This window comes from Microtus pennsylvanicus, chromosome 8 (assembly GCF_037038515.1).
Source record: "Microtus pennsylvanicus isolate mMicPen1 chromosome 8, mMicPen1.hap1, whole genome shotgun sequence".
Taxonomy (NCBI): domain Eukaryota; kingdom Metazoa; phylum Chordata; class Mammalia; order Rodentia; family Cricetidae; genus Microtus; species Microtus pennsylvanicus.
In genome coordinates this window covers 26,692,876-26,812,723 of record NC_134586.1, presented here as the reverse complement: position 1 = coordinate 26,812,723, position 119,848 = coordinate 26,692,876, and the positions used below count along the sequence as shown (strand labels likewise).

General features: G+C 41.2%; 2 protein-coding genes and 1 non-coding gene across 5 annotated transcripts in view; 2 read left to right on the top strand and 1 right to left on the bottom strand.

Moving 5' to 3' along the window:
• The first annotated feature begins 7,221 nt into the window (after positions 1 to 7,221).
• On the top strand, positions 7,222 to 92,200 carry Kdm5a (lysine demethylase 5A). 2 transcript variants are annotated; one of them, XM_075982934.1, is made up of 28 exons: positions 7,222 to 7,867; positions 9,613 to 9,690; positions 11,755 to 11,877; positions 15,411 to 15,581; positions 19,416 to 19,550; positions 26,968 to 27,073; positions 28,739 to 28,830; positions 30,397 to 30,555; positions 33,879 to 33,998; positions 34,533 to 34,691; positions 38,848 to 39,029; positions 42,030 to 42,192; positions 45,980 to 46,099; positions 48,253 to 48,447; positions 51,493 to 51,674; positions 52,247 to 52,371; positions 53,069 to 53,219; positions 55,030 to 55,144; positions 60,211 to 60,566; positions 61,846 to 61,984; positions 65,541 to 65,720; positions 66,506 to 66,667; positions 69,289 to 69,840; positions 70,192 to 70,335; positions 75,828 to 75,987; positions 79,260 to 79,480; positions 81,642 to 82,052; positions 88,998 to 92,200. In XM_075982934.1, exons 1-28 carry the CDS (start codon positions 7,703 to 7,705, stop codon positions 89,202 to 89,204), a joined length of 5,073 nt encoding a protein of 1,690 aa, XP_075839049.1. In that variant the 5' UTR covers positions 7,222 to 7,702; the 3' UTR covers positions 89,205 to 92,200. The 2 variants fall into 2 exon arrangements, 1 of the variants encoding a protein (XP_075839049.1); XR_012911587.1 differs by lacking the exons at positions 75,828 to 75,987; positions 88,998 to 92,200 and having other exon boundaries at positions 81,642 to 81,776.
• LOC142856644 (U6 spliceosomal RNA) lies at positions 63,297 to 63,403 on the bottom strand. The gene has a single exon (XR_012911687.1). It is a non-coding gene; the product is annotated as a U6 spliceosomal RNA (small nuclear RNA).
• A 19,686-nt stretch (positions 92,201 to 111,886) lies between the features above and the next one.
• Positions 111,887 to 119,848, top strand: part of Il17ra (interleukin 17 receptor A) — a 19,669-nt gene continuing 11,707 nt past the window's right edge. For both annotated transcript variants that reach the window (XM_075982926.1, XM_075982925.1), the window contains exons 1-2: positions 111,887 to 112,142; positions 119,499 to 119,523. In XM_075982926.1, coding sequence (XP_075839041.1) covers positions 112,005 to 112,142; positions 119,499 to 119,523 — 163 coding nt within the window. In that variant the 5' untranslated portion in view covers positions 111,887 to 112,004. The remainder of the gene's footprint in view (positions 112,143 to 119,498; positions 119,524 to 119,848) is intronic.

Sequence of the window (119,848 nt, the reverse complement as noted above, 5' to 3'; positions counted from 1 at the left end):
TACATAATCACCGAGTGTATCACAGGAATACCTCAAGAGTGCCTTGTAAATATTGTCATTTGACATAACCTTCGATTTCATTCCAAATGAACCTGAGAAAACTTTCACAAACCATATGGAGTTGTACAAGCCTGTGATCCTAATACCTGGAAAGGGGAATAAAAAGGTTGAGGAGTTCAAGGTCATTCTCCACCAAATAGCAATTTTGAGCCATTGGTTACCTAAGCACCTGAATCAGAAAGCCAAAACAGGAGGAAGAGAGAAATTTGGAGGCCTAGATATGGGGTTCAATGTCTCCAATCAAGGGATTACATATTCAAAAGTTATGTCTAGCTGGCCTCATTTAAACATTAGAAGGATAGATGAAGAGCTGAGAGCCCATATCTGGGGGTGGGGCTCAAAACAAAAGAGGATATATAAAAGGATTAATGCTGCAATGCATGGTCATGTTGGAGAGTATCATTTTCAGGTGTGTGACTTTTGTTTATGCGGCACTTGTTTAACTCAGAAGCTGTGATTCTTTTTTCACAGTCAAGTTCACAAGTTTATCTCTAGATGATTCTAGAACCGGTCAAACTGACTATTTGATATTAACCACCACAGGCTCAGTATTTTTTTTTTTCTGGCTTTTTCTTCATAAATACAGAAAACAGAAAATAGGAAATTTTTTTTTAGCTTAAAAAACTAAAAGAGATCTCACAAACATTTTTTCCCCTGAAGTATAAAAACAGAGTGCTCAGACCAAGGACGATACCGCAGGCCCAAGGCAGTGGAAGCTGGACAAGGACCGATTTCTCTCCCAAAGCCTGGGCCTCACAGAGTCTCTATCAGCAGCTGTTCTGGAAGGGCAGGATGCTCCACCAGGGAAACAGATCTCCCCTCAAATTGGGGGGGAAAGCAGGAAGACCAGTCACGAAACACTCCTTCCTCCAGCTCCAAACTGAGAAAGAGAGCAGCATCCCCCACCCCCAGCTTTCTGGGCCTGATGCCCTTTACCTGGCATTTACCAAAACCCATCCAACTTAGTCCCTAACAAAAGTCAGAAGGTGCCCAAAGTTTGCTGGGAGGGCGAGAGGCTGGTGTGACACCAAACAGATCTTTATCTGAAGCCATGATTGGTGCCATTTCTTGCTGTTTGTTTGCTAGCCTGGTCTTCCAGCTGCAGGGCCAGTCGCAGGGCCTTGCTGACTTCTCGCCAGGCCTAGAAGTGCTTGGTCCGCTGTGCCAGGGCAGATTCTGCTTTGTTCACAACGGTCTCCAAGTCATAGTCTGGCTGATTTGTCATCACCAAGAGCCCAGGTCACCTTGGTCCTTGCTGTTTGATCTCCCTAAGCTCCTCGGTGCCTCTCTCTCTTCCAGCTCCCTGATCTGAGTCATGGCTTCATTAGAGCTGGACATCTGGGAAGACAGCTCCTCCACTCCCTTGAAGAAATTGACTGCCAGCCGGGCGGTGGTGGCGCAGGCCTTTAATCCCAGCTCTCGGGTGGCAGAGGCAGGCGGATCTCTGTGAGTTTGAGGTCATCCTGGTCTACAAGAGCTAGTTCCAGGGCAGGAAACCCTGTCTCAAAAATCCAAAAAAAAAAAAAAAAAAAAGAAAGAAAAAAGAAATTGACTGCCAGCGAGGTCCCATTAGAACCGACTTCCATCTCTTCGGTTTCCATTTGAATTGGCTGCTCTCCACTGGATCCACTGTGGGGGCTCAGCTCCTTGACTCTGTCTGCCTAACTCAGAGGGTTTAAAGTATATTCACAGGAGCTTACACTGGTGAGATCACGGCCCTCATGCAAGTCCTTGAGTTCTCGCCAGCACCTGTGGGTGCTGTTCTCGTGGGATGGGGTGTGCGCCTTGTTCTGTCCCAGAGCCCTGCTGCACTCCTCAGAGCTAGGAGAGACTTGTTAATCTCTGCACCCTCCATGCGAGTCAGCACTAAAAAGTGTCAGCTCCTCGTTCATTCCCTGCCAGATCCACCAAAGAGAATTTACCATGTAATCTCCCTTTGGCTCGAAGAAGAATCTGGAAGCAGGCTTGGGAGCGGGAGGAATTGGAGGTGACAAAGGTTTGTCCAGAAGTCCTACGGGCACTGCCCGTGCTGCTCATCATGAACACAGTTGACCAGGTAGGTACTCCTACAGTCCCACAACCTGCACCTGCTGCTTGCTGAAGCTGTGATTCTTCGCCTGTCTAAAACACCTGATGGTCTAATTAATAAGAGCTGAACAGCCAATAGCGAGGTAGGAACAAGGATAGGTGGGGCTGGCAGGCAGAGAGAATATATTCGAGGAGAACCGAGGAAAAGGGACAAAAAGGAGGAACAAGAGAACAAGTACAGGAGGAACCTAGGGGCCAGTCACCGAGCCACCGAGCCACCCAGCCACCCAGCCACCCAGCCACCCAGCCATCCAGCCACCCAGCCACCCAGCCACCCAGCCACCCAGCCATCCAGGTACCCAGCCATCCAAGTACCCAGCCACCCAGCCACCCAGCCATCCAGGTACCCAGCCATCCAGGTACCCAGCCGGGCTCAGAGTAAGAAGGAAAATAGGACATACAGAAGGAAGATAAAAGCCCAAAGGCAAAAGGTAGTGGGGATAATTTAAGATAAGAAAAGCTGGCTAGAAACAAGCCAAGCTATGGCCAGGCATTTATAACTAAGAATAAGTCTTCTTCATGTGTGATTTATTTGGGAGATGGGTGGCCGGCCCTCCAAAAAACCAAAATAGCCGGGCGGTGGTGGCGCATGCCTTTAATCCCAGCACTCGGGAGGCAGAGGCAGGTGGATCTCTGTGAGTTCGAGGCCAGCCTGGTCTACAAGAGCTAGTTCCAGGACAGGAACCAAAAAGCTGAGGAGAAACCCTGTCTCGAAAATTAAAAAAAAAAAAATAATAAAAGTCCCACTATATGGTAGCATTGCCTTAAACTTTAGAAAGCTTAAAATTTGAAGCTTTCATGTCCATATCAAGTTCAATTGTTGGGCCCTAAAACCCCACCAAGGAGGAGGTCGCTCCAAGAGACATCCTCAGCACGGTTGATGCAATATCAAGAGGAATTTTTATTCTGCCACGGCAGAGGTCCCTCAGCCTTGAGAGGAGAAGGACCCCTGCTTTGTCTATTACAAACTCTTTTTTTTAAATATTTATTTATTTATTATGTATACAATATTTTGTCTGCGTGTATTCCTACAGGCCAGAAGAGGGCACCAGACCTCATTACAGATGGTTGTGAGCCACCATGTGGTTGCTGGGAATTGAACTCAGGACCTTTGGAAGAGCAGGCAATGCTCTTAACCGCTGAGCCATCTCTCCAGCCCCCTACAAACTCTTTTAAAGGAAAAAAACCACAAAATCAGGGAGGGGGTAGTACAGAATCAAAGGGAAGGTCCAGAAATCATTTGTCAACTATTTTGACTAGTTCATTCAACGGTCAGCTAACTCTACTTGATCAATGTTATGGCGATTACAAGGAGGAACACCTGCAGGTTGTCTCACCCCAGTTCCAGGGTCCGGGTCTATTGAAGAAAGACTACTACAATGGGGATGGAAAGTACTCAAAGCTCCAGTGCACGCGTGGTTGGTTACCAGGGTCCTGGTTCCCGGGAAGAGGGGTGCAGTAATGCTAAGGTGCCCCAAAATCTTTCACAATGATTCACTGGTAAGTGAAGCTACACATTTTCAATGTGATATTTCAAATGACATTTTTTTTAATTCATGCCACAGGAAAGGATAAAGGGAAGGGTTATAGTTTTTCATCTCTATTAGTCTTTTGATTAGTCCTTGTGAAATTCTTGGAGTCAGGCTGGAGTGAAGAGTACAGTTCAGAGGCAGAATACTTGTTTACTATTCGGTATTCATCATTCCTGAAACCCTAAGTTCAGTCCCAGTTTCTAGCCAATCAATGAGCAAACAAGCAAATAACCATTAAAATGTGTTTTGGATCAAGGGTGATGGGCTATGACTTTTTGTTTGTTTTTTAAAAAGGGTTTCTTTGTCTATCCCTGTCCTAGAACTTGCTATGTAAACCAATCTGATCTCTCGGGCTGGAGAGATGGCTTAGCGGTTAAGAGCATTGCCTGCTCTTCCAAAGGTCCTGAGTTCAACTCCCAGCAACCACATGGTGGCTCACAACCATCTGTAATGAGGTCTGGTGCCCTCTTCTGGCCTGCAAGCATACACACAGACAGACTATTGTATACATAATAAATAATAAATAAATATTTAAAAAAAACCAATCTGATCTCAAACTCACATAGATCTGCCTGCCTATGCCTTGCAGATGCCTGGCGCGCTCTCTCTCTCTGTATTTGTGTGTGTGCTTTTGTTTTTGTGTTGTTTGGGTTTTTTGTTTTGTTTTGTTTTTGAGAAAGGGTCTCACTGTGTAGCCAGGCTAGTTTTGAAGTTGCTATAATAAGACCAGGCTAGCCTAGAACTCACAGAGATCCTCCTGCATCTACCTCCCAAACTCTGGAATGCAAGGCAAATACCCAGCATACACACAGACACAAAAGTAACAATTTCTTCTTTGCATATGGGAAGTCCTCAATTCAATTCCTAGTATTGTGAAATCAAACAGCCCTACTGTTGACGTTCGAGACAGGGTTTTGGGGCCTGTCCGGGAACTAGCTTTTTTTTTTTTTTTTTTTTTTTTTTGGTTTTTTGAGACAGGGTTTCTCTGTGGCTTTGGAGCCTGTCCTGGAGCTAGCTCGGTAGACCAGGCTGGTCTCGAACTCACAGAGATCCGCCTGTCTTTGCCTCCCGAGTGCTGGGATTAAAAGGGAACTAGCTTTTGTAGACCAGGCTGGCTTCGAACTAGTAAAGATCCACCCACCTCTGCTTCCCAAAGTGCTGGGATTAAAGGCGTGTGCCCCCACTGCCTGGCCTGTTTCTATTTCTTGAGTGCCATGATAACAGGTATTCTCTTGTACCACTGGTTTACGTGGTGCTGGGGACCAAATCTAGGAGTCCCACCTCACTCACCAGGTATTTTGAGTGCATGCTTAATGAAAACATTATTTTGATGACTTTTAAATTTTGAATTCCACTATTTCTTTCTTTTTTATGTGTATCGTTTGACTTTCCAGATTAAGTATTAAACAATCTTAAGTCTTGTTATTGTAGGACCCAGCCATGACAAGCTCAGTAGAGGTCAGAGTCTTAGTAGTTTACCCTAAGGCAATATCTGGTTCCAAGAAAGACCACAAACTGAGACCACCCAGGCACCAACCAGGAACAGACTATCCAAAGGAAATTTCTAACATTCTAACCATTGTAGATAGGATCACCTGCCAGCACACACCCATCACTTTTCACCAGGCCACCCCTAGACAAATGGCAGCCAATTAGGGGTCCTGAACCTTAGAAACCCCTCATTCCAGCCTCTGCTACTATAAAACCCCATCCTAACTGAGATCGGGGTTGTTAAATCACAACAACACATTGGACACAGGGAGCGTCCGAGTTTGAACTTGAGTAAGAATGAAGGCTCTTTGTTTTTATACACAGGACTCCGTCTTCTAGTTGGTTTTTGGGCAACTCCGTGATCTGGGTATAACTGTTATAGATTATTACTTGCATACAATGTCATACCTTCCTATGTCCACATCTGTTTGTACATCGCTTTATTTTTATTTATTTTACTTTATTTTTCCTGCATGCATGCCTTCAGGCCAGAACAGGGCACCAGATCTTATTACTGATGGTTGTGAGCCACCATGTGGTTGCTGGGAATTGAACTCACGACCTCTGAAAGAGCAGTAAGTGCTCTTAACCTCTGAGCCATCTCTCCAGCCCATTTTTTTTTAAAAGCAAGAAATAGAGACTAGACTGGAGTTAATCTCATGGGCACATTTGCCTAATATGTTCAAAGACTTGGGTTCAATTTCTAGTACCGGAAAAGAAAGCGAATAAACTAAAGAGATCATATTCCAACCTTCCTTGGTGGCGCACGCCTTTAATCCCAGCACTCGGGAGGCAGAGGCAGGCGGATTTCTGTGAGTTCGAGACCAGCCTGGTCTACAAGAGCTAGTTCCAGGACAGGCTCCAAAGCCACAGAGAAACCCTGTCTCGAAAAACCAAAAAAAAAAAAAAAACAAACAAACCATATTCCAACCTTCTTGAGAAGGTGGGCCAGTCTGCTGACTAGCAGAATAATACCTTATCCCTTTTCTTTCTTTCTCCACCGCCCCCCCCCCTGCCCCATTAACAGGCCTAGCTGTCTTGGATTTTTACCATTAGTCTCTTTTTTCTTTCACTTATTTATTTAATGTGTGAGTATGTATATGTATGGACCTGTGTGAAGGTCAGAGGACATCTTTCAGGAGTTCTCTCCTTCAAGCATGTGGGTTCCAGAAATCAAACTCAGGTTTTCAGGCTTGGTAGCAACTGTCCTTACCAGCTGAGCCATTGTTCTGACCCTGGCCACGTACTGACTGAGCTGGACTTCAGCGTGTATCCCGGGAGGGCCTTGACGTCATGGTGCTCTTTCTGTAGCTCTGCCCAGTGTTGAGTTTATAGTCCTGTGCCACCACACAGGGGTTTTTCTTGTTGAGGCAAGCTTATAAACTCTTAAACGTGTAAAGGAATTGTGGGAGTGTATACCAGCAACGTGACTTTATTTATCTATTTATTTATTTTTGAGACAGGGTTACAATTTATTCATTTTATTTATTTTTGAGACAGGGTTGCAATCTATCTATCTATCTATTTATTTTTGAGACAGGGTTACAATTTATTTATTTATTTATTTTTGAGACAGGGTTGCAATCATGCCCGGCCTTACACGTAGAGGTTTCTGACAAAAAAAGTGACTAGAAAAAAAAAAGTTAGCAGCGTTAGCAGAGCTGGTATTTCCAGGTCGTGCTTACTTCTCATGTAAGACGGTTGGAGGATAATTGCCAACAGGTAGAAAAGCAAGGCCAGGAGCTACGCGGGTCCCCTGTGTGGTGAGGAAAAGCTATCCGCAGCTGGTGGCCAGGCCTGCGGTGTGAGGACGGAGATGCGCTGGAACCAACCGGTCGTGGAGAAGCCAGGGCCCCGGATCAAAGAGACCATGTTAGGTCAGTGGTAAAAGACTAGCGTTTGGAAGACAGACTAGAGATACGGGAACTGTGTTAAGAACGGGGCCGGGAGGCCAGGCAAGGCCGACGACACCAGAGCCCACTTTGTTTTCGTGTCCCCGACACAAAGAGGAAAAGGAACCTCCTCACCGGAAACAGAACCTCTGCTCTCTGAGGTATTACACATTCCTCCGCGCGCCGGAAGAGCGTGTTCCACCTTGCGGGAGAGCGTCTCCGTCTCCGCCGCCTCTCCTCGCGGAGGGGTCACGGAGCCTTCAGAGGCCACGCACCCCGAGTGGACGGAGGGCGCGGAGCCTTGGCGGGCAAGCGGAGAAAAAGCCACGCCGGGCTGTCGCGAAAGGGAGGAAGGAGAGAGGACCCGACTAGGAGTCGCGGCGGCGGGATTCTGTTTCCTGCGGTGGCGGACGGATTTGGCAGTACGTTAACTTCCGGGAGCGTCCTGGCCCTGAGAGGAAAAGCCCTGAAGGAAACAATAACAAACGAGCCGGAGGAAGCGCTCCTGGGTCTTGTGTGAGAGACGGTTCTCTCCTGAGAAGATGCTCTGCGGCCCCTGTGAGGGGACGTGAGAGGGCTTGGTGACCGTCCGCCCGCCTCTCCCCGCTCGCGCACCTCGGGGCCCCCCTGGCTATTGCCATGGCGGCCGTGGGCCCAGGGGGCTACGCGGCGGAGTTCGTGCCGCCGCCGGAGTGCCCGGTCTTCGAGCCCAGCTGGGAGGAGTTCTCAGACCCTCTCAGTTTCATCGGCCGCATCCGCCCTTTGGCTGAGAAAACTGGCATCTGCAAGATCCGTCCCCCCAAGGTAGCGGAGTCGGGGGGCGAGGTGGGGGGGAGGGCGGCCGGGTCCGCAGCTTTTCCCGTTTCGGTTCTACCGTGCTTCCGTGTAGCCCTGCCTCAATTTTTTTTTTTTGGTACTCCGAGGCTCCGTTTGAGGATGGTTTGCCTTGGTTTCCTATGGAGTTTCACGTCCACTTTTTTACATTTTTTTTTCGCGTGGGTGCGCGCGCGCGTTGAGGTCAGAGGACATTTTGTGGGAGTCGATGCTCTCCTGCCTTGTGGGTCTCAGGGCTCGAGCTCAGGTCGTCGGGCATGGCCCCCGCGACCGAGCCATCATCTCCCTAGCTCTCAGGTCGCCCCTGCGAGAGAAAGTAGTGTCTCTGGGCCCTCTTCCTTCCGGAACTCATTTGGGCACGGGTACTGTTGTTTGGGTTGGAGGTGAGGATAACAAAAAGCTTCAGGCCCTTTCTAGAAAAGGTGTTTGACGCGTCATGGCGAACGCCCCGTGCACAGGTGTTTGGCGTGTCACGTCGAACGCTCGTGCACAACCATTGTGCTTCCGTGCGCCCCAGCCTGCTAATGCCCAGTTTATCAGACCCTTGCAGGCCACTACTCGGGCTTCTTGACATGTTATCCGAGCTGTACCTGCCCCCCCCCCCCATGATGATGTCACTAGGCTAGAACCCCCAAGCTAATTACTACGGCAACTAGAAAAGCCATCCTTGGGCAGGTAAAAGAACATTCGCTATTTTCCTAGATTTAGAGGTCAGGAATAATATAATGGGCATGGAGGAAAACGTTGAAATCTTGAAATCCCTTGATGGAGGAACGGAAGGGACAAAGGTTTCAGAGTTGTAATATTATAGTCAAGTTCGCCTTTAAGTTAGTTATCCTCACTTTTTAAGATAATTCCTGTGACGTGCGGAATTAGTTTGCTGAGAGGTTGATATGATCAAGTTCAATGTTTTTTCTTTCTTCATCAGACCAGTGCTTTCCCAGCAATGCTGGAGTGAGAGAGTGCCTCACCGCCCTGGGCTCAGTCTCCAGCAGTGCTGTAGAAAACCAGCACCAGGGTCAATTGGATATTGTTTAAATGAGGTCCCTCTGCCATATTGAGAGTAGAACCAATTTTTGATTAATTTTTAAATGTGCACATTTTGCAGTCTGTTTTTCTTTTCTAGCAAGTATGGAGATGATTTTTGTTGTTGATATGGAGATGGTCTAGCCATGTTGTCTAGGCTGACTTGGAACTCTTGATCCAGGCTCTACTTCCTGAGATACTAGGATTATCGGCATGTGCCACACCCAGCCACTGGGTTCTTTCTTTATTTTTCCCCCAGACAGGGTTTCTCTTATATCTTAGCTGTCCTGGAACTAGCTCTTCTAGACCAGACTGGCCTCAAACTCACAGAAATCCACCTGCCTTTGCCTCCCGAGTGCTAGGATTAAAGGCATGTGTCACCATGGCCTGGCTTTTTTTTTTTTTTTAAGTTTTACTTGGTAAACTTGTGTGTTTATTGGACATTGTTTTGTGTTTTTGTGTTTGACAAGTTCATTGTGTTCTCTCCCCGGGTAACCTTGGAGAGAGTAATTTTGTATTTTGGGATGATAAGATTTGAGGATTGCTTTTCCAAGTAATATTAAAATGAAAACTTTATAAGGATATTGCTCTTTCTGTCTTTATAGTGAAGACTTATGTATGCTAATGTATTGTCACCATGATTTGTGGTAACTCCATGCTAAATTACCAGAACAATTCTTTTCATTTAGGATTGGCAACCTCCATTTGCTTGTGAAGTAAAAACCTTCCGCTTCACTCCCAGAGTCCAGCGCCTGAATGAGCTTGAGGTGAGTAGCAGACCAATATTCCTGTCTTCTGTTAGTTTCTTCTCTTGTGGTGGTGTTTGGGGATTCAGGTTCACACAGACTCAGCACATGCTCTCCCATGCCTTTATAGTTCCAGCCTTTTAATTGCCTACCTTAGGATTTTAAGTGGAACTCTGAGAAGCTCATGTACAGGTCCCAAAACTTGTGTTAACTGGAATTTAGTAGAATGGTTGTTACTTGATGTTTGAGAAGAGTGTCTTTTTAAGACACTTTCAAGTAGTTTCTACATTTTATTTCTTCACTTAACTGGGATAATAGAAAACTATTTTTTTTTTCAAGACAGGGTTTCTTTGTGTAGCCCTGGCTGTTCTGGAACTTGCTCTGTAGACCAGGCTGGCTTTCAACTCACAAACGTCTGCCTGCCTCTGCTTCCTGAGTGCTGGAATTAAATGCGTTCACATATTTTCATAATAGAAGATCCAAGGCTTAACCCTTAGAGAAGTGGACGTTTGTCTTTCTTTCTTTTGAGACAGGGTCTCATATAGCCCAAGATGTCAGTTAGCTTAATATATAGCCCAGGACTACCTGTGTCTCCTGGTCTTCCTACCTCTACATTTTGTGTGTGTATCACTGTGCCCAGTTTATATGATGATAGGGATAGAACCCTGGCTTTCAAGACGCTAGGCAAGCACTCTACTAGCTGAGCTACTTCCCCTAGCCCCTTTCCCTACTCGCTCACCTTCTTAAGCTAGTCTTTCTTTGTAGCAAATGTGATCTGGTGTAGAACTTATTATGTAACCCAGGCTATCTTGGAACTCTTGGCAATCCTCCTGTTTCAGCCCCCTGTGGGTACTGGGGTTACAAAAAAAAAGGCTTTTGCCATAATGCCCAGCTCCAAACTTAAATTTATTAGATAGCGTGCAAAATAATAGATTTCATTATGATATTTTCATATTGTTAGCTATAAAAGTAGAGGTAGCGGTGGTTGGTTCTGGAAAGGAGCTGACAAAATAAAAAACTCTTTAGCAATGAAGTTTATTAGGACAAAGAGCCTGTAGAGCATGATTGTGCCTTTAGGTAGGAGAGCATTGGAAAGAAGCAGAATAACAGTGGCTGGAGCAATGACTTAGTGGATAAGAGCACTTGTGGCTCTTTCAGAGACCCTGAGTTGGATTCCCAGCATCCACATGATGGTTTACAACCCTCTGGAACTCCAATTCCAGGGGGAATCAGATGTCCTCTTCTAGTATCTGTAGGTATACTACACCATACACATTAAAAACAACAATGAAAATGATCCAATACCAGCATAACAGGACCTTAAATGAAAGGCAAAGCTTTCTTTTAACGTCTAGTAAAGAACTTAGTAAAGAATAGCTTGACTGGAGAGAAGGTCCCAGAAGTCCCTGGTTCAATTTCCAGCACCTACATGGCGGCTCACAGCTGTCTGTAACTCCAGTTCTAGAGGATCTGACACCTTCACACAGACATATGCAGGCAAAATACCAATGCATATAACATAAAAAAATCTTTAAAAATAATAGATAGCTTAAAGTAAGACAGCCACCACATACAGGATGATGGGGAAGAAGGTGGGCCTGAGGTAGGAGTAATTTAGGGACTAATACTTTTCTCTGAATTGGAGGCAAAACAAAAGGTTTCAGGCTTTTTGTTATTCAGTGAGGTTTTGAAGTGTCAACTTGATATACTCTATCATTATTCAGTTATCATTGTGTTTTCATAGTAGAAACTCCACTTGTGTTGGCTGTTTTCTGTGTCGAAGCCTGCAAACATTCAGTTTACCAAACCTTTTCAGACAGCCTAACAGCTCAGTCAAGCAACCGAAGTTCAACACTCAGATTTACTCTCCTTTTATTATGGGCTCTAAGTGTTGAACTCAGGTCCTCAGGCTTTGGTGACAAGCATTTTCACCTGCTAAGCCTCCTTGCAGGCCTTGCTTTCTTTCTGTCTTCTACCCAGTACTGGGAATTGAACCTAGGGCCTTGAGGTTGCTGGACAAATAGTCTACCATCATGCTTTATCCCCAGCCCTGTGTTTTTGATTTCTGTATTTTAATAATTTTAGGCAATGACTAGAGTGAGATTGGACTTCTTGGATCAACTGGCAAAGTTTTGGGAACTTCAAGGATCTACATTGAAGATCCCCGTGGTGGAGAGAAAAATCCTGGATTTGTATGCTTTAAGCAAGGTGAGGCCAATACTTGGCTTAGAAGTTTAACAGGAGCTGAAATATATAGCTCAGTGGTAGTGAGTACATGCTTAATTTGTGCCAGGTCCTCCCGTGAAGAAATTGAGCAAAGGTTTGTGATTTCATGAAATTAAGGATTTTAAGTAATCTTTTTGTTTTGTTACTGGTTTTTTTTTTTTGTTTGTTTGTTTTTTGTTTTTTGAGACAGGGTTTCTTTGTGTAATAGCCTTGACTGTCCTGGAACTTGCTTTGTAGTCCATGCTGGCCTTGAACTCACAGAGATCTGCCTGCCTCTGCCTCCCAAGTACTGGGATTATAGGCGTGCGCCACCACCGCCCAGCTGTTTATTTATTTTTTAAAGATCATTTATTCTTTTTTGGAGACTGGATCTTCCTATATGGCTGACCTCAGGTTTTCTTTTTAGAACAAGCTGGCCTCAGACTTTGTGTAAAAACACACATGCAACATAGCTTATATGTGGAGATCAGATGAGAGCCCAGTGAACTGTGTCCCCCAACCCTGCCCTCAGTGGCATCAAATTTACATAGGAATACATAAAAATTTCTTTTTTGTGTGCATGTATGTGTGACAGTGTGTCCCTGTGAACATTTTGAAGCCATCTCGTTTTTTTTTTTTTAATATTTATTTATTATGTATACAATGTTCTGTCTGTGTGTATGCCTACAGGCCAGAAGAGGGCACCAGACCCCATTACAGATGGTTGTGAGCCACCATGTGGCTGCTGGGAATTGAACTCAGGACCTTTGGAAGAGCAGGCAATGCTCTTAACTGCTGAGCCATCTCTCCAGCCCCAAGCCATCTCCTTTTGCCTTACCCCAGTGCTTCTCATTCTGTGGGTTATGACCACCAGATAACTGGTCACATGCTAGATAACTTGCATATCAAATATGAAAAAATTGGCAGTAATGAAGTAGCAATGGAATAATTTTGGGGAGTCAATGCATGAGGAACTGTATTAAAGAATTGCAGCCTTAGGAAGGTTAAGAACAACTAACTTATCCCTTTGCGGCAGGGTAATGAAAACTAAGTTCTTAAGCCTGGAACTTAGTTTTTTGACTAGGCTAGAAGCCAGCAAGCTCTGGCAATCCTCCTGTCTCTATTCTCCACAGCACTGGAGTTACAGGTATACTTAAAACCATACCTAGTTTATTACATGGGTCCTAGTAGCTATCTTAGGTTCTCACAATTGCATGGCAATTGATTATAACCACTGTGTTATCTCTCTAGCCCCTAAAGTTTTCCTTTAAAGAATTCTCTTTTGGAGGTTGGAGAGGTGACTCAGTGGTTAAGAGCACTGGTTGCTTTTCCGGAGAACCTGGGTTCAAGTTCCAGCACCCACATGACAGCTTATAACTATGGTATCTACTGCATAACTGAGGGCTGTCCTTGAACTCTGATTGTCTTACCTGAGTGCTTGGTAAGCAGACATAACTGATATGCTCAAAATTTGAGCATACTCCCTGTGAAGGTAAAAATAAAATGGCTCTGTTTTCCAAGTAGCCTGTGGGCTACCAGAGGCAGTGAGTCCCAGGCAGGCACACCGTGCAGAGTGAGATTGGATATTTATTTAGTGGGTTATGGCAGAGAGATGGAGGGAGAAGGGGGATGGGGGAGGGGGGGGATGAGAGGAGAGGAGCCACACCAGCAGCTACCTCTTTGGGAGAGAGACTAAAAGGGAAAGACTGCAAGCCTGCCTCAATGGACTGGGGTGGGGGGATTGGGCGGGGCCTGTCTCTTAAAGGAACCATTACATTCGCCTTCCCTAGTGTGTGTCTGTATACATATTTACATACATACATACACATTTATTTATGTGTGTGTGTGTTTGTGTCTCTGTGTATATGCACATGTGCATTCAGGTGCATGTGGAGTCCTAAAGAGGGGTGCTTTGGATCTCTAGAGCAGTTAAAGTTTACAGGTGTTTGTGTGGGTGTTAGGACCCAAACTCTGTTCTTCTGCAAGAGCAGGGAGCTCTCTTAACCACAGAAATGTTTCCAGCCTCATTGCTTGTTTCAAAAATAATTTTTTGTTGTTGGTGGTTGGGATTTTTTTTGGTGGGGGGGGGAGGATTAGTTTTTTAGTTTAGTGTATGTTTTTTCATTCTGTGTAATGTACAATGTATAAATTTATTAAATACTTTTGGATGCCTTTCTTTGAAAGTAGATCCAATAATATTAAATTTTAAGGTTTGATGTTTGTAAAATTATTGTCTGAATTTCTTTGTATGTTAACAGAGTATCAGTTTAATAAAAGGAAATTTGCGGGGTTTTTTTGTTTTTTGTTTTCTGAGACAGGGTTTCTCTGTGGCTTTGGAGCCTGTCCTGGAACTAGCTCTTGTAGACCAGGCTGACCTCGAACTCACAAAGATCCGCTTGCCTCTGCCTCCCGAGTGCTGGGATTAAAGGCGTGCGCCACCACCGCCCGGTGGAAATTTGCATTTTACGTCCAGAATAATTTTGATACTTAGCAGACAAGATTTAGAGTTAGGATACTGGAACTTTACTTACTTGGTGAAACTTTTAAACATTAATTTTGCGAGCTAGTGGGAACTCACTGACCTCAGACTGACAGCTGGGGAACCAGCACAAGGTCCTCTGAATGTGGGTGACAGTGTGTAGCATAGACAGTTTGTGGGGCCACTAGCAGTAGAGCCAGTATTTATCCCTAGTGCATGAACTGGCTCTTTGGAGCTCATTCCCTGTGAAGGGATATCTTGCTCAGCCTAGATAAAGGGCCTTGGTCCTGCCTCAAGTGATGTGATAGACTTGGTTGATTCCCCATTGGAGGCCTCACCCTCTCTGGAGAGTGGATGGGGAGGGGGGGGGAGGGAGAGGGAACTAGGATTAATATGTAAAATAAGATTGTTTTAAAAATAAAATAAATAGCTGGGCAGTGGTGGTGACACACACCTTTAATCTCAGCACTCAGGCAGAGGCAGGCGGGTCTCTATGAGTTCGAGCCCAGCCTGGTCTACAAGAGCTAGTTCCAGGACAGGTTCCAAAGCTACAGAGAAACCCTGTCTCGAAAAACCAAAAAATAAAAAAATAAAAACATTAATTTTGTTTGTAGGCACATGTAGGCTCATCTTGTACATGAAGTGTTTGTGGAAGTTCCTTGTAGTAACTGGTTCTTCAACCATGTGGGTTCCAGGGATGGAACTCATATTATCATGCTTGTCAGCAAGATTCTACTTGCTGAACTGTCTTGCTGACCTACTTTTTTATTTTTAAAGTCAGGCTCTCATGTATCCCAGTCTGGTCTTCAACTTACTATATAGTCAAAGATGACCTTGAGTCAAAAGTCCTCCTTCCTATAGCTCCTGAGAGCTGGAATTACAGACCTCTACTACCACACCCAGGTTTTCAGGTCCTGGGAATCAACTCAGGGCTTCATGCATACTAGGCAAATACTCTACCAGCTGCTCTGGCGGTAAAGCTTTTATCTTTTGAGATTATAGAAGTTAGAATGCTTGAAACTAACATCTTTACCTAAAGAATTCCTTTTTCTTTCAGATTGTTGCCAGCAAAGGAGGTTTTGAAATAGTCACCAAAGAGAAGAAATGGTCTAAAGTGGGTAGCCGCTTGGGATATCTGCCAGGAAAAGGAACTGGGTCTCTTTTGAAGTCACACTATGAAAGAATTCTCTACCCATACGAGCTTTTTCAGTCTGGTGTCAGCCTTATGGTAAGATGCGTCATTGTTCTTAGAGTGAATAAATTTAATTTGACATGTATAAACTTCAAATGATATTCACTGTAAGTGATAACGTTTATAATAGCAAATTGAAAGTAGCTTTCTCTAAGCACCAAAATTTGAGAAGAAAAAGTTTAAAAATTAGAACTATTTTTAGTGTTACAGGGTAAAGAATAATGGGAATGAAGGGTGTCATTATATTTAGGAAAACTCTTCATGATTTCATGAAAAGGTTTTGTTTTGGTCTATTTTGTTTTGATTTTTTTCAAGACAAGGTCTTGCTGTGTAGCCTTGACTGGCCTGGAACTCACTTTGTAGACTAGATTGCCCTCCAGCTCATAGAGATCCACCTGCCTCCTCTTCTTGAGTACAGGGATTAAAAGTATGAGCTGTTCTGCCTTGCCACAACATTTTTTCTAATGTGGCCTAGACCTTCAAATGGACATTTCAGAGCTTCTTTTTGAGCCAGAGCCTTAAATAGCCTCTTATTCTCAGCACTTTGACAAGTTATGAGTGTGCAGAAACCAACACACACTGCAAAAAGAAGCTTTTCTGATCAAAGTGGATAGCAGCAATAATATGTGATTATAAACATTTAAAATGCAACTTGACAGGCATGTCCTAACCATTTAGCAAAATAATAACAGTAAATTCCACAGTAGGGTCTAACACCTTTCCAGCCATAGGCTTTTGATTATTTGTATAATATCAAAGGTGACTTCCCTTCTGTGTCCTCCAATCGAAGCATGAGTCTTGCACTATTATACTATACTAATAGGCCCCTCGTGTCTGGCAGATTGGTAGTGAAGCTTGCAGGGTTCATACTGAATATGATTGTTGACGATAAGTCTCTGCAGCAGCCTGTAGAGCACCTTCCAGCACTGTGGAAACTAGCCAATCCTAAGAAAGCTTCTAGCTCAGTTCTGACTTATTTTAACGTTTTTAAACTTTTAAATTTGGGAGGGGTTGGTATCCTTGAAAGTTCTTCTTTCTCATTCGCCTTCCCAAGTAGTCATCTGTCCCTTTCTTCTCACCTTGTCCAACTGCAAGGTTTTGTTTTGTTTTTGTTTTCTTTTTTTTTTTGGTAAATGGTGATTCTGGGTATCAGACTCAGTTCATTCTGCTTGAAAGGTATTACATTACTGACTGAATTATCTCCCTAGTGGTATGATTAACTCTTTAAAAAATTGCCAAGAAGTTTTCTAAAGTTCCTGTGTTGTTACATTCCTCCGCCAGTACTGTAGAGGCATTTGGATTCTCCTTGTTCTAGCTAGCATTTGGTATGGTTGACTTTTTTGGATTAAAAACTTTTCTCATATGTATGTAGTGGTCTCTGGATGCAGTTTTGATTTTCATTCTCAGAGTAGTGATATCACTGCATTTTTTGTCTTTATATATTAGCTATTTCTATAATCTTCTTTAAAACATTAAAAAAAAATTTATGTATAGTAGTGTTGGCCTGTTTGTATGTTTACCATGCCTGGTGCATGTGGAGGCCTGAAGAGAATGTCAGATCCCCTGGAACTGGAGTTACAGAGGGTTGTGAACTACCATAGGTGCTGGGAACGGAACTCAGGGTCTCTGCAAGAGTATCATGTACTCTGAACCACTGAGCCGTTTCTAGCTCCTCTCCATTAACATAATCTTCATGAAGTGTCTACTCATATCTTTTTTTCCATTAAAATTGAGCTGTTTACCGTATACTTGTAAGGGTTTGTTTGATATTTATTCTGAATACATTCTTTCAGGTATATTATTTGTAAATATTTTTGTGATAATATAGCTGTTTTATAGTTTTATAGTGATGTCTGTTTGAAGATGTACTTTTCCATTGCTTTGTTTTAGGTGTGTGTGTGTATGTGTGTGTAACTTTTTTGAGACTGTGTCTTGCTCTGGAGCACAAAGAATTATGGGGTTATTGCAGTTCCCTTTTTTGTGGGGCAGTTTTCAAGATAGGGTTTCTCTGTGTAGTTCTGGCTGACCTGGAAGTCCAGGCTATCCTGCTGTGTAGACCAGACTGGCCTCAAACTCATAAAGATCCACCTGCCTGTCCTTCCCAAGTACTGGGATTAAAGGTGTGCACCACCACTGCCCGGCTCTCACTTTACATTTTATTTTGAATAGTGTGATCAAATCTTGTTTCTTCTTGCCCTAGTTATGAATTTTCTCTTTTATTTGTGCCTTTTAGTTAGTTAGGAGACATTTTATTTATTTCACCTTCCTTTGGAATTATCATGGTGCTTGTGTGCATCTTACTTGATAATAGCCCCAAAATGTGATGCTGGCAGTTTACACCAAAGAAAACCTCCAAATGTAGAGAAGTAAATCTAGGTTTAAAAAAAAAAAGATTAACGTACAATAAGAAACTTTCCATGGTAGAGGCCACATTTTATTTTATTATATTACTATAGTTCTGTTTTTATAGCCTGTGTGTGTGTGTGTGTGTGTGTGTGTCTGTGTGTGTGTCTGTGTCTGTGTCTGTCTGTCTGTCTGTCTGTCTGTCTGTCTGTCTGTCTGTCTGTCTTTGTGTTTTCAAGACAGGGTTTCAAGGTTTCATGTGTATTTTCAAGACAGGTGTAGTCCTGGCTGTCTTAGAACTCCTTCTATAGTACAGGCTAACCTCAAACTTAGAGATATGCTTTCCTCTGTGCCTGCACTGCACAGCTATAGTCATTATCTTACTGTACTTAATTTACAAGTTGAAGTTTTGGGGTCAGAAAGAGGTACAGTCATAGAAAGATTTGCTCTGCAGAGGACCCACCTTCAGTCCTTAGCCACTTACAGGGCAGCTTATAACTATATGAACCTCCAGTATCATCTGGCACCCTCTCTGGCCTTCTGCTATTAAATATACAGGCAAAAAACATTCTACACACATAAAATTAAAAAAAGAAAACTTTGCAAGTTCAAGTTTATTCTAACTATAAATATACAGAAAAAACATAGGATTCAGCACTATCCACAATTTCAGACATCTACTAGAAGCTTGAAACAAATTCCACACATAAGGAACTACTCTATAGGTCTACCCCATTACCAGTACTATACTGTCCTTTTGTTTTTAAAGGTCTTTTCATGTTTGGTTTTGGTTGTGAACCTAGCCTTTAATGGCTGAGCCATCTCCAATCCTGTTTGTATATATCTGTACGTGAGTATGTGCAAATGAGTGCAGGTGCCCACAGAGGTGAGAGAGGTTGGATCCTTCAGTAGCTGGAGTCATAGGCAGTTGAGATCTGCCTGATATGGTTGTTTAAAACCATACTTGATTTTTTGAGACAGGGTTTCTCTGTAGTTTTAGAGCCTATCCTGGAACTAGCTCTTGTAGACCAGGCTGGCCTCAAACTCACAGAGATCCGCCTGCCTCTGCTTCCCGAGTACTGGGATTCAAGGCATGCGCCACCACTGCCTGGCTCCTTTTCATTATTTTTAAACAGTTTGCGTTTTTACATATATTTTAGTGTTTGTTTTCAATATTCCCTAAAAGAAATCCTTCTGGGCATGTTGAAAAATACAAAGCCCATCCATAACTTGTTGTGTTGGTGCATGCCTGTAATCCTAGAGAATCAGAACTTCAGACTCATTCTCTGCTATATGGGAGTTCCAGGCCAGTTCTAGTGCCTTATGGAATACAAAAGACACTCTGAAAACAAAACAGAAGTTGACTTTATTAGAGATTGCTTTGAGCCTATAGTTGAATTTGAGATCAGGATTGTCATTTGATTTCATGTAGTGTTAGGAACTTTTTGGAAAATTGATAATTTTCCACTCATTTTCAAACTAATTTTATTAGTGAATTTTCTCTCTTTTTGTGTCCTTCTCTTTTAGGGTGTACAAATGCCTGATTTAGATATTAAAGAAAAAGTTGAGACTGAGGTTCTTAGCACTGATATCCAACCTTCCCCAGAGCGGGGAACAAGAATGAATATTCCGCCAAAGAGAACAAGACGTGTCAAGTCTCAGGTATTTCAATATGCATTGGCCATTTAAAAGTTTTGTGTGCATATGTGTGTGTGTGTGCACGTGTGTGTGTGTGTCTACCATGGAATGTATTTGGAAAGTCAGTTCTATCATGTGTGTCCAAGGACACAACTCAGGTTGTCATGCTTGTTTAGTGAGAAGAACCTTACTTGGCGAGTTATCTTCAGGAGCCCCCATGGCCCTCTTGTTTTCATTTTTAACTTTTTTTTTAAAAATTTAACTTTATTTTATGTGCATTTGGTATGAAGGTGTCAGATTCCCTGGAACTGGAGTTACAAACAGTTGTGAGCTGCTACGTGGGTGCTGAGAATTAAACTGGGTCCTCTGGGAGAGCAGCAGTGCTCTTAACCACTGAGCCATCTCTCCAGCCCTCTGGAGATTTATTTATTGTGTATGGAGTGTTCTGCCTGCTTGTATACCTACATGCCAGAAGAGGGTACTAGATCTCATTATAAGTGTTTGTAAGCCATCAAGTGATTGCTAAGAATTGAACAGAGGACCGCTGGAAGGAATAGCTAGTACTTTTAACCTCTGAGCCGCCTCTTAAGCCCTGTTGTTGGTTTTTGAGATAGGGTTTCTTTGTGTAACCTTTACTGTTGTTCTAGATAGAACTCAGTCTGTAGACCTGGCTGGCCTCAAACTCAGAGATTCATCTCTCTCTGCCTCTCAAATGCTGGGATTAAAGGCATTTGTAACCACTACCTGGCTTTTGTGGACCTTTTTCTTTGTTTGTTTCTTTTGGGATTTTTTTTAGACAGGGTTTCTCTGTGTAACAGCCCTGGATGTCTTTGTAGATCAGTCTGTCCTCAAACTCATGGAGAGCTGCCTGCCTCTGCCTCAGAAATGCTGGGATTGAAGGCATATGCCACCATGCCTGGCCTACAGTTAAGTTTAAGTGCATTGATCATGTGAGAAATTTTCTGGTCATAGGAGATCATTCATAAACAGTTGCTTAACACTTGAAAAGACATACTACTGCTGGTTTCATAGACATGTTGATGAATTCTTACACACCTTAATTTCCATAGTTAGCAATAGAAAATAATATTTTTATTTATTTTGTTTTATTTTTTGAGGTAGGGTCTCACTGTATAGTCCTGGCTGGCCTGAAACTCATTATATAGACCAGGCTGGCCTTGCAACTCATAGAGATCCACTTGCCACTGCCTCACTAGTGCTGAGACTAACGGAGTGTGCCCCCACCACACCCAGCCCCCCCCTTTTTAACCCAATAGTCTTTTAAAGGCAGTGTATTTCTGTGTGCATGTGTATATATGTGAAGGTATTCATGTATGCTGGTGGATGTACATGTTTGTGGAGGACAGAGATCAGTGTTGGTTCTTCTGTAGTCACTCTACCTTAATCTCTCTTTCTTTCTCTCCCTTTTTTTTTTTTCCAGATAGGGTTTCTTTATATATCCTTGGCTTTCCTAGAACTTTCTATATAGACAAGGCTGGCCTTTAACTCATAGAGATCCACCTGCCTCTGAGTGCAGAGATTACAGGTGTATGTCAAGTAAAATAACCTTTAAAGGCTACTTTACCTGTTTATTTACTTATTTATTTATTTATTTAGTTAGTTAGTTTTTTCGAGGCAGGATTTCTCTGTAGCTTTGGTGCCTGTTCTTGAACTAGCTCTTGTAGACCAGGCTGACCTCGAACTCTCACAGAGATCCACCTGCCTCTGCCTCCCAAGGGCTGGGATTAAAGGCATACGCCACCACCACCCAACTACTTTTAGCTTTTGAAACAAGAGTCTCAATGAAATGGCAGTCCTCAAATTGACTAGATTAGCTGGCCAGCAAGCCCTGGTATCCTCATTTTATTACCTTCTGACCCTGGAATTACAGGAATACACCACACCTTGTTTTTCACATAGGTGCTAAGGATTCAAACTGAGATTCTCATTCTTGTATGGAAATCTCTTTACACACAGAACCCGCCTTTCTAGGTCCCATAACCTATTTTATTTTCATTTTAGTTTATGTGTAGGTGTGTTTTCTCCTACATTTATATCTGTGTACCACATGCATGCCTGGTACCCTTGGAGGAGGTATAAATCTGCCGGATCCCTTGAAACTGGAGTTACAGATGTTTGTGCGCTGCCATGTAGGTGTTGGGAGTTGAATCTAGTTGCTCTGGAAGAACAGCCAGTGCTCTTAACCTTTGAAACTTCTCTCTAGCCTCTCCCTCTCTCTCTCTTTGACTATTTATTTTGAGACTGGGTCTTTCTGCATTGCCTAGGCTGGCATTGAAAATATCTAAAGCACAGATAGGTCTTGAACTTGGAATGCTTCTGTGTCAGACTTCTGAGTAGCTTCTGCCAGGTGAGGTAGAATATTGTTGAAGTCAGTGTTTGGTGAAGAGTCTGTTGTCCCTTAGGGTTGCATCCTTCTCAGCGCTGGGAATTTAGTTCAGTAGTAGAGCGCTTGCTTAGTATGCTGCAAGAGGCCCTATCTATGTTCAATACTCAGTATTGACAAACAGCAGTTCTTTAAGCCAAACGTGGTGGCACATACTGTTTGAGACACTGAGACAGCAGAATTGTCATGATTTAGAAGCTTATTTAGTGAGATAACTTTCAAAAAAACCAAGGGGATAGAGTCAGGGGAAACATTTCTCCTTGGTGAACCTTCTCATTCTCTCTAGAGACTCAAGTTTGACTGTGAGTGGTTGATATCACAAGCCAGGGGTGCTCTGTATTCATTGGGAAGAGGGAAAAGCGAGTAGCACAGAGATCTTATTGGACCGACAGAACTGAAGAACCCAGTTTTCTGTTTGCTAGTCTCTGTGCTCTTAGGCCCTGCCCTAATGAGCCACTCTGTAGGAAAACAGAGGTTGCTGAGATCTAACGATTAGTTGGTGCTAGATCAATGTTCTCAGTCCTGCTAATAGCTAATGATGCTAAGCAGTTCACTTGCCACAGACTCCTGGATGTTGGTTTTAGAAATTTTTCTCTCAGAGCTGGGGTTTGCTTCTGTTCTATATGGTCCTGAGTGTCCATACTTCAGGTTTTGGATGAATTCAGTTTATTGAGTAGAACAAACCAAAATATAAGAACAAACTGCAATAGATTGATGGCAAAACATCATGAATTTGGGTGTTGAAAACATCCAGCAGTTAAGAGTGGTTGCTGCTCAGTCATGAGGGCTGAAGTTTGAATCCCATCTTCCATAAATGAATGTAACTCCAGTTCTAAAAGACCCAGTGCTCTCTAATGGCCTCTCATGAGACCTTCATACACATGTATACAGAAACACAAATAAGTGAGTCTCAAATCCATCAGGAGCTGACTAGAGAAGCCCCATTGAGTTCTCAATGTAATCTCAAGTAGAGCAGAGTAGTGGGTGCTTAGGTGAGGCTTCTAATAAACATATGCATACCAGTAGAAAAATAGCAAATTGGGGACTTACTAACATCTTGAAGAAGCTGACTGTTAATTAAAGCAGCTTCTACCCAGCCAGGGTTTCAAAGCGGAGTGTCCCCTCAGGTAAGGCTTCCAAAGAAAAGAACAAATAACAACAAAGATGGCATCCTCAAATTGGGTACTCAGAACATCCAGGAGAAACTGACAAGAGAAGTTGAGGCAAGTCAGATGGAGTTCCTTATTGTGCTCTCTCTCCATGAATGAACTTTTAATGTTGAAATTCCGGGTACTTTTTCCCACTCTAGGTACTTTTATATTACAGAATAATAATAGTTATATCTCTTGAAAGTTTTTTTTTGTTTTTGTTTTTGTTTTTCGAGACAGGGTTTCTCTGTGGTTTTGGAGCCTGCCCTGGAACTAGCTCTTGTAGACCAGGCTGGTCTCGAACTCACAGAAATCCGCCTGCCTCTGCCTCCCGAGTGCTGGGATTAAAGGCTTACCTCTTGAAAGTTTTCAGGGACATCGGATTTACTCTTGGGAGTGTTTGCATTTCTCTTCAGTCATTGTCACAAAGTTGGGGGGACAGCCTATCCCAGACAGGGCCTTAGAGAACACTGAGGCAAATGTGATTGGATATGGATTTGAAATGGATGACTGAATCCTGTTTACAGAGCTAGTGTCTCAGAAGTGAGCTCAATCAACACTTGACACTTACTGACAGATGTTACAGCTTCTCCTCAAAGAAATAGCCACTGACTGTCCCATACTCTCAGCCTGAGTCTGTTGTTACTTCAGGTGTGATCATCTTCCCTCTCCCTCCGATAACAACGGTCTCCTACCTAGATATTGCCGAAGATTGTTGTCTGTCTAACTGGGAATTGTTTTAATTTCAGCTTCCAAGTATAGTGAGCAAGACCCGTGCTAACTAGCTCCAAGGGATCTAGTGCCCTCTGCACTAATGGCACGTGTTTAGGCCTGGAGAGATGGTTTAAGTACTTGGTGCTCTTGCAGAGGAATGGGGTTCATCTTCCAGCACCTACATGTAACTCTAGTTCCAGGAGTTCCAACATCCTTTTTTTTTTTTAACCTCCTTGGTCATGTACATTTTCACATACATAGATGCTCACACACACACATAAAATAAAAATAAGTAAATTTTGAAACAAATGACATAGTTATATAGTATTCCAAGGTAGTGAAAAATAACAAACTGAATTTCTTCTCCAGTACTTGCTTGCAATGCAAGAAGGGACACCACATAGTCACACTGGAGTTAGGGCTTGGGAGAACAGTGGACTTGATTTGTGGCTTAGACTACCATGGTCTGTTTTTACCAGAACTGTTTGTGTTACTTTATAGATGCAGATTCAGCTTTCCCTATGCCATGTACATGTAGAATTATAAACTTAAAGAAATTTTTTTTAAGAAAACCTTTCTCTGCAAAGCTTTTCTGTTTTCCGTGCTTTTATATGTGTATGTGTGTAGGCTCGAGTATAGGCAAGAGGTTGTATTGTCTTGGGAAACTCTGGGGCCTCTCTGGGCGACATGTTACTCAGATCAATATCCTTCATCCAGCACTAAGATTTTTGTTTAATAACTTAGGCTTCTGGAAGCTGTATTATCCACCCATTTGGTAAACCTTTCTTCAAACTCATTTGTTTTTAGTTTTCTTAGTTGACTTACAAAATAATTTTCCATGTGGCATTTTCATCTATCCTTAGTTTTGGTTAACTCTTCCCTGCTCTTTTCCTAGCTCTTCACTCCTATTGTGCGTGCACGCGCACACGTGTGTGTGTGTGTGTGTGTGTGTGTGCACTTATGTGTGTTCCAGTGTGTATGTGGAGGCTAGAAGTCAGTGTGTCAGATGCCTTTCTCTATTGCCTCCCCCCATTTTTTTTTTTTTTAGACAGATTCTGACTATGAGTATGTGCCCCTGGTGAACCTGCAACTCATAGAGATCTTTATGTCTTCCCAAGTACTGGGATTAAAGGTGTGAACCACCATGCCTGGCCTTCTACCTTAATTTTTGGGACAGGGTCTTTCACTGAACCTGTAACTTTGCTCCAGGGACCCAAACTCTGGTTTCATCCTTGTGTGGAGGCTGTGGGTAATGGTCTGCTTCTTCCATCATGGGGGTTTTGGGGATTAAATTCAAGTTGTCAGGCTCAGTGACAAGTTCCTTTAATCTGCTGAGCCAGAATTTACTCTTTGAAGAATTTTCTTTTACTTTATTATGTATATAAGTATTTTCCTACATATGTGTTTGTATACTATGAACATGCCTGGTAACTACCAAAGCCAGAGGAGGACATTGATTCCCCTGAAACTGAGTTACAGATGATTGTGAGTGAGGTATTATGTGGTTGCTTATAATTCAAGTTGGATCCTCTAGAAGAGCAGCCTTACCTGCAAAACCATTTTTCCAACACCCTTTTTTTTTTGTTTTTGTTTTTTTGTTTTGTTTTGTTTTTTGAGACAGGGTTTCTCTGTGGCTTTGGAGCCTGTCCTGAAACTAGCTCTGTAGACCAGGCTGGTCTCGAACTCACAGAGATCCGCCTGCCTCTGCCTCCCGAGTGCTGGGAATAAAGGCGTGTGCCACCATCGCCCGGCTTTCTCCTTTCTTTTTTTAACCCCCTAAAATAACTCCTGTTAGCCTTGAACGTGCTATGTAGCCCAGGCTACCTTAAACTTAAAATTGCCTTGCCGCAGACTCCCAAGTTCTGGAGTTACTGGGTTATACCATGCCTGGGAGGAGTTTCCTTTTTTTGAAAAGGAGTATGTGTGTATAGATACGCTTGTGCTGTGTGCTTGTGTTGAGATCAGAGAACAACTGTCAGCAGTCCATTCTCTGCTTCCACCATGTGGATCCAGGAAATTGAGATGAGATTGTGAGTTTTGGCAGGCAGTCAGTACCTTTTCCCACTGTATCATCTCAATAGTCTAGTAGCTTTCTGTCCTATTAGAAATGGAAAAAAAAAATATTTTCCAGAGACTTCTTGGAAACTTAATGTGTCATCAGTTAAAACTTGTTCAACATTTCCACCATTAGTTACACTGTTACCAACAAGGAGGTATTATCATGACTGTTTTAGGGGAGCCATAATTTTCCCTATGATGGGTATAGTACCTGCTAATCAAAGACAGATGTCAGAATTACAAGTGGAACTTTTGTTGCATAATAATCAGTAGTGTTAGCCGGGAGATGGTGGCGCACGCCTTTAATCCCAGCACTCGGGAGGCAGAGGCAGGCGGATCTCTGTGAGTTCGAGACCAGCCTGGTCTACAGGACAGGCTCCAAAGCCACAGAGAAACCCTGTCTCGAAAAAAAAAAAATGGCTCAGCAGGTAAAGATGCCACCAAGGCTGATAACCCAAGTTTGGTTCCTTGGACCCTGTCTGTACTCATACGGTGAATGGAGAAAAGCAAGTGCTGCAAGTTGACCTCTGACCTCCATATGTGCACCTTAACAAAATTAATAACATATTTCATAAAACCATTACTGTCTACCAGGACTGATTGGACATACATCTTCTATAAGACAAAGATGAATTTTAATTTAAAGGAATCTTCAATGTTGCGTGGTGCTTTGGATTAAGCTGTCATCACGGTGGCAGTGAGTAAATTTAGGAGATCAGAAGCTGAGCCTGGTGGCTAATGTTTGTATTTCTAGCAATTGAAAGACAAGAGTATAACTAAGTTTGAGGCCAGCCTAGAGTACAAAATGAGACACCCTCTCAGAAGAATCCCGAAATCCACCAGTCTCTCTCCCTCTTCTCTCATTCCCATTCCCTCCCTCCCTTCTCCCTCTCCTTCCCTCTGAGACAGGGTTTCTCTGTATAGCCTTGGCTGTCCTGAACTAGCTCTGTAGACCAGGCTAGCCTTAAACTCAGAGATGGCCTTATCTCTGCCTCCTGAGTGCTGGGATTAAAGGTGTGCACCACCTGGCCAATACCCTATCTTTTAAAGAAAACTAATTGTGTGATTCAGAGTAATTATGTTAATGCCTTTTTTTTTTTTTTTTTTTTTTTTTTAGTCAGACTCTGGAGAAGTAAACAGGAACACAGAACTGAAGAAACTTCAGATTTTTGGGGCTGGACCCAAGGTTGTGGGCCTGGCAGTAGGAGCAAAAGATAAAGAAGGTAAATTCTGTTACTCACATAAAATGAAGTGCAATGACATGGTTGTTAAAGGGTTCATGTGATACTTTAATTTATTCCACTCTGTTGGGAATTTTACTACAGGGTGTATAGGCAAACTGGCTTTTTTAATGGTAGAAATATTAAATTTAATGTGTAAGAAATAGTACATTGCATTTTTTGGCTTTTAGAAGCTTGTTCTCCATATCTTACAACATGATAATCTTATTTAGCGTCTAAAGGCTAGTTAAGTTTCAGTAATGATTACTGGTTGTCACATAGTGTTCTAAAAGCTGTTACATTTAAAGGGATTCTCAGATTTTTAGTATGAAAACATACCGAGAAGAGTTATAATTTTAAGTTCTGACCATCATTTAAGTTTTTTAAATAATTTGTCCTCTATATATTATTGAAATAAATTTTCTTTGAAGAGCCTAATTTAGCACCATATTAGAAACTTTTGTGAGTAGAGTTATTGATGCACAAATTAAGTTGTACTATTCTTTTTTTTTTTTTTTTTTTGGGTTTTGTCAAGACAGGGTTTCTCTGTGGTTTTGGAGCCTGTCCTGGACTAGCTCTTGTAGACCAGGCTGGTCTCGAACTCACAGAGATCTGCCTGCCTCTGCCTCCCGAGTGCTGGGATTAAAGGCGTGCGCCACCACCGCCCGGCTTTTTTTTTTTTTGGTTTTTAAGTTGTACTATTCTTATACAACATGTTAATTCAAAAACTTGTTTTAATGAATAATAGGCAGGACATTTTTGACTATAAACATCGAATGAAATATTAAAGTCACATTTTGCATTTATGAGATGTATAATTTATATAATATGAGTTGCCTGAAATGTAAGGGATCAGATAATATTGTTCCACTCTCAAAACTTTGGGGAAAACCAGGCCTGGTGACATACATTTATTGCAATTCCAGCTACTCAGAAGGCTGAGACAGGAGAATAGAGATTTGAGGCTTGCCTGGACTACAGAGTGAGTTTCTGGCCAATCTGGGCAATTTGAAGAGCCAAAGTAACATTAAGAAAAGCTAGAGGTATATAGCTCAATGGTAGACTATTTGCCTATCAATCATATACAAAATTAATCTAGTACTACAAAAATGAAAAACAACGTACAATCAGTGTAATAATACTTACCAGACATGCTTTTTGGTTTTTCAAGGCAGGGCTTCTCCCTAGCTTTGGATCCTGTCCTGGAACTAGCTCTTGTACACCAGGCTGACCTTGAACTCACAGAGATCCCTGCCTCTGCCTTGTGCTGCCTTGTGCACACCATTCCTGACCTTATGCCATTCTTACAGTTATTGTTTTGTCTATGGTGGTCTTAAAGAAAAAGCTCTGACTAACTTGAGAGCCCCTCTAAAACATACATATAGACAGTATGTAGTAAGCACTGCATGCAGGCAGTCATTGAAGGTTTAATTCTCTGGATTTGTCTGGATTAGAATCCCAAATCTGCTATATACTGGTTATATGATCTTGAACAAGTTACCTAATTTCTCTATACCTTAAGTTTTTTATCTTCAGCTGCAGGGAATAATATTCTACCTCAAAATGTTGTGAGACTTTATCTAATTTAAGTAATTTTAAATAGTGTGTGGTCCATAGTAAGCACTCATCTTTAGTTTTTACTTTTATTATATAACTTTTTATTTCAAGATGAGGTCACCCGAAGACGAAAAGCTACCAACAGATCAGATGCATTTAACATGCAAATGAGACAACGGAAAGGAACTCTCTCTGTTAACTTTGTAAGTGCTTTGGTATCTGCCAGGAGGGAAAGAATGTATTTATCTTGGCTTGTCTTGATATGTTGTGTTCAGTTAGTTTATTTGATTAGAAGACTTTGTGGCAAATCTCAAGGTTGGAGTTTTGGTTTATATGTTAGCTTTGCTTTGTCTCATGTACACTCCCTTAAATCATATGCCTGTGGGTAACTGAGTTAAAGAAATGATACAAATCTGTATATAGTTAGCCTTTTATATCTTCAGGTTCTACTTTCATGGGTTCAACCAAATATAGATTGAAAACTTTTGAAAAATTATTTCTGGAGCTGGGAAGAAGTTTAGTGGTTAAGCACACTGGGTGCTCTTCCAGAAAACCTGAGTTTGACTCCCAGCACCCACTTGGCAGCTCACAATAATTCCAGTTGCATGGGATCTGATCCCCTCTTCTCGCCTTTGGCCTCTGAAAGCATCAGGCATGCACATGGTGCACAGCAAGAAAACCAACAACAACAAAAAAAAAAACTCCATGCACATTAAAAATTATAATAAATTGTTTCTGTGCTAAGCAATGTAGAACTTTTTTCTTTGCTTTCAATCCTTTTATTTAAAAAAAAAAAATGAGGCAGATTCTGGCTATGTAGCCCAGACTGGCCTAGAACTCAATGTGAAGCCCAAGTGGTCTTAAACATGACCTCAATCTGCCTTAACCTCTTGGGTGCTGGGATCACAGGCGTGTATCAGCCAGCCCACCATAACCGTTTTTGTTTTTTGTTTTTCCCCCCTGGCATTATTTACTAAACAACATAGTGTGGCAACTTCAAAAGCATTTATATAAAATTAATAGAATCTAGGGATGAACTTGCTCTGAGGGAGGCAAATATTAAGCCATTTTATGTAAGGGATTTAGCATCTCTGGTGGTTGGATAACCCTAGCAGATTCCAAGAATGGATGGATGGATTTTTATTTTATGTGAATTGGTGTTTTGCCTGTTCATATGCCTGTGTGCAGATGTCAGATCCCCTGGAACTGGAGTTACAGACAGTTGTGAGCTGCCATTTGGGTGTTGTGAATTGACCTGGGTCCTTAGAAAGAGAAGTCAGTGCTCTTCATTCAGTTTTATAGTATTTGTACGGAGAATGAATGATACTTTTGAAGTATAAACTTATTTTCTATTCCCTAGATTATAGTGTTTCTTGATTCTGACTCCTCCTTTGTGTGTGTGTGTGTGTGTGTGTTTTTTTTTTTTTTTTTTTTTGAGTCAGTGTTTCTCTGTGTAGCTCTGGCTGTCCTGAAAGTTGCCTTGTAGACCAGGTTGGCCTCAAACTCAGAGATCCATGCCTCTGTCTCCTGAGTGCTGGTATTAAAAGCATGTAAGCATATGTCATCACCACTAGGCTAGGCTTTGGACCTGCTCATATTTTTGTTAATTTCCTCTAGAAGTTCTGGGGAAAATTGTTTGAAGTAGATTTTTAGGATTAAGCTATGTTTAATTTTTAGTGTATGTTATATATTTTTTAATTAAGGAGTAGTTCATGAGAAAAAATGCAATATAGTATAGAAAATATACTTATTTTTATTTCTTTTTATAGGTTGATCTCTATGTTTGTATGTTTTGTGGCCGGGGAAACAATGAGGATAAATTGCTTTTGTGTGATGGATGTGATGACAGCTATCATACGTTTTGTCTACTTCCGCCACTACCTGATGTGCCCAAAGGAGACTGGAGGTGTCCTAAATGTGTTGCTGAGGTACAAACTTAACGTTTAAATCCGTTTAACGTTAGATCCATTTAAAACTAAAGATAGAAAACAAAACAAAAAACTGAAGATAGTAATCCATGCATGTAATGTAAAGATATTCTCAAAAGCTTATCCCAGTCTCTTGTTTATTATTGCTGAAAAATCTCCAGGATTTTTTAAAGAGCTGTTTTGAATTACTGTATAACAACTGTATTTGCGGCAGCTTGTCTTAATTTTTTTCCTTCTGTGACTATTGGTTGGATAATTTTATTGTTTTAGTTATGTAAGATTTTTAAATTGTAAATTATTTCACTCTATAAATGGTAACAGTTAAAATGTGAATAGAACTAAGCAGGAATAAAAGGAGATAGAGATGGCTCATCATTTACTGCTTTTCCTGAGGACTCAGGTTTGATTCTCAAAACCTACATAATAGCTCACAACCATTTGTAATTCTAATTACAGAGAATCCAACACCCTTACTGTTCTTCTTGGGCATGAGGCATGTACATAGTATATAGACATTTATGTAGACAAAATACCTATATACATAAAACTTTAAAAATTAAATTACAGAGAACCAAAGCCCTTAGTTTACTTGAAGTTATTCACCTTTTAGATATATGGTATTTATTTCCTAGACTTGAAACAGGGATTGGCATTATATTTAAGTAGTCCCTGATGTAGTAAGCACTTTCAGAAAATAACCAGGCTGGCCTGGAACTTAGAGATCCACCTTCCTCTGCTTCCTGAGTGCTGGGATTAAAGGTGTGCACCAACACCATCTTGCTCAAAATCAGTTCTTAAAATCAAAAATTAGCAAATACTTACAAAGTGATTATCAAATCTTTGTGTATTTGTTAACAAAACCACAAATATGAAATAAAGAATCTTCTGAAATTGTATAACGAAACATCAAATTACTGAAGTAAAACATCTTCTGTGATAATATGTATGTAATCTTATACACAAAGCTTTGTGTATTTGCAAAGTGATATTTTACACACAAAGCTTTGTGTATATATAAAATACCATTTGGTGTAACAGAATTTTTTTCTTTGAATTCTATTTTATGTGCATAGTGTTTTGCCATGGGTTTAGGGTCTCTTGGAACTGGAGTTATAGGCAGTGCAAGCTGCCACATGGTTGCTGGGAACTGAACCCAGGTTCTCCAGTAGAGTAATCAGTGCTCTTAACCGCTGCCGAGCCATCTCTTCAGCCCCATTGTTTGTTTTTTAAGAGACAGTCTTAAGCTGTGTCTCAGTTTGGCCTTGACTACTACAGTGGAATCCTCTTCAGTCAGCCTCCCTATTGATATTTCTAGAATAAAAATTAAGATAAGTTATAGATGTTTTAATTCTTTTGTGTGTAGGTATTTTGCCTGCACTTACATCTTTATACCACATGCATGCCTGGTATCTGGGGAGGTTAGAAGAGGGCATCGCCTCAAGGTGTCAGTTACTTTTCTATTCCTGTGGTGAAACATCATGACAAAGGGAGTTTGCAAAAGAAAGTTTACTTAGACTATTATTCTGATGGATACGAGTCTGTCATGGCAGAGAAATATGCAGCAAAGCAGCATGGCTATAGGAAGAATGCTGAGTATTCACACATTGACCCACAAACTTCAAGAAATGATAATGAAGTAAATGAGACAAGTGTTTAAACTCTAAAAGCCTGCCTCCAGTGAAAGAAAGTCATACTTCCTAAGTGTCTCCAAACCATCCTACCAACTGGGGACCAAGCATTTAATTGCCTGAGGTTTTGTGAAATGTTTCTCACTCAGACCATCACAGATCTTCTGAACTGGACTTACAGATGATTGTGAGGTCCCTTGTGGGTTTTGGGAAATAAATCCAGGTCTTCTGGAAGAGCAGCTAGTACTCTTTTATCTTTTTTAAAGATTTATTTTATTTTATCTTATTTTTTTTGGTTTTTCGAGACAGGGTTTCTCTGCGGCTTTGGAGCCTGTCCTGGAACTAGCTCTGTAGACCAGGCTGGTCTCGAACTCACAGAGATTCACCTGCCTCTGCCTCCTGAGTGCTGGGATTAATAAAGATTTATTTTTGTGTATACAGTGCTCTACCTGCATGGATGGTTGTGAGCCACCATGTGGTTGCTGGGAATTGAATTCAGGATCTCTGGAAAAGCAGCCAGTGCTCTTAACTGCTGAGCCATCTCTCTAAGCTCAAACAGCTGGTACTCTTAACTCCAGCCCCATGGATTTTTTTTTTTAATTAAAGCTACATTTAGACATGAAACTCTAAAATTTGAGATTTATACATCCATTATAAATAAATGGATGTTGTTTTTTTAGCTTGTGGAAATTTGACTTGATTGTACTTTTATTTTTAATCTTTGTTTTTCCTTCACTCTGTCTCTTCCCTTCTCTTTCTTTTTCCTCGACAAGGTCTTCCAGATAGTCCTCACTGACCTGGAACTTAATGATCCTCTTGCTCCTCCTGCCTGAGTGCTGGAATTACAGACATGCTCCATCATGTCTGGCCTTACTGAAAGATAATGATGTTGTTAGGAAATGCCTTGTCTGTCTTGTCTGTCTGTCTGTCTGTATTTGTTTTTTGAGACAGGGTTTCTCTGCGTTGCTTTGGAGCCTAGCCTGGAACTAGCTCTTGTAGACCAGGCTGGCCTTGAACTCACAGAGGTCTGCCTCTCTCTGCCTCCCGAGCACTGGGATTAAAGGCACGCACCACCGCCACCCAGCTTCTCTGTGTTTATTTTAACAAAAATGTCATGATAGATCTCTGAAGAGAAGGAATGTTTGCAATACCTAGTCAGAAGTTTTAATTACTCATTGTTACTAGAAGACTTATTTGAATTTCTGGTGACTGTAGTGTGAAGAAACCATAGCCTAACAGTTCAGTGGATATTCTATTGCATAAGCCTTTCTTTCCTTTGTATTTGTTGACTTTATGGATGCTAAGAATCAGCATTCTTTCGTTTGATTCCAAGTTAGTATTCCTCTTGGGATTTGTCTAGGAAGCAAAGCATAATACTAGCTCCAGTACCTAAAACTGTCTCAGTATCTTGGAAGAGTGAACGTGCAGTTGAGAGGCAAGTTTCAAGTAGCTAATGTGTTGCAAATAACTAATACTTGTTTTGTTGTATAAGGGTGATTATAGATTTGTTTCAACTAGAGAAATGATCAAGAAAAGCCATATTTGTGACATTTATTTATTGTATTGATATTGAACCCAGAACCTGAGAGCATTATACTACTGAGCTAACATCCATATCTCTTGTTGCTATTTGAGGGTTTTAATGCTTTCTTTTTCAATTTCAGTAAGTTTACCTCAGATATCCTTTTCCCCCAGGAATGTAATAAACCTCGAGAAGCCTTTGGATTTGAGCAAGCAGTAAGAGAATATACACTTCAAAGCTTTGGCGAGATGGCGGATAATTTTAAATCTGATTATTTCAATATGCCAGTCCATGTGAGTAGCTGTCATTTACATTGATTTAGACAGAAACAAAGATTTTCTTTTTTCCTGTCAGGTTTTATAGAAATTAGGAACAATATAAAAATGGTTAGAAAATACCAAATCTTAAAATTAGGACCTAACCTGATAATCTGTTCTGTTAATTTTACTCTTTTGTTTGGTTTGGATTTTTTTGTTGTTTTTGAGATGGGGGTCTCACTGTAGCCCTGATGACCTGGAACTCACTATGTAGACCAGGCTGGCCTGGAATTTATAGAGCTCCACCTGCCTTTGCCTCCTGGTGCTGGGATTAAAGGTGTTTCTATCACAACTGGTATGAAAAGCATCTTGATGTTTAAATTTTAGTTATTTTAAGCTTTTTCCTTTTCTCAGTGGAGAAATGTAATTCTGGTCTGGAAATGTTGTGATTTGTTTGCTTTTATCATGTTTTTTGTTCAGTTGGACTGTATATAATGTTTTAAGGGATTATAGTTACAATGAGTTAATTATCCCCTTTGTGTATTTTTTTTTTGTTTTTTTGTTTTTTAGATGGTTCCTACAGAACTAGTAGAAAAGGAATTCTGGCGGCTAGTAAGTAGTATTGAAGAAGATGTTATTGTAGAGTATGGAGCTGATATTTCTTCAAAAGATTTTGGAAGTGGATTTCCTGTAAAGGATGGTCAGAGAAAGATGTTGCCAGAAGAAGAGGTGTGGATACTGTTCTGTAACTTCTTACTCTAAAGCTGATGTTGCATTTTCTTTTTTTCTTTTTTTTTTTTTAATGTGTAGCCCAGGCTGGCCTCGAACTCGTGATCCTCCTGCCTCTGCCTCCTTCAGCAAATCCTACCGGCGTGCGCCACCACAACCGGCTGATGTTGGATTTTCATAGAAAGCATTATTTCTCTAATCTTGAGAGACCATGCTAGTTTAAAATATGATATATGTAGGATTTAGACAACACAATCTTTTAATTTTATAAACAATGATTTTGAACTGGCCATGAGTATACATGCCTGTAATCCCAGTACTGTAGAAACTGAGGTAGTAGAGTAGTAAGTAGTTAAGTGTGAGCTACATATATACTGAGACTATCATAGCAAAGCAGATTCAAAATATCTTTGAAAAATTATTTTATCTCTAAATTTTAAAGCTAATTTAGGTAAAATTTTAATCTAGTTTGAAAATTGTTTGGTGGGGGTGGGTTTAGAGACAGGTTTCTCTGTAGTGGCTGAGCCTACTCTAACAAAGTCAGCCCAGGGTATCTGGAAAGGGGGTGCTGAAGCTAAAGAAATGTTAGAGAGAAGTTGAGGCAGAAAACACAGGATAGATTTGGGGGACTTACTCTAGACAGCCATGTGTTTATTTCAGAACCTACTTATATATGAAAGAAGAACAAAGCACAGCATAGTCAGTATCAAACCAGATACTGGAGTGAGCAGTTCAGGCAAGCGAGTTCACATGACTTCACAGCCATAACTGACTCTAGATGGAAACTGAGTCACTTGTGGGCTATAGCGTAGCTTTGGAGCCTGTCCTGGAATTTGCTTTGTAGAACAGGCTGGCCTCGAACTCACTGAGATCCACCTGCCCTCTCCCTCCCGGTTGCTGGGATTAAAGGCATGCACTACCACCACTGAAGGAAAGTTGTTTTTAAAAAATTGTTACACTCAGGAAGCAGAGGTATACAGATCTTCGTGAGGACAGCCTTGTCTACATAGTGAGTTCCAGGAAAAACAAAATAAAAAACATTTTGTTTTATATTTGTGTGTGTGCCACATGCTGGAGGATGGTGTGGGGCAGTCAAAAGACAATTTATGAGAGTCACTTCTCTCCTTCTGTAGAGTGAATTTCAAGGATCTAATTCAGGTTGTCAGGGTTAGCAGCAGGTACCTCCACACAGTCATCTCACTGGCCCTACTTTTAAGTTTTTGCCTAGCTCTTTCTGTTCCACAGTTTAGAAAGTAGACTAGAGAGATGACTCATGGTTAAGAATGCTTCCTTGTCAACGTGAGGGGCTGTATTAAAGGATCACAGCACTAGAAAGGGTGAGAACTACTGCTGTAGATCCTCTTCCTTCTTTCTCAAGTGATGTGATGCACACAATGTCTTTCTTTCACAGAATGGTAAGTGGGAAAAAAAAAACCAGTTTTTTTTTTTTTTTATGTTAAGGATGGAAGCCAGAGTCTTGTGTATACTAAGTATTTGTTTAAACCACTAAATAGGGGCTGGAGAGATGGCTCAGAGGTTAAGAGCATTGCCTGCTCTTCCAAAGGTCCTGAGTTCAATTCCCAGCAACCACATAGTGGCTCACAACCATCTGCAATGGGGTCTGGTGCCCTCTTCTGGCCTGCAGGCATACACACAGAATATTGTATACATAATAAATAAATAATTTTAAAAAAAACCACTAAATAATGCCTCTAGTCCCTTATTCAAGTTGTATATATCCTTAAAAACTCAGTTCCAGTCTTTACTTTTCCATGATTTTTTCCTGTACCTCAAACCCATATTTATTACTCTTCATTGGCTCCTGAAGATAAAATATTGTAACTTTTTGTAGACCTTTCTCCTCAGGTAGGTTTGTTATTTTTTTCTTTTGCCTCATTAACTGGCTAGTTAACCATAGAAACATAGTGAATAGTGCTCCTTTCTATTTTCTTTTTTGTTTGTTTTTGTTTTTATTTGTTGTTTTTCAAGACAGGTTTCTCTGAGTAGCCCTGGTCATTCTGGAACCCTCTCTGTAGACCAAGCTGTCCTCAGAGATTCACTTAACTTCTGCCTCCCAACTGCTGGGATTAAAGGCATGAGCCAGGGTCTGGAGAGATTGCTCAGTGGTTAAGAGACTGGCCGCTCTTCCAGGAGATGTGGGTTCAATTCCTAGCACGCATTTGGCAGCTCACACCTGTCTGTAATTCATTCAGTTCCGGGGGATCCAACATTCTTATACAGACACGCACATGAAGGCAAACACCAATACAAGTAAATCATTTAAAAACAAAAGGCATGTACCACCACACCTGGCCACCAATTTCTTTTTTTCTTTCATTTTGTATTTTATTTTTTATTCTTAGCAGATTAAAAATTTTATTCCAGAGCTGGAGAAGTGTCTTACTCTCTCTTGCCCTTCTCACCATTTTCTAGTTCCTCAACCTCAGGATCCCTCCTGCTTCTGGTGTATGGGTGTTACTGTCCATTTTCTTGGATATTTCTCAAAGAGATTTCTTCTTAATTAAATGTATGTAGGACTCTGATATTCTATCCCCTTTGATTTTTAATTTTCACTTAAAATTCTATTTGGAGCCAGAGTCTATGTACTCCTGGATGACTTAAAACATACCATATAGATACGATTAGTTAATCATCCTGCCTGTGCTGTTTGCTGGAATTATAGGCATGTACTGCTGCACATACTGGTTTCTATTCTTTATGTTGTTTTATATGTAACTTCTTGATATTTGTCTTGCTACTGACAAGTTTTCTGATGGATAATTTACCCACTTAGTTTTAGTTTGCGGTTTTTTTATTTTTTGGTTTGGCTTTGAACTTGTGATCCTCTTGCCTCTCCTCAGCTTCATAAGTGCTGGAATTATAGGCATGTGCCATTTCACTCAAGAGTTTTTTGTTTTATCTTTTTGGGGGGGGGGGGGCAGGTCTCTATATAGCTTTGGATGGTCTAGGTCTCCCTGTACTGACTAGGCTTGCATTGAACTCACAAAGATTTGCCTGCCTCTCTCTGTCTCTGAAAACTGGGAATTTTCATGTTTTTCAAGTTCATCTATGAAATAAGTTTCTTTTGTGTGTTTTTGTTTTTTATTTTATTTTTTTATATATTGGTGTTGTATCTGCATTCATGTCTGTGTGAGGGTGTTGGATCCCCTGGAACTGGAGTTGCAGACAGCTGTGTACTGCCTTGTGGGTGCTGGGAATTGAACCCGATCCTCTGGAGCAGCCGGTATACTTAACTGCTGAGCTATTGCTCCAGTCCTATAGGTTTCTTTGTTAATCTTAAATTTTATCCAGTTTTTCCTAATGTATTTCTGGTGTAGGAAGGTGGTATAATGACTTTCTGCATTATTACAACTTAACATATTGCTGAAAATTCAGGTTATATATACTGTCTGCATTGTCTAGCACTGTGATTTATATACTGCAGTTATTCTGGGAAGTTGTGCTGCTGGGTGTACAGTGGAAATAGAAAAGCAATCTGCTCACATGGAATGCACTGTTTTACTAGAACTTTGTTCATGTTTCAGGCTAAACTAGAAATATGTGAAATAAAGGGAAATGTCAGTAGAACCTAATAAAGTTTGTGTAGATATTTAGATACCAACTATTAAATTAGTTTTAGGTACATTAGTTAGATTAATAGATGAGTTGTAGATTTATTGTGGGTTACAAAGAGCGCATTGTATGCATTGTATACACATATAATGAAATATTTGCCTTTTTAGAAATATTCTCATTTAGCAGACTGGGTTTGATGGTGCACACCTTTAATCCCAGCACTCAGGAGGCAGAGTCAGGCAGATTTCAGTAAGTTGGAGGCCAGCCTGGTGTAGAAAGCAAGTTCCAGGACAGGCTTCAAAGCTACACAGAGAAACCCTGTCTTGAAAAAAACAAAATAAAAAATTTTTTGTTTAGCATTTGGTTTTTTGTTTTTGGATTTTCGAGACAGGGTTTCTCTGTGGCTTTGGAGCCTGTCCTGGAACTAGCTCTGTAGACCAGGCTGGTCTCGAACTCACAGAGATCCACCTGCCTCTGCCTCCCGAGTGCTGGGATTAAAGGCGTGCGCCACCACTGCCCGGCTTTGTTTAGCATTTGTAAACTCTGATTTTTCATTTAACTTTTTTTTTCCCTTTTATAGGAATATGCACTTTCTGGTTGGAATTTGAATAACATGCCTGTTCTGGAGCAATCTGTTCTTGCACATATTAATGTGGACATTTCTGGTATGAAGGTGCCATGGCTGTATGTGGGGATGTGTTTTTCTTCTTTTTGCTGGCATATTGAAGATCACTGGAGCTATTCCATTAACTACTTGCATTGGTATGTCCCATCGTATTGTACCATACGTACTTAGTCACTGTTTTCGGGAGCGGGTTGGTATTAGAAATTAAATCCAGAGACTCATGTGCCAAGTACTTGATCTACCATTTATATATATATATATATATATCCTGAGCCCTGATTTTTGTTGTTGTTGCTACTGTTTAATTTTTAGTTAAGCTGTTCTCAAATTTAGGTGTAGCTCAGTTTGAGCCTCTGGATTTCCTGATTGTGTGAGTTCCAGAGTGCTAGAATTATAGGAATGTTTCACCACACTATGTCTGGTATTTTATTTTTAAGATGTAATAATATTCACTGATATAGTAGAGAGAACTGGTTTCAAAAGCTTTTTTTACTTAAAAGCAAGATAGTATATTGAGGAGGGGAGGGGAGTTGTCTTGGACCATCTTCTCTTTGAAAGAATGTGTAATTACCCAAGCCTAGAGTGGGTTTTTTAGTTTGTTTTTTGAGATGTTATTTGTTATTTTTTATTTTATGTGTATAGGTGTTTCACCTACATGTGTGTCTATGTAACCATGTGTGTGCAGTGCCATAGAGACCAGAAGAGGGTACTGGATCTTCTGGAACCAGAGTTGTAGATAGTTCTGAGGTGCAGCGTTGGTTCAGAGAATTTAACTCCTCAGATACTCTGAAAGAGCAGCTAGTACTCTTAACTACTGAGCCATCTTTCTAGCCCCAAGTTTTAAATTAAATGATGCTTATGTACTATATGAGAAAATAATTAATGATGATTTTTATTTTGCATGTTAGGGATTAAAAGGCCTTGTTCACAGTAGTGTTGAAGTTCTGAGGTATATCCCCCCCAAATTTATATATATATATATATATAATATATATATAATAAATATATATAATATATATAAATTTATATTTTATGTGAGTATATGTGCCTGTGTCTGAGTGCGTGTCTGTGTACCACATGTGTGTTTTAAGCCTGTGGAGGTCAAAAGAGTGCATTACATCACCTGGAACTGGAGTTTTGGGTAGTTGTGAGCTTCCATGTGTGTGTGCTTGGAACTGAACCTGGGTCCTCTGAAAGAGCAGTAAGTAATTTTAGTCACTTAGCCATCCCCATTCCCCCAGTTTTAATACTTCTTGACAGGCAGAATGGGACATTTAATCTTATAGTTGAAAGATTTGATTTGGTATTTTGGAACTTGAAACATTTTTTATTTGAGTAACATTTCCTCTAAAAATGCCTAAGATGTAATATTCAGTAAATAAATTCATTTGCTGATTTATTTATTTTTTTGTCTCTCAAAGATTTGCATTCACTTAGTTTCTTAACTTGCTGCCTTTTTTGTATTTTGCATATATATGAGCCTTTATTTTTAATACTAGTAAGAGTAAGTGAAATTGGAAATTACTACCTCGGTTGGAGTAGCCACATTTTGAGTGCTTAATGGTCATATATGATTAGGAGCTGTTTGATTTACCAGCACAAGCAAAATGTATTTTTAAGATGCTACTCTTTAAAAAAAAATATTTATTTATTTATTATGTATGTATGTATGCAATATTCTTTCTGTGTGTGTCCCTGAAGGCCAGAAGAGGGCACCAGACCTCATTACAGATGGTTGTGAGCCACCATGTGGTTGCTGGGAATTGAACTCAGGACCTTTGGAAGAACAGGCAATGCTCTTAACTGCTGAGCCATCTCTCCAGCCCCAAGATGCTACTTTTTTAAGATTTATTCTATTTATGTGTATGTATATGATAGTACTCGAGTGTGCGTGTGTGTGCGCGCGTGCGTGCGTGTGCCGCATGAATAAAGGTGCTTGTGGAGGCCAAAAGAGTGCCTTAGATCTCCTGGAACTGGAATTACAGAGTTGTGAACTGTCCTGTGTAGGTGCTAGGAACTGACCCTGGGTATTCTTGCAGGAGCAGCAAATGCTCTCTCTCAACTGCTCACCAGTCTCTCTAGTCTCTAGCCTCAAACATTCTTCTCATTACAGTAAATCCTGTAGGGAATTGCTCTTATCTAAAATATTCTGAAGTATGAGAATTAGGAAATATAGTCATTTTGAGATTATAGCCTGATTAATTAAATCCATTTTTGTCTCGGTGTTTCTTTTGCTGTAATAAAACACTATGATTTAAAGCAACTTGGGGAGGGAAGGATTTATTTCATCCTACAGCTTGTAGTTGGCTATCCAAGGAAGTCAGGGCAGAAATCTAGAGGCAGCAACTTATTCAGAGGTCATAGAGAAGTAGTCCTTACTGGCTTCCACGTGGCTACTCAGCTTGCTATTTTACAGTATCTAGGACTGCCGGCCTATGCCCTCCTACATTAGTCATTAGTCAAGAAAATTACCACAGGCTTGCCCACTAGTCAGTCTGGTGGGGGCGTTTTCCTAATTTAGGTTCCCTCTTCCAAAATAACTTGTGTCATGTTTTTCTAAAACTAGTCACCATTACTTCCTAAGTTTATAACTTTTTAGTATTCAGAATGAACTCTAATCCATTAAAATATAATAGATAATGATGCTGGGATTTTGTCTTTTTGTTGCCAACTATATTTAAAGTTTGAGCAGTTTGTAGTATTAGCTTATTTACATGAATAGGAAAATTGAACTTAAGCTATTTATGTGTATTCTTTTTGCTTTAACCATGGTGATGGTAATTGGAAAGACTCATGTTCTGGGAATCAAGGCATCGAGTCTATATCCTTTTGAACAGTGATTTCCATGTAATATAGTTTCTGTTCAAAAGGTGCTTTTACTAATTAATTCCCTATGCATGTACTTTGGGTTATTTTCCCAATGGCAGTGAGTGTGTATCTTATTTTTCCATATATTCTTGCCTTATTTCCTGTTATTAATAGTAGCATATATTTATGGGATGGCCGCCAGGATTCTGGTCATATAACCTATGGCCAGGAATATGAATGACAATGTTAATTGTAATGGATTTGAATGAAAGACCCTGGCTTCAGTGGTACCATGTTCTGCCTAGCTAAACAGTTATTTCTTTTGTTAGGGGCGAGCCAAAGACATGGTATGGTGTACCATCTCATGCTGCAGAACAACTGGAGGAGGTGATGAGGGAGCTGGCCCCTGAGTTATTTGAATCACAGCCTGATCTCCTACATCAGTTAGTAACCATCATGAACCCAAATGTGCTCATGGAGCATGGTGTGCCAGTGAGTCTTTTTGTGTCTTCCTTCAGCATTTTCAAAGATTTTCTAGCTTTCAATTAGATATAATCACAAGGGGTTTTTTTTTGTTTGTTTGTTTGTTTTGTTTTGATCTTGGGAGTGGGGTTATAACTATATGTGAAAGGCCCTGTAGTATAGCCAAATTAGAATTAATACCCTGAATAGAACCTCAGTCTGATTAAGAAAGGATGCCTTAAAGTATGACTCATATATTATGTTTTACTACTACCTCTTTGAATAGGCGTCTGTTTTTTAATTAAAACTGTTCTGTTCTTTGTTATTTTTAGACTTTTGTTGTTGTTTTTTGTTGTTTTTGGTTTGGGGTTTTGTGTTTTAGGTGTCTGTGTTATATAGACCAGGCTGGACACGTGTACTCTGACACCACCTTCTGCCTCCCAAGCGCTAGCATTGAAAGTATACACCCATGCCCAACTCTTTCACTTTAAAAAAAGTTTTTAAAAATATCTTATATGGTCATTTTCATTCGATTTAAAATACATTTTTGTTTTCATTAAGATATTCAATTTTCACACACATTTTTTTTTCTGAGACGGGGTTTCTCTCACACATAAAATATATTTAAATGTATATTTTCCAGATGTTTGGGTTTTAAAAAAATTTAAGATTGATTTATTTTATGTGTATGGATGTTTTCCCTGCAAGTATGTATGCGTACCATGTATATGCCGGGTGCCTGAGGAAGTCAGAAGAGGGATTTGAATCACTTGGAACTGATGAAGATGGTTGTGAATCACCATGTGGGTGGTGGAAACTGACCTGGGCCCTCTGTAAGAGTAGTAAGTGCTCTTAATGGCTGAGTCATCTCAACAGCCCTTGGGAATTTTTTTAAGGTTCATTTTATTTTATGTGTATCAGTGTTATGTTTGCCTCTATGTGTGTGTGTGCTATCCGTATTCCTGGTGCCTTCAGAGGACAAAGAGGACACCAGAATAGGCATTATAGCTTGTCAGCTGCCATGTGGGTGTTGTAAAGTGACCTGGCCTCTGAAAGAGCAGTGAGTGCTCCTAACTGCTGAGCCATCTCTCCAAAAGCCTTTTAAAACTTTTTGTTGTTTTTAATTGCTCCCCCCCCCTTTTTTTGTGCTTTCGTTTGTAAGCCTATCCTTTAAGAGCTGAGCCATCTCTCCAGCCCTGTTTTGCCATGGTGCATGTGTAGTAGTTTAGAGAACAACTTGTAGGAGTCAGTTCTCCAATTCTACCATGTGAGTCCTGGAGACTGAGTTCATCAGGTCATCAGGCACGGTAACAAGGCCTTATACCTGCTGTGAACTGTCTCAGTAACCCCCAGATCTTGTGTTCTGTATTCTCCCTACTTAACTAGAATAATCAAGTTCTTTAAAGTGATAACCCTTCTAGTTTTCATTCTGTTGCTGTAATTAAAAGCACTGATCAGTATAACTTAAGGGTTTCTCTCAGCATAAAATTCTAGATCATAGAGTTCATCATGGAGGAAAATTAAGGTAGGAAGTTGAAGACAGGGCCTGCATGGCTGTTCCAACAAAGCATTACCTCTGGTCAAGGAAATCAAAGCAAAAAAGTACTGCAGAAATCATGGGAGATAACTGTTGCTGGCTAAGAAGGCTGATATTTAGCTTTCTTTTATATAACCCAGGACCATCTTCCCAGGGAACGGTACCATCACATGGTGGGAGCTGGGTAGTGCACTGGCCAGCCTAAATGAATCAAGACTGACCTCTTTCATAGGCCAGTCTAACCAAGGAAATTCTTCGGTTAATACACTCCTCGTGTGACTCTGCTGTGACAAGTTAACAGTTAAAGCTAACTAGGAAAGGGTTCTTTTTCTTTTTTCTCTTTTTTTTTAAGCTAGACATGGTAATATATACACCAGTCAGGGTATCCATGCCCAGAAGATTTCAGGTTTGTTTGTTTTATTTATTTATTTATTTAATTTGTTTTTTCGAGACAGGGTTTCTCTGTGGTTTTGGAGCCTGTCCTGGGACTAGCTCTTGTAGACCAGGCTGGTCTCAAACTCACAGAGATCCGCCTGCCTCTGCCTCCCGAGTGCTGGGATTAAAGGCGTGCGCCACCACCGCCTGGCTCTTTATGTTTTATTTTGTTTTAACTTTTGTATTTATTTTTGTTGGAGAAAGGGTTTTACTATATAGTTCTGGCTGGCCTGGAACTTAATATATTGATATAATGGTCTCAACCATACTGTCTGCTCCAGCTTTCTAAGTTCTGGGATCAAAAACACATGCCATCACATTTTGTTTTTGTTTTTTGTTTTGTTTTATTGTTGTTTGTTTGTTTGTTTTTTTTGGTTTCTCAAGACAGGGTTTCTCTGTAGTATTGGAGCCTGTCCTGGCACCACCACCGCAGTGGTATTAATGTAATAAACCTACTTAAAACAGCTATTGCCACTGTTTTGAAATATTTTTCATATTTACAAATTAATTCTGTCTGAATTAAAAATTAAAATATATCAGCTGGTTACACTGTTAGAACATAATTTTGAAGGTTCTAATTTAACTGGTATTAAATGGGGCATGGTGGTTTATAACTTTAATCCCAGCAGTTGGAGGCAGAGACAGGTGGATCTCTTGAGTTCCAGACCAGCTTGGTCTACAAATAAAATACCAGGAAAGCTAGTGCTATAACACAGAGAAACCCTGTCTCGAAAAAACCTAAATAAACAAAATGAAAAGGTAAACTGGTATTTAAATTGATTAAGCAATACCCATAGCATTAGCATATAACAAAGTAACTTTTGGGAAGATTGGTTGGGGGTATCTCATGACATTAGCTGATAGATTTAGTTTCTAAATATTATGCAATGATTGTAGGAAGTTTAATCTTTTATTTCCTATTTACAACACAGGACCAAAAAGCAATTTTCATAGTTTTTGAAGAAAAAAATATTTATAAACGGGATCTTATTTGGCCCAAGCTTGTAGCAACGAATGATCTTGATCCTGTTCCTCCTGTTTCTACCTTCCAAGGGCTAGGATTCTAGACATTCACCATTAAGTGCAAGAATTTTAGCTTAGGGAGCTGGAGAGATGGCTCAGAGGTTAAGAACACTGACTGCTCTTCCAGAGGTCCTGAGTTCAATTCCAGCAACCACATGGTGGCTCACAGCCATCTGTAATGAGATCTGGTGCCCTCTTGTGGTCAGCAAGCATACATACAGACAGACAAAACATTGTATACATAATAAATAAATAAATCCTTAAAAAAAAATTTAGCTTAGGAAGCCAGGCGGTGGTGGTGCATGCCTTTAATCCCAGCACTTGGGAGGCAGAGGCCTGCAGATCTCTGTGAGTTTGAGACCAACCTGGTCTACAAAAGTTAGTTCCAGAACAGGCTCCAAAGCTACAGAGGAACCCTATCTCGAAAAACAAACAAAAAACAAAAAAAAGATTTTTAGCTTAGGAAGAGAGTACCATTTTCTGTTTGACAAATTCTTTTGACTGTAATTCTTATCATATAATGTTAATCTAAGCAATTCTAGCCTTTTGTTTTAAGACTGGGTTTCTCTGTGTAGCCCTGGCTTTCCTGAAACTAGCTCTGTAGACCAGGCTGGACTCAGACTCACAAAGATCTTCCTGCCTCTACCTGCTGTAATTAAAGGCATGCACCATCACTGCCTGGCAATTTTAGCTATTTAAATCCTATAATTATTTCTGATATGTATAGTATTATTACCAATTTCAGAAAATATTATTGAAATTATCTGAGTAGACCCGTCTTCCTTTTTTTTTTTTTAATCCTTGTTCCTAATTTGCATTTAGGTGTACAGGACTAATCAGTGTGCTGGAGAGTTCGTTGTGACGTTTCCTCGTGCCTATCACTCTGGATTTAACCAGGGATACAACTTTGCTGAAGCTGTGAACTTCTGTACTGCTGACTGGGTCTGTTCTATAGCACGTGGCTGTTGTACGTCTACTAACACCCCTATAAAATGCAGTATTTTACCTAGCTGGGTTTTGGGTAGGGCCCATGAATATTTTAGGGTTTATTGGAGTAGCTATTGTAATTTAGCATTTTCATTGCATTGCATATTTATTTTTTTCCCTGGTATGTTTGTAGCTAAATGGGCAGTTATTTGTCTTTTCCTGAGGGAATACATGTTTCCTCTAGTCTTCATTTTCTCTGAACACTTTTGAATCTTAAAATATATAAATAAATAATGCAGCAATTGCTGTATCATAGTGCAATTAGCTGTGGCTGCGTCATGTTGATTGAGAAAAGACTACAAAGATTGAAATAATACTTAATACATACTGCCTTTATTTTTCTTCCCTAGTGATGCTGGATTTATTAGCCTTTTAACATTTTTGTTGGGAATCCCTTAGTAAAACTGATCTTACATTTTCTGTGGGTAACTGTTATTTGTTACTACATTTATCATAATCACATAGAGGTTAATCATATAGAGGAAATATAGTAATATCATAATCATATAGAGGTTAATCATATAGAGGAAATATAGTAATACAGCAAGTAGTATTTTGTGTTTTAATATGTAGACTTGCTGTGTTGCCTATCCTGCCTTTGAAGTTCTGGGTTCTCTGAGCTGTCTTGTTTTGGTCCAATATGTAAAACTTCTTCCTTATTTGGCTATAGAATCATAATACAGTGCTATTAAGACTCAGTTAAGGGTTTGCTTTGGGCCTGAGCTCTTTCAAAAAAAAATAGCTAATACTGTGTTTTACACGATACTGGACAGGTATAGGGTAGGATACGGGTAAGAGTTGAAGATTTTTTTTTTTTTTTTGGTTTTTCGAGACAGGGTTTTTCTGTGTAACTGTCTAGCTCTTGTAGACCAGGCTAGCCTCAAGCTCACAGAAAGTCACATGCCTCTGCCTCCTTAATTATAACATATGGGAAAGGAAAGCTAAAACAGCAACTTAATAAAAGTTAGCCTTAGAGACAAAGCTGCTGTTAAATTTCCATTTGTATCATAAACTTCACCTTAGAAGTATCAACTCTCAACTATAACATTTAACTTGTTTAAGATTAGTAAATTAATCTATTAGTCTTTTGATACACAAGGTGAAAAAAAGTTAGGCCTGTGGGCTGATGAGATAGTTCAGCAGGTCAAGGCACTTTGCTGCCAAGATTTATAACCTGAATTCAATCCCTGGGACCCACATGGAAGGAGAACCAACTCCTTCAAGTTGTCTTCTGACCTTCACATGTATGCTGGGCACACATTAAATAAACGTAAAACAAACGACAACAACAAAAAATCTTAACAAAATCCAAAAATCTTAGGACCACTAAAATGAGAAATTCCTCATGACCAAATATCAAGCATTAGCTAGGTATAGTGGTGCACACTTTTAATGTCAGCACTCAGGAGTCAAAGGCAGGTGGATCTCTGACTGAGACCAGTATGGTCTACATAGTGAGTTCCAGGACAGTTAGGACTACATAGTAGGGCCTTGCCTCAAATAATAAATAGAGTAATAAATGAAGTTCATGTTAGTGAGCATGGTAAAGACATTGAAATCATCTTCAGCCGGGTAGTGTTGGCACACACCTTTAATCCCAGCATTTGGGAGGCAGAGGCAGGCAGATCTTTGAGTTCGAGGCCAGCTAGTTTCAGGACAGGCTCTAAAACTATAGCGAAACCCTGTCTCGAAAAACCAAAAAAAAAAAGTTTCTTTTTTGTTTTGTTTTATTTTTTCTTGAGACAGAGTCTCACTATGTAGACCAGACTGACCTCGAACTCAGGGATTCACCTGCCTCTGTCTCTCCAGTGGTGGGATTAAAGACATGCATTAGTAGACCCAGTCCTGTTCAGTTCTTGGTATATACTATGAATTAGAAAATCTGCAGCTTAGGGCAGAAACTTATCATCTTGGCTTATGGACGTTGTTTGGGGAAAGACCTGTGAAATTTGGCTGGGTTCCAGAGAATTACTATTTATGTTACGTTTTATGTTCATATAGGACATGCTTTTTCTTCTTTATAATAAAAGTGAATACCTGAAGATGAATAGAGGTTATGTGCTAGAATATATCATAAGAAATTTAATTTGGAAATCTGATGTTTTCAGTTGCCCATTGGACGTCAGTGTGTAAATCACTATCGACGGCTGAGGCGCCATTGTGTCTTTTCACATGAGGAACTCATTTTCAAGATGGCAGCCGATCCAGAATGCTTAGATGTAGGGCTGGCTGCCATGGTGTGCAAAGAGTTGACTCTCATGACTGAAGAAGAAACACGATTGAGGGAATCAGTTGTACAAATGGTGAGTATGAGTATGCTGAGTGCATTTCTTTCCTCTTTTAAATAGCTATTTTGTTTTTTGTTCTTTTTATAAATTTTATATAAGCTGTATTTCTAAACCCCTGCTCCTCCCTTCTCCTCCTCCCATATCATCCCTCTGCCCGACAAACACCTCAAATTCTTGGCCTCTTTCTTTAATTATTATTGGCACATATATATGAGTTAATTATGTAAATATAACCTGAGTCCATTTAGAGTTGCTTATGTGTATGTTTTTAGAGATGACTGTTAATCAATTAGAGGAGGGCTCATTGCTGGGAACACTGATTCTCTCTCTAAGCTGTCATTAATTGCCTGAGTTAGCTCTTCATGTGGGTTGGAAGCTGGGGTCTTGTGAGATTTCCCCATCCACGTTGGCTCAGGTCTTGTTTAGGATACCATTTTGTTGAAAGTCCATGAGTGCAACTTTCCTGTCATTTATAGAAGGTATATCTGGCAGATACACTGATCATCTATCTTTTCTTGCCCCCCTTCCACGATGTTTCCTGGGCCTTGGGTGTAGGGTTTATATTGTAGATGAGTCAGGCCTGGGCAACCCACAATCAGCTGTTATCTCCATTTTTAGATAGTTATGGGTTTTTGTAATGGTCTCTGCCTGCTACAAAAAGAAAGTTCTTTGATGAGGGATGGAAGCTACACTTAATCAGTGATTATAAAGCTAAGTCCTTATAATGCAACTAGAAATTATCCTAGTTTAGGAAAGTAGAAGATTTTTCTCTACGTAATAGACTGGGTTTACAGTACCAGACCTGAATTCCCTCCTATGGAGTGGGTCTGAAGTCCAGTTATTAGTTAATGCAATAATGGAAGTGCCACTATTGAACCTTTGGTGATCACTCACTATTTTTGTCATTGCCATGCTTTGTAAGTGTTACAACTGGGTAGGACTATCGATTGGTTTTCTCATTTGGCAGCCGGCATAGTTCCTTCTGGTACTATGAAAGCTAGGCCTAGATTGAACTTGATTTCTGAGTCTTGTTTACAAAGTGTTTGGTGTCTTTAGCAATGGGGGCTTACCTTCAACTTCTGGAAGGCAACCAAGGGCAACATTAGCTTGACCAACAACTTGAGAGGGGGTTCTTTTTCATGTCTACTTTTGTTTGTTTGTTTTTGTTAGATTCCGTGTGGCATTTAAGGGAAATATTATTAAACTTTATTTAAATTGTGTGTGTGTATATATGCTTGTACATATATATACTTAGATAAATAGTATGATTCTCTATGGCTTTTTACAAATATCTTTACAAATATCTTTAGTGTTATTTATCCCTCTTTGTTCCTTCTCTCTTGGTATTGTCCTGCTCCCCCCCCCCCCCCAGTATCTTCCTATTTCCCCCTTCGTAGACCCTGTGTACTGCTGTTCTCTCTAGAGTTGAGGCCACACTACCACCACCCACTGTGATCCTCTTTCCTGGTTTCTGTGGTTTTTCCAGGTTAGATACTTACATCTGAAGATTCAGAGCTAGGAGCCACAAATAAGAGAACTTGCAGTGTTTGTCTTTCTGGGTTTGGATTTCCTCACTCAGTATAATGTTTTCTAGTTCTTTCCATTTACCTGCAAATGTCATGATTTCGTTTTTCTTACAGCTGAATAGTATTCCATTGTCTATATGAAAAACATTTCATTATCCATTCATCACTTGAGGGATATTTAGATTGTTGCCATTTACTAGCTGTTGTGACTATAGCAGCAGTGAAAACGAATGAACAAGTATCTGGAAAAGAATGTCAAGTCCTTTGGGCATGTGCTAAGTAGTGGTATAACTGGGCCATAATGAAGATTTATTTTCAGCTTTTTGAACATTCTCCAACAGATTTCCAGATTGGCTGAGCTGTTTACAGTCCCACCAGCAGAGAGTTGAGGGTTCTTCTTTTCCCACATCTTTCTGTTTGTTGTCAGTTGTTTCATTTGTTTGTTTGTATTATTTCTGATGTGTGCAAGTGTTTTGCCTGCATATTTGTATGTGCAGCACATGCATGTAGTGTCCTTCAAGGGCAGAAGGTGTTAGAACTCTTGGAACCAGAGTGCTGGAAAATGAGACCACCTCTCCTGCCCCAGTTGTTTCTTGATCTTAGCCATTCTGATTTGAGATTTGGTGTGTGTGTGTGTGTGTAGCAATGTTTTGCCTGTGCACTAAATTTGTGCCTCGTACCCGCAAAGGCCTAAAGAGGTTGTCAGTTGTCATGGAACCAAAGTTAAACACACTTGTGAGCCATGTGGTTGGTAGGAAGTGAGCTTAGGTTCTTTGCAAGAACAGTAAGTGCTCTTGAAGAACCATCTCTTCAGCCCCATTTTCTTATTTCCTGAGACAGGTTCTTACTCTAGCTCAGGCTTGCCCTAGAGTTGACTGTGAAGCAGTGGCGATCCTGGCAGTTCTCTTTCCTTGGCCTTTCAAGTGCTCAGATTACAGATGTTTGCCTTCTGGCTCTGGTATTAATGAACTTTTACTTATTCTATGTGTAAATGCGTGTGAATGTAAGCTTCCATGTTGCATGTGGAAGTCAGAACTCTCAGAAGCTGGTTCTCTCCTGCTGCCTTGTGAAATCCAGATGTTGAATTCAAGGAAATAGCCATCTAGCTGGCCCCTGAATGTTAATTACTTTAAACAAGAAAATTAAATTCTGGGTTGTTGTTTTTTATTTGTTTGGTTTTGGGTTTTTTTCATCCAAGTTGTGTGATTCTAGACTGTCAGATTGGACTCGTCTGTCTTCTTCCTCATCTCCTCAAATGCTAGTTATTTTCAGGGTTTGTTAACCTTTTCTTAATCTTTTGTGCTATTTCTATTGATAGAATTTTAAATCCTTTTTCTTTTTTCTTTTTCTTTTTAAAGACAGGGTCTCACTATATAAGTCCTGGCTGCCCTGAAACCCACAGAGATCTCCCTACTTCTGTCTTCTGAATGCTGGGATTAATGGAATGTGCCCCATGCCTAATTTTTAATTCTTTTTAAGATATTCCTTTATGTTTCAGTTGAGACCTGATCTGATGATATAAATTATTTTCCAGGGTGTCGTGATGTCAGAAGAAGAAGTTTTTGAACTTGTTCCTGATGATGAGCGACAGTGTTCAGCATGCAGAACCACATGTTTTCTCTCAGCTCTCACCTGCTCCTGTAATCCGGAGCGACTTGTATGTCTGTACCATCCAACTGATTTGTGCTCCTGCCCCATGCAGAACAAATGTCTTAGGTATTTAAAAGTTATTGCACATTATCCTTTTGTTTTGTTTTTTCAGACAGGGTTTCTCTGTGTAACCTTGGCTCTCTTGGAATTCAGTCTGTAGACTAGACTGGCCTCGAACTCATGGAGATCTGACTGCCTCTGCCTCCCAAGTGCTGGTATTAAAGGTGTGCACCACTACCTGGCAAGAAAACCACATCTTAATGTTATTCTTTGTTTTCTTTCCTGTTCCTAAACAAATAACTTTTCTTTGACTATATACTTTTTGTTTTGTTTTGTTTTGTTTTTCAAGACAGGGTTTCTCTGTGGCTTTGGAGCCTGTCCTGGAACTAGCTCTGTAGACCAGGCTGGTCTCGAACTCACAGGGATCTGCCTGCCTCTGCCTCCCGAGTACTGGGATTAAAGGTGTGCTAGTTCTTTGAAATTAGCCCTAACCAGCCTAGCCATAATTAGTTTTGTGGCAGTTAATGTCGTGCATTTCTTGCCTCTCTCTGCATTGAAACTGGTTTTCTTTGATTTTTTTTCTCTTATTTCAGGTTCTATTTTAAGCTTTTACTTCTGTTTTTAAAATTTTTTTGTAGGTACCGCTACCCACTAGAAGACCTCCCTTCTCTACTTTGTGGCGTAAAAGTGAGGGCACAGTCCTATGACACTTGGGTCAGTCGTGTTACAGAAGCATTATCAGCTAGCTTCAACCATAAGAAAGGTTAAGTTTCCTTCTTTGTTATGAAAAATTGTCACTTTAAACAAAACCTTTAATTGTATGTTTTTGTTCTCCATTAACAAATGAAATTCTAGCTTATAATTTCATAGTTGAATATACAGTTAATTTTCTCTTATCCATGTACTAAGCAGACCTGATAAACTTATCTTCTGTAGTAAGATATCATGGTCATTTTTATGGCTGCAGGCCATGCCTAGTTTTAAGATAGTCTCTTGTGATTTGGAAGTGTGCTTTGTTTCCCTGTCTGTCCTCAGTTTCATAACCTTTCTTTCCTTGATGTCATTGCTAAGATTACATGACTCTGTCACCACACACAGAATCTCTTTTTAAATGAAAAGACTGACATAATATGGGTCAGATAAGTTGTAGCAGGTGTGTATTTTAGGTAGTCAAATTTAGTTCAGTAACACCGAAAACATTTGATTTTTGATTGTTTTTGAGAGAGAAAAAGAAGAGGGTAGGCAGAGAGAAAGGGAAGGGAATAGGGATGAAGGAGAGAGATCAAACATATTTTATTTGAGTGAAGTCGTCTATTTGGAATAATTATCTGGTCAGAAACTTTTATATTGGAGATTATCAAAACTTCAACATTTCTGCCAGAATATTAGTCACTCTTGAGTAAGCTTTGTGACTATTGTAGAATGGTTTTTTGTGTCTATCATTGTATTTATCTTTACAGATTTGATTGAATTGAGAGTAATGTTGGAAGATGCCGAGGATAGGAAATACCCAGAGAATGATCTTTTTCGAAAGCTCAGGGATGCAGTGAAAGAAGCTGAGACTTGTGGTTCTGTGGCTCAGCTGCTTCTGAGCAAAAAGCAAAAACACAGGTAAGCCTAAGAAGAGTGTAGTTCTGCCCTGGACTCCTGTTCTTCCAGTTTTACTTGCTTTTGAGACCCTGTATTATTTTCTTCCCGTGGCAGTTTCTCTTCAATCCCTAGTAACTTCCCCTTCCTCTCCAACCCCTCCCTTTACTCATGTTCATAAGTTGTAAAAAGCTCTTTAAACTTAAGTGAGTTATAAACCACACCAAGGAAGCAGCAAGTAGACTGGCTAGTTTCAATGCTGAAAATAACACTGAAGTTTATGTAGTGTCTTTGGGTCAAAGACCTAGCAGTATATTCAACTTTATCTGAAGTAATTAGGAATATAGAAATGTAGGCTCAAACTCACAGAGATCCACCTGCCTCTGCCTCATGAGTGCTGGGATTAAAGGCATACCACAACATCCAGCAAGTTAAATTGTCTTTTAACAACATGAGTCAAGATACTTAATAACAAAAGATCTAAATAAAGTATTTTGAGTTCAAGTGATTATCTATTTTCTACCTTTTATTAGATTTTTTTTTTTGGAGACAGGGTTTCTCCTTAGCTTTTTTTGGTTCCTGTCCTGGAGCTAGCTCTTCTAGACCAGGCTGGCCTCGAACTCACAGAGATCCGTCTGCCTCTGCCTCCCGAGTGCTGGGATTAAAGGCGTGCGCCACCTTATTAGAACTTTTTTACTTTTTAAGGAGAAGTTATGCCAGGCAGTGGTGCATGCCTTTAATCCCAGCCCTCGGGAGGCAGAGGCAAGTGGATCTCTGTGAGTTCGATGCTAGCCAGGTCTGCAGAGGGAGCTCCAGGACAGGCTCCAAAGCTACACAGAGAAACCTGTCTCGAAAACTTTTATATATTTAATTTCACATTGTTTTCCTTCAACAAACTCTTTTCTTGTTCCTTTCTGCAACATTATTTGTCTTGCACTTCTTCATAGATGTCAGGTATGCCTTTGTTTAGGGGTTATTTGCTCTTTATTCAGCTTGGACTTTTCTTCCTGCCACATCTAGGTGGCTTGTTATTTCTTTCTCCTTCCTTCCTTTTTTAAAATTACCATTTCTGTGATATTATTTTATAGCTCTTCAATATATTCCTCTGTGTGGCTTTTTCTATAGTACTTTTTATTGGATTTTAAAGTTTTAATTATATATATATATAATCAGAGAACCTTTGCTATAGCAGTTTCCAGTGGGCATTAATTTGCTTTTAGGACACTGATCTCTTTGGAGAGTCTGGTAAAAAAATTTTTTTTAAAAAAAGTATATATCAAAGATTTTGTTGGACGGACTGAAGAGATGGTATGGCTTAGTGATTAAGACCACTTACTGTTCTTCCAGAGGACCCAAGTTCAGTTCCTAGCACCCACATGGTTACAGTTTTAGGAGTCCTGATGCTTTCTTCTGTCCTACTTAAGCATTGCACTCATGTAGTACACAGACATACATGCAAGCAAAACATCCATACACATAAAATAATGTCTTTAAAACAAAAAAGAATTTGGGATAGATTCAGGGAGTTCATTCATCGAAGGCAGCTAAAAACCCTGTGTTTCCAGTGTTGTGAGCCTCTTAACACACAAGGAATTAGTTTTCTCAGTGAGCTTAATGTTACACCAGGGGATTTTATTTAGTGTTTCAAACTTATAGCTGTTATAGACTAGAGGGACTGTCACTTGGCTAGTTGTATTTTCATAATTATCTGCAGGGGAATTATTCAGCACTAGAATTTTAAGATTGCTAAGGGTTGAATTTCAGAGAGAGTAGGAGCCCCATTTGATGTCAAAATGACCATATTTTTCTATGTCTCAATATTATTTCATATCAGGCAGAGCTCAGATAGTGGGAAGACTCGGACCAAACTGACAGTAGAAGAATTGAAGGCCTTTGTCCAGCAACTTTTTAGTCTTCCGTGTGTCATCAGCCAAACTCGACAAGTAAAGGTGAAACATTAATTCTTTTTTTTTCTTTTTAAATAATGTTTTTTATTTATGAGCTTCTGTTCCAACTTAGGAGAATTGTATTTATAGACTAGTGTTTGGTCCTTTGAGCTCCTTTTTCTTATTGTATATTGTCTAAGGTCCTTTAGTAGGCAATCTTTTAGCTTTTTTTTTTTTAAGTTGTTTTGGCTGCATGTATGCCTGTGTACAGTAACCATGGAGGATCTGAGAGGGTATCCTATTTCCTGAAGTTGCAGTTTACACATGGTTGTTACCCACCATGTGGGTGCTAGAAATCAAACTTGGGTCCTCTGGAAGAGCAGCCACTGCTAGTGCTCATAATCACTGAACCATCATCTCTCCAGCCCCTTGGCTTTACTCTTAGCTTTTATCCTGAACTGTGAGCAGTTTAGAATCATTCTGTAGTTTAGAATTATTCTTATGTATACTAATTTTTGATGAGAACCCCCATCTAACACAAATGTATCTTAAGTGTAATGTTAATAAAAAAGAATCTTAGAGAGTAGTTCTAAGTGACTAATAACACATGAGCTTTTAAATCAGGGCTCTGGCATTTCCAAGACTATTATTATTTAATGATTATATAAAAATCTCAAAGGTTACGTTATTTTGCACAGTTAGTAATTTTTATATAGTTTTTGTATTGTGTATTGGAATCATCAGTTTGTAGTATGTTAGTATCAATTGCATTCTTATTTTACTGCATTTTGTAAGACCATTTGGTTCTCTTTTAGGAAGGGGTTATCTTTATTATTATTATTCATTTTTGTTGAGCTCTACATTTTTCTCTCCTCCCCTCCCAATTTACTCAGGAGATCTTGTCTTTTTATACTACCCATGTAGATTAGATCTATGTATGTTTCTCTTAGGGTCCTCATTGTTGTCTAGGTTCTCTGGGATTGTGATTTGTAGGCTGATTTTCTTTGCTTTATGTTTAAAATCCCTCTATGAGTGAGTACATGTGATAATTGTCTTTTTGTGTTTGGGTTACCTCACTCAAAATGATGTTCTGTAGCTCCATCCATTTTCCTGCATAATTCAAGGTGTTGTTACTTTTTTCTGCTGTGTAGTACTCCATTGTGTAAATGTACAACATTTTCCTTATCCATTCTTCAGTAGAGGAGCATTTAGGTTGTTTCCAGGTTCTGGCTATGACAAACAAAGTTGCTATGAACATAGTTGGGCACATGTCTTTGTGGCACGATTGAGCATCCTTTGGATATATACCCAAAAGTGGTATTACTGGGTCTTGAGGAAGGTTGTCCTAATTTTCTGAGAAATCGCCACACTGACATCCAAAGGGGCTATACCAGCTTGCTGGTCATCCAAAGAGGTTGTACCAGCTTGCATTCCCCACAACCTCTCCAGCATAAGTTGTCATCAGTGTTTTTGATCTTGGCCATTCTTACAGGTGTAAAATGGAATCTCAGAGTTGTTTGATTTGCATTTCTTTGATGACTGAAGATGTTGAACATATCCTTAAGTATCTTTCAGCCATTTTAGAATCCTCTGTTGAGAGTTCTCTGTTTATGTCTGTACTTCATTTTTTTTTATTGGATTATTTGTTCTTTTGATGACCAATTTCTTGAATTGTTTATATATTTTCGAGATCAGACCTCTGTCTGATGTGGGGTTAGTGTAGATCTTTTGAGAGGGGTTATCTTCTAAAGGTACATATGACACCAGACTACCTTTTTTTTTTTTTACCTACAGACCCTATATTCTGATGCATATTCTGTATTTCTTTTAGTAGATTAAAAAGCATTGTACTTTTGATAGGGCTCAGCGGTTAAGAGCATTATCTGCTCTTCCAAAGGTCCTGAGTTCAATTCCCAGCAACCACATGGTGGCTCACAACCATCTGTAATGAGGTCTGGTGCCCTCTTCTGGCCTGCAGGCACACACACAGACAGAATATTGTATACATAATAAATTTTAAAAAATTAAAAAAAAAACTTTTGATAAATCAAAACGTTTGTTTCCAGTGTATCTTCCATTATTATCTCCAAACTATATCCTTTGGTTATTGTACCACCTGTGTGGTACGGTGTTTTGTCTGTATGTATGTCTGCACCACGTGCATGTATGGTATCCAAGGAGCCCAAAAAAGTGTGTTGGATCCCCTGAAACTGGAGTTAGATATGATTGTAAACTACCCTATGGGTACTGGAATCTAAACCTGGGTCTTCTGGAAGAACAACCAGTGCTCTTAATAGCAGAGCCATTCCTCTGGCCCCTCTTCCTCTTAATTGCTTTTTTCTTTTCCTTTTTAGCATTATTGGTCATCTTAAATATAAATCAAGTTAGACCCCTTTCCTGTGATTGAAATTTTCTAGTTCTCTGGGCAGTGGTGGTACATGCCTTTAATCCTAGCACTTAATGAGGCAGAGACAGATGTTTATCTGAGTTGGATCTACAGAGTTAGTCCCCTCAGGCCAGCTTAGTCTACAGAGCTAGTTCCAGAATAGCCAGGACTATACAGAGAAACCCTGTCTTGGGGAAAAAACAAAACAGATTTTCTGGTGGATCTCTAGAGCTATCAAATGAAATCTTAACTCACTGTAATCTGTAAGACATTATTGTTGTCTGTCCTTTGCTTATCTGGTTTGCTACTTCATCCACGTGTAGCAACAGATTGAGCTCAGTTATCTAAAAATCTTGTGATGAGTCTGGGGCTGTAGCTCAGTTAGAAGAATGCATACATGGCATGCCTGAAGCCTTGGGTTTGATCTCGAATAGCTGATTAAAATACCAGGCGGTGGTGGTGCACACCTTTAGTCTCAATACTCAGGAGGTAGAGGCAGGAGATTTCTGTAAGTTCAGCCAGCCACGTATACAGAGCAAGTTCCGAGACAGCCAGGTCTATTACACTGAGAAACCTTGTCTTGTAAAAAACTAACAAAAAATTGGTATGGTAATAAGCATCTATAATCCCAGTGCTGAAGAGATAAGGAGGATATATAGCCAGGGTTCTCTAGAGTCCCAGAATTTAGGGAATGAATCTCAATCTCTCTCTTACCTTATATTTTACATTAAATTTTTTTTAGGTTCCTGAGAGGCATAATAAGGCTGACCAATAAGGCCTTCAGGCAATTGGAAAGAACAGGGAAACTTGACTCTTTATATCCATGTAAACTAAAGGTTTTTATCATTCCTTCTCATATGTATTTATGTATGTATATATACATATATATGAATGAACTTATTGAAATGACTGACATGCTGCTGTCCAACAATGGCTATTTACGAATGGAAAGTCCAATAATCTAGTAGCTGCTCAGTCCCATGAGGCTGGGTGTCTCATCTTGTCTTCTGTATGTGATGGAATCCCCAAGAAGTAGGCTGCAATGCCAGTGAAGGAATGGATGCACTGCCAAGGCAAGGGCAAGCAGGCACAGAAGGAACCTTCCTCCTTCCGTGTCCTTACATAGGCTTTCAGCAGAAGGTATGGTTCAGATTAAAGGTGTGCCTTCCAGCCTCAAAATCCAGATCACAACTGTGCTGTTTCTGGATTGTAGTTCATTCCAGATATGGTCAAGTTGACAACTATGAATAACCATCACAGAGGATCAGAAGTTTAAAGTCATACTTAGCTAAATTCAAGGGCTCCCTAGGTTATATGGAGATCTGTTTTTAAAAAGGGTGGGGGGCATTAATATTTGTCAGGCTTGAACCTTTTCCACCACATTCTATTCCAAGTTCTTCATTAATCATTCCTTTCTCCTTCCTTCCTTCCTTCCTTCCTTCCTTCCTTCCTTCCTTCCTTCCTTCCTTCCTTCCTTCCTTCCTTCGTGTGCAGGAACTTACATATACATGTTCATATGTGGACACACATTTGTACAGATGCATAAGATGGGGTCTCTTTCTACTGAGACAAGATCTTTGAACCTGGAGCTCACCTATTCAGCTGGCCAGCTGGCCAGCTTGCCCTGGGGATTCTTTTTTGTAGCTCTCAAGTGTGCTAATTACAAGCAGGCTACCATTCCTGCCCCACCTTTGTGTCACTTTATCTGCTGAGCCGTCTCCTTACCCTTTGCTTTAGTGTTGATTTGATGTCATATATAGTTACTACTGCTAACTAATATCTTTTCTCACCTTTGGTCATTCTCTGTTAGGTTGCCCTATTTTACATTTAGAATGTCTAACTAATTGAAATATTTTACTTAGATCTTTATTATACTGTCTACCTATATTAGAATGTATGGGGTCTAGCAAGATGAGTCAGTAGGTTAAGTCTGATGACCTGAGTCCCATTCCCGAGACCAAGGTAATCTAGGGTGGGAATCACCTCCCACAAGTTGTTTTCTGACCTCCATGTGCACATACTATGGCACATTCCCCTTCCCCACCCCCAAGAAAGAAAGGGAGAGAGAAGGGAAATAAACTGGTTCTTTTATTGTAGCAGCGTCAAAGAAATCACCTTGCTCTATACTATATGCTACAACTATGGCTGTGTCCAAGTTAGTTGGAATTTAAAATCTCTTGAATGAATCATTTGTAGCCCTTGTCATAAAAAGACACATTTTATTGACTCAGCCACATTTGAATTGTATAGATGGGAACTGGAGAGGTGGTTCAGTAGTAAAGAGCACTGGTTCCTCTTCCAGAGGACCCAGGTTTGGATCCCGGCATCCACATGGTGGTTTAAAGCCATCTTTAACCTCCATTTCCAGATCTGATGTCTTGTTCTGTCCTCTGAGAGCACCAGGAATCCACACACGTATGTGGTATACATACATATATATAGGCAGAACACTTATACACATAAATAAAAAACCTTTTTAAAAGGGAGTATAGATAGAAATTAGTTACCAGGTACCGTACTTTTCTGACTCTTTGGTGCTAATATTTGGAGATTATTAGAGGGCCTAGAATTGATAGTTTGCCTGAACTATTTCTGGCACTTGCTCTTTTATCTTTTTAGTAGTAGTGTTGAAAACTGGGGATCAAACTCAAGGCCTTGCACATACTAGGCAAGTACTCTGTAACTAACTAGCAGTAGCTTCAAACAAAATTTGCTGTTTATTTTTGTTTTCTCACCCTTTCAGAATCTGCTGGATGACGTAGAAGAATTTCATGAACGTGCCCAAGAGGCCATGATGGATGAAACCCCAGATTCTTCCAAACTCCAAATGTTGATAGACATGGGCTCTAGTCTCTATGTGGAACTACCTGAATTGCCTCGACTGAAGCAAGAGCTACAACAGGCTCGGTGGTTGGATGAAGTTAGACTAACCCTGTCAGATCCACAACAAGTCACTTTGGATGTCATGAAGAAGCTTATTGACTCTGGGGTAGGGTTGGCACCTCATCATGCTGTGGAAAAAGCAATGGCTGAACTGCAGGAGCTCCTCACAGTCTCTGAACGATGGGAAGAGAAGGCTAAGGTCTGCCTGCAGGCAAGGTGAAAACATTTTGGTGACAGTTGTCTCGTTAATAAAGTCAAGGGGTAGAGAAATGACTCAGTGCTTAAGAGCACTGGTTGCTTTTCCAGAGAGTTCAAGTTTCAGCACAGGGCAGCACACAACTATCTGTAACTGTAGTTCTACAGGGTCCTATATCCTCTTCTGATCTCCTTCTGAGGCTTCTCACTTAGAGGAAAAGAGAGAGAGAGAGAGAGAGAGAGAGAGAGAGAGAGAGAGAGAGAGAGAGAGAGAGAGAGACAGACAGAGACACTGAGACTGAGACTTGAGAAGTAGAAGCTGAAGAATAAAGAGTTCAAGACCAGCCTAAGCTACATGAGAACTTGTCTCAAAAAAAAAAAACAAAACAAGAAAAAAAACCCCACAAAACAAAATCCTCCTTCCAAGTTTGAAAAGATTTTTGAGGCAAAAAGATCAGCCACTCTGGCTCATTAACAGTTTCCAGTACCTGGAATGCCTCTTGGCAATTCGACAATGGCAGTCTTTGTAAACTTCCCACTGATTTACGTAGTGGATCTGTGGGGCTCTGGATTCTTTTGTGTGTACTGCCTAAACTCTTCTGTTTCCTACATCATTCAAACTTTTCCCTGCTCCCATTCCAGCTAAAACTGCCAACTTAAAAGCAAAATTTGTCCATACCTTTTTCCACTTTCTTTCATTAGATAGTGTATTTATTTGTTTAGGGACTTGGTCAAAGCACTTTGAATTTTCTAGGCAGAATTATCTACTACTTTACATGGCTATGAGCCTAAAATAATTTGTTCCTAGTTTCCCGTAACCAGTGTGATTCTTGGGGTTTGATTAATGAAAATGAAGTCTTTGTTTTGTTCATCAGGGAATAATTAGATATTAATGAATATAGTTGAAGGAAAGTATATGGTCAACACAAATGGGTTTCTGTTCTGTTACTCCCTTTGTTGATAGCCCATGCCCATCACCCTTCTCTGATCATTGTAGGTGTTTTAAAGAGGTAGAGTGGAGGTAGTCTAGGACTCAGTAGGAAAAGGAGCCTAGCGCCAAGACTCATTCTAAATCAGTACATCAGGTGTGTCATGTACTATATTATTTTAAGAGAAATAACGCCTTAGTTTTCTTGTCTGTAAAACAGAAATAAATATGGTAGCTGCTTTGTTGCTTTTGGGAATTTGGTAAGAATTAAATAAGCTCATGAGTATGAATTATTTATACATTATAAAATGCTATTTTAATTCTTATAGTGATTGGACTTTTACTTAGTATCTTATTATTTTATTCATTTAGACCTCGACACAGTATGGCAAATTTAGAAAATATTGTGAATGAAGCCAAGAACATTCCAGCCTTTCTACCCAATGTATTGTCCTTAAAAGAAGCCTTACAAAAGGCTCGTGAATGGACAGCTAAAGTGGAAGCTATTCAGGTAAAGGAACTTTCAGATTAGCCTACCTATCAGGTAATACATTCTCATAAATATACTATGTAAACGTTGCTTCTTTAGAATAATCATGATAAAGTAATAGTAGCTAGCCAGGCAGTAATGTAACATGCCTTTAATCCCAGCCTTTGGGAGGCAGAGGTAGGTGGATCTCTCTGAGTTGCAGCCCAGCTTGGTCTATAGAGGGAGCTCCAGGACAGCCACAACTTCACAGAGAAACTCTGTCTTGAGAAGAGGAAAAAAATATAATAGTACCTAAAGATCACCTATTCTTTCCTCTGATTTTATAATTCAGAATAAATAGTAAATACTTAAAGGTTGCTAGTTTTGTTTTGGAAAGATGATGGAGTTATGTATTCAATTTTTCAGAGAAAAGACATTTATATTTCATGACATAAAATTATTTCACAGCATTTGTTTGTTCTATTGTTTATATTCTTTGAAACAGGGTCTTACTGTGTAGCCCTGATGTGCCTGAAACTCAGAGGCCTGGAAACTGGCCTGGAACTTTACTATGTATGTAGCCCAGGATAGCCTTAGACACAGAGAGATCTTCTTGCCTCTGCCACCCAGTACTGGGGTAAAAATCATGTACCACCACTACTGATTTACCTCCTTAGTAATATTTAAGGACTGACTGTCAGTCCTTCCCTTTGGTAGAGTAAACAGTTTTTTTTAGTAGGACAATCCTTCTTCAGGTTGCTTGACTTGTGGGTTTACCTAGAAGGTATTCTGTAGTCCAGGGACGATAGTTTGGCACCAGATGGAGTAAGAGTGAATGTGTTTGTTGACCCTTTCAGTATCTCAGCAAAATTTGGGGGGGGGGTTGTTTGTTTTGTTTGTTTGTTTGTTTGTTTTTCGAGGCAGGGTTTCTGTGTAGCTTTGGTTCCTGTCCTGGAACTAGCTCTTGTAGACCAGGCTGGCCTCGAACTCACAGAGATCCACCTGCCTCTGCCTCCCGAGTGCTGGGATTAAAGGCGTGCGCCACCACCGCCCGGCAGTATCTCAGCAAATTTATCTGTATGCTTAGTTAACTGACTCTTCTTATCTTGGTACCTTAGTGATTGTGCTGTTAGAGAATTTCATAATGTTAGAGTATATTATTATTTAAAGTCATTGTTTATATGAATATATTTGTGCCCGAGTGTATGTATGTATACTGCATACATGTAGAAGCCCACACAAAAGCTAGAAGGGTGTATTGGATTTCCAGGAACTGGAGTTGTAGATTGTTGTGAACTGACATGTGGGTGTTGGTAACTGAACCTAGGTCTTCTACATGAGCTGAAACCTCTTTTTTTTTTTTGAATGCTTCATAAATTTGCGTATCATCCTTGTGCAGGGGCCATGCTAATATTTTCTGTATCGTCCCAATTTTAGTGTATGTGCCGCCGAAGTGAGCACAGGCTGAGCCATCTCTCTGATCCCAGTCTCTATATTATTATTTTAAATTATTCATAGATTTATTTGGTTGTTTTCTAAAGCAGCGTTTCATATAGCCCAGCCTGGCTTCAAATTTGCCATGTAGCTGAAGCAGGCTTTGAACTTTGAATCCACTTTCTCTTCTGAGTGCTGGGTTTATAGGTATACACTGTCATTCCTACCATAAATTCATAGCTTTCTTGTCTTTCTTTTCCCAGATGTGTCAGTATATCTTTCAAAATAAATTTTCAGACAGTTATGTTAGTTGCTACAAGAGAAATAATATTTTATTAGAATATAGTATAATGGTTCTAAAAACAGCAATGATTTCATTACTTGGCAGTACTGAAACACCATGAATTTAGGAGGAAAGTAGTTGTTCATAGCTTTCTTTTTATAACATAAGCAATAGGTGGTTATCCAATATAAGATACTGCTTTTAGTTTTATATCAATAGAATCAGGGCTGGAGAGACGGCTCAGAGGTTAAGAGCATTGCCTGCTCTTCCAAACGTCCTGAGTTCAATTCCCAGCAACCACATGGTGGCTCACAACCATCTGTAAAGAGGTCTGGCGCCCTCTTCTGGCCTTCAGGCATGCAGACAGAATATTGTATACATAATTAATAAACAAACAAACAAATAAATAAATAATACAAATTAAATTTGGAGTTGTAATGGTAAAATGGATTTCCACTCTGCCAAAAGGATTCTTCCGTTGTCCTCTGTAACATTGTCTATGGTGGCTGAAGCAAGGACTCGGATTAAGGGGATTTACTGCTTTTTCAGAGGACTTGACTACAGTTCCCAGCACCCACATAGCAGCTCACAGCAATCTATTAACTCCAGCTCAAGGAGATTCAATAACTCTGGCCTCTGTGGGCACTGTATATAGTACACATACATTCATGCAGGACACTCATACACATGAAATAAAAATAAATAAATCTTAAAGAGACTTATTTGCATCTAATAGCAAATTCATTCTTTTTTTTTTCTGTTTTGTTTTTGTTTCATTGTTTTTTGAGACAGGGTTTTTCTAGTTTTGGAGGCTGTCCTGGAACTTATTCTGTAGACCAAGCTGGCCTCAAACTCACAGAGATCTGCCTCTCTCTGCCTCCCTAGTGCTGGGATTAAAGATGTGAGTCACCACTGCCCGTTCTTCATTTCCGGTTGCATTTATACATTTCTGTTCTTCACTTCTCCTTTGAACTTTTATCCTGTTGGTCCCCTTAATTATTAAAATTTTTGGTAACTTGTTCATTAAAAAATTAATTCCCAGGGCTGGAGAGATGGTTCAGAGGTTAAGAGCACTGACTGCTCTTCCAGAGGTCTTGAGTTCAATCCCAGCAACCACATGGTGGCTCACAGCCATCTATAATGAGATCTGGTGCCCTCTTCTGGCATGCAAGCATATATGGAAGGAATGTTGTATACATAATAAATAAATAAATCTTAAAAAAAAAAACTTGGGGTCAATATTCAATAACTAATTTGAATATTTGACTACTAAAAGAATATACTTGAAAAAGAAAAAAAATTAATTTTCCCAAAACATTTAATTCTTTGGAAGGCAGAGGCAAGTGAATCTCTGAATATGAGACCAACCTGGCCTACAAAGTGAGTTCCAGGCTATTCAAGTATACATTATTGAGACACTGTCTCTAAAATGAATTTTTAAATTAATTTATGAACTTTTTCTGTAGAAATTAAATTCATTAAAGAATTCTAGTTAGTTGATTTAACACAGAAGTTAATACTGTTTTGTTTTTTTTTTTTTTTTGAGACAGGGTTTCTCTGTGGTTTTTTGGAGCCTGTCCTGGAACTAGCTCTTGTAGACCAGGCTGGTCTCGAACTCACAGAGATCCACCTGCCTCTGCCTCCCGAGTGCTGGGATTAAAGGCGTGCGCCACCACCGCCCGCAGAAGTTAATACTAAGACTGAAGATGTCCCTTAGTGGTGTAGTGCCTGCCTAGTGTACAAGGCCTGGATTCTATTGCCTGTTAGTATTTTTAAAAAAAGAAAGAAAAGAAAACACTAAACCAAGTTCCCCAAATAGTATATTGCCATACTCCACGAAAGAATTAAAATTGTATGTGAATCTGCTTTTTCTTTTTCCAGAGTGGCAGCAACTATGCTTACTTGGAGCAGCTTGAGAGCTTATCTGCTAAAGGACGCCCCATCCCTGTGCGTCTTGATGCATTGCCTCAAGTGGAATCACAGGTCGCAGCAGCACGGGCCTGGAGAGAACGGACTGGGCGGACCTTTCTTAAGAAGAATTCCAGCCACACATTGTTGCAGGTGAAATTCGTGTGTGTTCTTCGGCCCTCTCACAGCTATTGATAAATTGCTACCTGTGTTGGTGAAAGGTTCTTTCCAGTTAATTTAGTCATCATTATAGTTAATTTCTATTACGTAGTATTAGATGTTGGATGGAAAACTGTGGGAGTCTTGGACAAGGTCTTTTTACTAATCTGTGCTGTATCCAGAAAAGGCACTCAGCCTATATCTTTTTGTTTGTTTTTTGAGATAGGGTCTGTATCAAAATTTACTTGGTAGACCAGGCTGTCCTCAAACTCACTGTGATCTGCCTGCCTCTGCCTCCTGAGTGCTTGGATTAAAGGCGTGCACTACCACCACCCTGCTTCAGCATATATCTTAACTTCTGTTATTAGACTATACTAAAAGATTTTATCCTCAGAGGCACAAATTTAATTCTTTTTATCTTGAGCAGTTGAGCACAGTAGTCAAAGAGGATAGACTTTGGAATTTTAACCTTTGTCCTTGGACAAGTCCCTTGTCTCTCTCGTCAATAAAATCTGGGAAGTGATGCCTGCTATGTACAGTTGTTATGAAAATTTAAATGAATGACATACATGGATCCCTAGTATGGTGGTTAAGACGAGAGGATCACCATAAATTGTAGGACAGCCTGTGCTACAGCGTAAGATCCTGCCTCTAAAATATTAAAGATAATAAACAGGTACCTTGGGCATTGCCAGTAGTTCGTTATTTTCACTCTTAAGGGATTTGATTTGGTTTGGTTTTGTTTTTAAACTAGAGTTAATATTTTTAAAATTTTTTAGGTGCTAAGTCCTCGAACTGACATTGGTGTATATGGGAGTGGAAAAAGTAGGAGAAAAAAAGTAAAAGAAATAATAGAAAAAGAAAAGGAGAAGGACCTAGACCTTGAACCTTTGAGTGATTTAGAAGAAGGACTGGAGGAGACCAGAGATACAGCCATGGTGGTAAGGAACTAAGTGATGAACCTTGGATTTGCTTTGTGAATTCAAAGTTCTGTGAAAGATATTAGCAGGTTTTTAACTGATAATTTACCTGTATCATAGTATAAAAAGTTTGCTGTTTGTTCTCTTCCCAAAAGGATCTTTTTATTTTCTTTGGAAGTGGGGCAGAATTGAACCTAGGACCTTATATATCCTGATCAAATGTTTCACTGACTTATATCCCCAAGCTTCACACTTATTCCTTATTGTTGTTCTTTTAATACTTAAAAATATTCCATCCTAGTAGTCCATACTTCTGAGTAGCTTTAATTGTTTTGTTGTTGGTGGTGGTGGTTGTAGTAGTGATGCTGGTGGGAGTGTGTGTGTGTGTGTGTGTGTGTGTGTGTGTGTGTGTGTGTGTGTGTGTGTGTGTGTGTGTCTTGGGATTAAATGTGGGTCTCCTGAATGCTAGAGTGCTATATTATTGAACTCTATAATTGGGTGACTACTCTGATCAGTAGTCACCCAAAGTTAAATCCTTTGCCTGTTAGTAAGCTTTTTCTATTACAGGTAAGCATGTAGAACCTCCTCTTTTTTTCTCACCTCTAATATTTATCATTTATTTTGTTGGACTAGAAGTCCAAACATCAGGGAAGAGTTGCTCCAGACACCATTCACATAACCACAAATTGATGCAAAAGCATGAGGATTTTTATTCTGTCATGACAGGGTCCTTCAGGTTCGGGATATGAAGGACATCGATAGCTGTTACTGTCCATCTTTTAAAGCAAAAAGCCACAGACACAAGGGGGGTGACCTGTAGGTTGTTTTCCAACTTACTGGATTGGCTTATTCAAAGGGTTACTAGCAATGATTGGTCTATTCCAGGGCAGGAGAATAGTTACGTGGTCAGGTGATAAGGGAGAGCATTTGTGGTCCATCCAGACCTTTGGTTCGGTAACTAAATTAATACATCAGGAACTGAGTCAACATCTGTGGGTTGTATTTGCCTCAATTCCCAAAATGGAGTTACGTTTGAAGATTATTCTCAAGGACACAGGGGGATAAGCAGTCCAGTATGGGGGTGTGTGTGTGACGACTGTCCCTTTTCCAAGATAGAGTGAGTGTAAGGTTTTAGAAAAATGTCTTAGGGTTGAGGGGGACTTACAAATGCATTTAGAGTCTTTCAGTTTGTGCCAAGAATATGTAAAGTCGCCTTGGTTTTGTTTTTGTTTTTTGAGAGAAGGTTTCTTTGTGTAGCAGTCCTGGAACTCACTTTGAAGACCAGGTTGGCCTTGAACTCACATACATCCACCTGCCTCTGCCTGCTGAGTGTCAGGATTAAAGGTGTGCACCACCACCACCACTACATATAAAGTTATCTTTTGATGATCTTGAAATAATACTTTGCGTTATTATCAACTACATGGATAAAAGCTACTTTTAAATACATTTTTTTAAATTAAGCCCTTTTTCTTTTTGTTTTTAAGAGTAGTTTTAGTTCCTAGGAAAGCTGAATGAAAGGAATGGGTATTTTCCATGAATTCTCTGCCCATTTCTTTTTGAAAAATCATTTTCTTAGTCTTCACCTGTAGGAATGGAATTGCTGAGTTAGAATTAATAGCATTTTATTGTTCTTAGTACTTTATCATGGTTTTCAAAGAAACTGATAGTTTATTGATAACAGTTACTTTAAAATTTCTCACCAGGCTGGCCAGCACTTAGAAGGCAGAGGCAGGGGGATCTCTGAATTGATTCAAGGCCAGCCAGGTCTACATAATAAGTTCCAAGAAAGCCAGAGCTACACTAAGAAACCTAGAAACTCAGGAAAAAAACAACAAAAAAAAACCCCTCTCACCTTTGTCTTATTAGTATACAGCAGTAGATTGAGTGTTCTGTAAAATATTTGTGGTTACAAGAATTGGGCTTTTTAAAGACTTACGGACTAAGGAAAGTGTGATTATTAGGAGCCAGAGAAGGCGAGTGAAAGTAAAAATTAGTTTGGGAAATACATAATTATAATTGTAGGGGTTTAAATGTACTAAATAACTTGATATGACTCTGTCTATAAGTAATCCAATTTTGAGGCCGAGGAAGACGACCTTTGTTAAGAGAACTTCAGTAGTCCTAGTAAGTCATTCTTATGAGCAAGTAGAACTAGAAATTATTTCAAAATTGTTACAGAGTCGCCGGGTGGTGGTGGCACACACCCTTAATCCCAGCACTCGAGGCAGAGGCAGGAGGATTTCTGTGAGTTCGAGACTAGCCTGGTCTACGAGAGCCAGTTCCAGGACAGGCTTCAAAGCTACAGAGAAAACAACAAAATGTGTTTAGTAGCCTGCCCACACTTTTCAGAACACTGAAATCCAGAAAAGTTGTGCCATAGATCAATAGTCTTTAAGTCCAAGAGCCAGGTACTTGGTACGAGTGCTTGATTTCAAGAAACACCCTTTTCATATTGTACCCTACAAAAAGCACTCTGTTGTAAGTTGTCAGATATCATAGCAGTTTGTCCATTTTTTAAATGGGTAGTGTTTATGTGGAAACTGAAAGGGTTACCTACATTTCAGGAAATTGCCACCTTTTTTGGTGCTTTGTAGGCATTTTAGAATGACTCCTTTTAATTAAATGCTTGTTGTGTACAGGTGGCAGTTTTCAAAGAACGAGAACAAAAAGAGATTGAAGCCATGCATTCCCTCAGAGCAGCCAACCTAGCCAAGATGACAATTGTGGACCGCATAGAAGAAGTAAAATTTTGTGTTTGCCGCAAGACAGCTAGTGGGTTTATGCTACAGTGTGAGCTCTGCAAAGACTGGTTCCATAACAGCTGTGTTCCCCTGCCTAAATCAAGTTCCCAGAAAAAGGGATCTAGCTGGCAGGCTAAAGACGTAAAATTCCTTTGCCCTCTTTGTATGAGATCTCGAAGGCCCAGGCTAGAGACTATTCTGTCACTCCTGGTATCCCTTCAGAAGTTGCCTGTACGGTTGCCTGAAGGAGAGGCACTTCAGTGTTTGACAGAACGTGCCATGAGTTGGCAAGATAGAGCACGGCAAGCCTTAGCCACAGATGAACTGTCCTCTGCCCTCGCCAAACTTTCTGTGTTAAGCCAACGGATGGTGGAACAAGCAGCACGAGAAAAAACTGAAAAGATCATCAGTGCAGAACTCCAAAAAGCAGCTGCCAATCCAGACTTACAGGTCAGCTTTTAATTTACTTTCTTCTGTTTCATGTGGTAGTATTTGTCCGTTAGTGACTAGTGAATTAAATGGACTTAACTTGTTGACCTAAGTAGAAAAGCGGCTATAATTTGCCAGCAGTTATATGATGTATAGCATCTTTTTCCTTCTGCATACACAGCTTTGATTTTCTTCCCTTCAGTAAAAATTCAAGTCACTTCAGTGAAATGCAGTCTGAAAATGTTCAGGTAGACTGTAGCATCATTTACTAGCTGCTTTTTAAGTAAGTTAGTTATACTTTGTTAAATGTTAAGCATATGTTAATTGCTTATGTTTGTTTAGTCTATTTGTCTGTTCATCTTTGTTGTTTAGGGACACTTACCTAATTTCCAACAGTCTGCTTTTAGCCGGGTGGCGAGTAGTGTGTCATCTTCCCCCCGTCAAACAGTGGACTATGATGATGAAGAAACAGATTCTGATGAAGATATTCGGGAAACATACGGCTATGACATGAAGGTAATTACAGGGGCAGGCTAGGGATACATTTCTGGTGAGTTCTGTTTTTAAAACTTCTTACCATTGATATTTGAAGACTAAAGTTGGAAGAGAAACCTAATTATGTATTAGTCTTGAATATGTGATGATAGCAACTTTTCAAAACTTAAAAACCTAAAACTTTAAAAATTCTTACATTTGTGGTGTACCATGTAAATCTACCATGAGATTTACAAGGTCAGAGGACAACTTGGCAGATTCAGTTTTCTCCGTCCACTAAGTGGGTTTCAGGGATCCCACCCAAGTGGTCAGACTTGGTGGTAGCACCTTTTCCTGCTGAGCCACCTTGCTCATCCCAATTTTTTTTTTAACGTTAATTAGAAAAAGCTAGATGGAAAACTCAGTTTGTAAATTGCTTGCCACACGAGCAGGAGGACTTGAGTTTAGTTCCCCAGTACCCTCATAAAAAAGGTTGTGATGGTGGGTGCTTGTATTTCCATACTGGATAGGTGAAGACCAGTAGATCCCTGGGATTCATTACTCAGAGAGACGGTCTCCCAAACAAAAGTGAATGGCACCTGAGGAATGTCACCTAAGGTTTAAGACCACATACATGCAAACACTTGTGCATGCATACAGATAGTTTTTAAAAGCTTTTCATTGTTCTAGGTGTGGAGGCCCATGCCTTGAATCCTTGAAGGAGAGACACACTCTCTGTGAGTTCTAGGCCAGGCAAGGGCCACACAGAGAGGCTCCTTCTCAAAAAAAAAAAAAAAAAAAAAAATCCTGTTTTCATCAACTTACTAATCATATGACTTAAATAAATTAAAATGTTACTATGCTTAAAATATTTAAGTTGTAGCTTTTATTGCTGATAAAACATTTTTAGATTGTTTTCTTTTTTTGAGTTGTTAAAGTCTGGAGGCTAGAGATGTAGTATTTGGCTTTTGTGTGCGAGGCACTGGGTTCTTGCAGCATTACTATCAAAGAATATCTGTACAGTGATATTTAAGAGTTCCAAGCCAGCTGTGGTGGCCCACACATTTAATCCCAGCTCTGGGAGGCAGAGAAAGTCAGGTCTGTACTGTTCCAGGAAAGTGTGCACAGGCTATGCAGAAATCCTGTCTCAGATAAAAAATAAAAAAATAAAAAAAATCTCAGGCTTGCCAGGCATTTAATTTAGCACACACCTTTAATCCCAGCATTTGGGAGGCAGAGGTAGGCCTAGTCTACCTAGTGAGTTCCAGGCCACAAAGGCTGCTTAGTGAAACCCTGCTTAGTCAGTAAAAAAGTAACCATCCCACCCCAAATGTACTAAGAGTCTTTTGCTTTGGTCTCTTTTTTTTTTTCTGCATAGTGTGGTAGACTGGTGGGGAAGGGATCGATGCACAGAACAAATTCACCTTTCATGTAATAGAAAACTATGCAATTGGAGAAATGATAGCTCGGGGAGGAGGATCTCTAAAAGTGCTTATTGCTCTTACAGAAGACCTGGATTCAGTTTCCAGCAACCACATGGAAGCTCATAAATGTCTGTAACTCTAAATCCTGGAATTCAATACCCTTTTCTACTCTCTGTAGACTCGCTCCTTCACACATGTCTTTCATATAAATTCACACAAGCACAATCACATAAATAAAAAAGAATAAACTTTAAAAAAAAATAGTATATTGCAAGGAGCAGAGGGTTAGGTCATAACAAAGAGACTTTCTGTAGCATAAAACGACAGACTACAGAGTGATCTCCCGCCTTGAAGATGCTCTTGTTCAGTTTGAGTGAGTACTTTGTGTTCATTTTCCAGGATGTAATTCCCATCATATGATTAAAGCCGTTGAGATTGGCCAGTTGGTTATGGAAGGTTAGTATGAGCTGTGCGGGTATTTCTAGTTACACAGTCTCTACTTTGCAATTAGTTAATGTTTCTGATTAAACAGTGTTGGGTTCTGGTCATAGCCTTAGGTTATAAGGCTACAAAGCTGCAGCTCTGTAATATTAGGTTGAAGCACTCTAGTACTTGTATTTTTGATGGAGGCAGTTTTTCTGCTTGGGGATTTCTGGACCAGTCTTTAGTAATTCCCTGGTGGAGACCTGTTCTGTTCTTCTAGTCTCTTAGCAATTGCCTTCCTCACACAAAGAGTACTAGATACAATGTCATACTTTGCCTCTGGTTAGGATTTGCAAGGGTACAGTTACAGTCAGAACAGATTGTCATTAATATAATTGTTTTGTTAGCGCCACTATGCTGACGTCAGCATCTTTGTGTTAGATCCCATTGGCCTTTCATTGGCACTGTATGTTAGATGTAAATAAACCCTTTGAGTTTTGCCTAGTAATAACATCTGGATCTGGAGAGGGACCTAGAAGTAGGTAGTAGTTTTACATGTGATTTGTTTTGCTCTTAGAACCTGGGAGTTTGGTACTCTTGATATAATGGCATTCTTCAAAGAATTAGGAACCATTCCATCTTTACCCATTGACTCTTTTGTTTGCTTTTTGTTGTTGTTGTTTAGGTTTGGTTTTGGTTGAGTTTTTGGTTTTTCGAGACAGAGTTTCTCTGTATTAAAGTCCTAGCTGTCCTGGAACTAGCTCTTGTAGACCAGGTTAGGCTTTGAACTCACGAATTCACAGAGATCTGCCTGCCTCTGCCTCCCAAGTGCTGGGATTAAAGGTGTGCACCACCACCGCCCAACTTGTTTTGTTTTTTTTGAGACAGGATTTCTTTGTGCAGTCCTGGCTGTCCTATAGCTCTTGTAGACCAGGCTGGACTTGAATTCACAGCGATCTGCCTCTCTGCCTTGCAAGTGCTGGGACTAAAGGTATGTGCCACCACCAACTGACCACTGATTTCTGAAATTGATGTAGGATGTGTCTTTCAGGGCCACTTTTCACTTTATTTGTTGGTGTAGGATCTCTTGTTGAATCTGGATTTCTCAGATTCCAGCTAATTTTCTTTCCCCAAAGATCCTCTGCCTACCTCCTAAACACAGATAAACCTTGCCTTGCCTGCTAAGGTTTTTCATTAGTTCTGGGGATCCAAATTCTGGTCATCACACTTTTGCAACAAAGCCATCTCCATGACCTGGGGCCGGGAAGCCCTGGGACTTTTTTTATAGTATAGGTGTGCTGCCAGATCTGGCTTTAGTTTTTTTACAAAGATGTAGGGGATCAGACTCAATGTTCTTATGTTTGAGCAGCAAGGATTTAATGACTGTGACCCATCTCCCACCTGAAGATACTACTAATCTTTCTGTTGATTTTTTTTTGTATCTTGCTACTTGCTTTACGTATTTACCATATCTAAAAGGTTATTTTATTTTTTATGTGTATGAATACTTTGCCTGAGAATCAAACCCCCAGTCCTCTGCAAGAGTAGCAAGTGCTTTTGGCCAGTTAGCCATCTCTCAAATCTTTTTTTTATTTTTGATTTTCGAGACAGGGTTTCCCTGTAGTTTTTGGTGCCTGTCCTGGAACTAGCTCTTGTAGACCAGGCTGGCCTCGAACTCACAAAGCTCCTCCTGCCTCTGCCTCCCGAGTGCTGGGATTAAAGGCTTACGCCACCACCGCCCGGCACCATCTCTCAAATCTTAAATCCTCTGTGGTGGAGTCCTGTGTGTAGGTGTGTGTGTGTACACAGTTATGTATATGTGGGTGGGTGTACATGCATGTGGATACTAGTAGTCAATCTTGGGTATGGTTTCTCAAGGAGCCATCAGCTTTATTTTAAATTTCTTAAAAATCACATTTGCTTATGTGCACATACTCATTCACACCATGAAACATGTATGGAGGTCAGAGAACAACTTGTGGAAGTAGGTTCTTTCCTTCCACCTTGTGGGTCTTGGGGATCGAACTTCAGTCATCATGTTTGTCAGCAAGTATCCTTATTTTATTCCATTTTTTCCCTTCTTTTTTCTTTTGTCGAGACAAGTCTTTTTCTTTGTAGTTCAACTGGCCTGGACTCAGTATCTAGACTAAGCTAGCTTTGAACTCAATAGAGATAGATCCACCTGCCTCTTCTATTTTTATTGAGGGTTTTCTTAGTGACTAGTACTTTATTGATAGTTCAATGCCCAGTACCACTCGGGGAAGAGACAACAAATCAAACATAGAAATACACTTACTAGCAAATAAAGACAACTGCTGTCACAACAGGAAAGAAAATGGCCAAAATTACCTAAACTTTTGAGGTTAAAATTAATTAAAGTTAAAGTAGTAATGAAAAATAAAGATGAAGAGAATTCCTTAGAGAATCATCTGAGACCTAACTAGAACTGTCAGAACTGTATAAATTATATATTGGCATTCGAGTTCTTCATTGTATTACATAAGGATAGTTGGTAAGAGTGTGTGGGTTTGAAAACCTTTAGAAGAGATTAAGTTGCCCGTGTATTAAAATGTCACATTTAAACTTTCCGTCTTCCTCTTAAGTCCATTTTATATTTCTGTTAAAAGATCAAAAATTACAACAACAGCAACAAAAGGAATTACTAACTTGGGGCTGGAGAGATGGCTCAGTGGTTAAGAACATATACTTCTGCAGAGGACCAGAGTTTGTTGCTCAGCACCCACATTGAATAGCTCACAACCACCTGTAATTCCAGCCCTAAGAAGAGCCAACATTTTTTACCTCAATGAGTACCTATAATCAAATGTACAGTCACACACTTGTACACATAATTAAAAATAAAAAAATCAAATCAAATGATTCTTGTTATTAAAGGATGTTTTTATAATAATAAATAGACTTTGGGAGGTAGTTAAATGATATCTTTGTAGATTACTTTTAGTTTGTTATTTTTTTAGCTCAAGACATTTAAGCTTTTCTGTGTGTGTGTGTGTGTGTGTGTACACGTGCATGCAGCACCCAATTGTTATTTTCTGTATTAATATACAGAAAATAATAGTTAATATTTGGGGGGGTTGAGACAGGGTTTCTCTGTGTAGTTTGGGAGCCTGTCCTAGAACTCACTCTGTAGACCACATTGGCTCCGAACTCATAAAGACCTGCCTTTGCCTCACAAATGCTGGGATTAAAGGCCACCACCACCCAGCCCAAAGTTAGTGCCATGTTTTTAGTGTCTTATGTCAGAAGTTTTTTCTCTCTCTTTTTTATCCGAGACAGGGTTTCACTGTAGTTTTAGAGTCTGTCCTGGAACTAGCTCTTCTAGACCAGGCTGGCCTTGAACTCACAGAGATCCACCTGCCCCTGCCTCCCGAGTGCTGGGATTAAAGGCATGTGCCACCACTGCCCAGCTCGCTCTTTCTTTCTCTCTCTCTTTTTTAATAATTTGTTTAAATTTTTTTTTATGTATATTGGTGTTGAAGGTGTCTTTGGAACTGGAGTTACAGGTAGTTGTGAGCTGCCATGTAGGTGCTGGGAATTGCAGCCAGTGCTATTAACCACTGAGCCATCTCTAGCCCAATGTCAGAAATTTATAACTTGAAAACATTCATTTATAGGTTTTTGTAGATTAAGAGGTTATAATGTTGATAGCTTCTCTTTGTTCTTTAGGATACAGCCAGTGTGAAATCCTCTAGTAGTCTGGAACCCAATCTCTTTTGTGATGAAGAAATTCCCATTAAGTCTGAGGAAGTGGTAACTCACATGTGGACAGCACCTTCGTTCTGTGCAGAACATGCATATTCTTCTGCTTCTAAGAGTTGTTCTCAAGGTAATAATTGCCCTTGGAAAGATGTGTAGGATCTGGGCATGCTGGCACATGATGGTAATCCAAACACATAGAAGGTACAAGCAGGTTTAGCCAAGGAGTTCAAGTTCTTTCCTAACAAGATAGCAAGTTTGAGGCTAGCCTGAGCTACATGAGACCATGTCTTTTTTTGTTTCGTTTGTTTTTCGAGACAGGGTTTCTCTGTGTATTTTTGGCTGTCCTGGAACTCACTCTTAGACTAGGCTGGCCTCAAACTCACAGAGATCCACCTGCCTCTGCCTCCTGAGTGCTGGGATTAAAGGAGTGCACTGCTATGACCGGCTAAGACCATGTCTTTATAAAAACAGAAGTGAGCCTGGTTCAGAACCAGCCATGCAAGTCTGACAACCTAACTTTGTCTTCCAGAACCCTCATAAAAAAAAAAATGCTCTGGAATCCTAGTGCTGGTGCAGGAGATTTTGCTGGGAATTCTCAGGCCAGCTAACTTGGAGTAAGCAGCACAGTAGGAGAAACAAGTCCCTCAATAAGGACTTAAGAGACTGTCATCTAACCACTGCATGCTGTGGCTCATGTCTTTCTATACTCACATAATAAAAAATAAATCAGAAAACATAAGGAGATTTATTTAGTTCAGTGGTAGAGTGTTTGCCTAGCAAGTGCAAGACCTAGATTTGGTCCTTAGGCCTGAGAAAAACAAAAAATAAAATTAATTATGTGTAGAAAGTAAGATGGAACAGATGGAAAAAGGTATTCAGATTTTTTATTTTTAAGATTTATTATGTATACAATGTTCTGCCCACATGTACACACCTGCAGGCCAGAAGAGGGCACCAGATTTCATTATGGATGACTGTGAACCAACATGTAGTTTCTGGGAAGTGAACTCAGGACCTCTAGAAGAGTAGCCAGTGCTCTTAACTGCTGAGCCATCTCTCCAGCCCCTTAATTCAGATTAATTAATTAATTGAATACATACCTGGTTGTCACTTCTTAAGATGTAGGCAGAAGTTTCTGTTCTGTCCAGTCCCATACCCATTTAATCCCAAAGAAATAAACAGAGGCTTATATTAATTATAAACTGTTTGGCCTATTAACTCAGGCTTATTACTAACCAGCTTACAACTTAACCCCTATTTCTTGTCTATGTTTAGGCATGTGGTTTGATACCATTTCTCAGTAAGGCATTCTCATCTTCCTTTGCATTCTACTGGTGACTCTGTCCTTCCTCTTCCCAGAATTCTAAGTCTGGTTATCCCACCTATACTTCCTGCCTGGCTACTGGCCAATCAGTGTTTTATTAAACTAGTACAAGTGGCTAATCTTCACAGTGTACAAGAGCATTATCCCACAGCACTAAGAGAACCTGAAAACTTGGTGAAAGTAAAAATTTTGTAGTTCATGTGGCACATGCCATATTTGTGTAGAATCTCTGGCAGATCTTCACTTAGCCGCTGCTTGATCAGTAACAGCTGTCAAGGAACTCTGTGCTGCTTAAGAACATGGTTGGGCTGGAGAGATGGCTCAGCCGTTAAAGGCTAGGCTCACAACCATAAATATAAAGAGTTCGGTTCCCAGCACCCACGGCTGTCTCTCCAGCCATTAAAAAAAAAAATTAAAAAAAAAAAAGAAAAAAAGAATATTCATGGTTGCCAGGTGGTGGCGGCATATGCCTTTGATCCCAGCATGTGGGAAACAGAAGCAGTAGATCTCTGGGAGTTCGAGGCCAGCCTGGTCTTCAAAGCAAGTTCCCGAACAGCCAGGTCTGTTACATTGAGAAACCCTGTCTCAGAAAATAGAGAGACTATTCATACTGAGCTTGGGTATTCTTTTGTTCTGTGGAGTTTTTTTACTTTGGGGTGTAGAGACAAAGTCTTACTCTATAGCTTTAACTGGTGTGGTTCTTTGTGTAGTTTCTGTTGGCTTCAAAGTTACAGAAATACTCTGGCATCAGCTTCCTGAGCGCTGGGATTACAAATGTGTGCTGCTGTGCCTGGTACTCAATATTGTGGGTTTTATTTTATTTATTCATTTATTGGTTTTGTCTTAAGAAGTTCTTTTTTTCTTTTTTAAATGTGTATGAGTGTTTTGTCTGCTTGTATGTATGTGCACCATGTCTATGCCTGATACCTGAGGAAGTCAGAAGAGAACATTGGGTCCCTTGGAACTAGAGTTTGGGTAGGTGTTAGTGGGTGCTGGGAATCAAACCCATATCTTCTGCCAGAGCAACAAATGTTTTTAACCACTGATCCATATCTCAACTCCCAGGTTTTGCTATTCTTTTTTTTTTTAATGTTTTATTTATTTATTGTTTTTTTGAGACAGCGTTTCTCTGTAGCTTTGGAGCCTGTCCTGGAACTCACTTTGTAGACCAGGCTGGCCTCAAAGTCACAGAGATCTGCCTCCTGAGTTCTGGGATTAAAGGTATGCACCACCACTACCTGGCAGTTTTGCTATTCTTAATTGTTAGAGAGTTCTTTCTTCTGATGAATGCTTTCTCAAAGATGTTCACTTTTCTTCTACCTAGAAAAAATAAGTAGTACTTTATTTCACTGGTCTGGGAAATGGCCTCCTATTCCCAGAGCGTCACCCTGCAGGAACCAGTTTTAAACTTTAAAGCAGCTATTGAGGGTGGCCCTTAGGAATTCTGGCTTCTTGTGCGTTTGGTGGGGAGGTGTTGTTGTGGGTGTATATGTGCTTAAAGGCTTGAAGTTGATGTCAGGTGTCTCCACCATCAGTTTCAGTCCTGCTTTTGTGATAGAATCTCTCATTTGAACCCGAAGCTCACTGATGGACAAGACTGGCCGGCCTTGGGATATTTGGCTGTCTCCATTCACAGTACTAGGTTACAGTTACAGGTGCTCATTGCCACACCCAACTTCATGTGGGTGGGTGTAGGGATCCAAATTCAGGTCCTTCTGCTTAATGCAGCAAACACTGCACACTGAGCCATGTCTCCAACTTCCTATATTCATTCTTTAACTTTAATTTTTATTTTAAAATTTGATAGTATATGCCTATATGCTTTCTATTTGGGAGCTTGAAATAAGGGAATTTTTTGAGATCTCTCCAGGCAACATAATGTCTTTCTTTGGGGAAGGGGATAGCGGGTTTGTTGTTGTTGTTGTTGTTTTCTCTAAAGCAAAAAATGTACAGAAAACCTATTTTTAATACTAATATATAGAGAGGGAAGAGGGAAATTTCTAAACATTTACTTTGTAAACATTTGTATACCATTTTCACTTCTTTGCTTTGTTTCATGATGTCTTTGGGGAAAGGTTCTAGCACACCAAGAAAGCAGCCTCGGAAGAGCCCTTTGGTTCCCCGAAGTTTGGAGCCTCCAGTGTTGGAGTTGTCTCCTGGAGCAAAAGCCCAGTTGGAAGAACTCATGATGGTGGGAGACCTCCTAGAAGTGTCTCTGGATGAGACACAACACATATGGCGGATTCTGCAGGCCACACATCCCCCCTCAGAGGACAGATTCTTACATATCATGGAGGTATGACCCTCATACTAACTTCAGTAGTGATTTTAAAAATACTTAACATGTCCATGTTCATTGGTAGTACCTCAGATACTGTTACAGGGGTGTCAGAGTGGGTAGTGATTTGTCAGTCCTGTTCTCTCATTTAAGCAAAAATTTTTGTTTCTTTGTTTTATTTATTTGTTTGGTTGCTTGATTGTTTGTTTTTGTGGTTTTTTTTAAATAGAATTTTTCTGTGTATCTTTGGCTGTCCTGGAACTCACTGTAGACCAGGCTGGTCTTGAACTTACAGAGATCTGCCTGCCTTTGCTTCCCTGAGTGCTGGATTAAAGGCATGCATCACCATTGCCTGCCTCCTTTGTTTTCTTTATTGAAACTTTGTATAATAGTTCTTTTATTTTTGCTTGAAAAAAGCAGGGATTAATAAACAGTTTAGCCAAGTATCATGTTACAGGCTTGTAATCATAAAACAGAGGAGAATGGAGGCAAGAAGATCAGTATTCAAAGTTAACCTTGGCTACACTAGCTCTTGTCTCAAACAAACAAAAAACTCAAGCAGTTTAGGGGCTAGAGAGATGAATCAGTGCTTAAGAGCATACATTGCAGTCAGGTCAGTTCCAAGCACTCACGTTGGGTGGCTCACAACTACTTCTAACTCCAGTTCAAGGGGATTTGAAACCCTCTCCTCTACTCTAGAACCTTTCCACTCACATGCATGTATCCACACAGAAATGCGCACATAAAATTTAAAATACTCTTTTTAAACAGTTGTCTTAGAATTGGGTAAGTGTGGTAATTTTTAAAAGGTGCGACCAGGAAGATGGCTCAGTAGGTAAAGTTCTTACTTTGCCAATGTGAGGACCAGAGTATGGAATTCTAGCACCTATATTTAAAAAAAAAAAAACAAAAAACTAGATGATCTTGGCGGCCTGCCTATAATCCTGGTTTATAAGGCAGACAGGGAATTTCAGGAACAAACTGGCTAGTCACACTAGCCAAAATGGTGAGCTCCATGTTCAACAATTTTTACAAGGTGGAGGAGAGTGATTAAGGAAGACACAGACATCAACTTTAGGCTTCCACACATTGAAACTTGTATACTTATGTAAACACATACCACATGCATTTGTGTGTGCCCACTCAGGGAAAAAGGTAAGGGAGTGATTAAGTAGAACTGGATGCGTTGGAAGGGAGAGTTCACAGTCATGTACTACATTTACAATAGCAGTTTATCATGGTGTTCATAATGGTGTTTTACATCCATAATCTCCTTTGATTATGCTAGGATTATTGGCATGAGCAATCCGTTTCTGAATATAGGGTAGGTATTATTTTCTATTCTTTCTTTCTTCATTGACTTTTCTCTTCCAAAGTGGTCTCACTTGGCTGTCTTTTACCTCAAAAAGATCCACCTACTTCTGCCTCTGGAGTGCTGTGGCATTACAAGTGTGCACAACCACACTTGGCTTAACCAGCCTCTTATTTATTTCCTTTTCTTTGAGACAGGGTCTTTGGCAACCCAAGATTTCTGAGTACCAAAGGATGACTTTAACCTTCTGATCCTCCCACCTCTCCCTCTATCTCCCAAGTGCTGGAGTTCCAGGCTTGCACCCCCCACATCTGGTTTTATGGTGTGTGAGGATCAGGTTTAGGGGTTTTTTTTACCTGCTGAGCTACAGTATGCCCAGCAAATCTGTCTCTTAAACAGCTTAGAATAGTATTTTTTCTTTTTGTCATTTAAAAATTTTGGCAGGGGCTAAAACACAAGAGATACATCATCTTACCTTTTTTTTTTTTTGAGTACACAGTTCAGTTGTGTTTGTAACATATTCATATTGTATGCAAATACCACCTCAGTCTATCTCTAGAACTCATTTTGTGGGCTTGGAAGTTGAAGCATGCTCTCACTGCATAGACCAAGTTGTCCTTGAACCTGCAGCAACCCCCTTGCCACTGACTCTTAAATGCTGAGATTACAGATGTGTACTATCAATGTCCAGATTCCTACAACTCTGTAATCATCACAAAGAGAAAATCTGTACCATTAAACAGTAAATCTGTTTCCCCTCCTTCATCCCCTATTTACTTTTTGTGTCTGCTAATTTGTTCTAGGTGCCTTATATAGACACTTTTTTTAGTTTCGCATGAAAATTCTGATTAATTTATATTTTTGAAGGATGATAGCATGGAAGAGAAACCACTAAAAATGAAAGGAAAGGATTCTTCTGAGAAGAAACGGAAACGGAAGCTAGAGAAGGTAGAACAATTTTTTGGAGAAGGAAAGCAGAAGGTCAAGGAGCTAAAGAAAATAGATAAACCTAAAAAGAAGAAATTAAAATTAAATGTGGACAAATCCAAAGAGCTGAATAAGTTGGCCAAGAAGCTAGCAAAAGAAGAAGAGAGAAAGAAAAAGAAAGAAAAGGCTGCTGCAGCCAAAGTCGAGCTTGTGAAAGAGAGTACTGAGAAGAAAAGAGAGAAAAAAGTGCTGGATATCCCCTCAAAGTATGACTGGTCAGGAGCAGAGGAATCTGATGATGAGAATGCCGTGTGCGCAGCCCAGAACTGCCAAAGGCCGTGTAAGGACAAGGTGAGGTACAGGGGTTCATGGACTGTGTGAAAAGGCCAGAGATAATAATGGTTGTGGAGATGTGTGTATAATATATCAGTAATTTGTGATTCCAAGATTTGGACTTCTAACATATTTTTTCCCACAGTTTTTATAAACCATTTTAAATAGTGAAGCTACTTAAGTATGCTTAGTGTAGGAAATACATTTTTTTAAAAAAGTCATTTACTTAGAGATATATAGAAGCATAGAAAAGTTACTTGATATCTTGGCAAGCAGTTTGTTTCATATGCAGTGTGCAGGTCAAGCTTCAAAATGCACTTCTGACCTCCCCGTAGTGTGATTCAGAACTAGGTGGCTTGTCTGTTAGCCACAATAGCCTGGGAGAAGTCCATCCTTATCTTGAGACACCCTAGACAAAGGATACTCTCTTAAATAGAATATGATTTTTTTTAAAGCAAATAATTCAGACTTTTAATTGTTGTCGTTAAATTTTTCAGCCTAGGCTAGTAGATGGCTCAGTGGTTAAAGATGCTTGTTCCCAAACTTAACAGTTTGAGTTCATTTCCAGGACTACATGATAGAAGTAGAGAAATAGCTTCTTCAAGTTATCCTCTGACTCCCACATATGGTCTGTACTATGCATGTACTAACTTTTTTTAACCCTAAATTTTAAGCACTGTAATTCATTGTTGGCTATTTTTTAGGCAACAGTTCTGTTAATTTCTGGGAGAAATGGACAGACTTTATTGGGAGGTGGAGGGATCTCAATTCTTTAAGTGATTTGGAAATATCTTTTATTCTTACTGTCAAGAATACTAGTAAGGAGCCATTGTGTCAGAACACATTTGTAATTCAGCACTTGGGTAGCAGAGAAAATGAGGGTTTTAAGTTAGAAACCAACTTGGGCTACCTAGTGAAACCTTATCTCAACAATAAATCTTAAACCATAATTATAATTTTAAAGGGCTATGGAGCAAGCTCAGCTGTTGAAGTCCTTGCTGAGTACAAGAACCTGTATAAAAGCAGGGCATAGCAGGATGTTTCTGTAGCAACAGCCCTGAGGCAAAGAAAGAGAGGTGGAGACAGGTGGAGCCTCCAAACTTGCTGGCCACAGTGATAACTAAAGCTGTACCACTGTTTCTTGAAGGTTGTGCCCCACTTACCTTCTGAATTAAATACTTAACACATTTTTAGAGGCTGTAAGGGACCTAGAGGTTTCTTGTTCTGGCTCCTCACATTTGCATATATGATGTGACCAAAGTTATAGAACTAATTAGTGGTAGCACCCAAAAAAATGAAAGCCAACCCTGACTCTTTGACTGTTCCAGATTCTGGTTTTCTATCAAGTTCCCAACTCTTGGGTAATTTTCATTTATTTACTAAACAGGCTGGTGGAAGGTTAGCTTTTCTTCTTTGGCTATGAATATATTAGTAGCTCATTGCTGTTAGATCTTCTCTCTTCTTTAGCTAATTTTCAGTAATTTCAATGCTACAAATATGTCAGTTCACTTATCCCTGTCTTTTTCCCTCAGCATGCATGTACTACAGGCACTACCACCCCATTCACTGTACAAATTAACTTATGAAAAAGGAACATAGTCCGTGAAACCACTTCATAATAGGAAGTACTATGTAAATGTAAAGAGGTCATAACCATGAGATTTGCTCCTATGATAATTGTTATTTGTGTGATTACTCTGATAGAGACCATAGATTTAGCGACATATTCAGGGAAAATGTCTATATTAAACTGTTAAAGGTGAGCATAGTGTGTTTCCCTGTCCTTAGCTTAAGTGAAATAAATTTAATGTTACATTTCTCTGTTAATTCTTTGCAGATTATTTCAGATTATAAATATTTCATCTGCCATTGCTATTTTGAAATTTATTTCTGGCACTCTTTAACTAAGTTAAGAATTTTCAACATTCCTAATTTGTAGTTACTACACAGTTGTCTATATTAACAGGTAAAAATCTAATTTCTAGTTAAGTATCTAACAAATTTTGTGTGACTTCAGATAAGCAAAGCACCTTTTCAGGAAAATACCATGCAACAGAGAAAAACCTTAGCGTTCATTAGTTTTTAGCTAAATGTCCCTTCATCATTTCTCCTGTCAGTAATAGCTATGATTTTTTTTCTAAAAATAAAAAGGTTGAGAAGTATTATTTTAAAAGTTAAGTGGTTACTTGAATGTACTTAGCTTCAGTTTCAAAATAGCTTACAAAGAGTAAAGAAAGATAACAGCAGAGTATGGTGAAGGGTTTTGAAAGGCTGTTTCTTCCATGAGTTATGAAGTTTGAGCTAAAATTAACTTCCAAAATAATATAGAGATATTTATTTTAAAATCCAGAAGCTTTTTCTCCCTGAGGTCTACTCCTGTATCTGTCTATCTTATTTGTGTTAACAGTGAAACATGCTTGAAAGAATAAATTATTTTAGGTTAATATTTGAGTAGCTTTTTTTCATTATTAGAATAAATGATCATGGCCACGAAAAAAGAATAGTCATTTTACATATGATGATACACTGTTTTCTTTTTACTTATTCTTTCGTGAACTTTTTATTAATTTCTTTATAAAAAGTTTGTTAAGTAAATTAAAATATTTAAATTTATATATTCTTGCGTCAACTTGATTTTTAAAATGTTTTTGTGGCTTGGTAGTGGCAGTGTACACCTTTTTGGTTTTTCTAGACAGGGTTTCTCTGTATAAACAGCTCTATCTGTCCTGGAACTTGCTCTATAGACCAGGCTGACCTGGTACACAGTGTGTGCCTTTAATCCCAGTACTTTGGAGGCAGAGGCAGGTGGATTTCTGTGAGTTTTAGGTCAGCCTAAGCCTAATGTACAGAGCAAGTTCCAGAACATCTGAGGCTACACAAACTTGAAAAGTGAGGAGGGGGAGAGAGGTGGCTTTAATTAAAAGCATGCCTTTAATCCCAGTATTTGCGAGGCAGATCTCTGCGAGTTCAAGGCCACCGTGGCCAGCTAGACTAAGTAAATGTATGAAACTTATACCTGGTACTGCGACAGCATTGTGACCAAGTGTTATAGTTTGTCTGAGACTGTCTAAATTTTATTGCGAAAGATTTTACATACTAGAAAATCTTTCATTCCTAGGCAAACTGAAAGGGTTAGTCACAATGTTTAGAGTACCATAAATTGGTTAAAACTAGTAAATTGGGGCGGGAGAGATGGCTCAGAGGTTACTAGCACTGACTGTTCTTCCAGAGGTCCTGAGTTCATTTCCCAGCAACCACATGACGGGTCACAGCCATCTATATGAGAGCTGGTACCAAAACTGTATGCATAAAAAATAAGTTAAAAAAAACCTAGTAAACTGAGAATATTACTATCAATTTTCTCCCCTCCCCCAAACGGTATTATGCTCTAACGTCTGAACAAAATACAAATTACCAAGAACTTAAGTCTCAAAAAAAAAAAGAAAGAAAGAAAGAATAGCCGGGCGGTGGTGGCGCACGCCTTTAATCCCAGCACTCGGGAGGCAGAGGCAGGCGGATCTCTGGGAGTTCAATACCAGCCTGGTCTACAAGAGCTGGTTCCAGAGAAACCCTGTCTCGAAAAACCAAAAAAAAAAAAAAAAAAGAACTTAAGTCTCAGTGTGAAATCATACAACAAAATAAAAATGTCAGGCTACTATTATTTCTGCTACTCTTCGTTTCATATTCCATTTCTTTTCTCTTTTGATTGTACTGAGGATAAAACCCATGCTCTTAAATCCTTAAGGATACTAAGCAAGCGTTCTTAGCACTGAGCTACTAAACACACAACCTCAATATATTACTTAACCTTTTTGTCTGTATGGGAGAGTATTCATGTGGTAGTCAGAGGACAGTAGTCAGTTCTCTCTTCCACATGTGGAGTCCTCCTAAGACACCAGCTCACATTGTTTGTCAGGCTTGGCAGCAAGTACTTTTTACCTACAAGAGCTCTTTCTAGCCCTAATTCTCTTTCATCTGAACACAGTATTATTAGATTTTTACTTGTTAATTTATTAACTCCTAGTTGTTGTGAGGTTTTTGTTTGCTTGTTTTTAAATTCCAAGCTCTTGCTATGTCTCCTTTAAGGACAGTAGGCTCCCTGGGCTTCAAGGAATCCTCCTGCCTCAGCCTCTCAATGGAATTATAGACACCTGCCACCATGCTTGCATTTTGGAGGAACTAGTTAATTTTTTCTTTAATTTAGTAAATGATGAAGTGATGTGGAAGACTTTTCATATGGCAGTGGAATTTAGGTTGATTGTTCATAAAGGAATTGATAAGTGAAAGATATAGTTTTCCTAACTGTATTATCAGGGTAGATTGTTACATAACCAGAAGGCTGCAGTAGAAATAGTGGAAGAGCTAGGATTTGGAAGGCACTTCCAATCAAAATCACATAAGAGAAAATACTGTTTTTTCTTTTCCTATTTTTTTTTTAAATTTAACTTTATTTTGTATACATTGGTGTAAAGGTGTCTGGTCCCTTGGAATTGGAGTTTCAGACATTTGTGAGCTGCTGTGTGGGTATTGGGAAATGAACCCGGGTCCTCTTGAAGTGCAGCCAGTGCTCTTAACCCCTGAGCCCTCTCTCCAGGCCAAGACAGGGTTCTTTGTGTAATAAAATAGCCTTGACTGTCCCAGACCTTGCTTTGTAGACTAGGTTGGCCTCAAACCTGCAGAGATCTGCCCAGGTACTTCTGCCTTCCAAGTAGTGGGATTAAAGGTATGTATCGCTATGCCTGGCTCACACTTTCCTTACTTGAAGAAAATTAATCGATTTAGTTTTTAGAAACTAGAAGCCAGTGGATACAGCAAAAAATTTTAAAGCCTTAGAATGCTTTTTTTTTTAAATAGCAAATACTTCTAAATTGATAGCATATTTTTTTCCTGTGGACTAGCATAAATGAGGACTTGATTGGATTAATAGAATTCAAGGTAGGACTGAAGGGATCTGTTGGTTGGAGTGGTATCATAAAATAATCTAGTAGACATGGTGGCACATGCCTTTAATCCCAGCACTCAGGAGGCAGGGGGATCTCTCAGTTTGAGGCCAGCCTGGTCCACAGAGGGAGTTCCAGGGCAGCCAGGGCTTCACAGAGAAACACTTTCTTGCAGGGGTTGGGGGTCATAGTATCTCAAATCTATGCAATCCCATGAAACATAGGTCATTTTTCTAATTCCTTTATAGGCTCCAAACACTCAAAACACTCATTTTCCGTTCACCTACAATAGTTAGCAGTGAAAAGTAAAAATAAATGTTTACTTTTCTATAGCTCCTTTATATTTATTTTATTCTACAGCATATTATCTCCTAATTTTTCTCTGGTTACAGCAGGATCATTATGATATGTTTCTTAACTATACTTTTGCTTTCTTCTGAGGCAAAACACAGTTACAAATGAATGGAACTTAGTTTAGGTGGGGTAGTTAAGTTGTTCTGAACTTAGAGGAAACAATATCACGAGGAAGAGACTCCAGTGATCTGAGTCATCCAGAATGTCTAAAAGTCCACACTCAGTTCTAAGTGTGTATTTCCCTTTTCTTAATAAACTGACTGCTTTGCCACAGAGATCCCAGCATTGTGGAGGCTAAGACAAGAGGATCTCATCTCATTTGAGCCTAGCAGAGTGTTAGACTGAAGATGAAGTTTGAGGCTAGCCTGGGCTACATAGTAAGACTCTGCCTATGGGAGCTCACCTAAAGAATTTGATTACAGGAAGAAAAAAATATTTAAGAAAAAATACAAATATTTAAGAGTGCTTAGAATAGAAATGATAAAAGCTAATAAGGCAAGTGACAATTTTTTTTAAAATAATTTTTCCATCTTTTATTACAAGCCCGAAATCACTAGCATGATTGTCATAAGCTTTTACCAGCTGTGGAAACAGTTTGAAAACCACTCTTTCCCTAAAAAAATGTATTTACCTAGCCAAGGCCTCTTTTGTTTTTATTCACTGACTGTCCTGAGGGACTTTTTTTATCTCTTCATTTTCCTTTGTTCCAATGTCTGATAAAGCTCATGATTTCAAGTGGCTTCCTGTATCACCACCACAGTGATCAGCCTTTATATTGTGAAAGGGGTTCGCTGTAGCTCTTTTCATCTTGATAGATTCTTGTCTACTATGACAAATTAAATATAAGAACTGTAATTGCCGTCCAAGCAGAAAAGCCTCAAGTTACACTTCCCTGCTATATTGTAAATGCCAAGGTGTAAAGTCACCAAACCAAAGCCTCTTCTGTCTCCTGTAGTCACTGTAGGCTCTGAAGGATCAGTGTTTGCTTGGCATCTGCCACTGACACCTGCCATTTTTTTTTCAGACTAATTTAAAACCCCAGAGTAATCTATTGACCTGTGTCTTTGACTGTTGTAATTGGTTAACTTGTAAGATTTGACCTCTGATATTTGCTAACTTTTTATAGGGAGTTGTATTTGTAACGGAAGAAGAGAAGAATAAAAAATAGTAGTTTTAAAAGTGGCCTATGTGACTGCTTTTCTAAAAAGGTATTTAATGCTCTTAGTACTTTGGCTTATCTCTTTGAAATAAAGCTAATCCACAGGATTGCCTCACATTGTTGTACTCTTCCTTTCTTGATTGTTAATCGCATTGTCTTAGAGCCTAGAAACTGTTAATATTAGCTAAAACTACTTGGCTGCTCTATTAGAAGTTTCTTTTTTGTCAAGTATTCCCCAATCATGTTTCTGCCTCACAAGGAACCCCAGGTATTCATGAGGTAATAGAGTACCTAAGAGGCCTAATGTTGTGGACACATTATGGTAAAATATAATTTGGGGTATTAACTTATCAGCTTCTTTCTTTGAAAAATAACCCCATAAGAAGTCATATCTGTCTCTGGATATCCCAATTGTTTGCTCTCCTTTAAGCCAAGAAAGCTCTTTGGTTTGCTTTTGTTCTGGTCTTACTGTTTTGATACTAAACATTTCCCAATCTTTATCTTCTACAGGTAGACTGGGTGCAATGTGATGGTGGCTGTGATGAGTGGTTTCATCAAGTTTGTGTTGGTGTATCCCCAGAAATGGCTGAAAATGAAGATTACATCTGTATAAACTGTGCAAAGAAGCAGGGGCCAGATAGCCCAGGCCAAGCACCACCTACTCCCTTCATAATGAGCTACAAACTACCAATGGAGGATCTTAAAGAGACCAGTTAGCAGATGCTTGGTTAGCTCGCAACATGGGGGGAAGTGGACCACATTGAGACCTTACTCATCAAGCAGAGTGGTTCTGACCACTCAGAATGTTGTTCCCAAAGATGAATGGACTTCAGAGAAAGTCCTCTTAGTGCTGGCTTCCTCTGTGTATGGATTGTGTGGGCTACATTCTCAACCATCTGTGCAGAGGATGTCTTCTTTGGTACAGCAGCCAGTATTTCAGCTCTTGACTCCTTTGAGTATGGTTTGCTGTGTTAAGGTCGGGTTCTTGGTGGAACTCTCGAAGCTGTTTGGCGTTAACATGGTGTGCTTAGTGGGGCATATAAGATGTGACTTATGACAATTGAAACTAGTTGTGGATGGTTACACCTACAGGTGGTGCCATCGGAGGGCCTGACTGTTTGAATCTCCTTAGTTAGGATAATTGGACAAGAGTCAGAGTATAAGTCTCTTTCCATAATTACTGGCATTTATGCCCTACTGATCCAGTTAGGAGGAACAGGCCAAAGTTACCCTTTTAGAAGTTTTGGGGTGGCAGTGCAGTTTGTAGACCTGCTTGTGCTTATTTATACCAATAAGAAAATCCTCCAAAAGAGCTCCTCACTTTCCTCAGGAGGATGTCAGCAGTTTAGAAAATCTGACTAGACTGGATTCTGGGAAGAAGGTTTTTTCTTATTTCAAGGCAAGTATCCCATTGGTGTAAGAAGTCGGTCTGGTCTGTTTTAGAGAAGGGAGGGAGGTACATGGATCCAGGTTCTGGAGGAAATAGGGATAACTAATGAAAACATTTTACTGAGCCTCGGTGATGCATGCTTATCTGGGAAACCCTCTTCCACAAGTATTCCAGACTCCACCATGCTTCAGGCATGGCCATGAGCAAAACTGGCAAATAACAGCTTTTGCCTTGCAGCCCTAACCTTAATGCCTGTAGTTTCCAACATGGCCCCAGAAGATGTTCATGAATAACACCATGGCTTCATCAGAGGATATGGGGTTATAAGTCCTCTGGGTGTGAAGCTGTTTTAGTAAATCCGTTTTTAAAAAGAAAGACTTGTTTTTACTTTTTTCTAAATGTCTGACTACTGACTGTTCTATAGATTATTTTTCCTTTTTTAATATACATATATGAATATAGATATATATATATATATATTTACTGTTACCAGCAGCGTATGACAGAGTTTGAGCATCAAAAAATCCATTTGGGAGCTTGCATTTTCTTTCTGCTTTTTGATAAAAAAATTAAAAAAATTCCATTCCTTCCTTGTAGTACAAGGACTTAGCACTCCCTTCTCCATTCTCACTTAAACATATCTTCCACTTTTCTTCTGTTCAAATAGATAATATATTTCCTCCATGTTGGGACTTGTCCCTGTCTGTTGGGCAGCTTGGTCTTACTCTAGTCAGTACTGAATGTTATGTATGTTTGAAACTATGGTGCTGTGTCCTCTCCCCCTGTTGTTCTGTGTTCTTATAGAGGTGTTAGGTGTACTCTGTAAACTCTTACTAGAAGGGGACTAATATATTTTAAAGGACAAAAAAATTTTTTCTAAAAATATTTATCTTCACTATCCTGTGTTCTTTATTTTGGTTTAAGAATCTACAGTTTGACTTAAATTCATCAGTTATCCTTTTAAAGGGGGCATTGAGCAAACCTAAAGTTTGTCATCTCTGCTCCCCTTTGCCCCAGTCTCTTAAGGAAATGTCTTCTAGTAACTAGAAGTGAGATGTACTGTCCAGTTACAGACTGTGTGGGTATGAGGGTTACCTCAAAAGGCATCTTTAGAGAAAAAGGTTTTCTTACAAAATGTCTTCTCCCAAGTGCTAACCAGGCTTGACCCTGCTTAGCTTCCAAGGTCAGACAAGACATACACATGCAGGTGGTACGGCTGTAGGTACAACATCCAGTTTCTGGTTTTTACTACCTACTTTTTGGTCTCTTTACCTATTTGATAACATTTAAATATATTGACCAGTTACACGGTTTGAATGTGTTGTGCTTGTGTCTTGAATATCCATCTCCGTGTGGGTGTGAGTAGCAGTTACAAGGTTAACTAAGTAATTAGTTAATTTCATACATTTTTGTTTTGCCAAGCTATGAAGATTATCACTTAAGAATTTTATTTGGCTGTTATAATGAAAAAAAGCACAATATTTTTTTTTTACCTTTTTGTCTTTGTAAAAGACTTGAAATGCTTGTGTTTTAAAAATTGAGTGTATTCCCACCCTTCAGAAGTTTAAAATGTAAGTGATGGAATCCCAAAATGCACATAAAAAATTTGATTTTTCTTCCAATTAACTATTTTCCATTAGCTGTTCTCAACAGCACAGAATTGTGAGGATGCTGAAAGGCGATTGTTTGGGGAATAATTGTGTACTTTGTACAGTGTTCGTCCTTTGGAGACCTCAGAAATAGGCAGTATGTCTGTATCTGTGACTAGCTGCCTGTCATCTTCTGATATTTTGAAACTTTTAAATATATAATTTAATTGATTCATTTGGCTCTTTCTGTACTTATTTGAGGAATTTGGCTTATCTTAGCCATAAATTTATACCAAAACTCAAAAGAACATAAAGATAGGGGCTAGAAAGATGTCTCAACAGTTCAGAGCACTGGCTGCTCTTCCAGAAGACCCAGGTTCAATTCTTAACACTACATAATGGCCCACAACCGTCATTAACTCCAGCTCCAGGGAATCCTGCATCCTTTTCTGGCCTCCAAGAACACTGCACACTTGTGGTACACAGGCGTACATTCAGGAACATTCTCAGACACATACAATAGAAGTAATTAAAAGATAGTTTAAAAATATTCTAAGGATATAAGGAAAAAACTAGCACTCTACCCACAAATTATAAATCCTGTAGTTTTTGAGTTAATAAGAGTCATCTAAGGAAAAGTAGATGTTCTAATGTAAAGCATTGTTTCACGAAAATTACAGCTACATTCTTCTGTATTTGTTTACATTTTGTATTAAAACTTGATTTATAATGTTTCTCTTTCTGTCTCAAAGTTACAGTTCTTCGTTATTAGTATTTTAGCTTAAGCTTACTTAAGTATTTAATATTTTTTTTAAAACTATTTTTCACTGCCTTCATTGTGGATATTTTGACAAAGGTAACAGAATGAAAAGAAATTGAAGTCCGCAAAGTGTGGTGTAGTATAAACACTAATCCCAACACCTTGGGAGTCAGAGGCAGCCTCATCTACATAGCAAGTTCCACACTAGCCAGGACTACATAGTAAGACCCTATCTCAAAAAAATAGCGATAGTAGTTAAGTCTTTGACAATTCTTGACAGGTCAAGTCATTAGAAGTGTATGCAATCCTCGTATTTGGAAGTACAAGGTAACAATGGTTCCTAGTCCCTAGCTAGTGAGATGTCCTCATCCTCTCATCGATGTCATTTCACTTCTGGTGTTCCTGCAGAAGCCACGAGGAATGTGGAGTTGGAGAAGTGTGGCTCCCTCACGAAGCTGCTATAAACTAGCGTGACGTGTCTGACTCTTGAATTGTGCCTCAGTGAGATACGAATTACTGCCTGTCACACTTGAAAGAACTGGAAAGCTGACAGTAAATCTGTGATGCCCATGATAAAAATGTGCCAAACCCTACGTGAGCCTGCATTCCTAGTGCTTCCCTTCCGTCTCGGCTTTTGTCCTCGACGGGAGTCCAAGAAATGTCGATTTTCTTGGTTTGCTGGATGCAGTTCATGTAAAGAAACTGCTTATCAACTGGGTGTGATGGCATACACCTTTAATTCTGACACCTGGGAGACAGGCAGGCTGGGTTACAAAGTGTGTTCCAGGACAGCTGCACAAGAGGGAGAGCCTGTCTCAAAACCAAACCCAAATAAACAAAAAGAAACGGTTTGTCAGTGATTTAATTCTGTAGTATATTTGGGTGTCAGTCAGTAAAGTAGGAAAAGTAGGGAAATTAAGAAAGCCTACCTACCTTTCAAAAAGTTAGGACAGTCTACTTGCAGGAGAAAGCAACAATTTGGAGTGGATCTTGAAATTTGCAAATTGTGGTAATTTTAAGCTGTTGAGTCCCCAAATAACCCTAAAACCAGGTCCAATAAAGTTTCACATGTTAATTAATTTCATGTGTGTAGAATGTTGCTTTTAAGTTAGGTCCTTAAGCACCACACCTTTCAACCCTCCTGTTCATTTAAATCAAACCACACCATTACTTTGAATGTGGAAATCCAACTGGTATTTATAACATAAGAGGGAAAGAATGAACATTGGAGTCTTTGAGAGAAATTGGAGTATTCTCTTGACCTGGGTCCACCCACTGCTCAGGAGCATAGGATGTGTTCTTCAATAATGTGTCTAGCTGGGCAGTGGTGGCGCATGCCTTTAATCCCAGCAATCTGGTGGCAGAGGCAAGCAGATCTTTTGAGTTCAAGGCCAGCCTAGTCTACAAGAACTAGTTCCAGGACAGGCTCCAAAGCTACATAGAAACCCTGTCTCGAAGAAAAAGTGTCTAAACAATATAAAAGACCTGTTTATGACTAATGATTGATTCCCTTTCATGTTCATTAGAATTTACCAGGGTTATTGATGGTAAGTTAACAGAAATTAAAACTTGATTTCATGATGTTTGAGCATGCCTTTTGTTATTACATCTAATTTTTTTTACATTATGTCTGTGCTCAGATTCCCCATTCCAACTCTCACTCCGTCCCATCATTTATTTGTATTGGTGTGATTTCAAATGGTAACCAAGTAAGGGTAAATTCTGAGAATGAATAACGAAAATCCAGAGGAAAATTAACAAATAAATGGTAGCCAAACCTGTTTCTCATATTTTACTAGCTATCTATAACATAAAAAGCTAAGCTGAAAGGATGATTTTATTGGTGGTATGATTAACCTGTTATCACTGCTGAGAAAGGGGTGTGTGTGTTAGAAATACAGAGTGTGGAAGAAGTAATTCTTGATGTTTTTTTTTTTGGGGGGGGGGGCGTCGAGACGGTTTCTCTGTAGCTTTGGTGCCTGTCCTGGACTAGTTTTGTAGACCAGGCTGGCCTTGAACTCACAGAGATCCGCCTGCCTCTACCTCCCAAGTGCTGGGATTAAAGGCGTGCACCACCACCGCCCGGCTTCTTGACAATTTTATATGTCTGTTTTTAAAGATGACCTATTTAGCACAGGTTTACCTGTACTCCTTTAACTTGGGATCCTCCTGCATCAGTTATAAGCATGTATCACCCTACTTATCTGTCCTGTTTTCATCAAGAAACCATAACCAAAAGACATCCTTTCTTTGCCCCCTCTCAAACAGTGGAGATGGTACATCCACCACTGAACTATAGTTCCAATCACTGTTCTACTTTAACCGTTAAGTTGCCCAAACAAACCTTGAACTTACTCTACAACTCTAGATCTTTATTACTTTGGTTCTTAGGACTTGCTCCCTTTGCTGAGAACCAGCAATGGGGAAGCTTCCTTTTTCCTTTGGCCTTCTAATGCTCACAAGTAATTTAAGCCGGGGCTGGAGAGATGGCTCAGCAGTTAAGAGCATTGCCTGCTCTTCCAAAGGTCCTGAGTTCAATTCCCAGCAACCACGTGGCGGCTCACAACCATCTGTAATGAGGTCTGGTGCCCTCTTCTGGCCTGCAGGCATACACGCAGACGGAATATTGTATACATAATAAATAGAAAAAAAAAGTAATTTAAGCCCAAGTTACCTAAGAGTAAATGATGGTTGTGGCACATGCTTTTAATCGCATTACTTGGGAGGCAGAGTCAGGAGGACCTTGGAGTTTGAAATCAGCCTGGTCTGCAGAGTAGGCTCCAGGACAGCCAGGACTAACCCTGTCTCACAAAAGCAAACAAACAAAAAAAAGTAAATTGCTGATCAAATGGTAGTGCCTACAATAGTATTGATCGCTGGTAGCTTTAAGAAGTGTGTGGTTAAAAAAAAAAGGTGTGGTTTCACATATTTAATGGGAGGAGAGCTGGTGAGAATAGGGTGGGGGGAAACATTGGCTATCTCTTAGCTTTTTTTTTTTTTTATGTATACAATACTCTGTCTGTGTATATGTCTGCAGGCCAGAAGAGGGCACCAGACCTCATTACAGATGGTTGTGAGCCACCATGTGGTTGCCGGGAATTGAACTCAGGACGTTTGGAAGAGCAGGCAATGCTCTTAACCACTGAGCCATCTCTCCAGCCCCCTATCTCTTAGCTTTTAAGTGATTTGAAGGATATTTGAAATATCTGTGAGTACCATTGAGTAAATGATGGTTGGTGCCTCATTGTTCCTGTACATTATTGACCCTTTCTACTCTTTATATTTAGTTTACACTTTGATCCACTGTTCATCCTAAAGATAGGAGGAAATCTGGTAATGGTGGTGACTCAACGCTTTAATCCCAGCCCTCAGAAGGCGGAGGCAGACAGATCTCTGAGCTTGAGGCCAGCCTGTTAAACAGAGGACAGGCAGGACTACAGCCTGAAAGCCCCTGTCTCAAAAAGGGGGGGGGGGGGGACGACTACCAACCCAAATCATTATAACCAAATTAATTAAAGCAAGGTTTTTTTTTTTATTCATGTACATATGCTGCTTCCACCTAAGGTGGAATTCTAGAGGTCAGCATTGGATGAGGAAGAAAAGACTTTTTGTCAGGTAGGTATAGTAAGGAGAATAATAATAGATATTCATAACAGAGTAGTCATAGGCTGCCATACAACTCTAAAACAAAGGTAGGGTTGCAAGATTATTACAACTTTTTGAAACAGACATGATTGCCATTCCTGGAACAGGCAGTACAAAACCAACCATTTATAGTTAAGTTACAGGTGGAGCATAGCTCAATCCTTGAAAAACTGGTAATCATGAACAGGAATGAACCTAGTTTGTCTTCTCTATAAGATGGCTTTTAAACCTAAAATGGAGGCAGGCTGATTCTTCACTTTCAGGGTCTAGTCCAGGCATAAATCATTTCTTGAACCAGAGTAGAGACGTGGGAATAATTGAGGCACAGTTTATATGGCAATATCCTGAGGGAGTCTTAAGGTTCATTTAAATCCTGAAGATTACCCACATTTATTATCCAAGCAACTTTTATGTCAAAAGGTAAGTTTAGGGGGAAGTTTATTAGCAGTCTTTTGGGTAGTGGAGGAGAATGACTTAGGTCTTATCCACAACTGTGGCTGCTCTGTCACGGTAGACTGAATTAACACCTCTTCCCCAGGTGACCTAAATTACAACAGAAGGAGCAGAGCAACATTAGCATATCTTGACCCTTTGCTTAGGATGGTGTCAGGTTGTCTCAAAACCACTATCAAAAGCTGAGCCGCCATAACCTGTGTGGAAGGTGCAAATTGTCAGAATTCTGTCTGCCAGTACAGTTAGGAATATCCGGCTCCTACAATCCATTCTTTTTAGTTAATTTTAATAAAACCTGTGCTTCTGCAACAGGACAGATGATCACTTCTGCCTAAGGCAAAGACATTATCTCTGCCAACCCTCTTCCTCTCCTTTGGCTTATACCATTAACATTAACTTTGTATTCAACATAAATATCTATTTGGAGCACCGGGCTACAATTCTGGGTAATGTGTTGCCCAACAAGATAGAGTTAACAAAAAACATGACTAACATTCCATTTGTACAGAAGGAAACCAAAGTAAGTCGTTACATGAAATGAATTCAGATAATTGAATTTGTTCTCAGCCCTGATAGCACAATAGAATCACCTAGAGAGCTTTTAAACACTTTCATTTACTTTACTGGTAAGGTATGAGTGTGGGTCTGTGCATTCCATGGTATGCATGTGGAGGCCAGAGCCACTTGCAGAGTCAGTTCTCTCCCACCACGTGTCTGTGGGGTATTCTCAGGGTGCCACTCAGCTATCAGTATATCACTTTCTGAATATAGATAGGATTCAATAATTTTTTTAGAAACTTGCAGAATTGTACATTGTATCACCACACATACAAACCGCACAGTGTTTCCATTGCCCCCATTTATACTTGCTCCCTCTGTCCACTCCCAATCCCAAGCAATATATAGATTTGCTTTTTCTAGTATCAGGATTTCCTTCCTTCCTTCCTTCCTTCCTTCCTTCCTTCCTTGTTTTATTTTGTTTTGTTTTTGTTTTTCAAGACAGGGTTTAACTGTGTGGTGCCAACTGTCCTGGCTGTCCTGAACTCTTTGCAGACCACATTGGCCTCAAGCTCACAGAGATTCTTCTGGGTGCTAGAATTAAAGGCATGTGACACCACGCCTGGCCAGGAATTCTTTTTAAGTTCTCAGTTTATTTTTATAGGCAGCTAACAAGGAGGACTACAGATTTAAATTCATTCATTCATTTGTTTATTTATTTATTTGTTGTGTATTGGTGTTTTGCCTACTTGTATGTCTGTGTGAGGATTCTGGATCCCCTGAAACTGGAGTCACAGACAGTTGGGATCTGATATGTGGGTTCTGGTAATTGAACAGGGTCCTCTAGGAAGAGCAGTCAATGCTCTTAACCACTGAGTCATCTCTCCAGCCTCCTTTAAATTCATTTGAGCAACTTTAGTGAATACTAAGAATGAGATCTAAGTAATAAGAACATTGCACACATTTTTATGCTTATGGCCTCTCCCATCCTGATGCAAGGATCCCTCACCAGTATGATTGAGATCATTAATTTGGTAATGGAACTTGCTCAATCATTCTAGTTCCCCTTTATACATTTTAGTATTACATTCAAAATTACCTCCCATTCTCTTCCCAGGATCTTTTTAAAACATTTCTAGCCAGGTATGGTGGTCCACTCCTTTAATCCCAGCACTCTGGAGGCAGACACAGGTGGATCTCTTGTGAGTTTCAGGCCAGCCTGGGCTGCAAAACAGACTTTGTTTGTGTGGTGGTGGTGGTGGTTTATTTTTTATTGATATTTATTGAGCTCTACATTTTTCTCTGCTCCCCTCCCTGTCTTTCCCTTCCCCCCTTCAATCCTCCCCCAAGGTCCCCATGCTCCCAATTTACTCAGATCTTGTCTTTTTATACTTTTATACTTTCTACTTCCCATGTAGATTAGATCTATGTAAGTCTCTCTTAACATCTGTATTGTTGTCTCTGGGATTGTGGTTTGTTGGCTGACTTTCTTTGCTTTATGCTTAAAAACCACCTATGAGTGAGTACATATGATAATTGTCTTTCTGTATCTGGGTTACCAAACTCAAAATAGTATTTTCTATTTCCATCCATTTTCCTGCAAAATTCAAGCTGTTATTTTTTCTGCTGTGTACTACTCCATTGTGTAAATATACCACATTTTTCTAATCCATTCTTCCATCGAGGGGCATTTAGGTTGTTTCCAAGTTCTGGTTATGACAAACAAAGCTGCTATGAACATAGTTGAGCACATGTCTTTGTGGCACGATTGAGCATCCTTTGGATATATACCCAAAAGTGGTATTATTGGGTCTTGAGGAAGGTTGTTTCCTAATTTTCTGAGAAATTGCCACACTGACATCCAAAGGGGTTGTACCAGCTTGCATTCCCACCAGCAATGCAGAAGTGTTCCCTTTTCCCCACAACCTCTCCAGCATAAGTTGTCATCAGTGTTTTTGATCTTGGCCATTCTTACAGGTGTAAGATGGAATCTCAGAGTTGTTTTGATTTGCATTTCTCTGATGACTAAGGATGTTGAACATTTCCTTAAGTGTCTTTCAGCCATTTTAGATTCCTCTGTTGAGACTTCTCTGTTTAGGTCTGTACTCCATTTTTTTTTTATTGGATTATGTGATCTTTTGGTGTCCAATTTCTTAAGTTCTTTGATACTTTGGAGATCAGACCTCTGTCTGATGTGGGGTTAGTGAAGATCTTTTCCCATTCTGTAGGCTGTTGTTTTTTCTTGTTGACTGTGTCCTTTGCTTTACAGAAGCTTTTCAGTTTCAGGAGGCCCCATTTATTAGTTATTTGTCTCAGTGTCTGTGCTGCTGGGGTTATGTTTAGGAAGTGGTTCCCTGTGCCAATGTGTTCAAGAGTACTTCCCACTTTCTCTTCTATAAGGTTCAGTGTGGCTGGCTTTATGTTGAGGTCTTTGATCCATTTGGACTTGAGTTTTGTGCATGGTGATAGACATAGGTCTATTTTTATTTTTCTACATGTTAATATCCAGTTATGCCAGCACCACTTGTTAAATATGCTTTCTTTTTTCCATTTGATATGTTTTTGCTTTTTTATCAAATATCAGGTGTTTGAAAATGTGTGGATTGATATCCAGGTCTTCTATTCAGTTCTATTGGTCCTCCTGTCTGTTCTTATGCCAGTACCAGGCTATTTCCAGTACTGTTTAAATCCTTTTTTATAAGTTGCCTTGGCCACGGTGTTTTGTCACAGCAATAGAACAATAACTAAGATAAACCTCTGGAATTGTTGTTGCTTTGGACATAAGAATTAGGTTTTAATTTTATACCTTTATATTAACATTTTTTGATAAGCCTTACCAATTTCCAACGTGGGTTATATTGTGGAGTACTAATTTCTCTCTTGTGTTCTCTTCAGTCTGCCTAAACTCATGGTCAAGACAGAGCAAATTCTCCAGTTAAAGCTATATTTCTATTTTAAAATGTGAGAGAATGACAGGCAGTCACTGGTGTAGTGAACCTTGCATTTTCCCAAGGTCCCCAGCAGACACAGACTGTACAAAGCACACAAATTAGGTCCCAAACAGCCACCCATATCCACTCGTGCGCTTCGAGAGCTAAGCACCTGGATAGCTACCTCAGCATCTCTTCGTAAAATGTTTTTTTGGTTAAATATCAAGCTAGATTTCCTTGAACAGTAGATTTCCCTTTTGTTTACTCTGTTTGCACAATACCGATTTTTAAAAGGACAAATGGGGAGATTAAGTTAAACCACAGATTCTGAAACCTAAATAAAGAACAACAGATAACAAAGCCAAACACTGTTTTAGACTTTGTTTTGGTCCTTTAGATAGCTAATTGGTCTAGGGAAACTGGAGATGTGTCCGGACGAGTGATGACGGGCGCTTAAAAGAAATCCCACACTAGCTCAGAACTGAGAAATAGATAGTTATTTATTTAGGGGTAAACTCACAAATCGGGATTCTCTGCTTGAACGGTGGATGGAGATCGAATCCAAACAATCCAAAGGAGCACTCAGCCAGAAGGAGCAAGGGGAAGGAAAAATGGGCGGGCGCAGGCTCGGCAGCCGCGTATATAAGAGGCCACGCCCCAGTAGGCGGGTAATTACAAGCTGCAAATCTTCTAACAGCATGGAGAGATGGTTTAGTGGTATAGAGCACTTGGCACTCTTCCAGACGACCCAGGGTCAATTCTCAGAATCCATATTAGTGGCCCATAACTGTCTATAACTCTAGTTCCAAGAGATCTGACACCCTTTTTTTCATCCACGGGCACCAGGTATGTATGTGGTGCATAGATATATATGAAGGCAAAATGCCCTTACACATAAAATATAAAGTAAAATAAGATATTTTAGTTAGAACCTTTCTAGTAAGAGTTTCCACTGGGTGGTGGTGGTACACACCTTTAACCTCACCACTCAGGAGGCAGATACAGGTGAATCTCTGTGAGTTCAGGGCCAGCCTGGTCTATAGAGTGAGTTCCAGGACAGCCAGAGCTATACAGGGAAACCCTGTCTCGGGGGGGAAAACATGAGTTTCCATACAATTCACCCAATGCTAAAGAGCTAGAGAGGGATTAATAGCCCCGGAGGCCATTCTGATCGTGACCATAATGGCGATACCCACAGAAACAGCTGACCTGAGCTAGTAGGAGCATACTGACTCCGGACTGACAGCTGGGGAACTTGCATAGGTCTGAATGAGGCCCTCTGAATATGGGTGACAGTTGTGTGGCTTGGGCAGTTTGTGGGGCCACTAGCAGTAGGATCAGAATTCATCCCTAGTGCATGAACTAGCATCTTGGAGCCCATTCCCTATGGAGGGATACCTTACTCAGCCTAGATACAGGGGGTATAGAACCTTGGTCCTGCCTTGGTTTGGAAGGAGTAGGAAGAGGGGAGTGAGAGGGAACTAGGATTGGTATTTAACATAAAAAAGATTGTTTAAAAAAAAAATTTAAATTATGTATTTGTTGTGGCTCAAGAAAGCTTGTGGTCTACAAACTTTCTTGTAGTCAAAATAATGTATTCTGGGTTGTCCCTCTGGCCCTAGGTAGAGATATGACTTTCAGATATGTCAAGAATTTACGTAATATTCTCTTCCTTTAAGATTTAATCCAGAGAGCCCTGTCATTCAGCTCCCAGGAAGAATCAGGAAAGCTGATTTCCCTGAAGTCATGTTACAGAGCTGGGAGAAATAATTATCCCTAGATGAGATAATGTTCTTACCTTCCCCCAAAGCTCCCCACCCTGGCATCTGCTTACAGAGTTCCTCCCATGCCGCACTGCTAGGCTTGCTCACTTTTCTGAGTTTTCCTGGCTTGATACTGACTATCAGTAAAGATTGTGCATGCAGGACTGGAGAGATGGCTCAGTGGTTAAAAGTACTGAATGCTCTTCCAGAGGACCTGGGTTCAATTCCCAGCACCTACATGGTGGTTCACAACTGTCTGTAGACCCAGTTCTGAGGGATGCGACGACACCCTCTTCTGGCTCCCGTGGGCACCAGGCATATATGCAGGTAAAAACACTAATATATGGCCATAAGCAATGGTGTACGTCTTTAATCCCTGTAGGCAGAGGTAGGTAGATCTCTTTGAGTTCAAGGCCAACCTGGTCTCTACAGAGGTTGTTCCAGAACAGCTAAGGCTACACAGAGAAGCCCTGTCTCAAAAAACAAAAACTGAAACTTGCATATAAATGAACTGATTAATTAAAATTTAAAAAGATTACATATCTAGTCATGCAATAACAGGTAACCATGAAGGTGTGGAGAGCCTCCTGCCATGAACTTGTGTTGTCTTGCTTCAGCCATAAAGTGAGGCACTCTTCGAGTGCAGGGGTTATCTTCGGTATGAGCTCATAAAAACATGCAATGCAAGCAGGCTATGAGCCAACGTCCTTTGACACTGACTCTGTCCACATTAACTCCTTCAGCCCAGACTGTAGGCCTCACCGTGAGGTGCGGCAGATCAGACGCCTGAAGGAGAAAGGACAAGGGGCTGATTTCTATCTGGTTCTTCAGGACACATAAACCACACATAGACACCTGCAGCTGAGAGGCTCACTCAGACGTGTGAGGAAACAGCTCAGTCGGTAAAGTGTGTGCACAAGAATGACAACTTGATAGCCTAGTGATGGTGGTGGCGCACACCTTTAATCAGGAGGCAGAGACCAGGCTGGCCTTGAACTCACAAAAATCCACCTGCCTCTGCCTCCCAAGTGCTGGGATTAAAGGCGTGCACCACCACTGCCCAACATGAAATCAATTTTAAAGAGGGGCTAGAGAGATGACTCACTGAGTATGAGCACTGGCTACTCTTCCAAAAGGCCCATGTTCAGTTCCCAGTACCCACGTGGTAGTTCACATCCAGATGAAACTCCAGCTCCAGGAGATCGGACACCTTTGGACCTCTGAGACCACTAGCCATGCATGCGGTACACACATACATACATGTAGGCAAAACATTCATATATATATGTATATATATATTTAAAAATAATAAAACGAAGGGCAATTGAGGAAGATACCCAACATGGGTTTCGGTTCTCCACATGTATTTGCACACACATGCACATAAAATTGGCATGTACAGTGTGCATACATCACTTGATCTACACAAATACACATGACAATATGATAACCAAGTCAGGATGACTCTGGGGGCAAGGAGGAGAATAGAAAATTCAATCTGATTGATTGCTGGTTGTCCACTTTGCTAGACTGACAGATGCCTAAATATTTCCTCATCTCACGGGTTAAACAATCCGATAGTGTGGTCAAGGACCTAAAAGGAGCAGAAAAGTGGAAGCAACCTCTCAGAACTGTCAGAGGGAGATACACACCCCCCACCTGCCGCAATGCTCGATAATGAAGTGGACAAAACAATACTCTCTGTGCATGTCAGCTTCTTTCCCAAGCCACCGCATTAATTTCTCAATGGATTCGTGAGCAAAGTGGCCTTGGTGACAGAGATGGAGGGTGTCCAAGAGCAGATCAAGATCTCCCCACTGAAGTGGGAACTGCTTCTGATGAGTGGTCCCTGACTAACAGTATATGCCAATGGCGAAGTCCATGCGGAGTTGTTTCCCTAGGCCACCATCCGGACGGTAATGGCAAGTTGATGACCTTTGCCCTCCCCCACCACTGTGAGTGGAGAAAGCTGTCCTCTTCTTTCCTGCCCAGTGCTTCTGCCAGCACCCCTATCAGTAGATACAGGGACTGTCCCGTTCACCAGCACCCCCATCTATCTGTAGACACAGGGACTGTCTCGTTCACTGTCACACCCACACGTCATCCTCACAGATCACGACTGATCAAAGAATGAATCTCACAACAAGGAAAGTTGAGCAGGGGGTTTGTGCCTATGGATTCTTCCCACAATCCCCTATTACCCAGAAGCCCGTGGGAGACTTCCTGAATATGTAGTCACAGTGCCAGCTGTGAGATGACACCCTAAAAATATAGAACGTGTCTCAAGGGTAGCGCTGGGTGATGTGAGTCAGAGAGCTTGTACTGGGAACCAAAGGGAGACAGTGAGACAAGTTCCTTCATCATCACCCCTTATAGAACAGCAGAATTTCTTTGTTTCCCATTGAGAAGCCCTGAACTTCCCTGGACTGGAGACCTAGAGTCTCAATGGGAATTAAAAGACATAGCAATGACTCCACCTTTAACGAGGTTATTACTGCTCAGTCTGTGGGGGCTCCGATGCCACAGAACCAGTGAGCGTAAAAAGAGGTTAAACTATCGGCTGGCACAATAGACCCCAGCAGCAGTGGGAAAGTGGGCGGTGCCACACAGGAGGGAACCCAGCATACTTTCCCCACCCAACAGTAAAGGTCAGTTGGAAACTGTAACAAGGAACATAATCAAGCCTCTCAGTGATGCTTTGGGTCCTCTCACCAGCTTACCAACTGCCAACTGGAGATGTTTTTGTTTTGGCTCTTTCGGTTTGTTTGTTTTGGAACTCACTCTGTGGACCAGGCTGGCCTTGAACCCACAGAGATCTGCCTGTCTCTGCCCAGCAAGCTTGGCATTTTTTTATGCAGTCCCTGCTTCCTCCCCTGTCTTTGCTCTTAGTGTTTTGTACACAGGTTGTTACAAGTTAACTTGAGGTTTGGCTTGGACAAGACAGCCATCAGTGGGGCTGCACCTGCTCAAGTGCCGAGTGTGATGGACGGGATGTCTGTGGGGGCAGTTTGCTGCTTTAGGAGGGAGAATGAGCGCACCTCCCCCTGTGCTCAGGGCAGCTGCAGCTTGAGGGGTGGAAGCTGGGGTGTTTCGGTGTGTGGATGTGCAGACGTAGGAAGATGTGTGTAGAAGCTGCGTGGTCGAGAGGGCACGGTGCCAGCTGTCCTTTATTGCTTCTCGGCTCCAACCATCCTCCCCATGCATTCATACCAGAGCTGCACTGGGGCGCCTTCTCCTTTGCCAGTTGCCTTCATGGTGGGCTTGCCAATGAGCAATCCTGGAGAGACACGGGGACAATAAGGAAGGCAGGGGCTTCATTCCCATGTGCTGGTTTCTGGCCTGTTCTCTGCTGGCAGGGGCTCGGCAGCACTCACCAAGCAGCCCTTATGAACTGGCTCTTATCGAACCCTCTGCCGACCCTCTGTTCCTGCGGGTCAGCTCTGACTGTGTTCCCGCAGGTCACCTGGTTTGTGGCAGCCACCTTCTGGCTCTTAGGAGCTGCTTTCTGAACGGCTGCATCTGGGTCCGCTTTACCTCTGTGTAGTCAATCCTCTTTTCCTTGTTAATACTGTGAGAGTCATTTTTTAAAATGTATTTTATGTGTATGGGTGTTTGCCTGTATGTATTTCTTTTCTTTTTTTAAAGATTTATTTATTTATTATGTACACAGTGTTCTGTCTGCATGTTTGGCTGCACACCAGAAGAGGGCACCACATCTCATTATATATGATTGTGCGTCACCATTTGGTTGCTGGGAATTGAACTCAGGATCCCTGAAAGAACAGCCAGTGCTCTTAACCTCTGAGCCATCTCTCCTGTATGTACTTCTGTGCTCCACTTGTGTGCCCGGCACCCAAGGACAGAAGAGGGTGCTGGATCCCCTGGAACTGGAGTTAAAGAAACAGTAGTTATAGATGGTTGTGGATCATCATGTGGGTGCTGGGAATTGAACCTGGGTCCTCGAGAAGAGCAGTCAGTGCTCTTAACCACTGAACCATCTCTCTAGCCCTGAGCATCTCATTCTTACTGGTCTCTAATATTTTATACTTTTCCTTTCCACAAAAGGAAGCCTGGTTTTCCATCCCTGGCTTATGATGTGATGTCTCCATCAGAGACTTCATCCCTCCCCTTCCTATTGTGAAAACCCTCAGAAACCATCATACAGCTGCAGGAGGCCTTTCACGCTATGGATGGGTTGGTATAAACTCCTGACAAGGTTGCCCCCAGAGCCCATGCCGACCTCCTTATGCCAGTGAAGGTGCCCTCCAGATCAGGCCCCTTAGTTCTTACGTGTCCAAATCACCTCCTCTGTCGCTGGCCCCTCTTGAGAGACAAGACCCTCAGATTGGGAGCCTGCATTTGCTTTGATTTTGAATATACATCTCAGTCACACACAACCTCAGGGATGTTTTGGCCAACAAAGCAGGGCTGAGACTTTGATTTTCTTCTGCTTCTCTTGGTTTGGGAGTTGTCTTTCAGAATCTCAACATTCACCCTAATGTTCATATATCAGGAGAAGGTCAAAGACAGTCATCTTCAGTGCTCCCTCCCCTACACCCCCTGGATTTACTCAATGCCCCCCTTCTACTGCCACCACCCACACAGGCCGTTTCCTTATTCTTCCTGGACCTGTAGTTCCCCATTTTCAGCTCAGCCTCATGATTGACAGACACCTCAGTCACATTCTGAAAATCCCCAACCAGCAAGGCAGTATTCCGTGGTGCAGTTCTACCTTGGTTCTTGTGGTGGGACTCGTGTGGGTCTCTGTGCTGCTGGTGACTTCTGTTTTAGGGTTTCTGTCGGGCCTGGAATTTGAGTGCCTCTACATCCAGGGCCACAGGACAAGACCATAGAGTGTACCTCCCAGAGTGGGAATCAGTTCCCCAAGACCCTTGGTAATAAAAGGAGAGCCTTGTATTGGGCCTGGGGGTGTGTTTCAAGAAAAATGACCACACAATCCAACGTGATTCAGCAAGGCAATAAGTTTCATGTCTGCAGAAGGGCGCACAGTCATATCAAGGTGAGCACCCAAGCACATCCAGTGAGAGTCCTGCTGGGATTTCATTCCTAACTCAAGGGGTCCTGTGCCTCACTCTGGCTGGCGGGACCTTTGCCTCACAGTCTTCCATGACCAGCTAGCTGAAGGTGGCACAGCTGTGAACATCCTTCGCAGAGAGAGCAACTGTGAGCATGTATGTGATTACAAGAAGTGTTGGCCCTAGAGGAATTTGAATTCCTACCAAGTGGCTTTGAATTTTTTTTTTAAATGGAACTTTGTGTTATTTAATCCTCTGATAGAAAAGACAGTACATTTTTGCCGGAAGCAAAGACCTGTATTTTGAGACCTGTGTTTTGTTTATCTTAAGTTCACAAGTTAAGTAAGATATTCACCTTTGCAGGGCAAGTTCCGGACCTAGGAAATTAACCTAGTGATTTCCTTTGTTAGTTAATATCTCTTTCAGCCAGAGACCTTCCAGACCTGAATTCCAGCAGACCGGACTTTCCTGACACCCTCCCCTCCCCCCTGCCTGTTTGCTATATAACAGCTCATGAGAAAAAAAATAAAATTTGGCAACTTGATCAGAAAAGCCTGTCTTGCTGTCGTTTCTTGTGTCTCTTGTCCCCTCCATTCTTCTTCTTCCTCCAGGTTTATCAGGGACCCTCCGTTCGTGTCCAGCTGGACGGGATAGACATTTTGTTTATGTTTCCCACACTTAAGGTATGCCTTTTTAAAACAAAAACCTCAGTGTCTGTATGGGACACTTCCCCATGAGTGTCAGGTCAGGGAGGCCCTGGGGACTCCCAAAAAAACACTGTCTATTGCCAATGATCTTGACTGCACCCCATAACTAGATAGATGGTAGACACTTCTAGGTTGCTGAAGACACAACACACTTTTCAGGACCCAGAAGTCCATCTGGCCTGACCGGAAAACTTCCTGTTGGCTAGCTTTCACAGTGTCCCCCTCTCCGGGGGGTGGGGGCTTACCACTGGGACAATAGTAACATGTCTCTCTCTCTCTCTCTCTCTCTCTCTCTCTCTTGGTTTTTCGAGACAGGGTTTCTCTGTGTCCTGGACCTCACTTTGTAGAACTCACAAAGAGCAGGGATTAAAGGCGTGCACCACCACTATTCGGCCGTAACACGACTCTTTATGACTCTTATGGGAGTAATCATAAGATTCCGGCTGAATTCGAGACCTGTCCCACAGGAAGGAATTCGTGCCTGGTTCTGCAAACACACCCGAAAGTCCACAGTTAGGGAGGTCAGAGTTTCTAGGGAACCTTTTCAGTTTTTTTTTCTTCCTCTAAATGCTCATGTTCTGAAATTGCCTTCTAAATATTTGTTTATAGCCATGGGTGACTGCTGCTCTCAACCTTGGCCCAAGGAAACTTTTTTTTTTTAAGGAAACTTCTTTTAGCAGTGAGCAGCAGTTAATGCAGAGATTCATAAAGGGTAAAAGCGCTGAGAACGCGTGTCTGTTGAGCAGTCAGACCTAAGGGAGACATTTGTATCCACTCCCCCCACCCCCCAGGCTCAGGAAATAGCGTGGAGAGGGTGCAAAAACGATAAAAGAGCCAGAGGATGGGGAGGAGGACTGGGAAATGCTGTCTTCTGCACATGGCAAGACCGTTGCACGAAGCCAGCATTTCGGCATTGGTGGGGAGGGTCTCACAAGACCCCACCCCAGCTGAGAAGCTATTGGTGGTTGATGGCTGCAGGAGGGGGTGGGGTTAGAGTCGATTTTCTCTGGGTGTGTGTGGCCTCTGATAGTCTGCCCACACTCCAGTGAATGGCCCCACACCCATGGGTATGTGGACGGAACTAATTGGGCTCAGTGAGTCACTTTTAAAGACAGAGACCATGAGCATGGGAGGGAGCTATATGGGGTGGGCAGGGGAAAGGAAGAAAAGAGTGGGTGGGTGTTGGCGAGTTACATTGTGTACATGGATCAAATTGTCAAAGAATAATTTTCAAAGCAAAAACTAAAATAATAATTTAAGTTGTATTGGCATAGCCACTACTGAAGAGTCTGTAGGCCTGTTCTGTGTGAGCCTTGCTTGCAAACAGTTCCTTATGTGTCCGGTGGCACTGGTGCAGTTCATGCATAGGCAGCAGGAGAGATGGGCTCCAGGCCAGCTGACGGTCCTGCCAAGCGGATCAAGAAGGCCCAAAGGGGTGGAGACACGGAGAAACACTTCCACTGAGCATGCTTGTTCCAGGCACTTTCCTACAAACTTGAACAGTGATGGACTCAGTCCTTAGATTGAACTTAAAAACCGGGCACAGCTATTACTGTTTTATAGATAAGATAACATCTAATTTCTGCTTAAAAGACTTACTTCTTTTTTTTTATTGATAAAAGGAGAATATAAAAAAAACAAAAATTTCCACCTCCTCCCAGCCTCCCATTTCCCTCCCCCTCCTCCCACTCTTCTCCCCCTCCTCCCACTCTTCTCCCCCTCCTCCCACCCTTCTCCCCCTCCCCCCACTCCTCTCCCCCTCCCTCTCCAGTCCAAAGAGCAGTCAGGGTTCCCTGCCCTGTGGTAAGTCCTAGGTCCTCCCCCCTCCGTCCATATCTAGGAAGGTGAACATCCAAGCTGGCTAGGCTTCCACCAAGCCAGCACATTAAGTAGGATCAAAACCCCGTGCCATTGTCCTTGGCGTCTCATCAGCCCTCATTGTTCGCCATGTTCAGAGAGTCCAGTTTTATCCCATGCTTTTTCGGTAACAGTCCTATGTTCATAGCAGTATTATTTGTAATAGCCAGAACCTGGAAACAACCTAGATGCCCTTCAATGGAAGAATGGATGAAGAAAGTATGGAATATATACACACTAGAGTACTACGCTGCGGTAAAAAACAATGACTTCTCGAATTTTGCATGCAAATGGGTGGAAATAGAAAACACTATCCTGAGTGAGGTATCCCAGACCCAAAAAGATGAACATGGGATGTACTCACTCATAATTGGTTTCTAGCCATAAATAGGGGTCACGGAGTCTACAATAGGTGAACCTAAAGAAGCTAAGTAAGAAGGTGAACCCAAGGAAAAACATATAGTTATCCTCTTGGCTAAGGGAAGTAGACAAAATTGCCGGGGAGAAAATTGGGATCTTGGGGGTGGGGTAGGATGGGGGTAAGGGGAGATGGGGAGAGAAAAGGTAAAAGGGAAGGAGGGGGGGACTTGGGGAAACAGGAGGATTGGGATAAAGGAAGGTTGGATAGGGGAGCACGGAACCACAATTCTTAGTTAAGGGAGCCACTTTAGGGTGGGCAAGAGACTTGACCCTAAGGGGCTCCCAGGTGCCCAAGCTGAGGTCCCCAGTTAGTTCCTTGGGCAGCTGAGGATAGGGAACCTGAAATGACCCTATCCTAGAGCAATACTGACGAATATCTTGCATATCATCATAGAACCTTCATCTGGTGATGGATGGAGATAGAGACAGAGACCCACACTGGAGCACTGGATGAGATCCGAAGGTCCCAATGAGGAGCAGAAGGAGGGAGGACATGAGCAAAGGAGTCGGGACCACGAGGGGTGCACCCACCCACTGAGACAGTGGAGCTGATCTACTGGGAGCTCACCAAGGCCAGCTGGACTGTTACGGAAAAAGACTTACTTCTAAACCAACCAGATGGCGTTTAGATTGTGCTGCTCCTGGAGCGACAGCCGAATCCCTTAGCCTCTTGGAGAAGCCCATTTCTGTATTGGGAACCTCTCCCTGCCTACCAACAGCTACTCTGTCAGCTGCTCTGTTGGGGAGCTACCCCAAGGACTGTGTCTTTCTGGACTTTGCCAATCGTCCACTGACTACCCAGGCCAAAAGGAATATAAAGATATTCCTTGCGGGTAACAAAGTAGGATTTTTGGTGTCAGGAACCTGCTCTAAGAATAATACGGGGCCCTGGTGCTGTTGCTGTCTGACTCTGTCTCTTTTCTTCAGTATGCACTCCGGGGTCCCAAATGTCTGGATCTGGGAGAAGCCGTCAGTCTGTTCGCCCAAGCTGTGTTACACCTTTCCGTTCTTCCCAGGCCTCCAGCCTGGCGCTTGCGCTCTGTGTCTTGCTTCAAAATTGAAAGCACAGAAATCACCACCCAAGACCCTTGTTTCCCTTTAAGCCCACAAGCCTCCTTTCGCCATTTCTATCACCTCCTGTTCACAGTGGTGGAAAGGCCAGTCTCTCCAGTGGGCTCCAGAGCGCATCCCAGGAAATCTCAGGGACCGATCCATTGTACTACCCAGCCCCCAGGACCCCCCTTCCTTAAGCCCTCAGCTTCCACTTCTCTGCATCCCGGATCAGCATGGAAGCAAGCTCTCCCCTACCCAGCCGTTCTGCACTCTACTGCGCTCCACAGAGAGGCTCCTCCAAAGAACTGGCTGTCTATACAGACTCCCCTCCTCCGATTCACTCTTAATCCTTCCCACTCCGCAATGCTCCCCCCCCCCCCCGCTTTACAGAACGAGGTGTTTGCTTTACTCCAGCCATGAGATGACTGATTTCACAGTCCAAATTGTTTTTTTTTTTTTTATTTTTCACTTTGCCTGACATTTCAGAGCTCCGCATCCAGTTAAAGTAATTCCGTTAATGGGACTTCATGGGGCATTTACTTTCCAAATACTTCTAGTTTTATTGTTTAAGGTCATAGGTCACACTCTAAACTCTAAATGTCCTTGGACTTGAACTTTCTAGATAGGCAAGAATAGAAAAACTTGGCTCAATTTGTGGTTCAACTTACTATGTAATTTTAAGAAATGGCTATGTAAGTCATACCGCAAGTGTGGGGAAAAAAATAAAAACAAAGCTGCATGCAATCGTTTAGCGCTAAATCCTCCGTGAGTGACATAAACAGATCTCACCAGTGTTTGTTGAGCGTGGGAATGTATGATTCAAAGCGTAAAGGGAGAAACTACAGTATTTCATGGCCTTGATAAATGTGACTTAAACTATACGGTCCAGCCATCAAAGACTAGAAAGATGTGCAGGAAAATTAGAACAAATGAGCATTACGACGATGAGATGGGCTCATTTCTCTATTAACAGCGCTACAATGTATAAAACATATAGAGTGGAAAGAGACTGAGGAAACAGACTCCTTTGAGCTCCCAGTCGGGGACTAGACGAAAAGGGCTAAATGAAGAAACAGATCTGGACAGGATCAGAGTAAACGGGGAGGGTACGATGGCAAGGGCACTCCCGGCTCCATAGCAAGTTGACAGAGGGCGGGTCCCGTAAGAGGCTCCAGTCCTCTGGGAGCCAACGAAGCCAAGAGCGCACCTGGGCATGGCGGGGGCGGGGCCAGAGGAAGGCCCGCCCCGCCCAAGGCCCGCCCCCACCCCTCCCGGCCCGCCCTCGAAGGAGCCGGAAGCCGGGGGTAGGAGGCCTTGCGAAGCAGCCGAGCGAGAGTCCAGGGCTGGGAAAGCCCGTCGTGAGCCCTCTCCGTCCGGCCAAGCCTGCCGCGAGCGCTCCGCGACGGTGCCTGGGCCATGGCGACTCCGCGCCACCGGCCGCGGGTCGTTCCCGGGCCCGCGCTGGGCGGGCTGCTCCTGCTGCTGAGCGTGCTGGCCTTGGGCCGCGCCTCCCCGCGCCTCTTGGACTTCCCTGCTCCGGTCTGCGCGCGGGAGGTGAGACTGAAGCCCAGCGGAGCGGGGCGCAGCGAGGATGCTGGGGCCCTCGGGGGTGGTGGAGGGGTGTCGTCGGACCTGTGGGAAGGGCGATTGGGAGCGCGAAGAGCTGTCGAAGGTGGCAAAGGCCGTCGGGGATGCGAAGGGGTGGGTGGCCCAGGCTCCGGCGGGCCTGGGGAGGGACTCTGAGGAGGCCCCGGGCGTGAGCGCGACATGGAGGCGACTCCGGGAGTGGAGTCGCGGTGCGTTCGCGGGATGAGAGGGACTTTTAGGGAAACTACGCGGGCGGCGGCGGCGTCACCGGCAGCGCGAGGCAGGAGTGACAATTTCGTCGGGGCCTTCACATTGGGGGACGGAGACACCAGGGGCTGGCAGCTCTGGATAAACAGGGACCTAGAGAAGGGGCCTTAACCGGTTTGGACTGGCACCCAACTCCCTGCTGCCTAGGAAGTCATCCTGCAGCTCTACCAGTATCAGTCACCCCAGCCCGGCCACAGGGGTCCCCACAAGGTTGGGTAGTGAGGGCAAGCCTGGTGCCCAGGGGAATCAAACAGGATGTGGCCTGGCCACCAGCGGAGGGCTGTCAGATACCGCCCAGCGTGTGTCTCCATCACCATGTGTGTCCCAGAACCGAGAATCCCAGATTTGAGATTTAAACACGGGGGATGTGCCGAGTTGGAAGTCTGCCAATTTGTGACTACCAAGGAGGAGGACCCCCCGCTGTGCTCGTAGGAAATTGGCACACCCTTGTCAGTTGAACTTTGCTGTTAAACCTGACAATCATTGTCCAAAAAAAAAAACAAAACAAAAACACCTAACCGAAGCTACAGAGAAACCCTGTCTCGAAAAACCAAAAAAAAAAAAAAAAACACCTAACCGATGCAAAAACAGAGATGCAAAAGCAGACCGTCTGTTCTACAGATAAATTTTCCTCCCCTTCTTCCCTCCAAGCCTTCTTTTTCCTCCACTGGTTTTCCCAGCCCCTTCCCCTCCACTTCCACTGCTGACCCCAGAAACTATGTTCAGTAGCTGAGTCAGAGGATGTGAAACAAAAGGATAGTTTTCCTTATCTAATTTTGTAGATTTACCAAAAAGAGGGGGAAGGGAGGGTGACTATTTCACAGAAAAAAAAATGTGTTTTTAAAAAGTCTGAGTGAGAGCTGTTGGGAAATGTCGTCGTGATCCCCATATTGGGCAAAGCAGAGTGACATCTTCAGACAGGACAGAAGTGTCACAACACCGAGACCTGCTGTTTGTGGTTAGTCATTTGCCAATGGCCTTTTAAATACAAGCAAACTGAACCTGAAGAGAGATCTCCTGGGACTGCAGTGTTGGGGTGAAGTTGTCTTGATGTGGGAACTGTCTTGCAAAGGCAGCCGGGAGCTAGTGTTCTTTGTACAACCGGTGAGGTTGCAAAATTCCAGGGAGAAGAAAAATAACTTCCAGCTGGGCTGTTTCTCATTGAAAAAACATTTGGGTGGTTCTGTTCCAGAGCGGGGCCTCAGAAACAGTTTAGTTAAAGTATTCATTCCTTCTGGTGGAAGGTGCTTGGGCCAGTGTCCCTAGGTGAGGCAGTGTCTGGCTGGAGGAGGTGGATGTCTGTAGGTCAGGAAAGGGAGATGGGGTGAGAACTGACAGGCTCAAGGGGTTGTAAAGTCTGCAAAAGCTAACCTATAAAAAATAAAAAAGGCTAACCTACGTTCCAAGCTACTGGCGCTGTCATAAAAGTTTTGGGTTTTGTGGTTGTTTTGGTTTGGTTTTTAATTTAGATTTTATTTTTTATTTTATGTGTGAATGTTTTGCCCTCATTTATATATGTGCACCTCAGATGTGGCTGGTGGCTGTGGAGTTAATAGGCCGTTGTATGCCCTGGAACTAGAGTTAAAGACGGTTGAAAGCCACCATGTGGGTGCTGCCTCTCTCACCCAGGCTCTCGCAGCACAGCTGCTTCTCACTGCTGAGCCATCCACAGCAGCGAGATGTGTGACTACCAAGAAGGAGGACCCCGCCCCGCTGCGCTCGTAAACCCTTTTCCATTTGTAAAAGGGGCTGGAGCTAGGGGTGTGACTCAGTGGTCTCTGGGTCCAGCCCCAGAACTACAGAAAAGGAAAACCCACACTGTATCCATGGCACAGTGTGGTTTATTTCCACACGAGAGGGCTGGATGGGACCTCTTAGAGGGAGCCTGCCACTTTCTAAAAAGAAAATGGCTGTTGAAAACGGATTTAGCTCTCAGTGACTCCCTCCTGTGACTGGAAAGAGGGAGGCTGCTGCATACCTGCCTTCTTCCTTGCTCCATGCTGCAAGCACAGCCTAGGGGCTTAGTAAATATGTGTTGTGTCAAAGTACAAAAGAATAGAAGAAGAAAAAGGGAAGGTCCCCTGCTTTTCAGGTGGAGGTAAACTGAGGTCATCCCACTTGTTCTGGCTGCCTGGAATTAGCACCTCAAAACTGGGGTGACTAATCTCCCCAAGAAAGCCACCCTGGAGATGCCATAAGTATTGCCCTGAATGCTTTTTCTTTGGTCTGCCTAGACTTTTTATAGTTCAGGTCCCCGCTAACTGCCGTTCTTCAGGAAAGCTGGCAAGCAGTGCCCTGTTTACAGACAGGATGTATGTTACCATGACCAGTTCGTTTTCCTGAGTGCTTGCGGTTTTGACTCGTGGTAGAATGACTGTTTGGCATCGCCCTTTTGTGTGTGGTTGCCGGAAACTGCTCAGCCTTATCACTCTTCCCTAAGTCAAAGAGTAGTGCTCTGTGGTGCTCCTATGGTGGACGCTCTCCTGTAGGCAAAGCTACCGAGCCAGTGATGTAATCAGCAGGGAGCAAGCAGGTCCTGCCCCTGCTGACCAGCTCTCACCCTGACTGCCCACTGCCTTTGTCAGGCTAACCTGCCAGCAGAAGACTCTGGCATCAGTTAGCAACCAGTCTGGAGTTCAGTCAGAAGACCTGGCCCCAGGCAAGCTTCCGCATCCCTTGAACTGCAGCCCTGTGTCCTCCTCTCTAACAGGAGTGGTGCTCTCCTCACGGGTTGTGGGGAGACCTCAGGCTGTGCGCACTGGGATAGACCTGTATCAGGCTGTTGGTAATGTTGGCTCAATGCCCAGAGCTGAACCGTCATTCACTTCTTTTAATCATCCTGCTTTGAGTACAGAGGAGAGGCGCAACATCTCTCTACTGGAGTCAGGGTCACAGTGCTGGGGCATGGTTCTGGAGCAAAGCAAGCTTACTGTAGATCTGGAACCTGGAGCCACCTAACGGTGGAGAGATGTTTTGAGAAGTGTCTTTGTAGGTGACTGTCCTCACGCGAACATCACAGAGTGCACACACACCGACCTGGATGGGACCATCAATGGCTTTGTAAACAGAGACTGCTTGTTCATTTTCCGGTCTCCCAGTTCCAAATAATCACACAGAAACTATATTAATTACAACACTGTTTGGCTGATGCCTCAGGTGTATTTCTAACTAGCTCTTATATCTTAAATTAACCCATTTATATTCATTTATATTTTACCACAAGACTTGTAGTTTGTTACCTCTTGGGCACCTACATGGCATCTGCCTCCTTCAGCAGCTACATGGCGTCTCCTTGACTCCACCTGCTCTCTCTCCATATCTCTGTTCATATTTCCCACCTGGCTTTACTCTGCTAAGCCATTAGCCAAAACAGCTTCTTTATTAACCAATGGTAATAAAACATATTCACAGCATCCAGAGGGGCATCCCACATCCTGGCTTTGTGTATCCTCTTGATGTAAGCTAAGATGTGGTAAGCTGCTGCCAGCATCATGGTTTAAAGTACAGGATTACACTCAAAAATAATGATTAAAAAAGGGGGCAGTTCAATGAGTCTCAGCTGCTATCATAATCTCTTCATCATTCTGAATATTCTCTGATTTCTATCAGGTGGATAGCAAAGCTATTCATGAGAAAGTAGCTGATAAATGATTTTTTGGGTTTGGTTTTTTTTTTTTTTTTTTGGTTTTAGTTTGGCTTGGTTCTTTGAGACAGGGTTTCTCTGTGTAGCCCTGGCTGTCTTGAAATTTGATCTGTAGACCAAGCTGGCCTTCAACTCAGGGAACCAACTGCCTTTGCCTCCCGAGTGCTAGAATTAAAGGCATGAGTCACCACTGCCCAGAAATAAATAATACTCTTTTTTTAGATCGATCTATCTATCTATCTATCTATCTATCTATCTATCTATCTATCTATCTATCTATCTATCTATTCTATCATGTCTACAGTGTTCTGTTTGTATGTTTAACTGCACAATACTAGAAGAGGGCAACACATCTCATCATATGTGGTTGCAAGCCACCATGTGGGTGCTGGGAATTGAACTTAGAACCTCCGGAAGAGCAGCCAGTATTCTTACCCTCTGAACCATCTTTCCAGCCCAATAAATGATATCCTTGTCTTTCTATTTTGGGGGAATGAGTGGTTGGTTGGTGTTGGTGTCTGGGATGATAGTCACAGTTGCCTGTGTGATGTTGCGATTGAACCAGACTGTACATGTGCTAAACATTTCCTACTGAATGATGCCCTTACTCCTAGGGATAGGAATTTTGAAAGGATTAAGGAGGAAGCTGGGGAGAAAATTATTGGGCAGAACAAGGTTTATATTAGTAGTGTCCAGAGATACATCAAATGGGTCTTATATTATTAAGAAGATTACGGGGGCCAGGGCAACACAGAGAAACCCTGTCTCAAATAAATAACTAAGATAACGGGCTATTGTGGTGTGCAGTGGATAAAGGCACCTGCCTCCCAGCTGACAACCTGAGTTCTGTCCCTGGGATCCAGAGAGCGAAAGGAAAGAACCAACTCCTGAGAGTTGTCCTCTGACCTCTCCATATGTGTGCCAACATGTGAAATTCATACACACAACAAATACAAACAATAAAGAAATTGCAGGGACTGAGGATGCGACTCGGTGGGTAAAGCGCTTGCTAAGCAAGCATGAAGCCCTGAGTTCAGATCCCAGCAGCCGCATAAAGCAGCTGGGTGTGGCGGGTGCACCTGTAACCCAGTGTTGGAAAACAGGAGCAAGCAAGTCTTGGGCTCACTACCGGCTTGGAGCAGTGAACTCCAGATTCAGTGAGAGACCTCGTCTCAGAAAAAAATCAAATAAGGTAGAAAGAGAGACCCTGTTTCCAAACAGCAACAAAAGGCAGGAAGTGACAGAGGAGGGCGTCTTGACATCCACCTCTAGCTCCTACGTATACCTGCACACGTGTGTATGTACCTCCCACACACACTAGTGTAAACTCTATACTGGAATTAAATTAAAAGGAGAAAAGGCTCAGTGGTTAAGAACCACTGCTCTTGCAGAGGACCAGTGTTCAGTTCTCAGCAACCATGTAGTGGCTCATGGCTGCTTCTAACTCTAGTTCCAAGGGATCCTGCTTCTTCTTCTGACTTCTGAAGGCTGCAGGCTGCAGGCATGCATGTGGCATGCAGACAAAACACCTATACACAAAGTAAAAAGTCCCCTATTTCCTTCCCTAAATAGCATTTTTATTTGCTTATCTCATTTTAAAATCTTTAGTTTAGATTAATATCATAAACTTCCATTTTAAATTCATTTTTATCAAGTAATATAGGGATTCCTTTGCAAAGATTGTGCTGGTGTATTTAAAACAATAGCTCCCCATGTCACTCCTAAACCAAAGGCGGTCACTTAGGATGGGTCCATCCCCTCCTTTTGCCACCCTCGTATTTGTAACATGCCCCTCGCCTACTGGTAGTGGTGAACATCACCTCCCCTGCTGGTTCCTCGCCATTCCGCCTGCACCACAGTGATCATCAGCCTAGTGTAGTTACAGCAAGGCAGCTGCTGGCTCTGGTGAGGCCACAGGTGGACTTTGATAGAATTGTTCTGGTAATTTCTCCCTGCTCTCTTTCACAGATGATCATATGTCCAGTTAGAGACAGGCAAAACTGAAGCAGCAGCTCTTGAAGTACCAAGCTGCCAGATGTAGCATGCTTGTCGGCCAAGTGTCTCCCAACCCCTCCCACTTTGCTGCAGCTAGTAGTGGGTAATAGAGAGTTACCCCAAATGGGGTTTATATGTTTGCCATTTCTGTAAGAGTTCCCAATCTCAAGGCCAGTTTCTGTCCTTCTGTGTCCAATTCACAGGCGATACTGTGGTGTTTGTCTGTCAGAGTGAGCAGAGACAGTCAGATGGGCCTTGCTCTAAACTTGCAAGGACATTTGGTAGGCTGTGGTGTGAGTTCAGGGACAGTGAAGGACAGTTAACCACAAAGAACTGGGTCAGGTACAAGAAGGCTGGACCCCGAGAGCATGTGAACTGATGTCCCAAACAGGTAGGACACAGATAAACAGCAGACTCAGAAGGGATCCTGGCATGACATCACGACTGTCCCTTGGCCCGTTTTGTGAATGAAGCCTGGGGCATCACATTGCCCTGAGTCCTGCAGTCTGGTACTGACTCCAGCTGGGTAGGTGTCAGTACCCATTGTACACACGGTGCATCGCTGTGCACTCGTTACCCAGCTCCCTTCAGCTTCACATCTGACTCTGGTCACGGGGTGGGTTGGGCCAGTCTGGGTAGTTGAGCAGAGCTTGAATTCCAGGGCTTTGCCTTGCTGCCTCGCCAGCTCCGGCTGTGGAGTACTAGATGCAAACTCTAGAGGAGGTGCCCTACCACCTGGGTCAGACACTGTCTAGGAGGTGGCTCTCTGAGCACTGTTGCTAGCCGAGTTGTGCATAGTGATTCTCTCAGGGTTCCGTGAGCTGTATGTTGATGCCCAGCCTGAGAAGCCCTGCCCATGAAGAAATCCTGTTTTGAAAATACAAACAAACAAAAATGTAAATTTGACCTTTCACCTCTTAGGAAAATTGAAAACCTCAAAAGGTTTTTTAAGTACTTCCTTTGCCAGACAACCCTCTCTGTTTTGTCTTTGTTGTTTAAATTCGCAGCTCATAACAGTTATTCAAAAAGCCTCCAGTTCTAGCCCTGCCTGGTGGCCTTTAATCCTAACACTTAGAGGCAAGCTGATCTCTGTGAGTTCCAGGTCATCCAGGTCTTATATAACAAGCCTTGGGCCAGCCAAATCTACATAGTAAGACCCTGTCTCAGAAGCCAAAAAAATTAAAACAAATTTAAAAGCCTTCAATTATGTGTGCTGTCTGCCCACCACACTGGACATGTGTCTCTTTGACTGGACAGAGGGGACAGAAGTGCAGGCTCCTGACCTGAGAGCAGCGCAGCCCCCAGACGTGAGGAGACAGGAGGGCTTTGGGAACTGTTGTCAAAGGGGTGTGACAGGTGGGCGGGCCATGGCAGCCTGCTCTTCCTCATCTGTAATCACGACTGCTTTCTTCCCACAGGGCCTGAGCTGCAGAGTCAAGAATAGTAAGTCCTCTTTTTTTGTTCCACTTATTGCTGCTCTGTTAATGAAGTGAGGGCCTCCTGCTGACTTCCGCAGGAGCGTCCTGCCTGCTCTGGGTGGGGTTATCATTGCTGGGGCCATCTTGTGTATAGGCTCCAGTGCCCCTTGTGGAAAACCTTCATTCGTTATGCAGAAGCTGGGCAGTACTAGTTGCCACCTGGGTTAGTACCCTAGTGTACCTGACCTTATACCCGATCCATTCAGTTTGTCACAGGCATCCATGGTGCTGGCTTGCTTTTTTATTTTTATTTGTTTACCTTTTTTTTTTTTTGGTCTATGAGAAGTATT

Excerpts from the sequence above, each read along its gene's own strand:
- Kdm5a (XM_075982934.1), top strand. The coding sequence starts at position 7,703 with ATGGCGGCCGTGGGCCCAGGGGGCTACGCGGCGGAGTTCGTGCCGCCG. Across the intron at positions 9,691-11,754 it reads AGCGCCTGAATGAGCTTGAG|GCAATGACTAGAGTGAGATT; the intron begins GTGAGTAGCAGA and ends TAATAATTTTAG. Across the intron at positions 53,220-55,029 it reads AGCAAAAAGCAAAAACACAG|GCAGAGCTCAGATAGTGGGA; the intron begins GTAAGCCTAAGA and ends ATTTCATATCAG.